We start from the raw sequence: 144,179 nt of genomic DNA, 5'->3' as shown, positions 1-144,179 counted from the left end.
CTGTGTTTGTGTAATATTGCATTGACGTCTATCACCCTGTGTTTGTGTAATATTGCATTGACGTCTATCACCCTGTGTTTGTGTAATATTGCATTGAACTCCACCACCCTGTGTTTGTGTAATATTGCATTGACGTCTATCACCCTGTGTTTGTGTAATATTGCATTGACGTCTACCACCCTGTGCTTGTGTAATATTGCATTGACGTCTACCACCCTGTGTTTGTGTAATATTGCATTGACGTCTACCACCCTGTGTTTGTGTAATATTGCATTGACATCTATCACCCTGTGTTTGTGTAATATTGCATTGACGTCTATCACCTTGTGTTTGTGTAATATTGCATTGACATCTATCACCCTGTGTTTGTGTAATATTACATTGACGTCTATCACCTTGTGTTTGTGTAATATTGCATTGACGTCTATCACCTTGTGTTAGTGTAATATTGCATTGACGTCTATCACCTTGTATTTGTGTACTATTGCATTGACGTCTATCACCTTGTGTTTGTGTAATATTGCATTGACGTCTATCACCCTGTGTTTGTGTAATATTGCATTGACGTCTATCACCTTGTGTTTGTGTAATAGCATTGACGTCTATCACCTTGTGTTTGTGTAATATTGCATTGACGTCTATCACCCTGTGTTTGTGTAATATTGCATTGACGTCTATCACCTTGTGTTTGTGTAATATTGCATTGACGTCTACCACCCTGTGTTTGTGTAATATTGCATAGACGTCTATCACCCTGTGTTTGTGTAATATTGCATTGACGTCTATCACCCTGTGTTTGTGTAATATTGCATTGAAGTCCACCACCCTGTGTTTGTGTAATATTGCATTGACGTCTACCACCCTGTGTCTGTGTAATATTGCATTGACGTCTATCACCCTGTGTTTGTGTAATATTGCATTGACGTCTATCATTCTGTGTTTGTGTAATATTGCATTGACGTCTATCACCCTGTGTTTGTGTAATATTGCATTGACGTCTATCACCCTGTGTTTGTGTAATATTGCATTGACGTCTATCACCCTGTGTTTGTGTAATATTGCATTGAACTCTACCAACCTGTGTTTGTGTAATATTGCATTGACGTCTATCATCCTGTGTTTGTGTAATATTGCATTGACGTCTATAACCCTGTGTTTGTGTAATATTGCATTGACGTCTATCACCCTGTGTTTGTGTAATATTGCATTGACGTCTATCACCCTGTGTTTGTGTAATATTGCATTGATGTCTATCACCTTGTGTTTGTGTAATATTGCATTGACGTCTATCACCTTGTGTTAGTGTAATATTGCATTGACGTCTATCACCTTGTATTTGTGTACTATTGCATTGACGTCTATCACCTTGTGTTTGTGTAATATTGCATTGACGTCTATCACCCTGTGTTTGTGTAATATTGCATTGACGTCTATCACCTTGTGTTTGTGTAATAGCATTGACGTCTATCACCCTGTGTTTGTGTAATATTGCATTGACGTCTATCACCCTGTGTTTGTGTAATATTGCATTGACATCTATCACCCTGTGTTTGTGTAATATTGCATTGACGTCTATCACCCTGTGTTTGTGTAATATTGCATTGAACTCCACCACCCTGTGTTTGTGTAATATTGCATTGACGTCTATCACCCTGTGTTTGTGTAATATTGCATTGACGTCTACCACCCTGTGCTTGTGTAATATTGCATTGACGTCTACCACCCTGTGTTTGTGTAATATTGCATTGACGTCTACCACCCTGTGTTTGTGTAATATTGCATTGAACTCCACCACCCTGTGTTTGTGTAATATTGCATTGACGTCTATCACCCTGTGTTTGTGTAATATTGCTTTGACGTCTATCACCCTGTGTTTGTTTAATATTGCATTGACGTCTACCACCCTGTGTTTGTGTAATATTGCATTGAACTCCACCACCCTGTGCTTGTGTTATATTGCATTGACGTCTATCATCCTGTGTTTGTGTAATATTGCATTGACGTCTATCACCCTGTGTTTGTGTAATATTGCATTGAAGTCCACCACCCTGTGTTTGTGTAATATTGCATTGACGTCTACCACCCTGTGTCTGTGTAATATTGCATTGACGTCTATCACCCTGTGTTTGTGTAATATTGCATTGACGTCTATCACCCTGTGTTTGTGTAATATTGCATTGACGTCTATCACCTTGTGTTTGTGTAATATTGCATTGACGTCTACCACCCTGTGTTTGTGTAATATTGCATTGACGTCTATCATCCTGTGTTTGTGTAATATTGCATTGACGTCTATCACCCTGTGTTCGTGTAATATTGCGTCTATACGTCTATCACCCTGTGTTTGTGTAATATTGCATTGACGTCTATCACCCTGTGTTTGTGTAATATTGCATTGAACTCCACCAACCTGTGTTTGTGTAATATTGCATTGACGTCTATCACCCTGTGTTTGTGTAATATTGCATTGACGTCTATCACCCTGTGTTTGTGTAATATTGCATTGATGTCTATCACCTTGTGTTTGTGTAATATTGCATTGACGTCTATCACCTTGTGTTAGTGTAATATTGCATTGACGTCTATCACCTTGTATTTGTGTACTATTGCATTGACGTCTATCACCTTGTGTTTGTGTAATATTGCATTGACGTCTATCACCCTGTGTTTGTGTAATATTGCATTGACGTCTATCACCTTGTGTTTGTGTAATAGCATTGACGTCTATCACCCTGTGTTTGTGTAATATTGCATTGACGTCTATCACCCTGTGCTTGTGTAATATTGCATTGACATCTATCACCCTGTGTTTGTGTAATATTGCATTGACGTCTATCACCCTGTGTTTGTGTAATATTGCATTGAACTCCACCACCCTGTGTTTGTGTAATATTGCATTGACGTCTATCACCCTGTGTTTGTGTAATATTGCATTGACGTCTACCACCCTGTGCTTGTGTAATATTGCATTGACGTCTACCACCCTGTGTTTGTGTAATATTGCATTGACGTCTACCACCCTGTGTTTGTGTAATATTGCATTGAACTCCACCACCCTGTGTTTGTGTAATATTGCATTGACGTCTATCACCCTGTGTTTGTGTAATATTGCTTTGACGTCTATCACCCTGTGTTTGTTTAATATTGCATTGACGTCTACCACCCTGTGTTTGTGTAATATTGCATTGAACTCCACCACCCTGTGCTTGTGTTATATTGCATTGACGTCTATCATCCTGTGTTTGTGTAATATTGCATTGACGTCTATCACCCTGTGTTTGTGTAATATTGCATTGAAGTCCACCACCCTGTGTTTGTGTAATATTGCATTGACGTCTACCACCCTGTGTCTGTGTAATATTGCATTGACGTCTATCACCCTGTGTTTGTGTAATATTGCATTGACGTCTATCACCCTGTGTTTGTGTAATATTGCATTGACGTCTATCACCTTGTGTTTGTGTAATATTGCATTGACGTCTACCACCCTGTGTTTGTGTAATATTGCATTGACGTCTATCATCCTGTGTTTGTGTAATATTGCATTGACGTCTATCACCCTGTGTTCGTGTAATATTGCGTCTATACGTCTATCACCCTGTGTTTGTGTAATATTGCATTGACGTCTATCACCCTGTGTTTGTGTAATATTGCATTGAACTCCACCAACCTGTGTTTGTGTAATATTGCATTGACGTCTATCACCCTGTGTTTGTGTAATATTGCATTGAACTCCACCACCCTGTGTTTGTGTAATATTGCATTGACGTCTATCACCCTGTGTGTGTGTAATATTGCATTGACGCCTATCACCCTGTGTTTGTGTAATATTGCATTGACGTCTATCACCTTGTGTTAGTGTAATATTGCATTGACGTCTATCACCTTGTATTTGTGTACTATTGCATTGACGTCTATCATCTTGTGTTTGTGTAATATTGCATTGACGTCTATCACCCTGTGTTTGTGTAATATTGCATTGACGTCTATCACCTTGTGTTTGTGTAATAGCATTGACGTCTATCACCCTGTGTTTGTGTAATATTGCATTGACGTCTATCACCCTGTGTTTGTGTAATATTGCATTGACGTCTATCACCTTGTGTTTGTGTAATATTGCATTGACGTCTATCACCTTGTGTTAGTGTAATATTGCATTGACGTCTATCACCTTGTATTTGTGTACTATTGCATTGACGTCTATCACCTTGTGTTTGTGTAATATTGCATTGACGTCTATCACCCTGTGTTTGTGTAATATTGCATTGACGTCTATCACCTTGTGTTTGTGTAATAGCATTGACGTCTATCACCTTGTGTTTGTGTAATATTGCATTGACGTCTATCACCTTGTGTTTGTGTAATATTGCATTGACGTCTATCACCCTGTGTTTGTGTAATATTGCATTGACGTCTATCACCTTGTGTTTGTGTAAATAGCATTGACGTCTATCACCTTGTGTTTGTGTAATATTGCATTGACGTCTATCACCCTGTGTTTGTGTAATATTGCATTGACGTCTATCACCTTGTGTTTGTGTACTATTGCATTGACGTCTATCACCTTGTGTTTGTGTAATATTGCATTGACGTCTATCACCCTGTGTTTGTGTAATATTGCATTGATGTCTATCACCTTGTGTTTGTGTAATAGCATTGACGTCTATCACCTTGTGTTTGTGTAATATTGCATTGACGTCTATCAGCCTGTGTTTGTGTAATATTGCATTGACGTCTATCACCCTGTGTTTGTGTAATATTGCATTGACGTCTATCACCCTATGTTTGTGTAATATTGCATTGACGTCTATCACCCTGTGTTTGTGTAATATTGTATTGACGTCTACCACCCTGTGTTTGTGTAATATTGCATTGACGTCTATCATCCTGTGTTTGTGTAATATTGCATTGACGTCTATCACCCTGTGTTTGTGTAATATTGCATTGACGTCTATCACCCTGTGTTTGTGTAATATTGCATTGACATCTATCACCCTGTGTTTGTGTAATATTACATTGACGTCTACCACCCTGTGTTTGTGTAATATTGCATTGAACTCCACCACCCTGTGTTTGTGTAATATTGCATTGACGTCTATCACCCTGTGTTTGTGTAATATTGCTTTGACGTCTATCACCCTGTGTTTGTTTAATATTGCATTGACGTCTACCACCCTGTGTTTGTGTAATATTGCATTGAACTCCACCACCCTGTGCTTGTGTGATATTGCATTGACGTCTATCACCCTGTGTTTGTGTAATATTGCATTTACGTCTACCACCCTGTGCTTGTGTAATATTGCATTGACGTCTATCACCCTGTGTTTGTGTAATATTGCATTGACGTCTATCACCCTGTGTTTGTGTAATATTGCATTGACGTCTATCACCCTGTGTTTGTGTAATATTGCATTGACGTCTATCACCCTGTGTTTGTGTAATATTGCATTGAAGTCCACCACCCTGTGTTTGTGTAATATTGCATTGACGTCTACCACCCTGTGTCTGTGTAATATTGCATTGAAGTCTATCACCCTGTGTTTGTGTAATATTGCATTGACGTCTATCACCCTGTGTTTGTGTAATATTGCATTGACGTCTACCACCCTGTGTCTGTGTAATATTGCATTGACGTCTATCACCCTGTGTTTGTGTAATATTGCATTGACGTCTATCACCCTGTGTTTGTGTAATATTGCATTGACGTCTATCACCTTGTGTTTGTGTAATATTGCATTGACGTCTACCACCCTGTGTTTGTGTAATATTGCATTGACGTCTATCATCCTGTGTTTGTGTAATATTGCATTGACGTCTATCACCCTGTGTTCGTGTAATATTGCATTGACGTCTATCACCCTGTGTTTGTGTAATATTGCATTGACGTCTATCACCCTGTGTTTGTGTAATATTGCATTGAACTCCACCAACCTGTGTTTGTGTAATATTGCATTGACGTCTATCACCCTGTGTTTGTGTAATATTGCATTGAACTCCACCACCCTGTGTTTGTGTAATATTGCATTGTCGTCTATCACCCTGTCTTTGTGTAATATTGCATTGAACTCCACCACCCTGTGTTTGTGTAATATTGCATTGAACTCCACCACCCTGTGTTTATGTAATATTGCATTGACGTCTATCACCCTGTGTTTCTGTAATATTGCATTGACGTCTATCACCCTGTGTTTGTGTAATATTGCATTGACGTCTATCACCTTGTGTTTGTGTAATAGCATTGACGTCTATCACCCTGTGTTTGTGTAATATTGCATTGACGTCTATCACCCTGTGTTTGTGTAATATTGCATTGAACTCCACCAACTTTTGTTTGTGTAATATTGCATTGACGTCTATCAGCCTGTGTTTGTGTAATATTGCATTGAACTCCACCACCCTGTGTTTGTGTAATATTGCATTGACGTCTATCACCCTGTGTTTGTGTAATATTGCATTGACGTCTATCACCCTATGTTTGTGTAATATTGCATTGACGTCTATCACCCTGTGTTTGTGTAATATTGCATTGACGTCTATCACCTTGTGTTTGTGTAATATTGCATTGACGTCTATCACCTTGTGTTAGTGTAATATTGCATTGACGTCTATCACCTTGTATTTGTGTACTATTGCATTGACGTCTATCACCTTGTGTTTGTGTAATATTGCATTGACGTCTATCACCCTGTGTTTGTGTAATATTGCATTGACGTCTATCACCTTGTGTTTGTGTAATAGCATTGACGTCTATCACCTTGTGTTTGTGTAATATTGCATTGACGTCTATCACCCTGTGTTTGTGTAATATTGCATTGACGTCTATCACCTTGTGTTTGTGTAATATTGCATTGACGTCTACCACCCTGTGTCTGTGTAATATTGCATTGACGTCTATCACACTGTGTTTGTGTAATATTGCATTGACGTCTATCACCCTGTGTTTGTGTAATATTGCATTGAACTCCACCAACCTGTGTTTGTGTAATATTGCATTGACGTCTATCACCCTGTGTTTGTGTAATATTGCATTGAACTCCACCACCCTGTGTTTGTGTAATATTGCATTGACGTCTATCACCCTGTGTTTGTGTAATATTGCATTGAACTCCACCACCCTGTGTTTATGTAATATTGCATTGACGTCTATCACCCTGTGTTTGTGTAATATTGCATTGACGTCTATCACCCTGTGTTTGTGTAATATTGCATTGACGTCTATCACCTTGTGTTAGTGTAATATTGCATTGACGTCTATCACCTTGTATTTGTGTACTATTGCATTGACGTCTATCACCTTGTGTTTGTGTAATATTGCATTGACGTCTATCACCCTGTGTTTGTGTAATATTGCATTGACGTCTATCACCTTGTGTTTGTGTAATAGCATTGACGTCTATCACCCTGTGTTTGTGTAATATTGCATTGAACTCCACCAACCTGTGTTTGTGTAATATTGCATTGACGTCTATCACCCTGTGTTTGTGTAATATTGCATTGAACTCCACCACCCTGTGTTTGTGTAATATTGCATTGACGTCTATCACCCTGTGTTTGTGTAATATTGCATTGACGTCTATCACCCTGTGTTTGTGTAATATTGCATTGACGTCTATCACCCTGTGTTTGTGTAATATTGCATTGACGTCTATCACCTTGTGTTTGTGTAATATTGCATTGACGTCTATCACCTTGTGTTAGTGTAATATTGCATTGACGTCTATCACCTTGTATTTGTGTACTATTGCATTGACGTCTATCACCTTGTGTTTGTGTAATATTGCATTGACGTCTATCACCCTGTGTTTGTGTAATAGCATTGACGTCTATCACCTTGTGTTTGTGTAATATTGCATTGACGTCTATCACCCTGTGTTTGTGTAATATTGCATTGAACTCCACCAACCTGTGTTTGTGTAATATTGCATTGACGTCTATCACCCTGTGTTTGTGTAATATTGCATTGAACTCCACCACCCTGTGTTTGTGTAATATTGCATTGACGTCTATCACCCTGTGTTTGTGTAATATTGCATTGAACTCCACCACCCTGTGTTTATGTAATATTGCATTGACGTCTATCATCCTGTGTTTGTGTAATATTGCATTGACGTCTATCACCCTGTGTTCGTGTAATATTGCATTGACGTCTATCACCCTTTGTTTGTGTAATATTGCATTGACGTCTATCACTCTGTGTTTGTGTAATATTGCATTGAACTCCACCAACCTGTGTTTGTGTAATATTGCATTGACGTCTATCACCCTGTGTTTGTGTAATATTGCATTGACGTCTATCACCCTGTGTTTCTGTAATATTGCATTGACGTCTATCACCCTGTGTTTGTGTAATATTGCATTGACGTCTATCACCCTGTGTTTGTGTAATATTGCATTGACGTCTATCACCCTGTGTTTGTGTGATATTGCATTGAACTCCACCAACCTGTGTTTGTGTAATATTGCATTGACGTCTATCATCCTGTGTTTGTGTAATATTGCATTGACGTCTATCATCCTGTGTTTGTGTAATATTGCATTGACGTCTATCACCCTGTGTTTGTGTAATATTGCTTTGACGTCTATCACCCTGTGTTTGTGTAATATTGCATTGACGTCTATCACCCTGTGTTTGTGTAATATTGCATTGACGTCTATCATCCTGTGTTTGTGTAATATTGCATTGAACTCCACCAACCTGTGTTTGTGTAATATTGCATTGACGTCTATCACCCTGTGTTTGTGTAATATTGCATTGACGTCTATCACCCTGTGTTTGTGTAATATTGCATTGACGTCTATCACCCTGTGTTTGTGTAATATTGCATTGAACTCCACCAACCTGTGGTTGTGTAATATTGCATTGACGTCTATCACCCTGTGTTTGTGTAATATTGCATTGAACTCCACCACCCTGTGTTTGTGTAATATTGCATTGACGTCTATCACCCTGTGTTTGTGTAATATTGCATTGAACTCCACCACCCTGTGTTTATGTAATATTGCATTGACGTCTATCATCCTGTGTTTGTGTAATATTGCATTGACGTCTATCACCCTGTGTTCGTGTAATATTGCATTGACGTCTATCACCCTGTGTTTGTGTAATATTGCATTGACGTCTATCACTCTGTGTTTGTGTAATATTGCATTGAACTCTACCAACCTGTGTTTGTGTAATATTGCATTGACGTCTATCACCCTGTGTTTGTGTAATATTGCATTGACGTCTATCACCTTGTGTTTGTGTAATAGCATTGACGTCTATCACCCTGTGTTTGTGTAATATTGCATTGAACTCCACCAACCTGTGTTTGTGTAATATTGCATTGACGTCTATCACCCTGTGTTTGTGTAATATTGCATTGAACTCCACCACCCTGTGTTTGTGTAATATTGCATTGACGTCTATCACCCTGTGTTTGTGTAATATTGCATTGACGTCTATCACCCTGTGTTTGTGTAATATTGCATTGACGTCTATCACCCTGTGTTTGTGTAATATTGCATTGACGTCTATCACCTTGTGTTTGTGTAATATTGCATTGACGTCTATCACCTTGTGTTAGTGTAATATTGCATTGACGTCTATCACCTTGTATTTGTGTACTATTGCATTGACGTCTATCACCTTGTGTTTGTGTAATATTGCATTGACGTCTATCACCCTGTGTTTGTGTAATAGCATTGACGTCTATCACCTTGTGTTTGTGTAATATTGCATTGACGTCTATCACCCTGTGTTTGTGTAATATTGCATTGAACTCCACCAACCTGTGTTTGTGTAATATTGCATTGACGTCTATCACCCTGTGTTTGTGTAATATTGCATTGAACTCCACGACCCTGTGTTTATGTAATATTGCATTGACGTCTATCACCCTGTGTTTGTGTAATATTGCATTGAACTCCACCACCCTGTGTTTATGTAATATTGCATTGACGTCTATCATCCTGTGTTTGTGTAATATTGCATTGACGTCTATCACCCTGTGTTCGTGTAATATTGCATTGACGTCTATCACCCTGTGTTTGTGTAATATTGCATTGACGTCTATCACTCTGTGTTTGTGTAATATTGCATTGTACTCCACCAACCTGTGTTTGTGTAATATTGCATTGACGTCTATCACCCTGTGTTTGTGTAATATTGCATTGACGTCTATCACCCTGTGTTTCTGTAATATTGCATTGACGTCTATCACCCTGTGTTTGTGTAATATTGCATTGACGTCTATCACCCTGTGTTTGTGTAATATTGCATTGACGTATATCACCCTGTGTTTGTGTGATATTGCATTGAACTCCACCAACCTGTGTTTGTGTAATATTGCATTGACGTCTATCATCCTGTGTTTGTGTAATATTGCATTGACGTCTATCATCCTGTGTTTGTGTAATATTGCATTGACGTCTATCACCCTGTGTTTGTGTAATATTGCTTTGACGTCTATCACCCTGTGTTTGTGTAATATTGCATTGACGTCTATCACCCTGTGTTTGTGTAATATTGCATTGACGTCTATCATCCTGTGTTTGTGTAATATTGCATTGAACTCCACCAACCTGTGTTTGTGTAATATTGCATTGACGTCTATCACCCTGTGTTTGTGTAATATTGCATTGACGTCTATCACCCTGTGTTTGTGTAATATTGCATTGACGTCTATCACCCTGTGTTTGTGTAATATTGCATTGAACTCCACCAACCTGTGTTTGTGTAATATTGCATTGACGTCTATCACCCTGTGTTTGTGTAATATTGCATTGAACTCCACCACCCTGTGTTTGTGTAATATTGCATTGACGTCTATCACCCTGTGTTTGTGTAATATTGCATTGAACTCCACCACCCTGTGTTTATGTAATATTGCATTGACGTCTATCATCCTGTGTTTGTGTAATATTGCATTGACGTCTATCACCCTGTGTTCGTGTAATATTGCATTGACGTCTATCACCCTGTGTTTGTGTAATATTGCATTGACGTCTATCACTCTGTGTTTGTGTAATATTGCATTGAACTCTACCAACCTGTGTTTGTGTAATATTGCATTGACGTCTATCACCCTGTGTTTGTGTAATATTGCATTGAACTCCACCACCCTGTGTTTGTGTAATATTGCATTGACGTCTATCACCCTGTCTTTGTGTAATATTGCATTGAACTCCACCACCCTGTGTTTGTGTAATTTTGCATTGAACTCCACCACCCTGTGTTTATGTAATATTGCATTGACGTCTATCACCCTGTGTTTCTGTAATATTGCATTGACGTCTATCACCCTGTGTTTGTGTAATATTGCATTGACGTCTATCACCCTGTGTTTGTGTAATATTGCATTGACGTCTATCACCCTGTGTTTGTGTGATATTGCATTGAACTCCACCAACCTGTGTTTGTGTAATATTGCATTGACGTCTATCATCCTGTGTTTGTGTAATATTGCATTGACGTCTATCATCCTGTGTTTGTGTAATATTGCATTGACGTCTATCACCCTGTGTTTGTGTAATATTGCTTTGACGTAAATCACCCTGTGTTTGTGTAATATTGCATTGACGTCTATCACCCTGTGTTTGTGTAATATTGCATTGACGTCTATCATCCTGTGTTTGTGTAATATTGCATTGAACTCCACCAACCTGTGTTTGTGTAATATTGCATTGACGTCTATCACCCTGTGTTTGTGTAATATTGCATTGACGTCTATCACCCTGTGTTTGTGTAATATTGCATTGACGTCTATCACCCTGTGTTTGTGTAATATTGCATTGACGTCTATCACTCTGTGTTTGTGTAATATTGCATTGAACTCCACCACCCTGTGTTTGTGTAATATTGCATTGACGTCTACCACCCTCTGTTTGTGTAATATTGCATTGACGTCTATCACCCTGTGTTTGTGTAATATTGCATTGACATCTATCACCCTGTGTTTGTGTAATATTGCATTGACGTCTATCACCCTGTGTTTGTGTAATATTGCATTGAACTCCACCACCCTGTGTTTGTGTAATATTGCATTGACGTCTATCACCCTGTGTTTGTGTAATATTGCATTGACGTCTACCACCCTGTGCTTGTGTAATATTGCATTGACTTCTACCACCCTGTGTTTGTGTAATATTGCATTGACGTCTACCACCCTGTGTTTGTGTAATATTGCATTGACATCTATCACCCTGTGTTTGTTTAATATTGCATTGACGTCTATCACCTTGTGTTTGTGTAATATTGCATTGACATCTATCACCCTGTGTTTGTGTAATATTACATTGACGTCTACCACCCTGTGTTTGGGTAATATTGCATTGAAGTCCACCACCCTGTGTTTGTGTAATATTACATTGACGTCTATCACCCTGTGTTTGTGTAATATTGCTTTGACGTCTATCACCCTGTGTTTGTTTAATATTGCATTGACGTCTACCACCCTGTGTTTGTGTAATATTGCATTGAACTCCACCACCCTGTGCTTGTGTGATATTGCATTGACGTCTATCACCCTGTGTTTGTGTAATATTGCATTTACGTCTACCACCCTGTGCTTGTGTAATATTGCATTGACGTCTATCACCCTGTGTTTGTGTAATATTGCATTGACGTCTACCACCCTGTGTTTGTGTAATATTGCATTGACGTCTATCACCCTGTGTTTGTGTAATATTGCATTGACGTCTATCATCCTGTGTTTGTGTAATATTGCATTGAACTCCACCAACCTGTGTTTGTGTAATATTGCATTGACGTCTATCATCCTGTGTTTGTGTAATATTGCATTGACGTCTATCACCCTGTGTTTGTGTAATATTGCATTGACGTCTATCACCCTGTGTTTGTGTAATATTGCATTGACGTCTATCACTCTGTGTTTGTGTAATATTGCATTGAACTCCACCACCCTGTGTTTGTGTAATATTGCATTGACGTCTACCACCCTCTGTTTGTGTAATATTGCATTGACGTCTATCACCCTGTGTTTGTGTAATATTGCATTGACATCTATCACCCTGTGTTTGTGTAATATTGCATTGAACTCCACCACCCTGTGTTTGTGTAATATTGCATTGACGTCTATCACCCTGTGTTTGTGTAATATTGCATTGACGTCTACCACCCTGTGCTTGTGTAATATTGCATTGACTTCTACCACCTTGTGTTTGTGTAATATTGCATTGACGTCTACCACCCTGTGTTTGTGTAATATTGCATTGACATCTATCACCCTGTGTTTGTGTAATATTGCATTGACGTCTATCACCCTATGTTTGTGTAATATTGCATTGATGTCTATCACCCTGTGTTTGTGTAATATTGCATTGACGTCTATCACCTTGTGTTTGTGTAATATTGCATTGACGTCTATCACCTTGTGTTAGTGTAATATTGCATTGACGTCTATCACCTTGTATTTGTGTACTATTGCATTGACGTCTATCACCTTGTGTTTGTGTAATATTGCATTGACGTCTATCACCCTGTGTTTGTGTAATATTGCATTGACGTCTATCACCTTGTGTTTGTGTAATAGCATTGACGTCTATCACCTTGTGTTTGTGTAATATTGCATTGACGTCTATCACCCTGTGTTTGTGTAATATTGCATTGACGTCTATCACCTTGTGTTTGTGTAATATTGCATTGACGTCTACCACCCTGTGTCTGTGTAATATTGCATTGACGTCTATCACCCTGTGTTTGTGTAATATTGCATTGACGTCTATCACCCTGTGTTTGTGTAATATTGCATTGAACTCCACCAACCTGTGTTTGTGTAATATTGCATTGACGTCTATCACCCTGTGTTTGTGTAATATTGCATTGAACTCCACCACCCTGTGTTTGTGTAATATTGCATTGACGTCTATCACCCTGTGTTTGTGTAATATTGCATTGAGCTCCACCACCCTGTGTTTATGTAATATTGCATTGACGTCTATCACCCTGTGTTTGTGTAATATTGCATTGACGTCTATCACCCTGTGTTTGTGTAATATTGCATTGACGTCTATCACCTTGTGTTAGTGTAATATTGCATTGACGTCTATCACCTTGTATTTGTGTACTATTGCATTGACGTCTATCACCCTGTGTTTGTGTAATATTGCATTGACGTCTATCACCTTGTGTTTGTGTAATAGCATTGACGTCTATCACCCTGTGTTTGTGTAATATTGCATTGAACTCCACCAACCTGTGTTTGTGTAATATTGCATTGACGTCTATCACCCTGTGTTTGTGTAATATTGCATTGAACTCCACCACCCTGTGTTTGTGTAATATTGCATTGACGTCTATCACCCTGTGTTTGTGTAATATTGCATTGACGTCTATCACCCTGTGTTTGTGTAATATTGCATTGACGTCTATCACCTTGTGTTTGTGTAATATTGCATTGACGTCTATCACCTTGTGTTAGTGTAATATTGCATTGACGTCTATCACCTTGTATTTGTGTACTATTGCATTGACGTCTATCACCTTGTGTTTGTGTAATATTGCATTGACGTCTATCACCCTGTGTTTGTGTAATAGCATTGACGTCTATCACCTTGTGTTTGTGTAATATTGCATTGACGTCTATCACCCTGTGTTTGTGTAATATTGCATTGAACTCCACCAACCTGTGTTTGTGTAATATTGCATTGACGTCTATCACCCTGTGTTTGTGTAATATTGCATTGAACTCCACCACCCTGTGTTTGTGTAATATTGCATTGACGTCTATCACCCTGTGTTTGTGTAATATTGCATTGAACTCCACCACCCTGTGTTTATGTAATATTGCATTGACGTCTATCATCCTGTGTTTGTGTAATATTGCATTGACGTCTATCACCCTGTGTTCGTGTAATATTGCATTGACGTCTATCACCCTGTGTTTGTGTAATATTGCATTGACGTCTATCACTCTGTGTTTGTGTAATATTGCATTGAACTCCACCAACCTGTGTTTGTGTAATATTGCATTGACATCTATCACCCTGTGTTTGTGTAATATTGCATTGACGTCTATCACCCTGTGTTTCTGTAATATTGCATTGACGTCTATCACCCTGTGTTTGTGTAATATTGCATTGACGTCTATCACCCTGTGTTTGTGTAATATTGCATTGACGTCTATCACCCTGTGTTTGTGTGATATTGCATTGAACTCCACCAACCTGTGTTTGTGTAATATTGCATTGACGTCTATCATCCTGTGTTTGTGTAATATTGCATTGACGTCTATCATCCTGTGTTTGTGTAATATTGCATTGACGTCTATCACCCTGTGTTTGTGTAATATTGCTTTGACGTCTATCACCCTGTGTTTGTGTAATATTGCATTGACGTCTATCACCCTGTGTTTGTATAATATTGCATTGACGTCTATCATCCTGTGTTTGTGTAATATTGCATTGAACTCCACCAACCTGTGTTTGTGTAATATTGCATTGACGTCTATCACCCTGTGTTTGTGTAATATTGCATTGACGTCTATCACCCTGTGTTTGTGTAATATTGCATTGACGTCTATCACCCTGTGTTTGTGTAATATTGCATTGAACTCCACCAACCTGTGTTTGTGTAATATTGCATTGACGTCTATCACCCTGTGTTTGTGTAATATTGCATTGAACTCCACCACCCTGTGTTTGTGTAATATTGCATTGACGTCTATCACCCTGTGTTTGTGTAATATTGCATTGAACTCCACCACCCTGTGTTTATGTAATATTGCATTGACGTCTATCATCCTGTGTTTGTGTAATATTGCATTGACGTCTATCACCCTGTGTTCGTGTAATATTGCATTGACGTCTATCACCCTGTGTTTGTGTAATATTGCATTGACGTCTATCACTCTGTGTTTGTGTAATATTGCATTGAACTCTACCAACCTGTATTTGTGTAATATTGCATTGACGTCTATCACCCTGTGTTTGTGTAATATTGCATTGAACTCCACCACCCTGTGTTTGTGTAATATTGCATTGACGTCTATCACCCTGTCTTTGTGTAATATTGCATTGAACTCCACCACCCTGTGTTTGTGTAATATTGCATTGAACTCCACCACCCTGTGTTTATGTAATATTGCATTGACGTCTATCACCCTGTGTTTCTGTAATATTGCATTGACGTCTATCACCCTGTGTTTGTGTAATATTGCATTGACGTCTATCACCCTGTGTTTGTGTAATATTGCATTGACGTCTATCACCCTGTGTTTGTGTGATATTGCATTGAACTCCACCAACCTGTGTTTGTGTAATATTGCATTGACGTCTATCATCCTGTGTTTGTGTAATATTGCATTGACGTCTATCATCCTGTGTTTGTGTAATATTGCATTGACGTCTATCACCCTGTGTTTGTGTAATATTGCTTTGACGTCTATCACCCTGTGTTTGTGTAATATTGCATTGACGTCTATCACCCTGTGTTTGTGTAATATTGCATTGACGTCTATCATCCTGTGTTTGTGTAATATTGCATTGAACTCCACCAACCTGTGTTTGTGTAATATTGCATTGACGTCTATCACCCTGTGTTTGTGTAATATTGCATTGACGTCTATCACCCTGTGTTTGTGTAATATTGCATTGACGTCTATCACCCTGTGTTTGTGTAATATTGCACTGACGTCTATCACTCTGTGTTTGTGTAATATTGCATTGAACTCCACCACCCTGTGTTTGTGTAATATTGCATTGACGTCTACCACCCTCTGTTTGTGTAATATTGCATTGACGTCTATCACCCTGTGTTTGTGTAATATTGCATTGACATCTATCACCCTGTGTTTGTGTAATATTGCATTGACGTCTATCATCCTGTGTTTGTGTAATATTGCATTGAACTCCACCACCCTGTGTTTGTGTAATATTGCATTGACGTCTATCACCCTGTGTTTGTGTAATATTGCATTGACGTCTACCACCCTGTGCTTGTGTAATATTGCATTGACTTCTACCACCCTGTGTTTGTGTAATATTGCATTGACGTCTACCACCCTGTGTTTGTGTAATATTGCATTGACATCTATCACCCTGTGTTTGTGTAATATTGCATTGACGTCTATCACCATGTGTTTGTGTAATATTGCATTGACGTCTATCATCCTGTGTTTGTGTAATATTGCATTGAACTCCACCAACCTGTGTTTGTGTAATATTGCATTGACGTCTATCACCCTGTGTTTGTGTAATATTGCATTGACGTCTATCACCCTGTGTTTGTGTAATATTGCATTGACGTCTATCACCCTGTGTTTGTGTAATATTGCATTGAACTCCACCAACCTGTGTTTGTGTAATATTGCATTGACGTCTATCACCCTGTGTTTGTGTAATATTGCATTGAACTCCACCACCCTGTGTTTGTGTAATATTGCATTGACGTCTATCACCCTGTGTTTGTGTAATATTGCATTGAACTCCACCACCCTGTGTTTATGTAATATTGCATTGACGTCTATCATCCTGTGTTTGTGTAATATTGCATTGACGTCTATCACCCTGTGTTCGTGTAATATTGCTTTGACGTCTATCACCCTGTGTTTGTGTAATATTGCATTGACGTCTATCACTCTGTGTTTGTGTAATATTGCATTGAACTCTACCAACCTGTATTTGTGTAATATTGCATTGACGTCTATCACCCTGTGTTTGTGTAATATTGCATTGAACTCTACCAACCTGTATTTGTGTAATATTGCATTGACGTCTATCACCCTGTCTTTGTGTAATATTGCATTGAACTCCACCACCCTGTGTTTGTGTAATATTGCATTGAACTCCACCACCCTGTGTTTATGTAATATTGCATTGACGTCTATCACCCTGTGTTTCTGTAATATTGCATTGACGTCTATCACCCTGTGTTTGTGTAATATTGCATTGACGTCTATCACCCTGTGTTTGTGTAATATTGCATTGACGTCTATCACCCTGTGTTTGTGTGATATTGCATTGAACTCCACCAACCTGTGTTTGTGTAATATTGCATTGACGTCTATCATCCTGTGTTTGTGTAATATTGCATTGACGTCTATCATCCTGTGTTTGTGTAATATTGCATTGACGTCTATCACCCTGTGTTTGTGTAATATTGCTTTGACGTCTATCACCCTGTGTTTGTGTAATATTGCATTGACGTCTATCACCCTGTGTTTGTGTAATATTGCATTGACGTCTATCATCCTGTGTTTGTGTAATATTGCATTGAACTCCACCAACCTGTGTTTGTGTAATATTGCATTGACGTCTATCACCCTGTGTTTGTGTAATATTGCATTGACGTCTATCACCCTGTGTTTGTGTAATATTGCATTGACGTCTATCACCCTGTGTTTGTGTAATATTGCATTGACGTCTATCACTCTGTGTTTGTGTAATATTGCATTGAACTCCACCACCCTGTGTTTGTGTAATATTGCATTGACGTCTACCACCCTCTGTTTGTGTAATATTGCATTGACGTCTATCACCCTGTGTTTGTGTAATATTGCATTGACATCTATCACCCTGTGTTTGTGTAATATTGCATTGACGTCTATCACCCTGTGTTTGTGTAATATTGCATTGAACTCCACCACCCTGTGTTTGTGTAATATTGCATTGACGTCTATCACCCTGTGTTTGTGTAATATTGCATTGACGTCTTCCACCCTGTGCTTGTGTAATATTGCATTGACTTCTACCACCCTGTGTTTGTGTAATATTGCATTGACGTCTACCACCCTGTGTTTGTGTAATATTGCATTGACATCTATCACCCTGTGTTTGTGTAATATTGCATTGACGTCTATCACCATGTGTTTGTGTAATATTGCATTGACATCTATCACCCTGTGTTTGTGTAATATTACATTGACGTCTACCACCCTGTGTTTGGGTAATATTGCATTGAAGTCCACCACCCTGTGTTTGTGTAATATTACATTGACGTCTATCACCCTGTGTTTGTGTAATATTGCTTTGACGTCTATCGCCCTGTGTTTGTTTAATATTGCATTGACGTCTACCACCCTGTGTTTGTGTAATATTGCATTGAACTCCACCACCCTGTGCTTGTGTGATATTGCATTGACGTCTATCACCCTGTGTTTGTGTAATATTGCATTTACGTCTACCACCCTGTGCTTGTGTAATATTGCATTGACGTCTATCACCCTGTGTTTGTGTAATATTGCATTGACGTCTACCACCCTGTGTTTGTGTAATATTGCATTGACGTCTATCACCCTGTGTTTGTGTAATATTGCATTGACGTCTATCATCCTGTGTTTGTGTAATATTGCATTGAACTCCACCAACCTGTGTTTGTGTAATATTGCATTGACGTCTATCATCCTGTGTTTGTGTAATATTGCATTGACGTCTATCACCCTGTGTTTGTGTAATATTGCATTGACGTCTATCACCCTGTGTTTGTGTAATATTGCATTGACGTCTATCACTCTGTGTTTGTGTAATATTGCATTGAACTCCACCACCCTGTGTTTGTGTAATATTGCATTGACGTCTACCACCCTCTGTTTGTGTAATATTGCATTGACGTCTATCACCCTGTGTTTGTGTAATATTGCATTGACATCTATCACCCTGTGTTTGTGTAATATTGCATTGACGTCTATCACCCTGTGTTTGTGTAATATTGCATTGAACTCCACCACCCTGTGCTTGTGTAATATTGCATTGACGTCTATCATCCTGTGTTTGTGTAATATTGCATTGACGTCTACCACCCTGTGTTTGTGTAATATTGCATTGACGTCTATCACCCTGTGTTTGTGTAATATTGCATTGACGTCTATCACTCTGTGTTTGTGTAATATTGCATTGAACTCCACCACCCTGTGTTTGTGTAATATTGCATTGACGTCTACCACCCTCTGTTTGTGTAATATTGCATTGACGTCTATCACCCTGTGTTTGTGTAATATTGCATTGACATCTATCACCCTGTGTTTGTGTAATATTCCATTGACGTCTATCACCCTGTGTTTGTGTAATATTGCATTGAACTCCACCACCCTGTGTTTGTGTAATATTGCATTGACGTCTATCACCCTGTGTTTGTGTAATATTGCATTGACGTCTATCACCCTGTGTTTGTGTAATATTGCATTGACGTCTACCACCCTGTGCTTGTGTAATATTGCATTGACTTCTACCACCCTGTGTTTGTGTAATATTGCATTGACGTCTACCACCCTGTGTTTGTGTAATATTGCATTGACATCTATCACCCTGTGTTTGTGTAATATTGCATTGACGTCTATCACCTTGTGTTTGTGTAATATTACATTGACGTCTACCACACTGTGTTTGGGTAATATTGCATTGAAGTCCACCACCCTGTGTTTGGGTAATATTGCATTGACGTCTATCACCCTGTGTTTGTGTAATATTGCATTGACGTCTACCACCCTGTGCTTGTGTAATATTGCATTGACTTCTACCACCCTGTGTTTGTGTAATATTGCATTGACGTCTACCACCCTGTGTTTGTGTAATATTGCATTGACATCTATCACCCTGTGTTTGTGTAATATTGCATTGACATCTATCACCCTGTGTTTGTGTAATATTACATTGACGTCTACCACCCTGTGTTTGGGTAATATTGCATTTACGTCTACCACCCTGTGCTTGTGTAATATTGCATTGACGTCTATCACCCTGTGTTTGTGTAATATTGCATTGACGTCTATCACCCTGTGTTTGTGTAATATTGCATTGACGTCTATCACCCTGTGTTTGTGTAATATTGCATTGACGTCTATCACCCTGTGTTTGTGTAATATTGCATTAAACTCCACCACCCTGTGTTTGTGTAATATTGCATTGACGTCTATCACCCTGTGTTTGTGTAATATTGCATTGACGTCTACCACCCTGTGCTTGTGTAATATTGCATTGACGTCTACCACCCTGTGTTTGTGTAATATTGCATTGACGTCTACCACCCTGTGTTTGTGTAATATTGCATTGACATCTATCACCCTGTGTTTGTGTAATATTGCATTGACGTCTATCACCTTGTGTTTGTGTAATATTGCATTGATATCTATCACCCTGTGTTTGTGTAATATTACATTGACGTCTACCACCCTGTGTTTGTGTAATATTGCATTGAACTCCACCACCCTGTGTTTGTGTAATATTGTATTGACGTCTATCACCCTGTGTTTGTGTAATATTGCTTTGACGTCTATCACCCTGTGTTTGTTTAATATTGCATTGACGTCTACCACCCTGTGTTTGTGTAATATTGCATTGAACTCCACCACCCTGTGCTTGTGTGATATTGCATTGACGTCTATCACCCTGTGTTTGTGTAATATTGCATTTACGTCTACCACCCTGTGCTTGTGTAATATTGCATTGACGTCTATCACCCTGTGTTTGTGTAATATTGCATTGACGTCTATCACCCTGTGTTTGTGTAATATTGCATTGACGTCTATCACCCTGTGTTTGTGTAATATTGCATTGACGTCTATCACCCTGTGTTTGTGTAATATTGCATTGACGTCTATCACCCTGTGTTTGTGTAATATTGCATTGACGTCTACCACCCTGTGTTTGTGTAATATTGCATTGAACTCCACCACCCTGTGCTTGTGTGATATTGCATTGACGTCTATCACCCTGTGTTTGTGTAATATTGCATTTACGTCTACCACCCTGTGCTTGTGTAATATTGCATTGACGTCTATCACCCTGTGTTTGTGTAATATTGCATTGACGTCTATCACCCTGTGTTTGTGTATAATTGCATTGACGTCTATCACCCTGTGTTTGTGTAATATTGCATTGACGTCTATCACCCTGTGTTTGTGTAATATTGCATTGACGTCTATCACCCTGTGTTTGTGTAATATTGCATTGACGTCTATCACCCTGTGTTTGTGTAATATTGCATTGAACTCCACCAACCTGTGTTTGTGTAATATTGCATTGAACTCCACCACCCTGTGTTTGTGTAATATTGCATTTACGTCTACCACCCTGTGCTTGTGTAATATTGTATTGACGTCTATCACCCTGTGTTTGTGTAATATTGCATTGACGTCTATCACCCTGTGTTTGTGTAATATTGCATTGACGTCTACCACCCTGTGCTTGTGTAATATTGCATTGACGTCTACCACCCTGTGTTTGTGTAATATTGCATTGACGTCTACCACCCTGTGTTTGTGTAATATTGCATTGACATCTATCACCCTATGTTTGTGTAATATTGCATTGACGTCAATCACCTTGTGTTTGTGTAATATTGCATTGATATCTATCACCCTGTGTTTGTGTAATATTACATTGACGTCTACCACCCTGTGTTTGTGTAATATTGCATTGACGTCTATCACCCTGTGTTTGTGTAATATTGCTTTGACGTCTATCACCCTGTGTTTGTTTAATATTGCATTGACGTCTACCACCCTGTGTTTGTGTAATATTGCATTGAACTCCACCACCCTGTGCTTGTGTGATATTGCATTGACGTCTATCACCCTGTGTTTGTGTAATATTGCATTTACGTCTACCACCCTGTGCTTGTGAAATATTGCATTGACGTCTATCACCCTGTGTTTGTGTAATATTGCATTGACGTCTATCACCCTGTGTTTGTGTAATATTGCATTGACGTCTATCACCCTGTGTTTGTGTAATATTGCATTGACGTCTATCACCCTGTGTTTGTGTAATATTGCATTGAAGTCCACCACCCTGTGTTTGTGTAATATTGCATTGACGTCTATCACCCTGTGTTTGTGTAATATTGCATTGACGTCTATCACCCTGTGTTTGTGTAATATTGCATTGACGTCTATCACCCTGTGTTTGTGTAATATTGCATTGACGTCTATCACCCTGTGTTTGTGTAATATTGCATTGAACTCCACCAACCTGTGTTTGTGTAATATTGCATTGACGTCTATCATCCTGTGTTTGTGTAATATTGCATTGACGTCTATCACCCTGTGTTTGTGTAATATTGCATTGACGTCTATCACCCTGTGTTTGTGTAATATTGCATTGACGTCTATCACCCTGTGTTTGTGTAATATTGCATTGAACTCCACCACCCTGTGTTTGTGTAATATTGCATTGACGTCTATCACCCTGTGTTTGTGTAATATTGCATTGACGTCTATCATCCTGTGTTTGTGTAATATTGCATTGAACTCCACCAACCTGTGTTTGTGTAATATTGCATTGACGTCTATCACCCTGTGTTTGTGTAATATTGCATTGACGTCTATCACCCTGTGTTTGTGTAATATTGCATTGACGTCTATCACCCTGTGTTTGTGTGATATTGCATTGAACTCCACCAACCTGTGTTTGTGTAATATTGCATTGACGTCTATCATCCTGTGTTTGTGTAATATTGCATTGACGTCTATCATCCTGTGTTTGTGTAATATTGCATTGACGTCTATCACCCTGTGTTTGTGTAATATTGCTTTGACGTCTATCACCCTGTGTTTGTGTAATATTGCATTGACGTCTATCACCCTGTGTTTGTGTAATATTGCATTGACGTCTATCATCCTGTGTTTGTGTAATATTGCATTGAACTCCACCAACCTGTGTTTGTGTAATATTGCATTGACGTCTATCACCCTGTGTTTGTGTAATATTGCATTGACGTCTATCACCCTGTGTTTGTGTAATATTGCATTGACGTCTATCACCCTGTGTTTGTGTAATATTGCATTGAACTCCACCAACCTGTGTTTGTGTAATATTGCATTGACGTCTATCACCCTGTGTTTGTGTAATATTGCATTGAACTCCACCACCCTGTGTTTGTGTAATATTGCATTGACGTCTATCACCCTGTGTTTGTGTAATATTGCATTGAACTCCACCACCCTGTGTTTATGTAATATTGCATTGACGTCTATCATCCTGTGTTTGTGTAATATTGCATTGACGTCTATCACCCTGTGTTCGTGTAATATTGCATTGACGTCTATCACCCTGTGTTTGTGTAATATTGCATTGACGTCTATCACTCTGTGTTTGTGTAATATTGCATTGAACTCCACCAACCTGTGTTTGTGTAATATTGCATTGACGTCTATCACCCTGTGTTTGTGTAATATTGCATTGAACTCCACCACCCTGTGTTTGTGTAATATTGCATTGACGTCTATCACCCTGTCTTTGTGTAATATTGCATTGAACTCCACCACCCTGTGTTTGTGTAATATTGCATTGAACTCCACCACCCTGTGTTTATGTAATATTGCATTGACGTCTATCACCCTGTGTTTCTGTAATATTGCATTGACGTCTATCACCCTGTGTTTGTGTAATATTGCATTGACGTCTATCACCCTGTGTTTGTGTAATATTGCATTGACGTCTATCACCCTGTGTTTGTGTGATATTGCATTGAACTCCACCAACCTGTGTTTGTGTAATATTGCATTGACGTCTATCATCCTGTGTTTGTGTAATATTGCATTGACGTCTATCATCCTGTGTTTGTGTAATATTGCATTGACGTCTATCACCCTGTGTTTGTGTAATATTGCTTTGACGTCTATCACCCTGTGTTTGTGTAATATTGCATTGACGTCTATCACCCTGTGTTTGTGTAATATTGCATTGACGTCTATCATCCTGTGTTTGTGTAATATTGCATTGAACTCCACCAACCTGTGTTTGTGTAATATTGCATTGACGTCTATCACCCTGTGTTTGTGTAATATTGCATTGACGTCTATCACCCTGTGTTTGTGTAATCTTGCATTGACGTCTATCACCCTGTGTTTGTGTAATATTGCATTGACGTCTATCACTCTGTGTTTGTGTAATATTGCATTGAACTCCACCACCCTGTGTTTGTGTAATATTGCATTGACGTCTACCACCCTCTGTTTGTGTAATATTGCATTGACATCTATCACCCTGTGTTTGTGTAATATTGCATTGACATCTATCACCCTGTGTTTGTGTAATATTGCATTGACGTCTATCACCCTGTGTTTGTGTAATATTGCATTGAACTCCACCACCCTGTGTTTGTGTAATATTGCATTGACGTCTATCACCCTGTGTTTGTGTAATATTGCATTGACGTCTACCACCCTGTGCTTGTGTAATATTGCATTGACTTCTACCACCCTGTGTTTGTGTAATATTGCATTGACGTCTACCACCCTGTGTTTGTGTAATATTGCATTGACATCTATCACCCTGTGTTTGTGTAATATTGCATTGACGTCTATCACCTTGTGTTTATGTAATATTGCATTGACATCTATCACCCTGTGTTTGTGTAATATTACATTGACGTCTACCACCCTGTGTTTGGGTAATATTGCATTGAAGTCCACCACCCTGTGTTTGTGTAATATTGCATTGACGTCTATCACCTTGTGTTTATGTAATATTGCATTGACGTCTATCACCCTGTGTTTGTGTAATATTGCTTTGACGTCTATCACCCTGTGTTTGTTTAATATTGCTTTGACGTCTATCACCTTGTGTTTATGTAATATTACATTGACGTCTATCACCCTGTGTTTGTGTAATATTGCTTTGACGTCTATCACCCTGTGTTTGTTTAATATTGCATTGACGTCTACCACCCTGTGTTTGTGTAATATTGCATTGAACTCCACCACGCTGTGCTTGTGTGATATTGCATTGACGTCTATCACCCTGTGTTTGTGTAATATTGCATTTACGTCTACCACCCTGTGCTTGTGTAATATTGCATTGACGTCTATCACCCTGTGTTTGTGTAATATTGCATTGACGTCTATCACCCTGTGTTTGTGTAATATTGCATTGACGTCTATCACCCTGTGTTTGTGTAATATTGCATTGACGTCTATCATCCTGTGTTTGTGTAATATTGCATTGAACTCCACCAACCTGTGTTTGTGTAATATTGCATTGACGTCTATCATCCTGTGTTTGTGTAATATTGCATTGACGTCTATCACCCTGTGTTTGTGTAATATTGCATTGACGTCTATCACCCTGTGTTTGTGTAATATTGCATTGACGTCTATCACTCTGTGTTTGTGTAATATTGCATTGAACTCCACCACCCTGTGTTTGTGTAATATTGCATTGACGTCTACCACCCTCTGTTTGTGTAATATTGCATTGACGTCTATCACCCTGTGTTTGTGTAATATTGCATTGACATCTATCACCCTGTGTTTGTGTAATATTGCATTGACGTCTATCACCCTGTGTTTGTGTAATATTGCATTGAACTCCACCACCCTGTGTTTGTGTAATATTGCATTGACGTCTATCACCCTGTATTTGTGTAATATTGCATTGACGTCTACCACCCTGTGCTTGTGTAATATTGCATTGACTTCTACCACCCTGTGTTTGTGTAATATTGCATTGACGTCTACCACCCTGTGTTTGTGTAATATTGCATTGACATCTATCACCCTGTGTTTGTGTAATATTGCATTGACGTCTATCACCTTGTGTTTGTGTAATATTACATTGACGTCTACCACCCTGTGTTTGGGTAATATTGCATTGAAGTCCACCACCCTGTGTTTGGGTAATATTGCATTGACGTCTATCACCCTGTGTTTGTGTAATATTGCATTGACGTCTATCACCCTGTGTTTGTGTAATATTGCATTGACGTCTATCACCCTGTGTTTGTGTAATATTGCATTGACGTCTATCACCCTGTGTTTGTGTAATATTGCATTGACGTCTACCACCCTGTGCTTGTGTAATATTGCATTGACTTCTACCACCCTGTGTTTGTGTAATATTGCATTGACGTCTACCACCCTGTGTTTGTGTAATATTGCATTGACATCTATCACCCTGTGTTTGTGTAATATTGCATTGACATCTATCACCCTATGTTTGTGTAATATTACATTGACGTCTACCACCCTGTGTTTGGGTAATATTGCATTGAAGTCCACCACCCTGTGTTTGTGTAATATTGCATTGACGTCTATCACCCTGTGTTTGTGTAATATTGCTTTGACGTCTATCACCCTGTGTTTGTTTAATATTGCATCGACGTCTACCACCCTGTGTTTGTGTAATATTGCATCGACGTCTACCACCCTGTGTTTGTGTAATATTGCATTGAACTCCACCACCCTGTGCTTGTGTGATATTGCATTGACGTCTATCACCCTGTGTTTGTGTAATATTGCATTTTCGTCTACCACCCTGTGCTTGTGTAATATTGCATTGACGTCTATCACCCTGTGTTTGTGTAATATTGCATTGACGTCTATCACCCTGTGTTTGTGTAATATTGCATTGACGTCTATCACCCTGTGTTTGTGTAATATTGCATTGACGTCTATCACCCTGTGTTTGTGTAATATTGCATTAAACTCCACCACCCTGTGTTTGTGTAATATTGCATTGACGTCTATCACCCTGTGTTTGTGTAATATTGCATTGACGTCTACCACCCTGTGCTTGTGTAATATTGCATTGACGTCTACCACCCTGTGTTTGTGTAATATTGCATTGACGTCTACCACCCTGTGTTTGTGTAATATTGCATTGACATCTATCACCCTGTGTTTGTGTAATATTGCATTGACGTCTATCACCTTGTGTTTGTGTAATATTGCATTGATATCTATCACCCTGTGTTTGTGTAATATTACATTGACGTCTACCACCCTGTGTTTGTGTAATATTGCATTGAACTCCACCACCCTGTGTTTGTGTAATATTGTATTGACGTCTATCACCCTGTGTTTGTGTAATATTGCTTTGACGTCTATCACCCTGTGTTTGTTTAATATTGCATTGACGTCTACCACCCTGTGTTTGTGTAATATTGCATTGAACTCCACCACCCTGTGCTTGTGTGATATTGCATTGACGTCTATCACCCTGTGTTTGTGTAATATTGCATTTACGTCTACCACCCTGTGCTTGTGTAATATTGCATTGACGTCTATCACCCTGTGTTTGTGTAATATTGCATTGACGTCTATCACCCTGTGTTTGTGTAATATTGCATTGACGTCTATCACCCTGTGTTTTTTGTAATATTGCATTGACGTCTATCACCCTGTGTTTGTGTAATATTGCATTGACGTCTACCACCCTGTGTTTGTGTAATATTGCATTTACGTCTACCACCCTGTGCTTGTGTAATATTGCATTGACGTCTATCACCCTGTGTTTGTGTAATATTGCATTGACGTCTATCACCCTGTGTTTGTGTAATATTGCATTGACGTCTATCACCCTGTGTTTTTTGTAATATTGCATTGACGTCTATCACCCTGTGTTTGTGTAATATTGCATTGACGTCTACCACCCTGTGTTTGTGTAATATTGCATTGACGTCTATCACCCTGTGTTTGTGTAATATTGCATTGACGTCTACCACCCTGTGTTTGTGTAATATTGCATTGACGTCTACCACCCTGTGCTTGTGTAATATTGCATTGACGTCTATCACCCTGTGTTTGTGTAATATTGCATTGACGTCTACCACCCTGTGTTTGTGTAATATTGCATTGACGTCTATCACCCTGTGTTTGTGTAATATTGCATTGACGTCTATCACCCTGTGTTTGTGTAATATTGCATTGAAGTCCACCACCCTGTGTTTGTGTAATATTGCATTGAAGTCCACCACCCTGTGTTTGTGTAATATTGCATTGACGTCTACCACCCTGTGTCTGTGTAATATTGCATTGACGTCTATCACTCTGTGTTTGTGTAATATTGCATTGACGTCTATCACCCTGTGTTTGTGTAATATTGCATTGACGTCTATCACCCTGTGTTTGTGTAATATTGCATTGACGTCTATCACCCTGTGTTTGTGTAATATTGCATTGACGTCTATCACCCTGTGTTTGTGTAATATTGCATTGACGTCTATCACCCTGTGTTTGTGTAATATTGCATTGAACTCCACCAACCTGTGTTTGTGTAATATTGCATTGAACTCCACCACCCTGTGTTTGTGTAATATTGCATTTACGTCTACCACCCTGTGCTTGTGTAATATTGTATTGACGTCTATCACCCTGTGTTTGTGTAATATTGCATTGACGTCTATCACCCTGTGTTTGTGTAATATTGCATTGACGTCTACCACCCTGTGCTTGTGTAATATTGCATTGACGTCTACCACCCTGTGTTTGTGTAATATTGCATTGACGTCTACCACCCCGTGTTTGTGTAATATTGCATTGACATCTATCACCCTATGTTTGTGTAATATTGCATTGACGTCTATCACCTTGTGTTTGTTTAATATTGCATTGACGTCTACCACCCTGTGTTTGTGTAATATTGCATTGAACTCCACCACCCTGTGCTTGTGTGATATTGCATTGACGTCTATCACCCTGTGTTTGTGTAATATTGCATTTACGTCTACCACCCTGTGCTTGTGTAATATTGCATTGACGTCTATCACCCTGTGTTTGTGTAATATTGCATTGACGTCTATCACCCTGTGTTTGTGTAATATTGCATTGACGTCTATCACCCTGTGTTTGTGTAATATTGCATTGACGTCTATCACCCTGTGTTTGTGTAATATTGCATTGAAGTCCACCACCCTGTGTTTGTGTAATATTGCATTGACGTCTATCACCCTGCGTTTGTGTAATATTGCATTGACGTCTATCACCCTGTGTTTGTGTAATATTGCATTGACGTCTATCACCCTGTGTTTGTGTAATATTGCATTGACGTCTATCACCCTGTGTTTGTGTAATATTGCATTGACGTCTATCACCCTGTGTTTGTGTAATATTGCATTGAACTCCACCAACCTGTGTTTGTGTAATATTGCATTGACGTCTATCATCCTGTGTTTGTGTAATATTGCATTGACGTCTATCACCCTGTGTTTGTGTAATATTGCATTGACGTCTATCACCCTGTGTTTGTGTAATATTGCATTGACGTCTATCACCCTGTGTTTGTGTAATATTGCATTGAACTCCACCACCCTGTGTTTGTGTAATATTGCATTGACGTCTATCACCCTCTGTTTGTGTAATATTGCATTGACGTTACCACCCTGTGTTTGTGTAATATTGCATCGAACTCCACCACCCTATGTTTGTGTAATATTGCATTGACGTCTATCACCCTGTGTTTGTGTAATATTGCTTTGACGTCTATCACCCTGTGTTTGTTTAATATTGCATTGACGTCTACCACCCTGTGTTTGTGTAATATTGCATTGACGTCTATCACCCTGTGTTTGTGTAATATTGCATTGACGTCTATCACCCTATGTTTGTGTAATATTGCATTTACGTCTACCACCCTGTGCTTGTGTAATATTGTATTGACGTCTATCACCCTGTGTTTGTGTAATATTGCATTGACGTCTATCACCCTGTGTTTGTGTAATATTGCATTGACGTCTATCACCCTGTGTTTGTGTAATATTGCATTGACGTCTATCACCTTGTGTTTGTGTAATATTGCATTGACGTCTATCACCCTGTGTTTGTGTAATATTGCATTGATGTATATCACCTTGTGTTTGTGTAATATTGCATTGACGTCTATCACCTGTGTTTGTGTAATATTGCATTGACGTCTATCACCCTGTGTTTGTGTAATATTGCATTGACGTCTATCACCCTGTGTTTGTGTAATATTGCATTGACGTCTATCACCCTGTCATTTGTGTAATATTGCATTGATGTATATCACCTTGTGTTTGTGTAATATTGCATTGACGTCTATCACCTGTGTTTGTGTAATATTGCATTGACGTCTATCACCTTGTGTTTGTGTAATATTGCATTGACGTCTATCACCCTGTGTTTGTGTAATATTGCATTGACGTCTATCACCCTGTGTTTGTGTAATATTGCATTGACGTGTATCACCCTGTGTTTGTGTAGTATTGCATTGACGTCTATCACCCTGTGTTTGTGTAATATTGCATTGACGTCTATCACCCTGTGTTTGTGTAATATTGCATTGACGTCTATCACCCTGTGTTTGTGTAATATTGCATTGAACTCCACCAACCTGTGTTTGTGTAATATTGCATTGAACTCCACCACCCTGTGTTTGTGTAATATTGCATTTACGTCTACCACCCTGTGCTTGTGTAATATTGTATTGACGTCTATCACCCTGTGTTTGTGTAATATTGCATTGACGTCTATCACCCTGTGTTTGTGTAATATTGCATTGACGTCTACCACCCTGTGCTTGTGTAATATTGCATTGACGTCTACCACCCTGTGTTTGTGTAATATTGCATTGACGTCTACCACCCCGTGTTTGTGTAATATTGCATTGACATCTATCACCCTATGTTTGTGTAATATTGCATTGACGTCTATCACCTTGTGTTTGTTTAATATTGCATTGACGTCTACCACCCTGTGTTTGTGTAATATTGCATTGAACTCCACCACCCTGTGCTTGTGTGATATTGCATTGACGTCTATCACCCTGTGTTTGTGTAATATTGCATTTACGTCTACCACCCTGTGCTTGTGTAATATTGCATTGACGTCTATCACCCTGTGTTTGTGTAATATTGCATTGACGTCTATCACCCTGTGTTTGTGTAATATTGCATTGACGTCTATCACCCTGTGTTTGTGTAATATTGCATTGACGTCTATCACCCTGTGTTTGTGTAATATTGCATTGAAGTCCACCACCCTGTGTTTGTGTAATATTGCATTGACGTCTATCACCCTGCGTTTGTGTAATATTGCATTGACGTCTATCACCCTGTGTTTGTGTAATATTGCATTGACGTCTATCACCCTGTGTTTGTGTAATATTGCATTGACGTCTATCACCCTGTGTTTGTGTAATATTGCATTGACGTCTATCACCCTGTGTTTGTGTAATATTGCATTGAACTCCACCAACCTGTGTTTGTGTAATATTGCATTGACGTCTATCATCCTGTGTTTGTGTAATATTGCATTGACGTCTATCACCCTGTGTTTGTGTAATATTGCATTGACGTCTATCACCCTGTGTTTGTGTAATATTGCATTGACGTCTATCACCCTGTGTTTGTGTAATATTGCATTGAACTCCACCACCCTGTGTTTGTGTAATATTGCATTGACGTCTATCACCCTCTGTTTGTGTAATATTGCATTGACGTCTATCACCCTGTGTTTGTGTAATATTGCATTGACATCTATCACCCTGTGTTTGTGTAATATTGCATTGACGTCTATCACCCTGTGTTTGTGTAATATTGCATTGAACTCCACCACCCTGTGTTTGTGTAATATTGAATTGACGTCTATCACCCTGTGTTTGTGTAATATTGCATTGACGTCTACCACCCTGTGCTTGTGTAATATTGCATCGACGTCTACCACCCTGTGTTTGTGTAATATTGCATTGACGTCTACCACCCTGTGTTTGTGTAATATTGAATTGACGTCTATCACCCTGTGTTTGTGTAATATTGCATTGACGTCTACCACCCTGTGCTTGTGTAATATTGCATCGACGTCTACCACCCTGTGTTTGTGTAATATTGCATTGACGTCTACCACCCTGTGTTTGTGTAATATTGCATTGACATCTATCACCCTGTGTTTGTGTAATATTGCATTGACGTCTATCACCCTGTGTTTGTGTAATATTGCATTGACGTCTACCACCCTGTGTTTGTGTAATATTGCATTGACATCTATCACCCTGTGTTTGTGTAATATTGCATTGACGTCTACCACCCTGTGTTTGTGTAATATTGCATTGACATCTATCACCCTGTGTTTGTGTAATATTACATTGACGTCTACCACCCTGTGTTTGTGTAATATTGCATCGAACTCCACCACCCTATGTTTGTGTAATATTGCATTGACGTCTATCACCCTGTGTTTGTGTAATATTGCTTTGACGTCTATCACCCTGTGTTTGTTTAATATTGCATTGACGTCTACCACCCTGTGTTTGTGTAATATTGCATTGACGTCTATCACCCTGTGTTTGTGTAATATTGCATTGACGTCTATCACCCTATGTTTGTGTAATATTGCATTTACGTCTACCACCCTGTGCTTGTGTAATATTGTATTGACGTCTATCACCCTGTGTTTTTGTAATATTGCATTGACGTCTATCACCCTGTGTTTGTGTAATATTGCATTGACGTCTATCACCCTGTGTTTGTGTAATATTGCATTGACGTCTATCACCTTGTGTTTGTGTAATATTGCATTGACGTCTATCACCCTGTGTTTGTGTAATATTGCATTGATGTATATCACCTTGTGTTTGTGTAATATTGCATTGACGTCTATCACCTGTGTTTGTGTAATATTGCATTGACGTCTATCACCCTGTGTTTGAGTAATATTGCATTGACGTCTATCACCCTGTGTTTGTGTAATATTGCATTGACGTCTATCACCCTGTCATTTGTGTAATATTGCATTGATGTATATCACCTTGTGTTTGTGTAATATTGCATTGACGTCTATCACCTGTGTTTGTGTAATATTGCATTGACGTCTATCACCTTGTGTTTGTGTAATATTGCATTGACGTCTATCACCCTGTGTTTGTGTAATATTGCATTGACGTCTATCACCCTGTGTTTGTGTAATATTGCATTGACGTGTATCACCCTGTGTTTGTGTAGTATTGCATTGACGTCTATCACCCTGTGTTTGTGTAATATTGCATTGACGTCTATCACCCTGTGTTTGTGTAATATTGCATTGACGTCTATCACCCTGTGTTTGTGTAATATTGCATTGACGTCTACCACCCTGTGCTTGTGTAATATTGCATTGATGTCTATCACCTTGTGTTTGTGTAATATTGCATTGACGTCTATCACCTTGTGTTTGTGTAATATTGCATTGACGTCTATCACCTTGTGTTTGTGTAATATTGCATTGACGTCTATCACCCTGTGTTTGTGTAATATTGCATTGACGTCTATCACCTTGTGTTTGTGTAATATTGCATTGACGTCTATCACCCTGTGTTTGTGTAATATTGCATTGATGTATACACCTTGTGTTTGTGTAATATTGCATTGACGTCTATCACCTGTGTTTGTGTAATATTGCATTGACGTCTATCACCCTGTGTTTGTGTAATATTGCATTGACGTCTATCACCCTGTGTTTGTGTAATATTGCATTGACGTCTATCACCTTGTGTTTGTGTAATATTGCATTGACGTCTATCACCCTGTGTTTGTGTAATATTGCATTGACGTCTATCACCCTGTGTTTGTGTAATATTGCATTGACGTCTATCACCTTGTGTTTGTGTAATATTGCATTGACGTCTATCACCCTGTGTTTGTGTAATATTGCATTGACGTCTATCACCCCGTGTTTGTGTAATATTGCATTGACGTCTGTCACCTTGTGTTTGTGTAATATTGCATTGACGTCTATCACCTTGTGTTTGTGTAATATTGCATTGACGTCTATCACCCTGTGTTTGTGTAATATTGCATTGACGTCTATCACCCTGTGTTTGTGTAATATTGCATTGACGTCTATCACCTTGTGTTTGTGTAATATTGCATTGACGTCTATCACCTTGTATTTGTGTAATATTGCATTGACGTCTATCACCCTGTGTTTGTGTAATATTGCATTGACGTCTATCACCCTGTGTTTGTGTAATATTGCATTGACGTCTATCACCCTGTGTTTGTGTAATATTGCATTGACGTCTATCACCATGTGTTTGTGTAATATTGCATTGAAGTCCACCACCCTGTGTTTGTGTAATATTGCATTGACGTCTACCACCTTGTGTTTGTGTAATATTGCATTGACGTCTATCACCCTGTGTTTGTGTAATATTACATTGACGTCTATCACCCTGTGTTTGTGTAATATTGCATTGACGTCTATCACCCTGTGTTTGTGTAATATTGCATTGACGTCTATCACCCTGTGTTTGTGTAATATTGCATTGACGTCTACCACCCTGTGCTGGTGTAATATTGCATTGATGTCTATCACCTTGTGTTTGTGTAATATTGCATTGACGTCTATCACCTTGTGTTTGTGTAATATTACATTGACGTCTATCACCCTGTGTTTGTGTAATATTGCATTGACGTCTATCACCCTGTGTTTGTGTAATATTGCATTGACGTCTATCACCTTGTGTTTGGGTAATATTGCATTGAACTCCACCACCCTGTGTTTATGTAATATTGCATTGACGTCTATCACCTTGTGTTTGTGTAATATTGCATTGACGTCTATCACCTTGTGTTTGTGTAATATTGCATTGACGTCTATCACCCTGTGTTTGTGTAATATTGCATTGACGTCTATCACCCTGTGTTTGTGTAATATTGCATTGACGTCTATCACCTTGTGTTTGGGTAATATTGCATTGACGTCTACCACCCTGTGTTTGTGTAATATCGCATTGACGTCTATCACCCTGTGTTTGTGTAATATTGCATTGACGTCTATCGCCCTGTGTTTGTGTAATATTGCATTGACGTCTATCACCTTGTGTTTGTGTAATATTGCATTGACGTCTTCCACCCTGTGTTTGTGTAATATTGCATTGACGTCTATCACCCTGTGTTTGTGTAATATTGCATGGACGTCTACCACCCTGTGTTTGTGTAATATTGCATTGACGTCTATCACCCTGTGTTTGTGTAATATTGCATTGACGTCTATCGCCCTGTGTTTGTGTAATATTGCATTGACGTCTATCACCTTGTGTTTGTGTAATATTGCATTGACGTCTTCCACCCTGTGTTTGTGTAATATTGCATTGACGTCTATCACCCTGTGTTTGTGTAATATTGCATTGACGTCTACCACCCTGTGTTTGTGTAATATTGCATTGACGTCTATCACCGTGTGTTTGTGTAATATTGCATTGACGTCTATCACCCTGTGTTTGTGTAATATTACATTGACGTCTACCACCCTGTGTTTGTGTAATATTGCATTGACGTCTACCACCCTGTGTTTGTGTAATATTGCATTGACGTCTATCACCCTGTGTTTGTGTAATATTGCATTGACGTCTATCACCTTGTGTTTGTGTAATATTGCATTGACGTCTACCACCCTGTGTTTGTGTAATATTGCATTGACGTCTATCACCCTGTGTTTGTGTAATATTGCATTGACGTCTATCACCCTGTGTTTGTGTAATATTACATTGACGTCTACCACCCTGTGTTTGTGTAATATTGCATTGACGTCTACCACCCTGTGTTTGTGTAATATTGCATTGACGTCTATCACCCTGTGTTTGTGTAATATTGCATTGACGTCTATCACCCTGTGTTTGTGTAATATTGCATTGACGTCTATCACCCTGTGTTTGTGTAATATTACATTGACGTCTACCACCCTGTGTTTGTGTAATATTGCGTTGACGTCTATCACCCTGTGTTTGTGTAATATTGCATTGACGTCTATCACCCTGTGTTTGTGTAATATTGCATGGACGTCTACCACCCTGTGTTTGTGTAATATTGCATTGACGTCTATCACCCTGTGTTTGTGTAATATTGCATTGACGTCTATCGCCCTGTGTTTGTGTAATATTGCATTGACGTCTATCACCTTGTGTTTGTGTAATATTGCATTGACGTCTTCCACCCTGTGTTTGTGTAATATTGCATTGACGTCTATCACCCTGTGTTTGTGTAATATTGCATTGACGTCTACCACCCTGTGTTTGTGTAATATTGCATTGACGTCTATCACCGTGTGTTTGTGTAATATTGCATTGACGTCTATCACCCTGTGTTTGTGTAATATTACATTGACGTCTACCACCCTGTGTTTGTGTAATATTGCATTGACGTCTACCACCCTGTGTTTGTGTAATATTGCATTGACGTCTATCACCCTGTGTTTGTGTAATATTGCGTTGACGTCTATCACCCTGTGTTTGTGTAATATTGCATTGACGTCTATCACCCTGTGTTTGTGTAATATTGCATTGACGTCTATCACCCTGTGTTTGTGTAATATTGCATTGACGTCTATCACCCTGTGTTTGTGTAATATTGCGTTGACGTCTATCACCCTGTGTTTGTGTAATATTGCATTGACGTCTATCACCCTGTGTTTGTGTAATATTGCATTGACGTCTATCACCCTGTGTTTGTGTAATATTGCATTGACGTCTACCACCCTGTGCTTGTGTAATATTGCATTGATGTCTATCACCTTGTGTTTGTGTAATATTGCATTGACGTCTATCACCTTGTGTTTGTGTAATATTGCATTGACGTCTATCACCTTGTGTTTGTGTAATATTGCATTGACGTCTATCACCCTGTGTTTGTGTAATATTGCATTGACGTCTATCACCTTGTGTTTGTGTAATATTGCATTGACGTCTATCACCCTGTGTTTGTGTAATATTGCATTGATGTATACACCTTGTGTTTGTGTAATATTGCATTGACGTCTATCACCTGTGTTTGTGTAATATTGCATTGACGTCTATCACCCTGTGTTTGTGTAATATTGCATTGACGTCTATCACCCTGTGTTTGTGTAATATTGCATTGACGTCTATCACCTTGTGTTTGTGTAATATTGCATTGACGTCTATCACCCTGTGTTTGTGTAATATTGCATTGACGTCTATCACCCTGTGTTTGTGTAATATTGCATTGACGTCTATCACCTTGTGTTTGTGTAATATTGCATTGACGTCTATCACCCTGTGTTTGTGTAATATTGCATTGACGTCTATCACCCTGTGTTTGTGTAATATTGCATTGACGTCTGTCACCTTGTGTTTGTGTAATATTGCATTGACGTCTATCACCTTGTGTTTGTGTAATATTGCATTGACGTCTATCACCCTGTGTTTGTGTAATATTGCATTGACGTCTATCACCCTGTGTTTGTGTAATATTGCATTGACGTCTATCACCTTGTGTTTGTGTAATATTGCATTGACGTCTATCACCGTGTATTTGTGTAATATTGCATTGACGTCTATCACCCTGTGTTTGTGTAATATTGCATTGACGTCTACCACCCTGTGTTTGTGTAATATTGCATTGACGTCTATCACCCTGTGTTTGTGTAATATTGCGTTGACGTCTATCACCCTGTGTTTGTGTAATATTGCATTGACGTCTATCACCCTGTGTTTGTGTAATATTGCATTGACGTCTATCACCCTGTGTTTGTGTAATATTGCATTGACGTCTATCACCCTGTGTTTGTGTAATATTGCGTTGACGTCTATCACCCTGTGTTTGTGTAATATTGCATTGACGTCTATCACCCTGTGTTTGTGTAATATTGCATTGACGTCTATCACCCTGTGTTTGTGTAATATTGCATTGACGTCTACCACCCTGTGCTTGTGTAATATTGCATTGATGTCTATCACCTTGTGTTTGTGTAATATTGCATTGACGTCTATCACCTTGTGTTAGTGTAATATTGCATTGACGTCTATCACCTTGTGTTTGTGTAATATTGCATTGACGTCTATCACCCTGTGTTTGTGTAATATTGCATTGACGTCTATCACCTTGTGTTTGTGTAATATTGCATTGACGTCTATCACCCTGTGTTTGTGTAATATTGCATTGATGTATACACCTTGTGTTTGTGTAATATTGCATTGACGTCTATCACCTGTGTTTGTGTAATATTGCATTGACGTCTATCACCCTGTGTTTGTGTAATATTGCATTGACGTCTATCACCCTGTGTTTGTGTAATATTGCATTGACGTCTATCACCTTGTGTTTGTGTAATATTGCATTGACGTCTATCACCCTGTGTTTGTGTAATATTGCATTGACGTCTATCACCCTGTGTTTGTGTAATATTGCATTGACGTCTATCACCTTGTGTTTGTGTAATATTGCATTGACGTCTATCACCCTGTGTTTGTGTAATATTGCATTGACGTCTATCACCCTGTGTTTGTGTAATATTGCATTGACGTCTGTCACCTTGTGTTTGTGTAATATTGCATTGACGTCTATCACCTTGTGTTTGTGTAATATTGCATTGACGTCTATCACCCTGTGTTTGTGTAATATTGCATTGACGTCTATCACCCTGTGTTTGTGTAATATTGCATTGACGTCTATCACCTTGTGTTTGTGTAATATTGCATTGACATCTATCACCTTGTATTTGTGTAATATTGCATTGACGTCTATCACCCTGTGTTTGTGTAATATTGCATTGACGTCTATCACCCTGTGTTTGTGTAATATTGCATTGACGTCTATCACCTTGTGTTTGTGTAATATTGCATTGACGTCTATCACCTTGTGTTTGTGTAATATTGCATTGACGTCTATCACCCTGTGTTTGTGTAATATTGCATTGACGTCTGTCACCCTGTGTTTGTGTAATATTGCATTGACGTCTATCACCTTGTGTTTGGGTAATATTGCATTGACGTCTACCACCCTGTGTTTGTGTAATATCGCATTGACGTCTATCACCCTGTGTTTGTGTAATATTGCATTGACGTCTATCGCCCTGTGTTTGTGTAATATTGCATTGACGTCTATCACCTTGTGTTTGTGTAATATTGCATTGACGTCTTCCACCCTGTGTTTGTGTAATATTGCATTGACGTCTATCATCCTGTGTTTGTGTAATATTGCATTGACGTCTACCACCCTGTGTTTGCGTAATATTGCATTGACGTCTATCACCCTGTGTTTGTGTAATATTGCGTTGACGTCTATCACCCTGTGTTTGTGTAATATTGCATTGACGTCTATCACCCTGTGTTTGTGTAATATTGCATTGACGTCTATCACCCTGTGTTTGTGTAATATTGCATTGACGTCTATCACCCTGTGTTTGTGTAATATTGCGTTGACGTCTATCACCCTGTGTTTGTGTAATATTGCATTGACGTCTATCACCCTGTGTTTGTGTAATATTGCATTGACGTCTATCACCCTGTGTTTGTGTAATATTGCATTGACGTCTACCACCCTGTGCTTGTGTAATATTGCATTGATGTCTATCACCTTGTGTTTGTGTAATATTGCATTGACGTCTATCACCTTGTGTTTGTGTAATATTGCATTGACGTCTATCACCTTGTGTTTGTGTAATATTGCATTGACGTCTATCACCCTGTGTTTGTGTAATATTGCATTGACGTCTATCACCTTGTGTTTGTGTAATATTGCATTGACGTCTATCACCCTGTGTTTGTGTAATATTGCATTGATGTATACACCTTGTGTTTGTGTAATATTGCATTGACGTCTATCACCTGTGTTTGTGTAATATTGCATTGACGTCTATCACCCTGTGTTTGTGTAATATTGCATTGACGTCTATCACCCTGTGTTTGTGTAATATTGCATTGACGTCTATCACCTTGTGTTTGTGTAATATTGCATTGACGTCTATCACCCTGTGTTTGTGTAATATTGCATTGACGTCTATCACCCTGTGTTTGTGTAATATTGCATTGACGTCTATCACCTTGTGTTTGTGTAATATTGCATTGACGTCTATCACCCTGTGTTTGTGTAATATTGCATTGACGTCTATCACCCTGTGTTTGTGTAATATTGCATTGACGTCTGTCACCTTGTGTTTGTGTAATATTGCATTGACGTCTATCACCTTGTGTTTGTGTAATATTGCATTGACGTCTATCACCCTGTGTTTGTGTAATATTGCATTGACGTCTATCACCCTGTGTTTGTGTAATATTGCATTGACGTCTATCACCTTGTGTTTGTGTAATATTGCATTGACGTCTATCACCGTGTATTTGTGTAATATTGCATTGACGTCTATCACCCTGTGTTTGTGTAATATTGCATTGACGTCTACCACCCTGTGTTTGTGTAATATTGCATTGACGTCTATCACCCTGTGTTTGTGTAATATTGCGTTGACGTCTATCACCCTGTGTTTGTGTAATATTGCATTGACGTCTATCACCCTGTGTTTGTGTAATATTGCATTGACGTCTATCACCCTGTGTTTGTGTAATATTGCATTGACGTCTATCACCCTGTGTTTGTGTAATATTGCGTTGACGTCTATCACCCTGTGTTTGTGTAATATTGCATTGACGTCTATCACCCTGTGTTTGTGTAATATTGCATTGACGTCTATCACCCTGTGTTTGTGTAATATTGCATTGACGTCTACCACCCTGTGCTTGTGTAATATTGCATTGATGTCTATCACCTTGTGTTTGTGTAATATTGCATTGACGTCTATCACCTTGTGTTAGTGTAATATTGCATTGACGTCTATCACCTTGTGTTTGTGTAATATTGCATTGACGTCTATCACCCTGTGTTTGTGTAATATTGCATTGACGTCTATCACCTTGTGTTTGTGTAATATTGCATTGACGTCTATCACCCTGTGTTTGTGTAATATTGCATTGATGTATACACCTTGTGTTTGTGTAATATTGCATTGACGTCTATCACCTGTGTTTGTGTAATATTGCATTGACGTCTATCACCCTGTGTTTGTGTAATATTGCATTGACGTCTATCACCCTGTGTTTGTGTAATATTGCATTGACGTCTATCACCTTGTGTTTGTGTAATATTGCATTGACGTCTATCACCCTGTGTTTGTGTAATATTGCATTGACGTCTATCACCCTGTGTTTGTGTAATATTGCATTGACGTCTATCACCTTGTGTTTGTGTAATATTGCATTGACGTCTATCACCCTGTGTTTGTGTAATATTGCATTGACGTCTATCACCCTGTGTTTGTGTAATATTGCATTGACGTCTGTCACCTTGTGTTTGTGTAATATTGCATTGACGTCTATCACCTTGTGTTTGTGTAATATTGCATTGACGTCTATCACCCTGTGTTTGTGTAATATTGCATTGACGTCTATCACCCTGTGTTTGTGTAATATTGCATTGACGTCTATCACCTTGTGTTTGTGTAATATTGCATTGACATCTATCACCTTGTATTTGTGTAATATTGCATTGACGTCTATCACCCTGTGTTTGTGTAATATTGCATTGACGTCTATCACCCTGTGTTTGTGTAATATTGCATTGACGTCTATCACCTTGTGTTTGTGTAATATTGCATTGACGTCTATCACCTTGTGTTTGTGTAATATTGCATTGACGTCTATCACCCTGTGTTTGTGTAATATTGCATTGACGTCTATCACCCTGTGTTTGTGTAATATTGCATTGACGTCTATCACCTTGTGTTTGGGTAATATTGCATTGACGTCTACCACCCTGTGTTTGTGTAATATCGCATTGACGTCTATCACCCTGTGTTTGTGTAATATTGCATTGACGTCTATCGCCCTGTGTTTGTGTAATATTGCATTGACGTCTATCACCTTGTGTTTGTGTAATATTGCATTGACGTCTTCCACCCTGTGTTTGTGTAATATTGCATTGACGTCTATCATCCTGTGTTTGTGTAATATTGCATTGACGTCTACCACCCTGTGTTTGTGTAATATTGCATTGAACTCCACCACCCTGTGTTTGTGTAATATTGCATTGACGTCTATCACCCTGTGTGTGTGTAATATTGCATTGACGTCTACCACCCTGTGTTTGTGTAATATTGCATTGACGTCTATCACCCTGTGTTTGTGTAATATTGCATTGACGTCTATCACCTTGTGTTTGTGTAATATTGCATTGACGTCTATCACCCTGTGTTTGTGTAATATTGCATTGACGTCTATCGCCCTGTGTTTGTGTAATATTGCATTGACGTCTATCACCCTGTGTTTGTGTAATATTGCATTGACGTCTATCACCTGTGTTTGTGTAATATTGCATTGACGTCTATCGCCCTGTGTTTGTGTAATATTGCATTGACGTCTATCGCCCTGTGTTTGTGTAATATTGCATTGACGTCTATCACCTTGTGTTTGTGTAATATTGCATTGACGTCTTCCACCCTGTGTTTGTGTAATATTGCATTGACGTCTATCACCCTGTGTTTGTGTAATATTGCATTGACGTCTACCACCCTGTGTTTGTGTAATATTGCATTGACGTCTATCACCGTGTGTTTGTGTAATATTGCATTGACGTCTATCACCCTGTGTTTGTGTAATATTACATTGACGTCTACCACCCTGTGTTTGTGTAATATTGCATTGACGTCTACCACCCTGTGTTTGTGTAATATTGCATTGACGTCTATCACCCTGTGTTTGTGTAATATTGCATTGACGTCTATCACCTTGTGTTTGTGTAATATTGCATTGACGTCTATCACCCTGTGTTTGTGTAATATTGCATTGACGTCTTCCACCCTGTGTTTGTGTAATATTGCATTGACGTCTATCACCCTGTGTTTGTGTAATATTGCATTGACGTCTACCACCCTGTGTTTGTGTAATATTGCATTGACGTCTATCACCTTGTGTTTGTGTAATATTGCATTGACGTCTATCACCCTGTGTTTGTGTAATATTGCATTGACGTCTATCACCCTGTGTTTGTGTAATATTGCATTGAACTCCACCACCCTGTGTTTGTGTAATATTGCATTGACGTCTATCACCCTGTGTTTGTGTAATATTGCATTGACGTCTACCACCCTGTGTTTGTGTAATATTGCATTGACGTCTACCACCCTGTGTTTGTGTAATATTGCATTGACGTCTATCACCCTGTGTTTGTGTAATATTGCATTGACGTCTACCACCCTGTGTTTGTGTAATATTGCATTGACGTCTATCACCCTGTGTTTGTGTAATATTGCATTGACGTCTATCACCCTGTGTTTGTGTAATATTGCATTGACGTCTATCACCCTGTGTTTGTGTAATATTGCGTTGACGTCTATCACCGTGTGTTTGTGTAATATTGCATTGACGTCTACCACCCTGTGTTTGTGTAATATTCCTGGGCGTTACGTGTGCTTAGGATTTTTACCCTTTCCATTGAAAACAATAACTTTAGATTTATCAATATATATTAACTTTTAGTTTCCAATGATCTCAGTATTTTTGATGACGATGTAGTCGCCTGATGTGTAGTGCTTATAAAACAAGTGTCTGGGCTTCAAGTGTTTCTTTAGATTTGTCTCACTAATTGTAGACTAAAGCTTTCGATGAAAAGATACTCATGGAACGGAAAAGCTTGGAAACTGTTGCTGGTGAAGTCATTGAAAATGAAAAAGAATTTCAGAATGTATATTATTTATCTCAGTTTGAGATGATTTTGCATCAAGTCGCATCAACACACTCGGCATTACAATATTTGTATTTCGTTCAAAAAAGGCATTACTGTTGTTTACTCGTCTCTATAAATGTATTCATGTACATACAGGGAACAATACATTGCAAACATATATCAGTATTCTTTATTACGCAGACACACAAGTTATCCTGAGTGTATGTTTGGCTTAGTAGATACGCAGATTAGTTTGGACAGGCGTTGGTACTTGTAGTCGGCGTATTAGAAACACATGCAGACTGATATATATATTTTATTTTATTTTTTGTGCTAGGCGACAGTTACGGACATTGAATGTCACTGTTGTCTCTCCTGACTTTTTTTGTAAGAGCAAGTGCTAGTGCTGACACATAGTGCATTTTGCCACAGATTCATGTTTGGGACTACAGAGGGCTGTGCGGTCATCTTCCTATCAAATGACAATTTAAGGTGCTATCCTGGCGTCAACCACATGCAGACCTTAACCAAGGTTCCCTCAAAGTCGCATTCGTTAGTGAATGAATCTCGGCAAGTGGAATTGGCCTTCCCATTGAGTCTGTGGTACACTCACCCAGGGTAGGGGTTGACCCTTTCGATGATCAGCCTAAGGTAGGATTTGAACTTGGGTTTACCGATCATGAGTCTGATGCGACAACCACTATGCTATCAGACTGATATATTAAATATCGTTAATTGACATCATTTGTGTCATTTCTGAAATTTAAATCATATTCCTATAAATGAGAAAAATAATAAAAGATGAATATCACTAGAGTAAATAATAAACATTTCGCAATAGAAGTACATGTATATTCACTTATACATTACATGTATTAGTTGTCTACTTAAATTCTGTATTCTACAAGTTTTATTATAAGTTCTTTAAATTATTCTACAAGTACATGTATTACTATTTTCTACTAGTATTACTATTACTATTTTTTATTAGTATTACTACATGTATTATAATACTATATTCTGCAAGTATTACCATTTTCTATGTTATTGGTAGTCAGTTATTGAGTGTATTTCTGACTAAACACTGTTGTATGTAAATGCACAAACAAATTGCACACATTTACAAGAAGCTGACCACAACTTTGACATTTATAATCATAAACACATGATAACTTGCTGTTCACGTATCTAAACACTATCAAATATGCATTTACTGTTTTACCTAACACACAAGTTGTTTGCTCAATGGTATATTAGACAAGTCAATAAAAAATAGATTTCTAAACACCAGACATTCTAAAAAAAGTGCAAATCATTCCAGGATGTCAAAAAAAAAAAAAAAACTACACATGGCATGCTCTGTATAAGTATATACATATACTCATAATGTCTCTTTAAAGGAGTGTAATGTAGAGTGTGTATTATGTAATGTAGAGTGTGTATTATGTAATGTAGAGTGTGTATTATGTAATGTAGAGTGTGTATTATGTAATGTAGAGTGTGTATTATGTAATGTAGAGTGTGTATTATGTAAAGCAACTCAAAAATATAAGTCTTGTGGTTATCCAAGTTATAAATTTCAGTTGACAAATTCATTTTATTTATCATGAACTTCAATGAAATTTTCCAAGCAACCTGATTGGATTTGGTAAATACTGCACATCCCTCCTTATTTTGCTGAATGGTTTAGCCCTAATTATTACCAGCACTGTTTCTTTAAAGGCGTGTAAAATACATTGTTTATTTACATGAAATTCGAACACGCGACGACCACCGCGCTTTAATATGATAACCCAAGCGAAAAGTCCTAGTAGAATTCTATTATTAAATTCATTTGAAATACATAAGAAAAATTAAACATTTACAAAAAAAAATGTGATATGATAAGAAAACCAAAGAAAATGCTGAACAAGGACAAAAAATAATTCAAAGACAAAAATACATAAAAATAATAGAATTCTTCATTTAAAAAAAATTAAAATAAAGGAGTAAAAAAGTTTTTCACATGGGATTTGATTTCTTGATCTGCCAAAGCAAAGCAAAGGTATTAACCATTACACTTTCTAATAGACATTAAAATAACATTCTACAAAAATGGCCCAAAAATATTATAAAGTACCACTTTTGAAATTTTTTTGATTGGGATTTATGCGATGTAACTATACAATGGCGAATCACAATTTGCATGTTTATTTACATTTTTAGGGGGCATCAAATAAAATCAGTTTGCAAAAGGCAAAATAGCTGTCTGAGGGTTTAATGGTAACCTGGACTACCTTAGGTGCATTGTTTGGCATTGCATAACAGTGGACAGAAATGAAGACAATTACAGTACTTAATATGTACACTGTACATACACCATCATTATTATCATCCTATATTCTTCTTCAAGTGAGAACAAACTGACACTTATTAAAAATGATTATTCCATGAGAAAATATGCAATCTCCGACATGTGAACTTTCATGTAGAGTAATCATCACAAGTCAGTGTCTCATTGAGTCAGTATGTGGATTGTTACATGTCAGTGTCTCATTGAGTCAGCATGTGGATTGCCACATGTCAATGTCTCATTGAGTCAGCATGTGGATTGTTACATGTCAGTGTCTCACTGAATCAGCATGTGGATTGCCACGTGTCAGTGTCTCATTGAGTCAATATGTGGATTGCCACATGCCAGTGTCTCATTGAGTCAATATGTGGATTGCCACATGTTAGTGTCTCATTGAGTCAGCATGTGGATTGTTACATGTCAGTGTCTCACTGAGTCAGCATGTGGATTGTAACATGTCAGTGTCTCATTGAGTCAGCATGTGTATTGTCACATGTCAGTGTCTCATTGAGTCAGTATGTGGATTGCCACATGTCAGTGTCTCATTGAGTCAATATGTGGATTGCCACATGTCAGTGTCTCATTGAGTCAATATGTGGATTGTCACATGACAGTGCTCATTGAGTCAGTATGTGGATTGTCACATGTCAGTGTCTCATTGAGTCAATATGTTAGTATATGACCCAAAAAATCTCACGCAGCTCATTCAAAAAAAATGATTAAACAATTATTATTGGCAGAAAACTAGATACATATGATTTTGTTTGCCAAGTTGTTTATTTATTCATTTTTTTAACCTGATTGATTTTACCAAAACTTATTTTCTTAGACTTAGAAGTTCTGTATGGCATCATGTTAGTTTTGGCGGTACCGCTTTCGCAAATGCCCTGCGGTGTTTGGTGCCGGTGGTGGTGTCTGCAAAGCGTGATGCCATACAGACATATTTGTTCACTTATTGATTAATAAGCTATATGTTTATTCATCACCTACAGTATTTGTATTAACTTTCATATTCATTTATTTAGTTATTTATTAATTTGGTTAGTTAATCTTCATATTAATATACTTATTTTTGGCCCTCTACTATGTACATTATAATTTACTTCCAATGTATATAGGAAATCAGACTAGACTAGCAGTAAGCTATTTTCTGATTTCCTTTTTACCCAATATATATATGTATTTTTCTTACCATTTGTTTTTCTGTATAGCTTACTTTTGTTTTTTGTTTGTTTTTTCAGTGTTTCATTATTGGGTAAATAAATAAAAAATATTAAATATTATATGTGGATTGTCACATGTCATATTCAGGGTCTCATTGATTTTTTTCATTAATGTAATCTTCAAATAAACGTGTTCTTTGCGAAAATATTTGTATTTTGACCATCATTAATTATTTTTTACCAGTCTAAACTGGTTCTATTAAAAGTGAATCGTGGTGAGTTCTCAGAGTAAAACTGAGAATACCATCTTCTATGCTTGGCTACCAATTGGTCTTCTTTCACAAGTAAAGGTTTGCTTAACCAGCGTTTATTGTTCCATACCATAACATCACGCTCAAACTAAGAAACAAACAAATAAATAAGTGTTGGATAGTTCCACATTAGTTGCAAAGAAATCCAATCAGATGCGTGTATCACCCCACCCTCCCGTTTCATGTACAAAAAATCCACAGCACTTGTATCAATTACCAACCTGTACTAGTTCTCCAAAAAGAAAGAATTTAGCGATAAATGTGGGAACAGTCCAGCTACCATAGATAGTATGAGTGACTTTAAGTAGCAATGGTTCAACTGGGGTAACGTGCTGAGTAAGCATACAATCTCCAATCCAACTCTTGAAATGTAAGAAAACAAGTCCAGGTCCCACCTACACAAGTAAAAAGATGTAAACATTCAAAGAAACCTTAGAAAGAATTCCTGTGTGCTGAGGTTATTGATTGCATTAAGTTTACATGTATATGTACCATATTTATTATTATAATAGAAGCAAAAATTGCCATGATTGTAAACAATCGTATTGTAAAAAATTGTATACAAAACCATTGAAATATGTTGCCTCTTGATCACTTACATATCAGTCTATAAACTTCTAATAGAGCAAATACACTATTTGAATTACAAATTTAATTAGTTTTCCAAACAAGATGCCTGTCAGCTAATATAACTACTCAGTATAATAATATAACAATGTCAAAACAATTACTGATAGTATTTAAGTTCATAAAACAAATAAAAAGAAATTAATGCATTACATATAAAGTCTGGACATGGAAAGTCTGACATTGTCAGAAATATGACTTTAAAAATGCATTCACTAAACCAAAATGAATCCAGCATATGGGAACTAACAAAAGAAATAATTTGATTGTACAAAGATGTGTTTTTTTTTTCATTGAAGTTTCATTGAAATCCTATAACGGGTTATTGAGATATCAGAAAATTTATGTAATTATGTAGCTAATTATGTAGTTAATATGTATGGTTTTAATTCTAGATATTACATATATAATGTACTGTAATTTATTTCAATTTGATGGAAAATACAAGAGGTATAAGTGAAAATTTGTTAATTAGTATGCACAAAATTCAACACTAAACTAAAATACATATGTACCAGGTTTCATTCAAATTGAAATAGTGGGTAAGAAGATATCAGAAAATTACCTAATTTGAGCAGACACACACACACACTGACAGGGACCTAAAAAGGCTCTCACTGTGTGCTTTACATACAGGAGTCAATTAGTGCAGCAATTGTGAATGACCTTATATATCTTTGTATTCAGCAAATAAAATTTGAGGAAGCAAACAAAATTATCTAAATTGCATCAAAATCTTTGACTTTAAACAAACATTAAAGAAATCCACCCAAATAAGACCATTTTCTTCAGATTATTGGTTGGTATACAAATTATTACATACCCTTTGTCCTCTCTACTCTCTACTGTATCTTACCTGTCTTGCTTGTACTGACACCTCCACTGGTGTAATAGGAATCCCTAATAAGGTCATTCTATGTGTTAGATTTAACACTCCAATATGTGCGTTATCTTTATCCTGATGCCATGACGCATCCCAAATGTGTTGACCAATGAACTCCCAGAATCTTAAAAAGAGTTGTAATAAAAATATCGGTCAATATACATTTCCTACAATACAATCCTCTTTCATTATACCATTGAGATTTCAGTGAGAACAAAACCATACACATATAAGACAAATGTTTGTTCCCTAAAATATTATATTCTTTCCCATCATCATGCCTAATTGCCATGGTTACATAGGTCAGGAGGACAATTCAAAAAAAAGTATTAATTGTGACACTCTCACTCTTGGTGACTATTTGAAAACAATTTATGGGTCCCACCTTGAATGTGTATATCTGAGATCAATTCCACTTGCCATAAACGGACCATGTAAATAATGTAAATGTGACACATCACCACCATTCTCAGGAATTTCCTATACATTTGTACAAACAAAAAATGTATAATTGTGAGTCTAGATTTTAACACGCATCTTGATTTTAATTGACCTCATTCTAATTTTCTCACAGTGAGAATTGTATAAATGAGATTACTGACCATTGTTCTAATAAATTAATAGAATATAGTTAAATTGTAATTACTGGTGAAAGTGTAGTCTAACAATTTGTGAGAATGTGTCTCACTCTTGCTTCACCATGTTTTCAATAGTGTAATCATTCAATGTCAAATAGCGCCCTCTACCACAGTACATGGTTGTACATATCGGTAATTGTTTTCATCACAAGTACATGGTAGTCAAAACAGTTTTTATTTTGAATGAACTCACCAAATAAAACATCCCAACATTGAGTTGGCAAATGCTAGTCATAATTATAATAGTAATAATTTTATTTCCTCCTTATAAACAATTTTCCATTAGTTTATATTTTTTTTCAAAATAAAGAAGAGATAATATAAGAATGTACCTATTGTTTGAAATAAGCAACAGTTTATTGTATTGAAAATAAAAAAAAAATATTTTTCTTATTCTATATTTATTCTATTCTGTTGTTTTCACTATTATATTCTTTTGTAATCAATATTCTATTCTATTCTATTCTATTCTATTCTATTCAGTTCTATTCTATTCAGTTCTGTTCTATATACTTGCCTCAATATGCGCATTGATATGATGTTGTGCGAACCCACGGAATGTCCAACTCCCGTCTTCTACTTCATCCACAATTGGTGGAGTCCAATGTGGTTGTCGTCCCTCTGCATCGTACCACATCAGTATCATACCATTTCTTTCTAAACTTGACCATGATCTTATTTTAGCAAAATCTGGTACTGTGTTGCAGGAAATAAAGGACATATATTTACTAATTTAAATCTACTAAGTTAAAAGGACAATTTGCCAAAATAATCAGAAATATTCCATTTATATATTTTGATGACCTGATATCACATGCTCATAAAGCTGATACAAGTGATGTCATAGGCTAATATTATTCATGAACTAAAGGTAACTTAGCAACCAATGATAATTTGTTATGGCATAACCAACATCAAGTGTCAAAAGTGAGAAATTGTGATTTCCAAATAACATTTACAAATGCTATGCTAATTTATGCTAATTATACACAAAATCTTAAGGGCATCATCACGGTTACTAAAAAAGTAACCGTGGCATCATGAACATGCATTTCCAGTTATGACTGCTGACAGTTTTCAAAACCAACAGAAATATGATTCTTATCAATATTTTTTCAAAATAAACTTTCAGTCATCATTAATGTGAACAATTGTCCAGCCTGAATTTCTTGCAGTGATAAAAATAGTACCATCACAAGGTTTGGTTTTCTCCACACACAGTCTCATGATATTTACCACAGCTATACTTACTATGTGTAAACACCCAAACTGAAGTTTAATTAACAACTCTCCAATTACTTTAAATAAATAGAATATAGAATATTCAACTGCAACAGATTATTCCCAGTCAATGTGTAATTCTAACCTTTTTCTGTGTATGGAATATCAACACACTTGCCGTCTTCACCACGAAACACCCATCCATGAAATGGACATTCGATACAATCTCCGAGTACTCGTCCACCAATAGCTACGTTGGCACCCATATGAGGGCAGTATGCATCCACAATAAATACTTCTCCACTCTCGCCTCGAAATACCGCAATATGTTCACCTACAAAACAATAAAATATATATATTATTATAAAATATATTATTGCCACAACTTTAGCTGAACAATATGAATGATATAACAAAATATATTGTTGATTTTATTGTCAATGTGTTTATTTTAATTGATTTTTGTCATTTATGGTTTTGTTTGATTTTCTCTCAGTATTCAGTGTTTTTTATTTGTAACCATTTTCTCACTTCGGGGATTGAATTAAGTGTTTTTTTAACATGTTTTTTTTATTGCAACCGTAGCTAGGGTTGATATGCTTGATTGAGATTTTGAAACTGGAGATGGAATGTTGGCAGTACAAATAAGTAGGACAAACATTGTTGTATAATAATGTTAATATCAATATTCAATGCTTGATGAGAATCTAATATTTTATTTTATTCAAAAATAAAAAATTATGCTATCAACCTCTGTGAATGCATGATAGGACAGACAAGCTGAACTATTTCCCATCTGTCCACACATTTGATGATAAATTACAACAAAGGTTTATGAATAAAGAGCTGTTATCGCCGTAAAAATGTTAAATTAGTCTTCAAATGGTCAATTTATCATCGAAAACAACTAATGTTTTGATTTCAAAAAAAAGTGCCGTCTTCCCATCAAAACCAGAGGTAAAAGATCGAGCTGGAACATCGGCAAATCTCCTCCGTTTTGGTAGTTTGAGCACGTTGGCATCACCGAGTATTTTGACTGGCTGATTAGCGATTTGACCTATAAGGTGTCGTTCATTTGCATGCGGCTGGAATCATTCGCTTACGATGAAACTAAATTGAAATTTACTTGCATTTCAAAACAATTCAACGAGTTTCCTTTTTGTACCTTATTAATAATCACTACCAAGTAATAATAATAATTGTGAAACGTAGCATGGTCGGATTGCGCTACCGTGATTATTTGCTACTAAACAATGCAGTGTTCGTTTTTTAAAAACTTTTTTTTTAGGAACGCCAGAACGATGTTGGTTACTACTATGTGGACATTTTTCTTTCGATCGTACGGCAAAGACTTGTGTTTTCTAGACAGTCTGGAAAAGGGAAGGGGTACAGTGAATACTAGTAAGTGTCAGACTGCATTGAGCTGCAAATAATAGTTATGTAATACTGGTAGGCATGCAGGAAATAACCGTTCTGTTAGAGGTTCCAAGTTTCGGATATCAACAAGACATTGGCCTGACTGCTTCGTATGGTGTTACCCTTTGTTTTATTTTTCGCGAAATACTTCGACAGCTCAAAACCGCGAAATAAGATGTTTCCACAGCACACACCACAGAGTACAAGAAGTAAATACGCAATGCTTGATGAACATCCAGGTCTTGGCATAGGAAAATAAATCAGTTTTGTTTCTGTATTTGACTGTTGGACGAAACGGCACCCAGACAACACGTCACAGGCAGTTCCAATTCATATCTTTTACAATAGATCGTTTTCGTTCATGCGTCGCATCATGGAGGTAGTCTTTTTTCTACCTCCATGGTCGCATATATGTCCAGAAAATTTAACCGAGTGTATGTGTGTATTTATATTTTATTTTTGGATTCTTATTTATAATAAATACAACGCTGCAGATTGGTCGTTGAAATTGAGTCTGCGGTAAAATTGTTTTGACAGAACGCTCTTCTCCCCCTCACCGCTCATTTGATTTTGACTGTAAAGTCAACCCGACTTTCACCCACCAGATCACAAGAACTCAAATCTCACACGAGATACAAGCCGGTACCACCCGTGTACATTTTGATTTTCCACACGAGTGTCGTAAACAGGTTACAAGATAAACCCGTGATGTCGCGGCGACTTTTCTTTACTAATGATTTTGATATTTTATCACGGGAATTTCCGTATAGTAACCTGTACTTATAATATACAGTAAACTTTTTCATTGTTGTCTCTACCAATTAGTCAATATTATATGAAACTTGAAATACACGTTCTGTTTACCGATTTATGGCGGAAATATGAAAACCGAAGTCCTTGACTTCGTGTTTTTACGCTTGTTATATTAGCAGTCTGGAGGAGTAGTATGTATACAGAATGTGCATAGGAAGTTTCGTTCTTAGGTTTACTGTATACGAGATCACTACCGTCCATAGACCGATGCAACGAAAACAGACAAATAAACTTTAGCAACAATCTGGTCGTGTGTATCCAGTCGGTGGACTGCTGCTTTTTCTTGTTGACCATCATCAACTTGAATTAGTTCCGCGTCATATTTTTCCGACGATGTGTAAATTACCGAGCGCGCGATGTTTCAAATCATGGCACATAAAGACTGCTCTGTATTTGTTTGAAATTCAATTGCTATGTTATATCACAGTCGGTCCCTCTATCTATCCCTATAGAGGGACTGTGGTTATATTTAAACAAGCAAATTGTAATCCGTTCTTAGGATGTTTATATCAGTTGTTGTTTTGTGGGATTAGCAGTACAGGGGGAAAGATAAGCATTCATCTACTCAGTAGACAGAGGCGGAGTTAATTACCCATGAGCACTTGGTGCAATCCAAGGGATTGAGCGGTTCCCCTTTAAAGTGTAACTGAATTGGGACAATTGACTTTTTTTGTGTGCAAAATTTATTTATAAAAACATTATGAAAAAAAATCAAGTGAAAAATGTACATAAATTAAGTAAACGATCAATAATAATGTTCTGGATAAGGACACGCCCACGTTCAGTTTCTTGGTCGACTCAGAGCGAGGCTCCAACTAGAGTACCTAATTAGCATACAAGGGTACTTTGTGACGTCACGGGGGAACTTGTCATCGTCTCACAATGGCCGCTATACGTATGCAGTGCTCGGAAAGCGACACGGAATCTATGTTATCGTCTGACGAGAGTTATGAAATCGAAGAGTATGATGACAATGAGAGATGTCACGATTTTGTTTTAGAGTGCCAGGGACAAATTGGCCCATACAGGTTTGAACCTGCAAGAAAAGTACGCGATGTTGGTGATCGTGTACCTTCCCAAAATGACCGTGACACAGAGTTTGAACATCGTGACCGGCTTGGTTTCCAGTTTCTGTCTTTTGTTCATCCAAATTCTAAACACATATCAGTGTGCAATTTTCAGTTTCTTGATCTTCTGAAGAAATCATGTAAAGACACAAAGTACGTGAACGGTGAATGCGTCCAGTGCTTACATTTTCCAATCGCCATTTTGTGTTTTGTTGTTGTTGTTCCACGTTGTTGTTGACTCTGGCATAATAACATGAATACATTCTAAACTTTTCAAGCCTCACGCCACTACACGTATTCCCCTCGGCCACCGGGCATCCCCCAAAAAGGATGCTTAATAACCTAGGCGATTTGGTGCCGTACGCGAGCGCCGGTTCGAGTCACGCACGCAGTACGTATTTACTATAATTAGACATAGTCTTTACCTTGCCGTTTATTCGGTGTTATTTGCTTACTTTACTTCCTACGTCGACAGCAACTATGAGTTTAAAATTATTTCTCAGTACTTATTCACTGTTACAATGCTGTACCATTACTTTCACCATCCTACTACAGCCAGATCTGAAGGCCTTTGCCGCATTCTGGCCATGCTGTGTGGCGCGTATCGCGTGGACGGGTTTCATGTTCTCTGCACGTAATAAGCTCGGTTATTAAGCATCCTTTTTTGGGGGTGCCCGGTGGCCGAGGGGAAGACGTGTAGTGGCGTGAAGCTAGGCGATTTGGTGCCGAACGCGAGCGCCGGTTCGAGTCACGCACGCAGTACGTATTTACTATAATTAGACATAGTCTTTACCTTGCCGTTTATTCGGTGTTATTTGCCCCTTTAATATACATGTGCAATCCACATATCTTAAAAGTCGTTGACTGAGTACGTGTGAATCATGTAATATTCATCCATAAAAAACGATGTACTCACTACCTTGACCTTATATCAATAAGCTGAGTACACATATTTATCTAACGTTAAATGTCATATATTAATTATTTATATGTCATGAGTTTTCAAATATTATTGTGTGTTTATGAACTTGACAAGTTGGGTCAACAAAGGTCAAGGCAAAGCTGTGATTATCATGGACCTGCACAAATTGGTAGAACCCTGTCACAGAAACGCACTAGAAGAAAATGTGTATGACCTAACAGAAACAAAGTGAAACATTGCTTTTTTATAGTTACCTGACTTGTGTCTGGTATGCAATTTTGAGAAATGCACACTTGTGCACATTTTCAGAAAACCCTTTATGCATGTACAGACTAACACCCAATGTATGTAGGTCAGGGGTCAATATTGCTGCAATATTCAACCGTGTTCTCACTAAAAAAAGTTTTGTTAATGTAAGTTGGGCCCAATAAAGAAAAAACATGAAGAACTCAATCTTGACTCCAGCAATAATGACAGGAGACATAAATATGGCACACAATGGCACTAACTCAAAGATAATGCATATATTTACTTCTTCATTCAAGCAGTAATAGTTAATTTCTTGATCTGTAAGGTGCCATACCCATATGACATATACATACATATATCTACAGCTAATCTGCTTTTAGCTTTATGTTGGAACCAGATGGCATATAATTGAGTTTAAAAATGTTTACAAGTCAACATAAGAACCTAAACTGACTTAAAATTTGACACACATTGCGAGCCTACCTACTTTGAAATAAGATAAACTTAAATACAATTTAGAATGCCAATACGCTTACAACATCTTTGTGGATGGTGGTTGGTGCTGTCTCCGCCATATTTAAGCCTCTCTACCCCAGTGTAGCAAGTTCTCAACTGTTCCAATGCAAACATAACAATTACATCACAGTTTAATACACAAGTGCTAATAACCCACTCATGGGGGGGGGGGGGTAAACTCAATCATTTTAAAACCCTTTTACATCTGCGTAATGGGTCACAAAAAACAGACATGAAACACAGTTAATAATTGTTTTCTTTATGGGTATGTGATAAGATTATAACACTAAGCAAATATGCATATTGTGTACGTGTCCAATGACAAACATTCATATGAGCATCACAGCCTATTTTGTTTTTTTATTTCAGACACAAATGTTATTTTTTAATAGCTGTGCATAAAAAAAAGATATAAAAAAATGCGATTTTTTTTATTTATTACAAATCATTGATAATTATCAGTGTTAATAATTTCAGTGTTTTTGACATTTTAAAATTAGTGAAATAATAAAGGTTTAATTATTTGATTTAATTAATCAATTTACATTAATAAAAATTCAAAAGAAAAAGTCAATCCCCGGGACTGCACAAGGGAATCATGGAACACTATTTATTGATTAGTTGTTACTCTGTTAATCTGTCTTTTGTTTTCCATTGTATTTTTAAATCAGTAAATGAATTTGCTGTGACATATAACAAGCTTGAGTGGAGGTGCACCTCAGCTTAAAGCTTTGCGTAATAAAGGGGAAGTTGTCAATTCTAGGAGTTGCACAATTAACAGATTAAATCACCATGGAACATTGTTCATGTTGTTATGCCTTTTTTAGTTTTAATAATAATAAATTATTAATATCATATATTATATAGGACCTTGAGTTAAATTACAATAAAATGGGGATGAAATGATAATATATATATATATATTACATAAGATCTCAAGTAACTTTTTCGTAAACTCGGCATTTTGTCTAATTTTAACGATGTATTCATTAACATATACTTCTACTGACTCATCCAGAGTAAAGTTCAATCACGCTGCTAATGCCATCATTTAAGGTGTGGCTGTACATCAAATACATAACATATTAAGTTTACACTCTTGTGCCTTCTATTGTCAAATTATTATCTGATTTGCATATTTCTGTTTGTCGTTTCTCTGGTGTTGTTAAGAAGTGCTTTTTAACCCAGAGACCTTGTGTACAATATAATACAAACTAATGACGTGCAATCTTTTCTTTGTATGGTGAATGTGAGTATAAAAGTCATGAAACAATTCAATAATTTATCTAAACATTTTGCATAGAAAATACTGGCTACAATTTAGGTGGGAACAATTCAATACAAAAATGAACATGAAAAATAATCATAATTTAACAAAAAAAATTAAAATAACATTCCTTTTCCTCAAATAATACTACATGTACTGTGATAATCTTAATGTTCTTTGTAGAATAATATGTGTATCTATTTACAATCACTGTGTGAGTGTAAGTGTGTGTCTGTTTAGAGACCACATTTATAGAGCAGCAGAATGTACAGAAAAATTATAAAAGGACTTTTGAGCAAAAACTCATTTCCTGCTACCTTCACAGTACAAACTTGTATGGAATATTGTTTGGTGGTAAATTGCGCTATATTTAGTGTGACCGTCTGTATATAAAACATGCTGTTACATTTAATGTCCATAACTATTAACTGGCACGAAATTTTTATTTAAAAAAAAATAACAAAAAGTATAAATGAGGTCAATCTAAGACATTTATAAATAGTGTATATTTATAAATACACAGTGGCAAATCTAGGGGGGGGGGGTTCTTGGGGTCCGGAACATTGGACGGTTCGTTGAAAAATTTATTCAATTTGTTTTTGTATAATATAAAAAAATCATTAACTTAGTCTGGCGATTTTAAATTTTGGACCCCCCCCCCATAAAAAAATCCTGTATTTGCCCCTGATACAGGATTATAATTACCAAAAATCATAAAAATATTCCATAGAAACATAAAACTGTAGATATTGCTAGCTGACACCATTTGTCTGCATTCCTAATCGGGATTCATTATATTGCGGCTGCCAGTGTTAACACACTATCGAGGCTCGTCAAAAGTCCACAAGAGGTCAACGACCTTTCTGGAGTTACATTCTATGCTATCTAAGTTTTTGTGGAATCAAGGCACACGGATGGTACAATATCTTATTCAATAAAAATACATGTTATGTCTAAATGGGTCTATATATTGGTAAAATTAGAATATTCACATTAACCACAGTCACTTGTTACCTATAACCATAGACCCTCTTTTAGAGGGTCTGTGGTTTTTCACAATATATCGACAGAAACCAGAAAAAACAGCTTAGAAAATACATTCAAGACGCAGATTGTGATTCCTTACAAAGAAGAACACTCTAAGTGAATATGGCGTATAGCGTGATGTAGCGATACATAGCGTGAATATGGAGTCGGGAACTCTGCAAAGCGTAAAACTCGGCATCTTAAAATTTCGTTGACCTGTGAAATTGGCCGTCAGGTCATCTCTTAGACAAACATTGGTATGGCGTTGGTGTACTGACGTATTTGCTTATATCTAAACTTTCAAATGGCGTATAGATTGTATAGATTGAACATGCTTAGTAATCAAAATAAATTCCAATAAAAATTGTTCCAAAAAAGTTCATTTTTGCATTTTTCAGACAGTATTTTTCCAAACTACATTTTTTTGAGTAAAAGAATCCACCAATTGATGAGTAGTGTCCAGATAAATAATTACATGTGATACATTGTCCATATGTCAATAGTTCGAATGCCCGTGAACACCGTGCCGTGCGTGCGTTATAGCATGAACTTAGTGGACTTTGAATAACATTGTTATAGCCTGTCATCCTCTATATATTACCTATTATAGACCGTAAAATAAGTCATACTCACCCATAATAGTAAGGTCTTTCTTTTCTCCTATTTTCAATTGCCACGATTCGAGCACGCGAAACCATCCATTGGGATAGACGGGAGGTAGGTCACCCCGGGCGCGTCGTTTGCGAACCTCGTTAGCAACATCTCGTTTGTTTCTTCCTGGTTCTACGACATATCCCAAGTCCTCCATATTTCGGATCCAAAATAAAGGAGTGAAAAAAAGTTTATACATTTTAAATGTGATATATAAAAGTAAAGGCCAGAGGATGAGTTCGATTGGCGATCGCGTTGATAAAAGTTGTAAACCCATGGTGGTCAAGAAACTGGCCGCTTCGAACAGTTTACTGCCATGCAAATACAAACTCCAGTTGTCTGAATGTGATGCTGTCGCTGCTAGTAACACCACGATCCCTGAAGACATGAACACGGACCAGGCAGAAGGCATGATGAAGCAATCCGTTGAACCTGATGAATGTGAAACAAAACACCGCTCTAATCGTTTACTCTGTTAACACAACAGACGTCAGGCAGTAAGTGAAGTGACGATATCTCTTCATATCACGTGTTTCAACACGGCAAATATAGGCACTGGAGGCGGCTGGAGATAGTACGGCTAAACGACGGTCAGAGATAAATACATTATCGTCATCACCATGGGCATGTCGAGAATCACGTAAAAAAGTCTAAAGTTCGCCAGGTGTGCTATCCATGTAAACTAAAACACAAGGAAGTAAACACGACAAATAGTTACGCGCCCATTTTTTTCCCGGACACCAAACTATGAGATAAACTGGGCGCGTAAACACATGACAGTTGAGCAACTCGTTACAACGGACGCCAGAATAAACTAATCATGAAAACCGCTTTCTCTTGGAACATTGCAAAGTTGCCGTAAGAGTTTATGTCACCAGCAACCTTAACAAGTTGTCGCCGCTGGCCACAACCATTTTTACGAGGGGTGGTTGCTGTAGAAACGATAATTTAACAATGACAAGAATATATGACATGTTGAGAAAGAAAATACAAAGTAGGACAAATGTGCGCTCAATATAATGGGACTTTTTTTTAATGGCCTCGTCCATATTCAAATCATGTGACCCGTATATCAAGTTCCCGTGGAAATCCGCCAAATGTGAGTTCAACACAATTATAGTGTCAATGTTTCAGATTTGGTGTGATTTTGCGAGAAAACTATATAAACATCTACACAGATAGACAAAGTTATGCTAAACTCGTAACTCTTGTCAAGGTATGCCACAAAGCCGTGTGCGAATTAGGAATTCAGTATACAAACGATAGAATAGGCACAGGAGTTTAATTTGAAAATAAATTTTAACTGAATCGTACATCTATGTAAACTATACTTGCATGCGATTTGCAGGAATATAAATGTATCGTAGAAAAAAAGTATCGGTTTGTGAATCGTGTCATTCTGAAATGAAATTTCACACTAATCTAGAAGTCTGAGGTGAAATGAAACATGTATATAAGTAAATATCGAAGATCGGTCTGAAATACGTTATTTTAATCTCAGACTAGTAATACATATTACTAGTCTGAGTTTTAATTCAAGGAAATGGTACGATGTGAATTAAGTATTTTTGTTATTATAGAGAAAATGAACTTAAAATAAAATCCAAACCTAATAATGCGATATTCCGTTCACGAACGTGGTGATTTTTTTGAGTTGGACTCGGGTATACCGAAAATTTGAATTTAACGCTATAATGCAGGGTAGAATCAAATGCACTTTTAGGAACCACTTGAATGATGTAATGAAAATTTGCAATTCACTTGACTAACCTTAAATAGTAAATCTATTGCACTCTTAATGCAAATATGTTGAGACATGTTAGTTCAATACATTTTTGAATATGAAAATGTTTCATTTGTGTATCACTAGTACTCATAGGAATATCAGTCATTACAACAAATGCAATGTATGTACTACTGTATATTAATATACATCTGTCATCGTAACGCCATAAGTTACAGCGTGCCGTAATTTACGGGGTATTTTTATTCTACCATATTAAGAAATGCGAATTCCAAATATGGAATGATTACGCGCGTGTAACATGTCTGCCACCAGGATTTGACCAGACTCCACGCAAGGAAGTTCGCTGATTCTGTTGTAAACTTTTAGGATTTCGGCATTTCCATGATGTATCCTTGGAAGGAAAAGATGTATAATAATAATGTTATTATGAGGATACCTCAAAGTAATCATTCATACAGTACGCTGTCGCATAGACCTCCACTGCGCGTCGGTCGATACTCAGGCTCCCGCTATACTGTCTTCGTGCATACTTTGAGGTATCCTCGTAATAACCTCGTAATATCTTCACGCATCTCCTCAAAACAGACAAAGAGTATGTTTCATTGAGAAATAGTGACTTAAATATCGCTACAGAGACACACGCCGTTGTGTGTTGTCTATTTACAATATTCATTCACTGGATCGATAATTTTCGACTATGTTTACTCTAAATTCTTTGAGTGTAGTAAAACTCAAGAGCTTGGGGAAAAACCACGACACGCTTTTCTTGATTTGTTTCGTTGGTGAAGCCACGTCAATTAACACAATAGCAAGTAGATTATATCATGATTTTACCGACATCTCCCAGGCTTTCGAGACCGCACAATATACATCGGGCCGCAATGTTAGTCAATGAATCACTGTCCCCCCAAAAAAGTCATCGGTAACATTTGATGGGGCAACTGCCACCCTATCATTACTTTTTCGAATGCTCAGAACATTTCAAGTATGAAATGTCAAGGTAATAGCGTAGTAATGGCAATGTGATAAAATTCTACCTGAGTCCCTTACATCAAATACAAAGTTTATGTGGGTGTTTTTTAGATTCGAAAGCCAACCGTTTAGTCAAAACCAAAGCAGTTAGCCAATTCGCTAGCGAGTTAAAATTTGCAAATTGCTGCCCCAATACTTCTGAGACTTGCTGTAATGTGTGGTACATGTTATAATACAACTGTTTGAAATTGAGATTGACATTAGAGCAACATGTTACCCGTGCTTTATATATTTCAGTTATATTTCCCCTGAAAAAGATTATTTGCAATTATTCTTCAAATGGATTAACAATATAGTATGTGTCGTCTGTCAGGGAATCACCAGTTAATCTGGCCTGGGGGGTGCCGGGCAATTCTAGGGGGGGCCTTTCCATTTTCTGTATGTGAAAAAAAGGGGGGCTAACAATTTTTCCAAGAGTGAAGGAGGGGGGTTATAATTTTCTGGGTTTATTCACATATATTGTATAGACGACGGCTGCTGTGATGAACATACTGCAATGAGAAAGAGGTATTGATTGTTTTATTGCACAACAATAACTTAATCAAATTAGTATAAAACATGAAACTTCATTTGTAAACAACAGAATAAACCTCTGTAAACAGCATAACAAAACTTACTGCACTTTCCACTGTATGAAGAAAAACAAACCTTTTAAACAAGTTTGTGAAAAGCAAACACACTAATATAACACAAAATATAAAGATAAAATATATTTATATAGTGTAATATTTTGTATGTAAATAAATAAAATATATATAAAAAAAGTTTTCATATTTTTTAATAAAACACAACTTTCTGAGGAACTGTAGATATTGAACCTAGGCATCTATTTTTTATCCTCTCCATTCCTATCAATCTCTATCCTCATCGCAAAGAATGTCAGTATCAGCACTATCACCAGGATCATTAGAACCACTTTCACCATTCTCATAACTCTCTCCACTGGAACTATCAGACAGGCACTCATATTTTAACTTCAGTTCTTCATACAGCTTCATCATCTGCTGCTTAGCTGCATCACAGAAGACATTGCGATGAATGAGGTATTGCAAATATACTGCATCCATCTTTGACAACTTCAAATTGGCTTCAGTTTGATCTGAGATTTCAAAATCTACTGAACCATGTATACCATCAGGGAAACATCTTTGTACTACCTCAGTGGATGTTATCCGTTTTAACAAAGCTGTAACTCCTCTTGCAAAACGATCTCGTTTTTGCTTCTTCACTTTTCTCCTGTTTTCTTTTCTCTACTTATTCTTCTTTTACTTACATCTGACAGTCCATGAAATACATTTCTTAACCAAGTCAGTGTTTTATCAAGATCTGCCATGAACTCAGTAGATTGACTGCAGTTCACTCACCATGCTGTCATTGTAAGCCGTCTGTTCAGTAGCCCACTGTTTTAGGTGTCTTCCATAACTGGTAAATAAGTTAGAGTAACTTTCCCCAACCAGTGACAAACAGTGAGAGGCCGTACCACTTCTTAAGCGTGCATGAGACCCCATGTGTGAATAGTAATAGTGAAAGAAGACAGCCAGATGATTGGCAGCCGCGTTTCAACATCACGCAGAATTTCAAAAATGGGCTTTTATCTTTGAAGAATACTGACTGAGAGCATCAAAGAATTTTCCTCTAAGTATGCAGTGGAAGAGCAATATGTCATAGACCATTTACAACACCTTACCACACTAAAGCAAATGAAAACCATTAGGGAAAAAGGTAGAAAGAAACAACAAAAAAAGAAGCATAAAAGAAGTCATAGTGATTATGACTGGATTTCTTTGGTGTTGAATGGGACACTAAAAACATTGACAGCAGCTGAGTTGGATAAGTACCTGGACCATAATAAGCTACCAAAAAAAGGGAACAAACAAGACAAAATGAAAGCAATTACCAGTGATGTAATCAGAAAATCATATAAAGATCAAGCAAAAACACATAAAATCACTGAACATTTACAAACTGTAAACACCAGAATGTACAACTGTCATGAATTTGTTTTTGCATATCTGTTGACCGACTTAATTAACTGATTATTAGCGAATTGCTGTGTTATGTCTGTCATCGTGTAGGCCTATTTGAAGTTTTGGACAGAACTTGGCTCAGTGATTTGGAACTAATTACAAGATATCCGTCGCGATTCTGACAGTTTATATCCGTAGTTATTAATGTAGTGAACGATTAATGACGTATGACGTATTCAGTACTTAGTGTGATTGGCTTTATGATTGAAGGTTACGCCCTAGAGTCTTTTTACTGCTTTGTAATTGGTTAGAGTTTTGAAAATGAATAAAGAGAGTTTGAGTTGGTCTTGGCGAATACTCCACGACAGACGCAGTCCGAGAGAGTCCAGGGGCGAGCCTTGAGGCAGTCCAGTCTTGGGCGAGTCTTGGTTCAGCCTTGTGAGAGTCTTGGGGACTTTTCCCCAGGGCGCTGTGTCTTATAGAGTGCTCCAAAAGATCGACTAAGACGAGAGTTGAAACGTATTTCGTTGTGTGTGCCTTATTTGACTGTAAAGTTAAAGTGACTTTCCCAATCCCGTACCTCAAGGGGACGAGATAGAGAGACGAGACGAGATTCCCCCCTGACAAGTGTGGAGAACCCCAGAAAGAAGATTTTACCCCTGATACGTGGTGGAGAATCCGGGCAGGTGTTTAACACACATTGACATCCTGTGAAGAGAAGTGAAATGGCGAAGGTGTGTCTTTCTTGCGAACCGAACTAACTGGCTCGATGGCAGAGACGACTTGGAAACCGCGCTTGACGACTAACACCGTTAACAGTATGGCACCGATGTACAACGCTGAAGAGATGAAGACTTCTGAACCCCTTACGAGGGATGAGTACCGGATAGGACAGTATAATTAAGAATTGAGCGACATTAAGCACAAGATGATGACAAAGAACGACCCGGACTAACGCGACAAGAGAACTGACGCTTATAGACTTTGATTAGAACTTTAGCTATTTGCTTAGAGTACCGCTCGCTGGACACTGTAACTGACACTGTGTAACTCAAGGACATTGAACTCTTTTCCACAACCCTAACCCTATTGCTCAGTAATGTAATGTATTGCTGCTTTTTCTATCTTTTTTCTTACCGTTTTTTGTGGTATTGAATTGTATGTGTGTAAGCGCCCAGATCTTTGTTTTGAAATGATATTTAGTGACGTGCGAGGTCCTTTATAACGATTTAAGCGCATTTCAGTGGACAAGTATTTGCAACACAGTGTTTTGAGTTTTGTGAAGTTTATAGTGTTTTAATGAGTTTATGAATACGGATTATGATGGGGAAAGTAATGCCCCAATGAGTTTTTAAGAGTTTTGAGATTTGTCGAGTACAGAGATACCGACGTTTTAAGAGTTGTTTTTGTTTATGTGTTGTTTTCCGGAATACTTCTGACGCTTTTTTGAGTTGATAGCACCTTTGTAACGTTTTTTAATGTCTTTTTGAAGTGAGAGTTTGGTGCGCTTATGTAAGTATTGTTTGATATCGCAAGCTTTTGTTCATGATTGACAGGTTTATATGTAACTTAGTAGTGTTTATCGTTTTAGCCTTTTCCCCGTCTTTAGTGCCAGAAAAGTAATGTGTTATGAAAGCGACTTTGTCTTTGCATTCTGTTTCCACGCTGTATGACTTTTGTTTAGATTAACGAATTGTGAGTTCAGTTGAAGTTTATAAGCGTAGATGACAGGAGTTTGATTAATAGCTTTTTATTCATTGTTTATTAGTTACCGCTTTGCAATGCTTTAACCGAAAGACGCATCCCTGGTAATCACGTGATCATGCTGTCGACTGCAGCGATTGGCTGATCGCTTGGTTACACCGCCACGCCTTAGTTTTTTGACCTTTTGATATAGAGTTTGTAACTTTAGTAACGGAGAAAGTGAAGCGACGGGTTACCTCAGCGAACTTTTGAGAAAAGTGAGTCGATTGGTAGCCTTTCCCTTGTTTTTGATTTATAACTATTTGAGACTTTATAACCATTGTATTTAGACTTTATAATCATTGTACTTAATTAGTGTGTTTTACTCTTTTTGATTTATTCCTTTTATTAGTATTGTATTTAACCCTATGACGATGAGTGGCTGACGGTATCTTTGATTTGTGAACGTGCAATGCCGAGAGGCATATCTCAGTTTGGGTGAAGGGATGTGTCATGAATTTGTTTTTGCGTATCTGTTGACCGACTTAATTAACTGATTATTAGCGAATTGCTGTGTTATGTCTGTCATCGTGTAGGCCTATTTGAAGTTTTGGACGGAACTTGGCTCAGTGATTTGGAACTAATTACGAGATATCCGTCGCGATTCTGACAGTTTATATCCGTAGTTATTAATGTAGTGAACGATTAATCAAAAGATATGACGTATTCAGTACTTAGTGTGATTGGCTTTATGATTATAGGTTACGCCCTAGAGTCTTTTTACTGCTTTGTAATTGGTTAGAGTTTTGAAAATGAATAAAGAGAGTTTGAGTTGGTCTTGGCGAATACTCCACGACAGACGCAGTCCGAGAGAGTCCAGGGGCGAGCCTTGAGGCAGTCCAGTCTTGGGCGAGTCTTGGTTCAGCCTTGTGAGAGTCTTGGGGACTTTTCCCCAGGGCGCTGTGTCTTATAGAGTGCTCCAAAAGATCGACTAAGACGAGAGTTGAAACGTATTTCGTTGTGTGTGCCTTATTTGACTGTAAAGTTAAAGTGACATTCCCGACCCCGTACCTCAAGGGGACGAGATAGAGAGACGAGACGAGATTCCCCCCTGACAAGTGTGGAGAACCCCAGAAAGAAGATTTTACCCCTGATACAACACTGACGAAACTGACTCAGAGGACTCTGATGGTGATGATCTCGTTGACAGTGCAGAAGAAATAGAGACTGATGACTTAATAGTTCCTTAAACTGTAGTGACGAGGTCAGGGAGAAGAGCTGGAACCTTGAAGCATGCAACGATTCATTAATGTAAATCTTTATTGCAGGGCCGTAGCTAGCTTTTTTTCACTAGGGGGCAGCAAATGTATTTTTTTAAGTTGCGTATAAATGTATAAAGGCGTAGAGGTGTGCAGTTGCGCCATAAGTTAATGGCTATGGGGGTATATCTATCTATTTTTAACAATAAAATCATCTTGATATATTTTATGAATATATACAAAACACTTTTGTTCTATCTTCATATAGGGGCAACATTAATGTAATGTACAGGACTGATTAATACAATTGATAGTTGTACAATACACAGTTTATGTTTACAATTTTGGCGATAGCATATTAATTTATCTCCAGTTAGCTTTCCTTGAATAAATCAATTTTGGGGAAGGAATGATGTCTGTGCCTCGGTGTACTACTAACATAGCCAGAGCACTGAGTCTGTCTTGAGCCACGCTAGATCGTGTCCATAACTTCACCCGCCGAAGTGCAGAAAAAGAACGTTCACATGACACGCTTCCGACAGGTGTTGTACAGAATATTGTGAGAATTCTGTGGATGGCTGGGAAATAGTAATAGACACCACAAACAGAAACAGATGAAGCAGCATCATAGGGCCTTTGCTTAATTGGTGTATCACTGAACTTTGTTATCCACTTCTCAATTTCAATATTCAAAAAATCATCCCTTTGCAAAAATGTCCCATAGTAGTTGTTAATTGAGGTCACATGGGTTGATGTGAGCTGACCAATGTTGCATGGTAATGATCAGCAAATCGCGTCTCAAGATCTTGGATGACATGATCCGAGAAAAGATAATATACATTCATTATTTTTGAATATATTCCGCATCGTTTACGAAATTCTGTCAATTGCTTCCCGCTGCAATCTCGACCACCAAGAAGATCATAATGAAGTGACCGAGCTTGATTAGTGGCTTCATAGCAACCAAACTAAACGGCGATTTTCAGGGCCACCAAATATTCCAAAAAGAGAGTAGCCGTAATTTAAATGATTTATATCATTAGATTGTTGCGAGTGTGATCGATTTTTCGTTCAGTTGAATTAACTGGCATACATACTGTCAGGGCGACGTATAACATCAATCATACTGGCATTCCTCACATTACTGCTTGTACTATAAAAATTCAACATTGACAGTTGTGTGCAACGTTTCTTCGAAGCTGACATTTCAATCAGAAATACTTGAAGGTAACGTTTGACCCACTGTGCGTCAAAGTGTCAACGCGCTCAGTAATAAATATAAACAAAGTACATGCAACTGGCTTGCCATGTTTTATTTCAAATCGTGTACAAACCAAATACGTGATTGCTCGAAACTTTTCTATTTTAAGTTGTTTAAAAAACAAAAACAACACACTGCCCCCCCCCGCTAGCTACGGCCTTGGACTTCCTCGCCCCAAATATAAAGGCAAAACGATCGATCAAGCGACTCCGACCTAAACATATTAACATTATCCCCCAGCATATCAAATGCCACATGGCATAGGGCACGGGATATGTTCAATCCACACCATGTGAATGCCATTGCCAATAGCTCGAATGTCAAAATTGAAGGGTTTTTATCTCCATTATCACAATTAGGATCATCCGAGTTTTAACTTTCTGCACCAGTTTAATAAGAACGACAATTCATGCATGAAAACGTTACGTGCATAAACTAGGAAATAAAGCTTCAGAAAACATCAGCTCGGGTAAAACAAATAGAAATGAAAGAAAATATGTACACCATCATCGTCCCATCACGTTAGAGCTATGTAACATTCCATATATCCCACAACGTACAATCTGTACTCTTTAAAACATTGCAATTTGCTCATTATCCTGTCTATTTCGAATTTTGACGTAACTTAGTATGAAAGCAAATCAGAAAAAGATGTTGGTTGAATATATGAGATTTTTTATTAAACTGTAAGAATCAGCTCTTGAATAAAGAAACTTTACGATTGTTGTGGCATAAAAAAAAATCTGACGACCATTCTAAGAAATGATGTATTAATATAAAAACAATTTGGGTGGCAGTTAGCGATAAGAGCATAGTTTGTAGGCTGTAATTGGCTTGCACATCTACTATATCCCCACTATAACATTTCGAATTATTCATATTTGCATTGTATACACGATGATACCTGTACATACATACATGCATAAGATGAACTTGTCAATAGTTTGTACAATGTTTGTTTTATTGTTGTATAATTTATTATACCAACGGATTCTCGTCAACAGTTTATTGTCACCTTTTGATTCCACAATACTGTAAAATACTTAATATATACATATATATAATATAACATATTTACGCTACTTTTGCTGAAGGAGTGATTCAGTGAGAATAAAATGCAGCGAATATACTTTTTTTTATATAATATTTTACATTCAACTCACCAAAAATCAGTGAAAATTAATTCCAGTAAAAATAAATGCTTTCACAGTATATTGTCTTCTCTTCAATAATTGTTTTGTCATTCCTTTTTTCTCACAAAAAATCTTGTTGTACGATGATTATTCCCCACCACTGTTGACAAGAGTGTTCCCTGTAACACTGTTGACAAGAGTGTTCCCTGTAACACTGTTGACAAGAGTGTTCCCTGTAACACTGTTGACAAGAGTGTTCCCTGTAACACTGTTGACAAGAGTGTTCCCTGTAACACTGTTGACAAGAGTGTTCCCTGTAACACTGTTGACAAGAGTGTTCCCTGTAACACTGTTGACAAGAGTGTTCCCTGTAACACTGTTGACAAGAGTGTTCCCTGTAACACTGTTGACAAGAGTGTTCCCTGTAACACTGTTGACAAGCGTGTTCCCTGTAACACTGTTGACAAGAGTGTTTCCTGTATCAATGTTGACAAGCGTGCTCACTGTAACACTGTTGATAAGAGTGTTTTCTGTAACACTGTTGACAAGCGTGTTCCCTGTAACACTGTTGACAAGAGTGTTCCCTGTAACACTGTTGACAAGAATGTTCCCTGTAACACTGTTGACAAGTGTGTTCCATGTAACACTGTTGACAAGCGTGTTCCCTGTAACACTGTTGACAAGCGTGTTCCCTGTAACACAGTTGACAAGAGTGTTCCCTGTATCACTGTTGACAAGAGTGTTCCCTGTAACACTGTTGACAAGAGTGTTCCCTGCAACACTGTTGACAAGAGTGTTCCCTGTAACACTGTTGACAAGAGTGTTCCCTGTAACACTGTTGACCAGAGTGTTCCCTGTAACACTGTTGACAAGCGTGTTCCCTGTAACACTGTTGACAAGCGTGTTCCCTGTAACACTGTTGACAAGAGTGTTCCCTGTATCACTGTTGACAAGAGTGTTCCCTGTAACACTGTTGACAAGAGTGTTCCCTGCAACACTGTTGACAAGAGTGTTCCCTGTAACACTGTTGACAAGAGTGTTCCCTGTAACACTGTTGACCAGAGTGTTCCCTGTAACACTGTTGACAAGCGTGTTCCCTGTAACACTGTTGACAAGAGTGTTCCCTGTATCACTGTTGACAAGAGTGTTCCCTGTAACACTGTTGACAAGAGTGTTCCCTGCAACACTGTTGACAAGAGTGTTCCCTGTAACACTGTTGACAAGAGTGTTCCCTGTAACACTGTTGACCAGAGTGTTCCCTGTAACACTGTTGACAAGCGTGTTCCCTGTAACACTGTTGACAAGAGTGTTACCTGTGACACTGTTGACAAGCGTGTTCCCTGTAACACTGTTGACAAGCGTGTTCCCTGTAACACTGTTGACAAGAGTGTTCCCTGTAACACTGTTGACAAGAGTGTTCCCTGTAACACTGTTGACAAGAGTGTTCCCTGCAACACTGTTGACAAGAGTGTTTTCCTGTAACACTGTTAACAAGAGTGTTCCCTGTAACACTGTTGACAAGAGTGTTCCCTGTAACACTGTTGACAAGCGCATTCCCTGTAACACTTGACAAGCGTGTTCCCTGTAACACTGTTGACAAGAGTGTTCCCTGTAACACTGTTGACAAGCGTGTTCCCTGTAACACTGTTGACAAGAGTGTTTCCTGTATCAATGTTGACAAGCGTGTTCACTGTAACACTGTTGATAAGAGTGTTTTCTGTAACACTGTTGACAAGCGTGTTCCCTGTAACACTGTTGACAAGAGTGTTCCCTGTAACACTGTTGACAAGAATGTTCCCTGTAACACTGTTGACAAGTGTGTTCCATGTAACACTGTTGACAAGCGTGTTCCCTGTAACACTGTTGACAAGCGTGTTCCCTGTAACACTGTTGACAAGAGTGTTCCCTGTATCACTGTTGACAAGAGTGTTCCCTGTAACACTGTTGACAAGAGTGTTCCCTGCAACACTGTTGACAAGAGTGTTCCCTGTAACACTGTTGACAAGAGTGTTCCCTGTAACACTGTTGACAAGAGTGTTCCCTGTAACACTGTTGACCAGAGTGTTCCCTGTAACACTGTTGACAAGCGTGTTCCCTGTAACACTGTTGACAAGAGTGTTACCTGTGACACTGTTGACAAGCGTGTTCCCTGTAACACTGTTGACAAGCGTGTTCCCTGTAACACTGTTGACAAGAGTGTTCCCTGTAACACTGTTGCCAAGAGTGTTTTCTGTAACACTGTTGACAAGAGTGTTCCCTGTAACACTGTTGACAAGAGTGTTCCCTGTAACACTGTTGACAAGAGTGTTCCCTGCAACACTGTTGACAAGAGTGTTTTCCTGTAACACTGTTAACAAGAGTGTTCCCTGTAACACTGTTGACAAGAGTGTTCCCTGTAACACTGTTGACAAGAGTGTTCCCTGTAACACTGTTGACAAGAGTGTTCCCTGTAACACTGTTGACAAGAGTGTTCCCTGTAACACTGTTGACAAGTGTGTTCCCTGTAACACTGTTGACAAGAGTGTTCCCTGTAACACTGTTGACAAGCGTGTTCCCTGTAACACTGTTGACAAGAGTGTTTCCTGTATCAATGTTGACAAGCGTGCTCACTGTAACACTGTTGATAAGAGTGTTTTCTGTAACACTGTTGACAAGCGTGTTCCCTGTAACACTGTTGACAAGAGTGTTCCCTGTAACACTGTTGACAAGAATGTTCCCTGTAACACTGTTGACAAGTGTGTTCCATGTAACACTGTTGACAAGCGTGTTCCCTGTAACACTGTTGACAAGCGTGTTCCCTGTAACACTGTTGACAAGAGTGTTCCCTGTATCACTGTTGACAGGAGTGTTCCCTGTAACACTGTTGACAAGAGTGTTCCCTGCAACACTGTTGACAAGAGTGTTCCCTGTAACACTGTTGACAAGAGTGTTCCCTGTAACACTGTTGACCTGAGTGTTCCCTGTAACACTGTTGACAAGCGTGTTCCCTGTAACACTGTTGACAAGCGTGTTCCCTGTAACACTGTTGACAAGAGTGTTCCCTGTATCACTGTTGACAAGAGTGTTCCCTGTAACACTGTTGACAAGAGTGTTCCCTGCAACACTGTTGACAAGAGTGTTCCCTGTAACACTGTTAACAAGAGTGTTCCCTGTAACACTGTTGACAAGAGTGTTCCCTGTAACACTGTTGACCAGAGTGTTCCCTGTAACACTGTTGACAAGCGTGTTCCCTGTAACACTGTTGACAAGAGTGTTACCTGTGACACTGTTGACAAGCGTGTTCCCTGTAACACTGTTGACAAGCGTGTTCCCTGTAACACTGTTGACAAGAGTGTTCCCTGTAACACTGTTGACAAGAGTGTTCCCTGTAACACTGTTGACAAGAGTGTTCCCTGCAACACTGTTGACAAGAGTGTTTTCCTGTAACACTGTTAACAAGAGTGTTCCCTGTAACACTGTTGACAAGAGTGTTCCCTGTAACACTGTTGACAAGCGCATTCCCTGTAACACTTGACAAGCGTGTTCCCTGTAACACTGTTGACAAGAGTGTTCCCTGTAACACTGTTGACAAGCGTGTTCCCTGTAACACTGTTGACAAGCGTGTTCCCTGTAACACTGTTGACAAGAGTGTTTCCTGTATCAATGTTGACAAGCGTGTTCACTGTAACACTGTTGATAAGAGTGTTTTCTGTAACACTGTTGACAAGCGTGTTCCCTGTAACACTGTTGACAAGAATGTTCCCTGTAACACTGTTGACAAGTGTGTTCCATGTAACACTGTTGACAAGCGTGTTCCCTGTAACACTGTTGACAAGCGTGTTCCCTGTAACACTGTTGACAAGAGTGTTCCCTGTATCACTGTTGACAAGAGTGTTCCCTGTAACACTGTTGACAAGAGTGTTCCCTGCAACACTGTTGACAAGAGTGTTCCCTGTAACACTGTTGACAAGAGTGTTCCCTGTAACACTGTTGACAAGAGTGTTCCCTGTAACACTGTTGACCAGTGTTCCCTGTAACACTGTTGACAAGCGTGTTCCCTGTAACACTGTTGACAAGAGTGTTACCTGTGACACTGTTGACAAGCGTGTTCCCTGTAACACTGTTGACAAGCGTGTTCCCTGTAACACTGTTGACAAGAGTGTTCCCTGTAACACTGTTGACAAGAGTGTTTTCTGTAACACTGTTGACAAGAGTGTTCCCTGTAACACTGTTGACAAGAGTGTTCCCTGTAACACTGTTGACAAGAGTGTTCCCTGCAACACTGTTGACAAGAGTGTTTTCCTGTAACACTGTTAACAAGAGTGTTCCCTGTAACACTGTTGACAAGAGTGTTCCCTGTAACACTGTTGACAAGCGTGTTCCCTGTAACACTTGACAAGCGTGTTCCCTGTAACACTGTTGACAAGAGTGTTCCCTGTAACACTGTTGACAAGAGTGTTCCCTGTAACACTGTTGACAAGAGTGTTCTCTGTAACACTGTTGACAAGAGTGTTCCCTGTAACACTGTTGACAAGAGTGTTCCCTGTAACACTGTTGACAAGCGTGTTCCCTGTAACACTGTTGACAAGAGTGTTTCCTGTATCAATGTTGACAAGCGTGCTCACTGTAACACTGTTGATAAGAGTGTTTTCTGTAACACTGTTGACAAGCGTGTTCCCTGTAACACTGTTGACAAGAGTGTTCCCTGTAACACTGTTGACAAGAATGTTCCCTGTAACACTGTTGACAAGTGTGTTCCATGTAACACTGTTGACAAGCGTGTTCCCTGTAACACTGTTGACAAGCGTGTTCCCTGTAACACTGTTGACAAGAGTGTTCCCTGTATCACTGTTGACAAGAGTGTTCCCTGTAACACTGTTGACAAGAGTGTTCCCTGCAACACTGTTGACAAGAGTGTTCCCTGTAACACTGTTGACAAGAGTGTTCCCTGTAACACTGTTGACCAGAGTGTTCCCTGTAACACTGTTGACAAGCGTGTTCCCTGTAACACTGTTGACAAGCGTGTTCCCTGTAACACTGTTGACAAGAGTGTTCCCTGTATCACTGTTGACAAGAGTGTTCCCTGTAACACTGTTGACAAGAGTGTTCCCTGCAACACTGTTGACAAGAGTGTTCCCTGTAACACTGTTGACAAGAGTGTTCCCTGTAACACTGTTGACCAGAGTGTTCCCTGTAACACTGTTGACAAGCGTGTTCCCTGTAACACTGTTGACAAGAGTGTTCCCTGTATCACTGTTGACAAGAGTGTTCCCTGTAACACTGTTGACAAGAGTGTTCCCTGCAACACTGTTGACAAGAGTGTTCCCTGTAACACTGTTGACAAGAGTGTTCCCTGTAACACTGTTGACCAGAGTGTTCCCTGTAACACTGTTGACAAGCGTGTTCCCTGTAACACTGTTGACAAGAGTGTTACCTGTGACACTGTTGACAAGCGTGTTCCCTGTAACACTGTTGACAAGCGTGTTCCCTGTAACACTGTTGACAAGAGTGTTCCCTGTAACACTGTTGACAAGAGTGTTCCCTGTAACACTGTTGACAAGAGTGTTCCCTGCAACACTGTTGACAAGAGTGTTTTCCTGTAACACTGTTAACAAGAGTGTTCCCTGTAACACTGTTGACAAGAGTGTTCCCTGTAACACTGTTGACAAGCGCATTCCCTGTAACACTTGACAAGCGTGTTCCCTGTAACACTGTTGACAAGAGTGTTCCCTGTAACACTGTTGACAAGCGTGTTCCCTGTAACACTGTTGACAAGAGTGTTTCCTGTATCAATGTTGACAAGCGTGTTCACTGTAACACTGTTGATAAGAGTGTTTTCTGTAACACTGTTGACAAGCGTGTTCCCTGTAACACTGTTGACAAGAGTGTTCCCTGTAACACTGTTGACAAGAATGTTCCCTGTAACACTGTTGACAAGTGTGTTCCATGTAACACTGTTGACAAGCGTGTTCCCTGTAACACTGTTGACAAGCGTGTTCCCTGTAACACTGTTGACAAGAGTGTTCCCTGTATCACTGTTGACAAGAGTGTTCCCTGTAACACTGTTGACAAGAGTGTTCCCTGCAACCCTGTTGACAAGAGTGTTCCCTGTAACACTGTTGACAAGAGTGTTCCCTGTAACACTGTTGACAAGAGTGTTCCCTGTAACACTGTTGACCAGAGTGTTCCCTGTAACACTGTTGACAAGCGTGTTCCCTGTAACACTGTTGACAAGAGTGTTACCTGTGACACTGTTGACAAGCGTGTTCCCTGTAACACTGTTGACAAGCGTGTTCCCTGTAACACTGTTGACAAAAGTGTTCCCTGTAACACTGTTGCCAAGAGTGTTTTCTGTAACACTGTTGACAAGAGTGTTCCCTGTAACACTGTTGACAAGAGTGTTCCCTGTAACACTGTTGACAAGAGTGTTCCCTGCAACACTGTTGACAAGAGTGTTTTCCTGTAACACTGTTAACAAGAGTGTTCCCTGTAACACTGTTGACAAGAGTGTTCCCTGTAACACTGTTGACAAGAGTGTTCCCTGTAACACTGTTGACAAGAGTGTTCCCTGTAACACTGTTGACAAGAGTGTTCCCTGTAACACTGTTGACAAGAGTGTTCCCTGTAACACTGTTGACAAAAGTGTTCCCTGTAACACTGTTGACAAGCGTGTTCCCTGTAACACTGTTGACAAGAGTGTTTCCTGTATCAATGTTGACAAGCGTGCTCACTGTAACACTGTTGATAAGAGTGTTTTCTGTAACACTGTTGACAAGCGTGTTCCCTGTAACACTGTTGACGAGAGTGTTCCCTGTAACACTGTTGACAAGAATGTTCCCTGTAACACTGTTGACAAGTGTGTTCCATGTAACACTGTTGACAAGCGTGTTCCCTGTAACACTGTTGACAAGCGTGTTCCCTGTAACACTGTTGACAAGAGTGTTCCCTGTATCACTGTTGACAAGAGTGTTCCCTGTAACACTGTTGACACGAGTGTTCCCTGCAACACTGTTGACAAGAGTGTTCCCTGTAACACTGTTGACAAGAGTGTTCCCTGTAACACTGTTGACCAGAGTGTTCCCTGTAACACTGTTGACAAGCGTGTTCCCTGTAACACTGTTGACAAGCGTGTACCCTGTAACACTGTTGACAAGAGTGTTCCCTGTATCACTGTTGACAAGAGTGTTCCCTGTAACACTGTTGACAAGAGTGTTCCCTGCAACACTGTTAACAAGAGTGTTCCCTGTAACACTGTTGACAAGAGTGTTCCCTGTAACACTGTTGACCAGAGTGTTCCCTGTAACACTGTTGACAAGCGTGTTCCCTGTAACACTGTTGACAAGAGTGTTACCTGTGACACTGTTGACAAGCGTGTTCCCTGTAACACTGTTGACAAGCGTGTTCCCTGTAACACTGTTGACAAGAGTGTTCCCTGTATCACTGTTGACAAGAGTGTTCCCTGTAACACTGTTGACAAGAGTGTTCCCTGTAACACTGTTAACAAGAGTGTTCCCTGTAACACTGTTGACAAGAGTGTTCCCTGTAACACTGTTGACCAGAGTGTTCCCTGTAACACTGTTGACAAGCGTGTTCCCTGTAACACTGTTGACAAGAGTGTTACCTGTGACACTGTTGACAAGCGTGTTCCCTGTAACACTGTTGACAAGCGTGTTCCCTGTAACACTGTTGACAAGAGTGTTCCCTGTAACACTGTTGACAAGAGTGTTCCCTGTAACACTGTTGACAAGAGTGTTCCCTGCAACACTGTTGACAAGAGTGTTTTCCTGTAACACTGTTAACAAGAGTGTTCCCTGTAACACTGTTGACAAGAGTGTTCCCTGTAACACTGTTGACAAGCGCATTCCCTGTAACACTTGACAAGCGTGTTCCCTGTAACACTGTTGACAAGAGTGTTCCCTGTAACACTGTTGACAAGCGTGTTCCCTGTAACACTGTTGACAAGCGTGTTCCCTGTAACACTGTTGACAAGAGTGTTTCCTGTATCAATGTTGACAATCGTGTTCACTGTAACACTGTTGATAAGAGTGTTTTCTGTAACACTGTTGACAAGCGTGTTCCCTGTAACACTGTTGACAAGAATGTTCCCTGTAACACTGTTGACAAGTGTGTTCCATGTAACACTGTTGACAAGCGTGTTCCCTGTAACACTGTTGACAAGCGTGTTCCCTGTAACACTGTTGACAAGAGTGTTCCCTGTATCACTGTTGACAAGAGTGTTCCCTGTAACACTGTTGACCAGTGTTCCCTGTAACACTGTTGACAAGCGTGTTCCCTGTAACACTGTTGACAAGAGTGTTACCTGTGACACTGTTGACAAGCGTGTTCCCTGTAACACTGTTGACAAGCGTGTTCCCTGTAACACTGTTGACAAGAGTGTTCCCTGTAACACTGTTGACAAGAGTGTTTTCTGTAACACTGTTGACAAGAGTGTTCCCTGTAACACTGTTGACAAGAGTGTTCCCTGTAACACTGTTGACAAGAGTGTTCCCTGCAACACTGTTGACAAGAGTGTTTTCCTGTAACACTGTTAACAAGAGTGTTCCCTGTAACACTGTTGACAAGAGTGTTCCCTGTAACACTGTTGACAAGCGTGTTCCCTGTAACACTTGACAAGCGTGTTCCCTGTAACACTGTTGACAAGAGTGTTCCCTGTAACACTGTTGACAAGAGTGTTCCCTGTAACACTGTTGACAAGAGTGTTCCCTGTAACACTGTTGACAAGAGTGTTCCCTGTAACACTGTTGACAAGAGTGTTCCCTGTAACACTGTTGACAAGCGTGTTCCCTGTAACACTGTTGACAAGAGTGTTTCCTGTATCAATGTTGACAAGCGTGCTCACTGTAACACTGTTGATAAGAGTGTTTTCTGTAACACTGTTGACAAGCGTGTTCCCTGTAACACTGTTGACAAGAGTGTTCCCTGTAACACTGTTGACAAGAATGTTCCCTGTAACACTGTTGACAAGTGTGTTCCATGTAACACTGTTGACAAGCGTGTTCCCTGTAACACTGTTGACAAGCGTGTTCCCTGTAACACTGTTGACAAGAGTGTTCCCTGTATCACTGTTGACAAGAGTGTTCCCTGTAACACTGTTGACAAGAGTGTTCCCTGCAACACTGTTGACAAGAGTGTTCCCTGTAACACTGTTGACAAGAGTGTTCCCTGTAACACTGTTGACCAGAGTGTTCCCTGTAACACTGTTGACAAGCGTGTTCCCTGTAACACTGTTGACAAGCGTGTTCCCTGTAACACTGTTGACAAGAGTGTTCCCTGTATCACTGTTGACAAGAGTGTTCCCTGTAACACTGTTGACAAGAGTGTTCCCTGCAACACTGTTGACAAGAGTGTTCCCTGTAACACTGTTGACCAGAGTGTTCCCTGTAACACTGTTGACAAGCGTGTTCCCTGTAACACTGTTGACAAGAGTGTTCCCTGCAACACTGTTGACAAGAGTGTTCCCTGTAACACTGTTGACAAGAGTGTTCCCTGTAACACTGTTGACCAGAGTGTTCCCTGTAACACTGTTGACAAGCGTGTTCCCTGTAACACTGTTGACAAGAGTGTTACCTGTGACACTGTTGACAAGCGTGTTCCCTGTAACACTGTTGACAAGCGTGTTCCCTGTAACACTGTTGACAAGAGTGTTCCCTGTAACACTGTTGACAAGAGTGTTCCCTGTAACACTGTTGACAAGAGTGTTCCCTGCAACACTGTTGACAAGAGTGTTTTCCTGTAACACTGTTAACAAGAGTGTTCCCTGTAACACTGTTGACAAGAGTGTTCCCTGTAACACTGTTGACAAGCGCATTCCCTGTAACACTTGACAAGCGTGTTCCCTGTAACACTGTTGACAAGAGTGTTCCCTGTAACACTGTTGACAAGCGTGTTTCCTGTAACACTGTTGACAAGAGTGTTTCCTGTATCAATGTTGACAAGCGTGTTCACTGTAACACTGTTGATAAGAGTGTTTTCTGTAACACTGTTGACAAGCGTGTTCCCTGTAACACTGTTGACAAGAGTGTTCCCTGTAACACTGTTGACAAGAATGTTCCCTGTAACACTGTTGACAAGTGTGTTCCATGTAACACTGTTGACAAGCGTGTTCCCTGTAACACTGTTGACAAGCGTGTTCCCTGTAACACTGTTGACAAGAGTGTTCCCTGTATCACTGTTGACAAGAGTGTTCCCTGTAACACTGTTGACAAGAGTGTTCCCTGCAACCCTGTTGACAAGAGTGTTCCCTGTAACACTGTTGACAAGAGTGTTCCCTGTAACACTGTTGACCAGAGTGTTCCCTGTAACACTGTTGACAAGCGTGTTCCCTGTAACACTGTTGACAAGAGTGTTACCTGTGACACTGTTGACAAGCGTGTTCCCTGTAACACTGTTGACAAGCGTGTTCCCTGTAACACTGTTGACAAGAGTGTTCCCTGTAACACTGTTGCCAAGAGTGTTTTCTGTAACACTGTTGACAAGAGTGTTCCCTGTAACACTGTTGACAAGAGTGTTCCCTGTAACACTGTTGACAAGAGTGTTCCCTGCAACACTGTTGACAAGAGTGTTTTCCTGTAACACTGTTAACAAGAGTGTTCCCTGTAACACTGTTGACAAGAGTGTTCCCTGTAACACTGTTGACAAGAGTGTTCCCTGTAACACTGTTGACAAGAGTGTTCCCTGTAACACTGTTGACAAGAGTGTTCCCTGTAACACTGTTGACAAGAGTGTTCCCTGTAACACTGTTGACAAAAGTGTTCCCTGTAACACTGTTGACAAGCGTGTTCCCTGTAACACTGTTGACAAGAGTGTTTCCTGTATCAATGTTGACAAGCGTGCTCACTGTAACACTGTTGATAAGAGTGTTTTCTGTAACACTGTTGACAAGCGTGTTCCCTGTAACACTGTTGACAAGAGTGTTCCCTGTAACACTGTTGACAAGAATGTTCCCTGTAACACTGTTGACAAGTGTGTTCCATGTAACACTGTTGACAAGCGTGTTCCCTGTAACACTGTTGACAAGCGTGTTCCCTGTAACACTGTTGACAAGAGTGTTCCCTGTATCACTGTTGACAAGAGTGTTCCCTGTAACACTGTTGACAAGAGTGTTCCCTGCAACACTGTTGACAAGAGTGTTCCCTGTAACACTGTTGACAAGAGTGTTCCCTGTAACACTGTTGACCAGAGTGTTCCCTGTAACACTGTTGACAAGCGTGTTCCCTGTAACACTGTTGACAAGCGTGTTCCCTGTAACACTGTTGACAAGAGTGTTCCCTGTATCACTGTTGACAAGAGTGTTCCCTGTAACACTGTTGACAAGAGTGTTCCCTGCAACACTGTTGACAAGAGTGTTCCCTGTAACACTGTTAACAAGAGTGTTCCCTGTAACACTGTTGACAAGAGTGTTCCCTGTAACACTGTTGACCAGAGTGTTCCCTGTAACACTGTTGACAAGCGTGTTCCCTGTAACACTGTTGACAAGAGTGTTACCTGTGACACTGTTGACAAGCGTGTTCCCTGTAACACTGTTGACAAGCGTGTTCCCTGTAACACTGTTGACAAGAGTGTTCCCTGTAACACTGTTGACAAGAGTGTTCCCTGTAACACTGTTGACAAGAGTGTTCCCTGCAACACTGTTGACAAGAGTGTTTTCCTGTAACACTGTTAACAAGAGTGTTCCCTGTAACACTGTTGACAAGAGTGTTCCCTGTAACACTGTTGACAAGCGCATTCCCTGTAACACTTGACAAGCGTGTTCCCTGTAACACTGTTGACAAGAGTGTTCCCTGTAACACTGTTGACAAGCGTGTTCCCTGTAACACTGTTGACAAGCGTGTTCCCTGTAACACTGTTGACAAGAGTGTTTCCTGTATCAATGTTGACAAGCGTGTTCACTGTAACACTGTTGATAAGAGTGTTTTCTGTAACACTGTTGACAAGAATGTTCCCTGTAACACTGTTGACAAGTGTGTTCCATGTAACACTGTTGACAAGCGTGTTCCCTGTAACACTGTTGACAAGCGTGTTCCCTGTAACACTGTTGACAAGAGTGTTCCCTGTATCACTGTTGACAAGAGTGTTCCCTGTAACACTGTTGACAAGAGTGTTCCCTGCAACACTGTTGACAAGAGTGTTCCCTGTAACACTGTTGACAAGAGTGTTCCCTGTAACACTGTTGACAAGAGTGTTCCCTGTAACACTGTTGACCAGTGTTCCCTGTAACACTGTTGACAAGCGTGTTCCCTGTAACACTGTTGACAAGAGTGTTACCTGTGACACTGTTGACAAGCGTGTTCCCTGTAACACTGTTGACAAGCGTGTTCCCTGTAACACTGTTGACAAGAGTGTTCCCTGTAACACTGTTGACAAGAGTGTTCCCTGTAACACTGTTGACAAGAGTGTTCCCTGCAACACTGTTGACAAGAGTGTTTTCCTGTAACACTGTTAACAAGAGTGTTCCCTGTAACACTGTTGACAAGAGTGTTCCCTGTAACACTGTTGACAAGCGTGTTCCCTGTAACACTTGACAAGCGTGTTCCCTGTAACACTGTTGACAAGCGTGTTCCCTGTAACACTTGACAAGCGTGTTCCCTGTAACACTGTTGACAAGCGTGTTCCCTGTAACACTGTTGACAAGCGTGTTCCCTGTAACACCGTTGACAAAAGTGTCCCCTGTAACACTGTTGACAAGCGTGTTCCCTGTAACACTGTTGACAAGCGTGTTCCCTGTAACACTGTTGACAAGAGTGTTCCCTGTAACACTGTTGACAAGAGTGTTCCCTGTAACACTGTTGACAAGTGTGTTCCATGTAACACTGTTGACAAGCGTTTTCCCTGTAACACTGTTGACAAGAGTGTTCCCTGTATCACTGTTGACAAGAGTGTTCCCTGTAACACTGTTGACAAGAGTGTTCCCTGTAACACTGTTGACAAGAGTGTTCCCTGTGACACTGTTGACAAGAGTGTTCCCTGTAACACTGTTGACAAGAGTGTTCCCTGTATCACTGTTGCAAGTAACTTTCTATACGTCCCAGCTGCATATAGAATCTTAATAATAGTGTCATGTTGATTCCTGAACTGTCTTGAAATTATTGTTGTATATATTTATCATTTGGTAGATGGAGTATGTTGGTTTAGGATAACACGCACATCTTTACGTACGTTGTTGATATATTTGCTACGTTCACGCCTGGTTCACACTATGAGATCTCGTCCCGTGCTGAAATGTGTAATCATTTGTGTTTACAGAGGGATTACAACAGTTGCGTTCATGTTAGTCTTGACCCACTTGGAATTCATTCAGTTCAAGTTCGTGCCCACATTTGTTGATCTGTTATTTGACTCAATCATGAAAAACGATACGCATATAATAATAATAATTGCTATATTGAAATTATATCCATTTGCTGTTATGGTATTTATTACGAGTCATTGTCATTTTCAGTAGACTTTTCACGTAATCTACTGGCTTGTCGTGCATAACCAAGTTGCACATAGCATCACTAACTTTGATGATAATTTAGCAGGCTGTCAATACAAATTTTCATGCTGCTTTCAAAGTAAATTTATCAGTTTTGCACACCCACTGTGTAGACTGATATGTAAAGTTACCAACTTTGCAGAATTTCTATGTAACGTTAACAATTCATGTCACAGCTTTACCAGTTTTGCAGACTTGTCACGTAACTTTGCAGGCTTTCAAGTACCTCAAACATGGTTCCACATATTAAAAAGCAACTTGATAGACTTCCACATAATGTTATCAATTTTGCATGCTTTTCTAAGTTCATTACAAGTTTTACACACCACTTTGTAGACATGCTACATAACGTTACCAACTTTGCATGCTTTTCTAAGTCCATTACCAGTTTTACACAACACTTTGTAGACATGCTACATAACGTTATCAACTTTGCATGCTTTTCTAAGTCCATTACCAGTTTTACACACTACTTTGTAGACATGCTACATAACGTTATCAACTTGGCATGCTTTTGCTAGGTCCATTACAAATTTTACACACCACTTTGTAGACATGCTACATAACGTTATCAACTTTGCATGCTTTTCTAAGTCCATTACCAGTTTTACACACCACTTTGTAGACATGCTACATAACTTTACCAACTTTGCATGCTTTTCTAAGTCCATTACCAGTTTTACACACCACTTTGTAGACATGCTACATAACGTTATCAACTTTGCATGCTTTTGCTAGGTCCATTACCAGTTTTACACACCACTTTGTAGACATGCTACATAACTTTACCAACTTTGCATGCTTTTCTAAGTCCATTACCAGTTTTACACACCACTTTGTAGACATGCTACATAATGTTATCAACTTTGCATGCTTTTGCTAGGTCCATTACAAGTTTTACACACCACTTTGTAGACATGCTACATAACTTTACCAACTTTGCATGCTTTTCTATGTCCATTACCAGTTTTACACGCCACTTTGTAGACATGCTACATAACGTTATCAACTTTGCATGCTTTTGCTAGGTCCATTACCAGTTTTACATGCCACTTTATAGTAGACATACTACATATCGTTACCAACTTCGCATGCTTTTGCTAGGTCCATTACAAGTTTTACACACCACTTTGTAGACATGCTACATAACGTTACCAACTTAGCATGCTTTTCTAAGTCAATTACAAGTTTTACACACCACTTTGTAGACATGCTACATAACCTTATCAACTTTGCATGCTTTTGCTAGGTCCATTACCAGTTTTACACACCACTTTGTAGACATGCTACATAACTTTACCAACTTTGCATGCTTTTGCTAGGTCCATTATCAGTTTTACACACCACTTTGTAGACATGCTACATAACGTTACCAACTTTGCATGCTTTTGCTAGGTCCATTATCAGTTTTACACACCACTTTGTAGACATGCTACATAACGTTACCAACTTTATAGATTTGCCACGCATCTTTCTCAACTTCATACAAAATGTTGCCGTCATACCATGTAACTAGCAATATTAGACATTTTATGCAAATGTCAATGCAACTATATTATCTTTTCATGCTTGCCAACCAACTGCGCAAATGTGCAGACCTGCCACATACCTTTAACAGCTTTGCAGATTGGCAAGCAACTTTCCCTGTAATTTTGCAGACACTTTAGGGTGTTTTCAAGCAGCTTTGTAGACTAGCCATGTAATGTTAACAACTCTTCATGTACTTTTACTAACTTGGCAGGCTTTTCATTTAACTATCTTCTTTACGTTACTTTAAAAAATTAGCATGTAATTTTGCAGATTTTTTTCTTAAATTTTCAAGCTTTCAGCGCTGACTTGCTACTTAAGGTAGAGATGCAGTTTATCTGACAGGTATTTTAATTAGTTAATTAGAAAACCAAGTTGACCCTTGTCCACAAAACTATATATTTTCAGAAAGCTTATTGTATGAATTTTAAAGTTTTGTTAGTAATTTATTTTTATGGACACTGTAGTTTGAAATATGCACAAAAATGTGCTTTTTTGGTCAAAAGTGATTTAAAAAAAATTTGCTTCTAAACCATGCTTCTGTTTCCTTACAAAATTGGTTTATGGGTACATCTGTTTACTATGAAGAAAGTATCGTCTTGAAAACTGTCTACCAGTTGTCAATTTTGTCAAATTTCACTACTTCAAGTTTATGCATAAATTAACACCCAGGCTAGTTGTCTGTACGATTGCTGTGACACTATTCAACTAAAAACAATGCCCCAACGGCGTTTTGAAGATAAACACATTGCTAATCATTTGTGAAAATTTCAAAACAAAAGGTCAAATCGTCTAGGAGCTATTTTTTTCCCAAAGTTCTGGAATGTGCACTAAAAAGAAGCTGAGATATTTGCTAATTTGCATAACAATTCACACAGTAAGAAGTTTGCTAATGCTCATAATTAAAATGGCTGTTACAGTTTCAAATTTAAATGTATTATCGTTTTGTAAAAAGTTAAATACAGTGCATAATATGGAGATCCCGTCATTTCTTTTTTTCACCATGTTTTTTTTAATTATTTATGTACAGCCTTGCTAAATCTTGCTAAGCATTCAAAAGAGATAATGTTTGCACCTGTTATTTATATTTTAAAATCGTTTTTGAGTAATGTTCCACTATTCACAATTCTATAAAATTTCAACAGTCTATAGCCAAGACTTTTTGGATAATAAAAAGCAAAAAAAAAAATTTCACTCCCAAGTGCACACGAACCCGCATCTCTACCTTAAGGATAAGTATCATTAATTTGACAAATGGTTATTGAGAAAACAGTGGAACAGACAGACAGACAGACAGACAGACACGGAATAATCTCAATGACTTCCATTGTGTGCTAGAAGGAAATGACAAGATAATCCAGACTTGTATGAATAACATTTGTCTATATTGAAAAAAAAAAACTTACTTTCTAGAATTACAGAATTAGACATTTTTATGCTTCAATACGTAGCAAATTCTTTGCTGCTTGGTACAAGTTTGAAAAGAAGCTTGGTACAAATTTGAAAACTTCTCTGTAACGAGTATAAAACTGTAAAAAAAAAATAATACGCCACCAGTGTTGCAGTATTACACACTTGTACATGACTACCGGTAATACCAGGGACATCCCATAATACAATGATTCTAGAATATCAGAAAACCAGACCTACAGCAGATACAAAATAATATTATGAGTTAAGTAGTGTAGAAAACTGATATGGATACTAGTAATGTCAATATATGACTCCCAGACATACTGTACCTTTCATTTACAAACCAATGCAACTGTGTGTAAGGAAGGGAAAAAAAAAGGCTGGCAATGGCAGAACACTTGTAAGAATTTCCTGACTTGACAAGAACTGTACATTTATAAAATTTACAAAGAAGTGCAAAAACTAACAAAGCAAAGGGCATGGAATGTTTGCAATAATCATATATAGCAATCTGTTTGTATAGGATGCAATCCTGTCATGAATGACAATTGGCAGAGATATTAGACAGAAAATCTTACAATGACTGAGAAGATCTTACTCAATACAATTGGCAGAGATTGTAATGACAGAAGAGCTCCCTGGGTACAATTGTAATGACTGGCTTTGTTACACACTAACCATACAATTCATATTTCACTCATGGTGGCAAAGTGTGCAGCTTGTGGGTGAAAATAAAGCAATCTACAATATGCTGATGTCAATGATATTCTACATAAATCATCAATAATAAACATGCAAGATCTTTAAATTTGTAAACACTGTAATTCTACAATTCTATTTGACAGATGAATCAGTATGAGTTGAAGAGAGGCAGGTAAAACTTGCAGTCAAACTAGTTGTGAGAAGAACATTAAACCTTCATTACTAGTGATTACAGCAGACATCAATCTTCTTTGCAACATTGCGAGTTTCACTGTTTACTTTCAAAGCTTATCTGTCCTTAACTACATTAGCGACTTAATTTATTATTTTTAGTTTTGGCAGTTTTAATAATAAATGAAATGACATCTATGTGAGCGTATGAATAGAATAAAACTCATTGCTGCGAATAGTCATGAATTTAAACCCAGCGAATGCACTCAAAACATCAAAATAGTGAAATTAAATACCAGTGAACATTATTGTTTTCAATACTGTTGCCTTTTTTTTTAAATGACCTCCATGAACAAATATTCAGTCTGTGTCTGTAATTATTCAGTTCCCCCATGCCAGCCAGCACATTTGGGATATATGTACTAACTGTCAAAGATAAAACTTCACACATATCATTGTTTCATCTAAGCATCTATTGTATAACACAGCCAGCAACAATAGATGCAATATTGCAAGGAAAATTGATTCTGATACAGAATATAATTTGTGTTTATATGCAAATATACAGATTTACAAAACATGATTTTTTTTCAATTAGTTGGCAGGAAATGCAAGTATGTTTTGTAGAAAAATCACCTTTCTTCATGAGAACTACTGCGTTGATTTCTATCTGGACTGCAACTATTTCTGGACAACTTTTCACGTTTATATTTAGGACTTTTCTTGTGCTTTGATTTAGATCTGTTTTGACTGCGATGTTTTTCAGACTTGGATCTGTCGTGACTGCGACTACGACTGCGTTTCCGGTCATAATTTTTAGATTGTGAGTGATGCTTTCTGTCATTAGACTTGTCCCTGTGTTTACGCCTATCAGATCTGTCCCTGCTATTACTACGTTTCCTCTCATTATGTCTATCCCGATCAGATCTGTCCCTGCTATTACTACGTCTCCTCTCATGTCTGACCCGATCAGATCTGTCCCTGCTATTACCACGTTTCCTTTCATAATGTCTATCCCAATCAGATCTGTCTTTGCTATTACTTTTAGGTCTTCTATCCCTGTGTTGTCGACTACTGTGACTTTTTCTATCCCTGCTCCGACTTCTCCTTCGCTCTCTGCTCTGACTTCTCCTTTGCTCTCTGCTCTGACTTCTCCTTTGCTCTCTGCTCCGACTTCTCCTTTGCTCTCTGCTCCGACTTCTTCTTTGCTCTCTGCTCCGACTTCTCCTTTGCTCTCTGCTCCGACTTTGTTGCCTCTCTCGACTTCTGCTCCTATACCTCTCACGGTATGGACTGTGACCAGGTCTTTTTTCTTGATCTCGCTTTTGTCTTTCTCTCTCTCGTTCCAAGGCAGTTGCAAAGTCAGATTCCTCCCTTCTGCTGGACCTATGATGACTCGATGATCGTCTGCTTTCTCTACGGTTTGAATGAGGAGATCTGCTATGCCTTTTTTCATTCCTTGGCTTCACAGGTGACCTAAATCATAAAAAACAAGCCATGCATAGCACAGTCCCAATTAGTTATCAATTTTAAGTTATATAGTTTTGATAATAGTAATACTTTAAACATAAACATGTCGGCGATATGAATCCAGATGCTCTTGATTTTTTAACATTAAAATGTTTAACATTAAGTCATCTTGTACATTAAGTCATTTGTATCTAATTGTCAAACGAGCACTTTTCTATATCAATGTGATATTGCTTTACCATTTTAAATACATCTGTATATCTACAACATGATGTATAATGAATATATAAAATCTGAAGATAATCAAGAATGCTAGAGACACTGCCAAACAACCACACTCATTAAAACAAAAAGGCCACCAGTCAGCTATTTTGAATCTGATCTGAAAAGCAAAATGACATCAAAATGAGCCATAATGCCTAATGTATGCCTAAGTTTGAACAAAATCCATCTGTAAATAGCTGAGATCCGGTTCCGGAATGCCAGAAATGCTAGATTTTGAGTCAGCCATCTTGAATCAGATCGGGTAACAAATTGATGTGTATATGTATAATATTATGTATAATGCATGTGTGAAGTTTGAATGTAATCAGTCCAGGTATTTTTAAGATATAGGTTCTGGCCCACCCAACACAAAAACGTACCCACCCAAACGTATTTATTTAATACTTATTTCATCTCAGCAAAGATATTAGACAGATGAATGGTAAGAACTAGTAAGGTATGGAATGGAAGTTGTATTTCCATGTGATGTTGTGTATTCATACAAAAAGCAAGTGAGAAAGCATCATGGCTAGAACACATGATAAGTAAAAATAACTTTACTCTGGAGTCACATGTGGATTTTATAGGTTTTAGCCAAGTGTTGATAAGATAAATGCAAGTACATATATATCCAAAAATCATTCATTTATTGGTAAAACAATGTGAGCAAGCATCACATACATGCTGCGTTATAGAAGATTGAAATTCACAAATATTTCATTCAATGTTGTATATTGAACTGCTAGAATGTGCAATTGTTATCCATACACATTGAATATAACAGAAATAAATGGCACATACATCATGCATACCTGCTCCTTTTTTTTGTTTCCCTGTCCCGTTCTCTTTCCTTGGCTGCCATACGCTCAGCTTCACCCCATTGGACATCTTTATCTGGTATATGTTCATCTCGTTTCTCAGCTTTTGCTGCACTACTACTGGTTGATGCTTGTTTTCTTGGTGGTATTCGTCTCTCTATATCCTGTGAACAAATGCAACTATGATATTTAGGAAGAAAGCAGCCAAACTATTTCACAGTAAAATTTGACAATTTGAGAAACATTCCTTCTAATGTCATGTGCTATGTATTCAAATACACCTGATTCAAGATGAGATTTATGATCAAATCATATTATTACATGTACTGTACTGTATATTGAGATTATTTTGTAAAGATGAATTTCACAAAGATGTAGGTAATTTGAGTTTGTTCTGCTTAGTAGTGTGAGACAAGTTTAACAATATATATGTGATGATGATAAATGGAGGTATATACGGATCTAGATTGCCTCATCTATAAATGCCTTTGTGCATATGGTACTTGCCTTCACAATAGGTACTGGAATACGAGGGAATAATGTTGAAAACCATTCCAATTTTGTGAGAAAACATCTTAACATTTCACCAATAGTCATAACACATCCACCACCAGCTTTCACATCAAGCTCCTGTCAAGTACAAGGTGAAACAGTGATTCAGTTGAAATGAAGTTACCAATCAAAACATTACCTGTATCTTTCATTGTTCAGACAATCACAGTTAGTGAAAAACTCACAAAATAAGAAAAGAACATAGAAACTACAGTATTTGCTCAAACAAAAGCACATTTCTATAGAAGTGCACATAAACCAAGATTTATTTATCATACATTTGATCATTGAAATTATGATTTACTTTGATTATGGACCCACCCATGAGATTTACATTTTAGCACATTTGCAAATATGGCATTGTCTGAACATGCAAACTAACAAGTGTACTAATTTCTTTTATGATATGCCAAGGTATACAGTGCATTCAAGTGTAGAAATAGTTTTATTCTAGAACCCCAATACATGACAAGAATCTAGGCATAGTTAGTTTGGGACATTTTGATCAATACACAACAGTGAATTAAAAAAGCCAAGATATGCTAATTATTGTCACATAATGATGTTGAATGAAAACTGAAGATGAAGACTCCTTTTTGTCAAAAAGGTATTACAAGCATGGATCACAGTAATAGTATAGAATTATGAATTGTATGAATAAATAATAAAGTGTCATTAGTTTTTAAAACCTACCCACTGGAATACGTACCTCTTCATCATTTAAATATTCATCATACCAATCAAACAAGTCACCAGGTGGTTGCGTATATCTAAATATGAACAAAAACCAAACATTATAGCTGCAAATAAACTTACAACCTAAATACAATAGTTTTTTTTCCAACACCAACAACTGATGTGATTTAAGACTTGTTCAAGGCTTTCCAAAAACATGTCTTCGGAAATCTAAGACCCCTTTTGCACCAAAAATTGCACGATTGAAAAAAACCAAACTCAATGTAAAACTCTGTGCTGAACTACGGTAAGTAGATAGCGAGTCACTATATCTGAGGCTTTTCAGTGAGCCTATCCGTATCAATTTCTGCCAGGTACTGGTGTGTTAAATGACAGGTTAAGCATACTATACTTGTACAGTAATACTTGCATATACTAGCAGTTTGCCTGACTGTCTAAATACACACCTTATATACATATATCCTAAGGCTCTTATATAAGGTGAATCAATGTGTGTGATGAGGCCATTCACCTGTTTACGCGTTAACTTCAATGTAAACAGCTTATATAATAAACAAAATGCAGATGACACTATCCCACCAGTACCAACACCTCTAACCTGAAAAAAATAATTAACAAAAAAACAACAACATTAGGATATAATACTACTCCATATAGTAAACATAGTAGACTATAATAAACCTTGAAGACCAGTACAATTATTTGGAAACTCAAATCTTTATGATAAGATGTTTGCAAATATTCCATATTAGTTGGTTATCACAGAAGTTAAAATTAAAATTGCCTGTACATTAGACAGGTTGAAGAATAAAAGTGGAGACATATCTGTCCAGGGTTCTGCCCAGCCTGATTTGAGTGCCGATCGCTAATTAATATTCATGAGTTCATTAATATTCATTTTTCCATTCTACTAGCTACGATTTAACTACTTTAATTATTTTAACTTTTTTAAATATTTCAATGTAAAATTAATCTGCTTTGAAAAAAGTGAAAAAAATATATACACTTTATTTTTGCAATCACGTTAAAATACGCATTTTGAGACATTGACATCTGATCTGGCAGCCATTTTTTTTGTCAAAGCATGTCGTCCATTTGTTACGGCCAAAGTGGAAACAAGAATTTAATTGTTTTCTTTTCCAATGGAATGCTGGTAAATCACATTAATAGTGAAAAATAAGTATTCCTTGTATCGCTGACTGAATATAGCTTATGAATTTAATTTTATGAACGAGTCATGAAGCCAAAAACATCAATGAAGTTTACTACACTTGAGTGCAAGTGCAGCTTGACGCATCGCTTCCGGTGAAGTGAGCAAGTTATTGTTCCACTCAACAAATCCTACAAACAACTAAACTTGCAATAGTAATCCTTCCTTCTGTTTATTTATTGTTGTTTCCCCTTCCATTATCTTGATGTACAACTTATTCCGTTCTGGTTCGTTTGTTAAAACTAACAGAATGTCAATCGGAGGTTGACATTAGGCCGATGTTACACGTGTACGTTGATTTTGAACAGCTGTGTTTTCTTTCATAAAAGTTTTATTGTGTGTTAATTGTTTGCATTGTGTTGTTGTGTGTTAAAACCAACAAGGACAATAGAATGATGGTCCAGTGGCCGACATCCTGTGTGTATCATAAACAAATAGAACAGTGCCGGTCGCCAACTTTTTGTCCTGGTCGAAAATTCGGAGTGCCGTGGGCAGATCCCTGTCTGTCCCTACTAAGATAAAAATGAACCATTTGTGCAACATTATTGAAATTAAGAATTACATGAATTTGACACCCTCCCTAATCATTTGTTTTACTGCTCCCTTAATAGCTACGTGCATGTGCTGGTAATTTGCATACAGCAAAAAAACATGGCCACCGTTCCATCAGTCTTATTTATTTTCCTGCTGAAAATGGAGGTTAATTGTGCTAGCTAAACATTAAAACTGTACCCCAACTAAATATTGCTACACTACAGCAACTTTTTATCAACATTGTCAGTAAATGTATAGCAATTGCTTCCAATGTTGTTTTGCTACAATCAAGTTTGTTTTGATACATTTGCAACGCACCCAGACTTCTAGTCACCGTCATTGGACCAACAATGCATTTCAACTCGGACCTGATCGGACTGACAGTCATGGCGGAATACTTATTCAAAGTAGAGTTTGTTTATTATCGGGATACAAGAATTATACCAATATATATATACATGTATCACAAGCTGAGTTTCAAAGTGATTACAACAGTTTTATCGACCACCTCATTAACATTTTTACGACAAATGAACGCACTTCGCATTCAAATTATGGACAAAGAAAATCAGAAATTGGATTTACCGACAAACCATCGATTCAAACAGTTGGTCATTGACAATCTTCGTTCAACTACACCAGGAGGCATAATAAAGGCAAAACTATTCATTCTGGATGGGTCATCACCTATGATGAAACAGAATGAAAACCAACCGCGTCAACCGACTGCTGGTTCATCTACTGAAGCCGGTAACAAATCAAAGCGAATGAAACTAGACTTTCACTTGGACACACACGTGGTTGCTAGATCCGCTATGGACTCGGACAAAAAACACCAAACACGAGTAGACCAGACATCGTCAATGGATTATCGCCGTGGTATGCTACATTAACAAACAGACGAACTTACTGCACGGAACGGCGGCAATTGACCGATCTAAAAACGCCCCGACTGCCATTGGCTGTATTGTATTACACGCAGTAGATTTCGTCACACCAACCCTTTTCGCTATGTCAGCAAAAGATATTCCTTCTAAATACAGCTCAACTATTTTTTGCGAATCACAGGTGGAGTCGGAAATCCCTGTTTACTCTGCAACATGATGACTGTGAATGTCAGTCACAGTCAACGACACTCTCCCTTGCAGAGTCTTCTTGACCTATGGAGCCAGAGAGCCACAACTAGACTCACAGGTGCCACAGGTACAATTTTACACCAAAATTGTTGGTATTCCGGGTTTTTTAAAATTCATTTGTTTCTTATATCCTAAGCTTCTGTTGAAAAAAATGTGTGTTATTTAAAATAATATATCGAATATTTTTACATTTAGTGCTAAAATCTTTTCAAAATGTTAAAATAACGAAAAAGGTAAAAAGGTGTTTAGATAATTTTCTCAAACATAAAATGCTAGTGGGCGTGATTTCAAAATAAATTTTATACCAGTTTCGCTGTAGTGTAGCAATATTTAGTTAAACATAATCGTTCAAAGAATGACTGAAACGATAGTAAAGCTAATTTAAAAGTGAAGATAGACTCATTGACGGTGAATTATTTCTCAGTTTCATCACTGCTTTCAAGCAGTCTCGGTTGGCCGAATTTGACTTGTGTTTTTTCGATAATTCTATTTAGTATGTCATGCTTATTTGCTTTCTACTTTTGAACGCCACAGAAACCAAGCTTCACACTTCCTTTCAGTCTGCTAGCAAGTGCTAATTCTGTTTTTTGTGCAACATGTTAATGAATGAACACTAGAAATAGATTCACAATAAAACTTGGTGGGATTTCTTCAGTGTTGCGGTCAACTCGTCAGTGTTGCGGGCAATCTCGCTATGCTAAAACGATTCGGGGGGGGGACAATGCATTTGTGAAATGTAACATGACCTGATTACATTACTGTACCATGTTCATTTGCTTTTAGAATATACTTTTCGTAACCAAAAAATGATAACATTTCGTGATGCCTATATTTTAGAACCAAATTAATGCCTTTCACTCGCTAAATTAGAGTTATGCCCACTCAAGAGATTATACGGTAATCATTATGCAAATTATGTATTAATATGCATGACATTTATCCAAAACTTATCAGGTCTGCCTATTGTCTCACAGCATCTACCAAGCATTTACCAAGTTTCATCAAAATCCATTAAGTGGTTCTTTAGACATGAGTGAAACATTCATGGAACAGCAAAAAAAAACGTGAATTATCATACAAATTTGGTAATTAATTTGATTTGTTTTCAATCAAACACTAATCTGCGCATTACCCCAGAGCATCTATGTACTAAGTTTCATCGAAATCCAATAAGTGGTTCTTTAGATACGAGTGAAACAGATAGATGCACATACATACACATTGTGTGCTTTGCAAGACTGTTGAATTAGCTGAAATACAAGCTGATGCCTTATTCAATACTTACAAGCTGATTGGTTTTATCAATATATTTTTGTATTTATTCTTCCTCAAATCAGTTTTTTTTTTTTCATTATAAATTTTGTGATGTTAATTTCAGTACAGCACAGACAAGTCAGTGGTAGTACCAGGTTTGTAATCATTCATTCGGTTGAAATAGATGAGAAACTAGCAGCCTGTTGGCTGAGATAGCTTCGCTGTTATCAATGCACATTTTAATTAAAGACCTGAAGATATCATTAGAAAATGAACAATATGTATAGTATTAAAGCAATCAGACTTGCTATTTTCAACACAAATTTGAAAATATAACTTTTTATCAAAAATATTCATTAATCCTTTTCCGGTCAAGTCGGTGAAAAACCGCCGTCAATATGGGTATGCTAGAATTTACCACTCCAGCTAGCTAACTGGTTAAGTCGTTGAAAAACGGCCTGCTATTTAGGTTGTTCAGACGGTCAAGCGTTTATAATACGTTGTACGGAACCTGATATTTTACACTTGCGAAATTATGGAGGGAGAGAATTTGTTTTCGATTCCGTCAAGGCAAATAAATTAACCAAGTAATAAAGAATGTAATTCTGTACTCTTGTCTGCTCATTTCACTATTTTTACCGTCACAACGCGACGTTTGCGACGACGAAAAAAAAAACGCCTTGACCACATTGCAAACTGCAGCATTACAACCTTTTTTGAACGACACGATTCACGATTATAACGGTAGTAACGTATTTTGACCAGCTTGGCAAATAGTCCCGGCACTTAGAATGAATAGCATAACGGATTCCAACGGCTGAACTTGGAATGTCGGCAATCACCAACGTAAAATGACCGGGACAGCTGGTAGGAAATATTCAAGTCCACGTGATTTCACCGTCTGAGCTAGCATATGCAATTCTATGTGTATGCAAATTGTAACCAATCCGTGTTTGAAAAAATAACATATTTATTTACATAACAATAAATATTCAAATTGTGGGGAGATGCAGTCTTGTGGACATCTGGTCGTTCAGTATAAATATGGCCGAAGAAAGTGAGATAAAGCCCAGACTCGCTGTTTGCCTCCTTTCCAACACGTATGTTAATATGCCGTCCTGTACAGATAGGAAGTGTTTTATGAAGGCAAGAAGGAAATTGAAGAAAACGCGTCAATTGTGCAGTGGCACGGGGAGTGATAAGTTTGACATTGACACGACAGATTTTTCACCAGCAAAGCGTGGAAAAAGGAAGAAATCCAAAGCAAAGGAAACATTTGACGTCGGTGAGTTACCAGCCGAACATACCACTGACACCGGTGATAATAGTCCTCTCAAGAAAAGGCATAAAAAGAAAAAGAACAAACGCAAGTCGGAGACTGTCTCCTCTGTCAATGAACATGTGATTACAGAAGAAAGTCGTTTGAAGGACTGCGGGGGCAAACTAGGGGGCAAACCAGGAGGCAAGCATAAATCGAAGACGAACTGTAAAGTGGTTGAATCGCCAGTTGCCGACGAAGCAGATGCCGAAGAAACGGGAGTTAATCACGCTGAAATACAACGTGCCGTCGAAGATGTGATACAATTTTTGCAAGACAATGTTTGCGATTCGGAACCGTCGACATCCGCCACAACTGTCAACGCAGAAAAGCAGGGGTCTGAACATATCGACCAAGCGAGTACGCAACAAAACATCGATGTCACCAAAAAAATGGTACACGAAAATGTATGCGATACAGAACAATCAACAATTGCGAGTTTCCCCGAAAAACAAACTTTAAACAAATGTGTTGTGTATGCACATGCATCGCCAATGGACACGCGTGACGATGAACTTGTATTGGACGAAAAAACAGATGAACTACGACACAAAATACCAGATGACTTCATAGATGCAAATGACGACGATACAGATTCAGAAATCGATGAAGATCGTGCTGAGAATGACGATTTTTTAGAGCAATGTTACCCACCTGTACTCGATAGCGACATTGAAATTGAATCAGACACAGAAATTGGTGCTACATTCGATTATGTTGCCTCCGGCACTGGTGAATGGAGAATGGTCATCAAAAATACATTGCAAAAAAATTAAATGCCCGCTGGCGTAATACAAATTTCAGTGAAATGCAAGCATTCTTTGGTGTGATGATATGTATGGGTGTTGATCACAAATCAGCAATCGACGATTATTGGTCGAGTGATCCCTTTCTGCAGAACATGGGAATTGCATCAGTAATGACTCGGGCCAGATTTCAAATGCTAATGCGTTATTTCCATTTAGCTGATCCAGTAAATGACCTACGGCGGGATCCTGACATTGAACGTCGTCGTCAACGATCAGAGGCCGACCCGTTGTATAAAATCAACCCGTGGCTGAAACCCGTACTCGAAAATTGTCGGCGATATTATCAGATGGGACAGGAAAATTCGATTGACAAGGGTATGGTGAGATTCAAGGGAAGGTCCATGTTTAAGCAGAGATGGCCCCACAAACCCGACCGTGATGGCTTCAAAATATGGCAGGTGTGCGACTCGACAACGTCTTACATTGCGAACTTTGAACCGTATTTGGGAGTGAAATATAAAACTACCAATGAGGGAAGAAAGAAAGAAACTGGGACAATCAAGAAGACTGTGCACCGGTTGTTACAGCCCTTCACAGAAAAAAAACATATTCTTTTCTGTGATTCGCTTTTTACCTCAGTTAACACAGCCCTTGAATTACAAGACAAGAAAGTGCACATGGTCGGTAGTTTTAGCAGACGAAATCGGAAAACTATGCCACCGCAATTAATTCCCGAGGGGAAAAGCAAGAAGCTGAAATTGAAAATTGGTGAAATGAAAGCAGCAACTAGACTGGACGACACTATCAATATTACTGCATACCAAGATGACAGTGCACAGATATTAATTTTAAATACGGTCTACCCCCCGCTGGCTACTTCGGCAGAAGCAGTAGATGACGCGAGAAATGTGCCTGTATCGTTACAATGTTACAGATAACACATGGATGGCGTGGATCGGTCTAATCAAAGGCGGAAATACTATCACACGGACTGAAAAAACAATCGTTGGTGGATCTACATGGTCTGTTACCTCATAGATGTTGCATTGGTCAATGCTTATGAATGTTTCAAGGCACTGAATCGCACGACTAAAGTAACGCACAAATTCTTCAATATCCGCACAGGTAAACAACTGATTGGTGGACACTCGAGTAGAATTCAAAAGTCCATAAGAGAAGTTGGCTCTCTTCCAAGTAACACGTCATTTATTCGTAGTGAAAACATGGATTCGCACGAAATATGCAGACTACCCGGGCGTCAAAAATCATGTAAGCAGTGCAGCAAGAACGGGAGAAAAACAGCGAGTGGCCGATTATCAGAAACATCGAAAGGATGCCCAATTTGTAAAGTTCACCTTCATGCGGGCGAATGTTTCGCTGCTTTTCATCACAACATGGCACTGAGGGGAAAACGCACCGTGGGAACACAAACACGAAGTACAGAAGAGCAGCCCTCTACATCAGGCAGACGCATGGGAGCAGCCCGCCGGGGTGGACGACTAAGAAAGGTGTACAACAAATAAATTTGGGACTTATTACAGCTTCACGAACTGTACAATAGTTTGAGTTGGTGAAAATACGTTATCGTTAATTTAGTTTCATGCTCAATCGGTATTTATACGTTTTAATGTCAGAATAGTTCATCGGGTCTAGTCGGTGGAAATACGTTTCAGCGTGAGTATATATACACGCCAAGTTCCTGCAGTTACGTTCTCGCTAGTTCGTTTTATTTCAAGTCGATAAATATACGTTGAAATATTCAGTTAGTTAATCGGGTCATGTCAGTGAATATACGTTGTCGTGTGAAGGTAACCCCGATCAAGTCGTTGCAATTACGTTCTGGTTCGTTTCAGTCTCAGTTTGAGTCGTTAAATATACTTTTAAGTGTGGGCTTACTCGTACGGTCAAGTCGGTTAATATATGTTACAGCTTGAATATAACATCAGTGAAGTCAGGGAAAGTACGTTGTAATATGTTACACATGCAGTTCAAGTCGTTGAATATATGTTGAAATTTGAAATGTAGGCTGACAGGTCGAGTACGTCAAACACGTTTTCCCCATACATGTCCCAAATATCCCCATACTCGCGCGTTTTTTTTTCTTCTTACTTCGAACTTGCATTCATGTAGTGAGTGACCTTGTACTTGCTTGTAATGTGTTTTCAATTAAGCAATATTTATTTCAATGTTTAACAGTGTTTATTGAGACTGTACAAAGGGCAACACATTGCTACTTAACGACAGTAAAAAATGTATATTGAAATAAAACGGTGATTTTTTTTATACGAGAAATTGTTGTCCATGTTGTTGTTGGTGGTAATGAAGTGTGTATGCGAACAGATTGCAAAAAATGTGAAAACTGTGGTCGATACAGTCTGTTAACTATGGCCTATTTTTGCAAAAATGTCTGGCAGGATAGCATGCACAGATGCTGGCTACTGGAGTGCATTGAATCATACCGTTTTTCACCGACTTAACCTGATAGCGTGAAACTCCCCTGACCGGAAAAGGGTTAAAATTAGATAATTGAAGAAGAAAATCATCAAGAAATGAACAAATCAGAGAGAGGTCTACCTGTAGCACCTATGTAGTACCGTACTCGACCGTGTTAGCGCCAATGCCCGGGCAAGCACCAACCACCTTAACTTTTGCGCAATTTTTATATTCTGGGTCACATTCGGCAGAGCGCCCACCCCTTCAAAATGCAACTAATTTGAAACTTGGTCTTGCGTAACGAATCTTGGTAATCGTTTTTATATGATACAGCGTGGATATCGACCGCTGTGAACATGTTTTGAATGCGTAGAACACGGTAATCATGCATAAACTACACTTCGACAATGACCTGTTAATACAAGTAAAATGTGGTAAATATTTCATATTCAGTTTACCTCTCAAAAATGGCTAGTTACTATTTTTTTGGAAAAACCATGTAGTTTATTCGCTGAAATCAATTCCAACAGATCGTACTTCGACATTGATAATTCACTTCCGCATTGCGTTACTGGAAAGTCTTTGGGAATTTCCGAAGAATTGCGTCAGTACAACACAGCATTTTGATTGGTTAACCAACTTGACCCATTAGGTCAAAGTACGCTGCTGCAGGTCAAATCTGCAAATGCATCATGGCGGAAAGTGATTTTCATCGAGAGTTTGTGTACGATCACCTTCGTCAGTGGAGATAATATGCCAATTTTGACTTCGACTGTGTTCCAACAGATTCAAATGTTTTTAATTTTGTAAATTCTGGTGGTACGTAATTAATATTGTAATAAAATGTGCATACTTTTTTGATCATTTCTGTTTCTTCATTGTAAAAATCAACGACGACTCAACTAATTTCGTAATTTGATTTTCCCTCAAAGACTTAATTTGTCACTTGATGAATCAAATTTTTCATTTGCACTCTTTTTCGAGGGGGCGTGCTCGGGTAAGCGCCCACCCCTAAAAAAAATCATGATTTTTCTGAGTTGAGGCCCCTGGGCGCTAATGCGGTCGAGTGCGGTATATATAATATCAAGGCAATTAGACTTGCAGTTTTTAACAAGAAGTCGAAAATATCACTTTTTACCAAAAATACCGTAAAAACCCTCAAATAAGAGCCACTTTGTAACACTTTCATTTCTGGGTGGTGCTTATTTGAGGTAACATGTTGACAACTTTGTAGCCAGTGGCTCTTAAACCAGGGTCATCAAACTTTTTCATTGTGAAATAGGGAAGGGGATAGGCAAACACACACACAACCAAAAAGACAAGTAATTATTAATGATGAATCATTGCAATTAATTTATTCTGTAAAAATACTGTTATGGGAATAACAAACGTCAAATAAATACAACGATTCGACCGACATTGTGTAGCGATGCCTGAAGTCACATCTCACTGACAATGCGTACCGATGCCTGAAGTCGGATTTGGTAGCACTCTCAGTGTCTGACCCAACACTCGAATCACTTGTACTTCCGTTGTACAATTGTTTACCAAGTATGGTACGGCAAACTTTTTTCTTGAAAACTGGGATTAACTTGCGTGGCTGTGGCTGGCGTGGTGGTTGATTTGGTGACGATATAAAATAGTATCGGATACTTGCAATGCAAGCATGGAACGAATGAAAAAAATGATGCCCAATCACTTGTATTTATGGCAAAAACAATAAAGAAAAACACGTTTTTCGATAGATTTTTACAGCTTGGGTACTTGGGCATTGTTTTAATTGCGCTAAACGTCTGACAGTACAGCTTTGGTTTATATTTCCTGTTTCATAATTAAGCCAATATGTTAATGATATTCACGTACTTCACAGTCCACGCAAACAGGGTCAAACTATAGCCCCACCCCTATATAACCAAATACGAAACGATACCGAGAAAGTAACAATTACATGTATTAACAAGTCATTGAAAATGACACAGTCCCCATTAAGTTCTCTTTGTGCTCGTCATGAGCATGTCCTTGAAACTTGAGTTCCAAGTGGCGTATACAACAGATTGTTTATTTACATCAAAACACGTGTTTCGTGTCATAGTAATATGGCCAAAATAAAAACAGTCGTTATTCAGCCATCTTTGATCTGATTATGAAACACACAGATATGTATGATGTATGTGCCAAATACGAATGAAAATGGTACATAAATTGTGGAAATATAGTAGTATGGCCAAAAAGTCAGATGGCTGTCAATCGGCCATCCTTGACCAGATTTTGAAACGAATTGTCATGGACATGCATCCTAACATGTATAAAGTACATGTATGTGCCAAATTTGAATGAAAACTGACAGAGCACCTCTAAGATACTGCATAAGAAAACAAAACCAAGATGCCTGCCAGTCGACCATCTTTGATCCAATTGCAAAATAAATTGTCATGGACATGTATCCTAACATGTATAATCTATGTACCAAGTTTGAATGACAACTGACAAAGCATGTCCAAAATACAACATTTTCAAAAAACAAGATGGCTGCCAGTCGGCCATTTTGAATCGAATCGCTAAACCACTGCATGTGCATATGTCCCACATAAAGTACTAGGGACATGCAAAGAATGAACAGAATCGGTCCAAGGGATTCTGAGATATGACTCCGGACGGACGGACGCACGGACACACGGACGGAGACCGAATTATAAGTCCCCGTTTTCGGACTTCGTCCGAACGGGGACTAAAAATAATTTCCTGTGACCAATCAGAGAGACGAAATCATTCACGAAAGCCCAGGCCTGTTACAAGGCATTTTCTGATTGGTACAAGTCCAGATTATTTTCAATTCTCACAAATAGCTAATTTAAATATTTGGGTCAGGCGGGTCACGTAGGCTTCACTTTGCTGTAAGACAAGTTGATCGCGCAAGTTTGTGGAACTAATCCATTCGACTTCAATTTTGATTATTTTCGGCAAGAGAGTCCTCTTCAAACTAATGCCAGTTATTTTGTTACTTCCCTGAACATTTTGTCTCGAATCACCCCAAAACGAACGTCTCAAACGAAATGCAAAAAATAACCCAAAATCACGATCAGTGAGAGTGGGCTGCGCAATCATTACATTCTCACAGTCGGAGCTACATCACGATCCCTCAAATGTTGCCAGGACCGGATTAACACCTCTGTTTTCCCCCACGCTAACTAAATTTCCCCCATGCTAAGGAAAAAATCTTTTGTTTTCTACTGACTTCCTGTTCCGGTCCGTCTGTGAGAATGTATTTTCGATACCTCCGATTTTCCGATAAAGGCGTTCTAAAATCGTGACGTTCTTTACTTGATTATAACACAGTTGTGGAGGGACTGTCGTTATAAAGACAACATTGGCAATGAATATCTCAACGTGTCCTTCGGTGTTTCGACAAAAAACATACTAGTAGTTACTACTAAATAGTTTATGAATTGGTCGATTGTGTGTCAGAAATATAAAATGGACAAGTTGACAGTCACATTCACGCTCTCAGTGCATTTCTTTCGTCTATCATTCTTCCGTTCTCAATTACACCATAGACCTTAGAAAACAGGTCTATGATTACACAGGACATCGGGCAGGTTATGGGGATAATCTTTATTTGTCTCACACCTTCTGTGGGGCAATAAACAATGCAGGGTGGAAGTGAGGCACGACAAGCTCGGTGTCTGTCTGATTGTAAACAACCGGGTGACTGGCGCTTATTTCAGGGTTCTTATTGACAAAACCACTCAACTCTTGGTGGCTCTTAATGGAGGGTCAAATGTAACAAATTTTCACTGAGTGGCTCTTAATTGAGGGTGGCGCTTATTTGCGGGTTTTTACGGTATTCATCAAAATTAGAGAAAAGAAAATATCATCACGAAATGAACAACTCTGAGAGAGGTCCACCCAAGGTACATAATCTAAAACAAGCAGCCTATCGGCTGAGATAGCTCCGCTGTTAGAAATGCACATTTCAATTAAAGAACTGAAGACATCATCAGAAAATGAACAATATGTATAGTATCAAAGCAATCGGACTTACAGTTTTTAACAAGAAGTCGAAAATATCACTTTCTACCAAAAATGACTAAAATATTCACCAAAATTAGAGAATTGAAGATATCATCACGAAATGAACAAATCTGAGAAAGGTCTACATGTAGTATATATGTAATATCAAAGCAATTGAACTTTTGGTTTTTAACAAGAAGTCGAAAATATCACTTTTTACCAAAAATTACAAAAATATTCACCAAAATTAGAGAATTGAAGACATCATCACAAAATGAACAAATCTGAGAGAGGTCCACATGTAGTACCTATATATGTAATATCAAAGCAATCGGACTTGTGGTTTTTAACAAGAAGTCGAAAATATCACTTTTTACCAAAAATTACAAAAATATTCACCAAAATTAGAGAATTGAAGACATCATCACAAAATGAACAAATCTGAGAGAGGTCCACATGTAGTACCTATATATGTAGTATCAAAGCAATTGGACTTGCGGTTTTCAACAAGAAGTCGAAAATATCACTTTTTACCAAAAATGATAAAAATATTCACCAAAATTAGAGAATTAAAGATATCATTACAAAATGAACAAATCTGAGAGAGGTCCACATGTAGTACCTATACATGTAATATCAAAGCAATTGCACTTGCGGTTTTTAACAAGAAGTCGAAAATATCACTTTTTACCAAAAATGACAAAAATATTCACCAAAATTAGAGAATTAAAGATATCATTACAAAATGAACAAATCTGAGAGAGGTCCACATGTAGTACCTATATATGTAATATCAAAGCAATTGCACTTGCGGTTTTTAACAAGAAGTCGAAAATATCACTTTTTACCAAAAATGACAAAAATATTCACCAAAATTAGAAAATTGAAGATATCAACATGAAATGAACAAACCTAAGAGAGGTCTACCCAAGGTACATATACACCAAGTATCAAAGCATTCAGGCTTGTAGTTTTCAAGAAGAAGTCGAAAAAGTAAAACATTGACACGGACGACGACGACGACGGACAATCACTCATATGATAAGCTCCGCTCGACAAAGTCGACAGCGGAGCTAAAAAAATAGGCCAATAGCCTGTTGCTCAACGGCTATTGTACAAAAGATTAGTGACAAATACCCCAAAAGGCAGTGAGTGCTAAAAGTGGAATTTTTTTACAAAAATAACAGAAATATTCAATAAAATTAGAATCAAAGAGAGCTTAAAAAGAACTCCAGCGTGTTGAGAGAATAACATATTTGCAATTATCTGAATTCGTAATACATGTATATACCAAGTTTTGTTGAAATATGTTGAATGGTTCTTGAAATAGTACCCAAATAGCTTGAATTTCACTAGCTGATATGCAAATTAGATAATTTGCATAAATTTCCACCAAAAACTAAATATATCTAGAAACTGCCCCAACACATCTATGCACCAAGTTTTATTAAAACATATTAAATGGTTCTCAAGATATCACCAAAATAGCCTAAATATTGGTATGTAAATGTTATGTTTTCATTACAATCACAATAGACCAATCAAAGAAAACTTAGAACTCCCGTGTGCTATGTGAGAATGAGAAACTGTTGACAGAACAAATGGGAAACATTACATATCTCCCTGTGAGCATATAATTTCAATATGCCATCATTGTATAATCTTCTCAAGTTTGTCCATTTTCCCGACAATTTCTGAAATTTTTGATAAATTTGGCACTTTTAGTGACTGGGTGAAGTGTCATCCAAGCTAAATGTGTACCAAGTATCAAAGAATTTGGACTACTGGTTTTGAAGAACAAGTCAAAAGTACTATTTTTGATGACTTTGACTTTTTTTATTTTAATTTCCCTGATGTCTAAATTAAACATGGAATGAACAGTCACTCTGCCGGAAGTCTAACATGTCAGTAGTCGAACGCAATCGACTGTGTCAGACGACTGTCTCTCAGTTGTGACCTATACCAGGAGGCCGCAGCTTTAATAGAAGCCGCAGCCCTAACTCAGGGTTCTGCCCAGCTTGATTTTTTTTTTATTGACTTTTTTTATTTTAATTTCCCTGATGTCTAAATTAAACATGGAATGAACAGTCACTCTGCCGGAAGTCTAACATGTCAGTAGTCGAACACAATCGACTGTGTCAGACGACTGTCTCTCAGTTGTGACCTATATTGAAGTGAATGCTCTAATTAAAGCCGCACCAAGACTTCACGCATCTGAATTCGTCCATTGAAAAAATGAATTTTAATTAAAGCCGCGGCCTCAATTAGGAATTTTACGATACTAGCTAAAAATAGAGAATTGAAGATGTCAACAATTTGTACTTTTAAATGAAATATCGGCAAACAACTACACAAAGTTGTCAATGGAATAATAAACACATGTATGCCTAACACCAAAGCATTTGAAATAGTGGCTAGTTGAAATTCCATTTTTAACCAAAAATGACAAAAATATTTGCCAAAATTAGAGAATTGAAGATATGGCTATGGGATGAACAAATCTAGTAGATGTCAACACAACACAACACATACATACACACTAAGTATCGAAGCATTCAGGCTACCGGTTTTGAAGAAGAAGTCGAAAATAGAATTTTTGACCAAAAACGACCATTTTAAAATATTTGCCAAAATTAGGAAATTGAAAATTTCCTTACCAAATTAACAAAACTGATAAAGGACAACCCAAGGCACATGCACTACCAATATCAACACTGTAGACCACCTAGTGTCATAGTAGCATAGAATTTTTTTTAGAGTTTTGGGGAGCTAATTTGCATAATTTTTGGCAGATCGACTTCTCATGAACAAAGTACCATCTACACTCATCAAGGCATCCACGCACCAAAAATCGAGTCAAACGGTTCAGCGGTTTTTGAGAAGAAGTCGTGTACAGACAGACAGACAGACAGACAGACAGACAGACAGACAGACAGACAGACGCAGGACAGAAACCCATCCCAAACAATGTTAATTTATGCAAATTGAATGCTAAGTATTATGCAAATTAGCTGCGACTCTATGGAAAATTTCCGGGGAGAACACTGTACAGGAAAGACTACATACTCACCCCACCACACATGCCGGTCTGTCCTGCTGTCTGTCGACTTCCTTTCTCCCAGGGTTCCAAATGGCCCACCTATAGTGTAACAGTCACATGGAATGCAGTTAAAAATAGAAATATACACACACTATACACACAGTATATACTGTACTGCTCTATTAAAACCAAAAATTGCACACAGACATTGTAGTAGAGTAGTTTCCCTTTCAGAGAGGACTGAACAGGGAAATAAACACAGGCAATAAAGATGGAAATGATTCAGGGGTACCAGAAAAACATACAATAATACGACAATGTTAACAAATTTGCTTGATGCATAAACTGGAAAATGTGCAAACTAGAGCAGTCTGAATGGAGAACAGGAATTATAACCCATTTGCTGATATAACATTGATATTAACAATTTTAAATTTCAGAATAAGTAATAATAAAGTGCACTGACCTTCAACTCACCTTGTAGTATATTTCATCTATCACTTCATGGTAAGTCTTCAACTTAAACAACTCATTTTTGAAATACGGAGACGACTGAATATTTGTCAAAATCAGCGGATTTAAATTCATTGTCTTTTCATTGCCCCACAGAGGTAATGAATTATTCTTTTTCTCAACTTTCTTTTGTTTCTTTTCTGGTTGACTTGTTTCTCCTTCCATGGTGACAACAGGACAGCACACAACCTGTATAGCACAATGCAAATATTAACAAACTCATCAAATTTCATCCACTAAAAAACACTTCAGGTTTATTTTTATTTTACTAGCGAAATTTATCCACATAGAAATGAATTTAAAGTGCCTGCGAAATGGCTGCTATTTTCTCACCTAAAATCATTCATTGGTACATTAATATTATTAATTTTTATGTTTCCAGGCATAAAATATTTATTTAAGTAAAGAAATGAGTTTTATACTCAACTTTATTTTTGTGTATTTTAAAGTGTAACTGAATTGGGACAATTGACTTTTTTGTGTGCAAAATTTATTTATAAACAACATTATGAAAAAAAAATCAAGTGAAAAATGTACATAAATTAAGTAAAAAAATCGATAATGTTCTGTATAAGGAAACGCTCACGTCCAATTTCTTGGCCGACTCAGAACGAGGCTCTCGCTAGCGAGCCTAATTAGCATACAAGGGTGATTTATGACATCACGGCGGGAAAATGTCATCGTTTTACAATGGCTGCTATACGCATGTAGCGCTCGGAAAGCGACACGGAACCTATGTTATCATCGTCTGACGAGAGTTTTGAGATCGAGGAATATGATGACAACTACAGATGTCACGATTTTAGAGTGCCAGGGACAAATTGGCCCATACAGGTTTGAACCTGCGAGAAAAGTATGCGATGATGTGGGTGACTGTGTACCTCCCCAAAATGAGTTTGAACATCGTGACCAGCTTGGCAACTCAAATCAGTGTTTTGTAAAAATGCAATTTTCAGTTTCAGTTTCTTGATCTTCTGATGAAATCATGTAAAAGACACAAAATACGTGAACGGTGAATGTGTCCAGTGCTTACATTTTTCAATCGCCATTTTGTGTTTTGTTGTTCCACGATAACATGAATTCATTCTAAACTTTGCAAGCAAATTAATATTCATATTCTACATGGAAATATTATTTTTCTGGTTATTTACACAGTTACTTTGCAAAGCTGTCACGCGTCAGTGACACATGTACCAAAACCGGAAATACTCCACATCTTTTGGGAACGCATAAAGACTTGCGCGATCGCCGCATAAAGACTTGCGCGATCGCCGCGTGTGTTGCTACACCCGCCAACAACACAGGGTTTCCCCCATGATAACGATCGTGGTAGCTCGTTGTATATGCTGGTTTACTAAACGCGTGCATATTGAATATGGTAAACAATCCTCCCGTTGGTGGTGCCATTTCGGCAACACCCGTAATGCCTAAAAAAAAATTGAAGGTGACGGGAGATGGGGGCAGGGATCTCGCCACGCTTGTCGGCCCCGACCGGCACTCAAAATTAGCGACCACCACGGAAATGCTTCCGACCAGGACTATTGTCCGATTGTTATTATAATTATGTGCCGACCGACACACATCCTGTCAGTCGTGGATTATAATTTGTAAACAATAGACCTAGTCGCGCGATACGTAGCGGCTAGTCAATTTTGTGAAATTAGCACCTCTTTGTTTGTAAGTAAATACTTTCTGCGATAGTGTCTTCGACTGTGTTAGTCTTTAGATTGAAAGGTAAAATTCTTTCAAAATCAATTTCACCCCGATATAACATGGTCAAAGCGGAGTTCACGATCTGACAGTTTACGCTACTCAAGAAAAAAATCAATGTGTTTATTGCGTGATTTGGTAAAATACATTTGAACTGTTATCATCGCGATTCATGTAAAAACTCTTCTTTCAAGACCTATTTTACCTTTTAAAAATTGCTAATCACCTCCTTCGATCATCATCGTGCAGTTTTCAACTGAAATCGATGTCAGCACGTCCTGCGACATCGCTTTACTTCCGCAATGTAATTTTTACGATCACTACCATTCGGAAAACTTCGGATTCTACCGGCATTACCATGCGGCATTCTGATTGGTTAATGGAATTATTGACCCATCGGGTCAAAGGACACGTGCCGATCAACTAATAAGTCACAAACATCATGGCGGGCTGTGTTTTTTACCGAAGCGATCGAGTGTTCAAAAATATCCACTCCCGATAAAATTAAGTCAAATTTTACATTTATTTCTTATCAAAAAAACGAAGTAACATTTTTTGCTTGGCATCATGACTGAGTAAGAGGAATTATTGGTATAACATCGCGAAGTAAGTTGTGTCACGTCGTAACGTTGAAAGTTCGGAAGTTTTATTTGTTCGTTCATTACTGTGAATATATACGTTTTAGAAATTGATGATACGAATAATAAATTACAACAATACTCCAAATAATTACGTGGTCGATTTTTTGAAGGAGAATGTATTTGGAGTAAATAAGATCGTGAAAATATTCCTCGCTAAAACGTTTCAAATGCGTTTTATTTAACTTTTTACGATATATATTAATATTGCAACAATAATTTATTTGTTTGTTTTTTAGTCTGCAGCATTTGCATTTCGAATATATTTAATTTTTAAATTCAAACTCATCTAAATTGTGAAACATAATAAAAATATTTGCTACGACCAAACTCATTAATATTCATTGCTAATTAATATTCATATAGCTCATTAATATTCATGACCGACCGGCACTCGCGTTGGGCTGGCGAGATCCCTGTGGGGGCATAGCCCGATTTTGGAATATCGTTGACTGTTTACCCAATTTATACCCTTTTCCCTTGTTTTTTTCATAATGTTGTTCAGTGTTCTCCCCAGGAATTTAAACCACTGTGGCGGTCTAATTTGCATATCATTAACATAATAATAGAAATTGACCAAAGCACATTTACACTCACACAATAAACATACAGGGTTCTCCACGGTTTGAAAATTAAACAGGGCGCACCAATGTGAAGTGGGCGTGGCACATTTGTAGCGTGCATCATTGGCAAGGATGTTGAAAAATGGAAACCAAAAAATCTATTAATCTACATATTACATATGGATAATATATATTTATTATTACAAAATGAATAGGAATTTTGAAGAGCTATTATTAAGTAAACGTCAGCACGTACAATCAGCTGATTTTAGCTGCACGATTCCTCAAGCGGCGACATCAGTTGTTTACAAGTAATGATCACGTCCAGAAAAAGACTTAACAAGTTTGTTATTTTATTTTCCCAAATAGATACATACATGCTTTATTTAATTTTTAGCAAAAATTTATATTTATGATTTATATTTATTTGGACGAAGCAAAATAAAATGTATGTCGCACAAACGTTCGTAATTGGTTCATTAAAAAACTTGCATGAATGGCACCAAAAACCAAGGTGATCAAACGAAATAAAATGTACAATAGAAGATTTTCGATCTGCAGTTAACAGTTACTATCAAAAATAATAGAATTAGGTATAAAAAAACAAAATACATACTTAAAAGAATAATTTTCATTCGAATCGAAAGTTTGATGATGTCTGCTTCGTTGAAAACAGCTATGACCCGAAAACAGTTCATTTTACTGTGTGCACCCTGATACTATGTAACGATGCTTTTGACTGGCCAAAGCCACGCATTGACGCGAAAAACAACCAATCAGAATATTTGTTCCAAAAGAACAAAAGTAAATTTATTTCCTCCACTTATGATGCGAGTTGAAAGCATGGCCGTTTTACCGGGGTTTTTAAATTGTGATTTAAAGAAAATTCAACTTTAAATAGTGACATTTAAATAAAAACATTTACATGTTCAAGCAAGCATTCGTGTGGACTTCTTGGTGATCAGCAATGTGATGGTACGTTGGCTGCGCTGGTCGTTTACCGATCATGCAAGTGCATAGCTGCCCGGTTGCTGCCTTTGTTCCACTCGGCGGTGACGATGTTGCCGCTACCTAGTCACGGCGTGAACTTGGTTTTAACCATAGACCTTATGTTTAACGAATGGTTTTACCGATAATGATTTTATATATTTGACGTCACCCTGGCAGTAAAAATATGGGTACGATAATGCACTTTTCTAGGCCGCATGTTCATTTTTAATCGTGTTGAAAAAATTTGTAACTTTTTGTTTGGTGGTGTTATCACCTCACGGTGACCTGCTACGATAACAAACCGGAATTTTAACAGTTGCACCTTAAAACAATGAACCAGTTACCCTGAACACGATGAATCATCTTCGGAAGACAATGAGTGTTGGCCTGTTTTGTAAACAATTCTTTGTCTGGGACCATGCAGGGCGCACAGGAAATATAACAGGGCGCTGACAATTTAAACAGGGCGCCACTTTCAGATAACAGGGCGCGGCGCCCTGTAAAAACCCTTCGTGGAGAACCCTGACATATATTTTCAAAAACAAAGTGGCAGATATTTATTTGCTTCACACAGTGTTATAAACACTTATTTTTGGCACTTTTGAAATATTAATGAGCTCAGTCACAGTGCAAATATTTTTTTTTTGGGGTCAAAAAATTTCGTTTCACAACTTAGAAGAGTTTGAATATAAAAATGAAACATTATCGAAATTCAAATGCTACAGACTAAAAAGAAACAAATAAATTGTAAAAGGTTAAATGAAACTCATTTGAAACGTTTCAGCCAGGATTTTGTTCACGACTTTCATGATCTTATTTACTACAAAATTCTCCTTCAATAAATCGACCACGTAATTATTTGACGGATTGCTGGTTATTGTCATTCCGATCATCAGCTCCTACAACGTATACATTTACAGTAAATGAACGAACAAATAACACTTCCAAACGATCATCTAAGTTACGACGTGACATAACTTGCTTTGCGATGTTATACACCGGTTATACAGTACCATTAATTCTTCTTAATCATGATGCCATGAAAAAATCAAATACTTCTTTTTTTATATAAAAAAACGTAAAATTTGAACTAGTTCTATCGGGAGAAATTATTTTTGATCACTAGATCACTTCGGTGAAAAACACAGACCCGCCATTGATAGTTGTGATGCATTAGTTGACCGCATGTGTCCTTTGACCCGGTGGGTCAAAAACGCCATTAACCAATCAGAATGCTGCATGGTAATGCCAGTAGAACCCGAAGTTTCCCAAATGATCGTGATCATAAAAATTACATTGCGGAAGTAAAGCGATGTCGTAGCATGATGTATTGGTATGGATTTCAGATGAAAACTGCATGATGGTTTTTGAAAGGGGTGGTTAGCAAGTTTTAAAAGGTTAAAGAAGTCTTGAAAGAAGAGGTTTTACATGATTCACGATGATAACAGTTCAAATGTATTTTACCCAATCACGCAATAAACACTTTGTTTTTTCTTGAGTAGCGTAAACTGATAGTGAACTCCGCTTTTCCCATGTTACATCGGGGTGGAATTGATTTTGAAAGAATTTTAGCTTTCAATCCAAAGACTGTGTCTATCGTCAGAAAATATTTACTTACAAAGAGGTGCTAATTTTACAAAATTGACTTGTATTGTTTCTAGCCGCTACCACATCGCACGACTATGTCTTTTGTTTACAAATTATTATCCACGACTGGCAGGATGCTTGTCGGTCGGTACGTAAGTACAATAACAATATGACAATAGTCCTGGTCGGAAGTGTTTCCGTGGTGGTCGCTAATTTTGAGTGCCGGTCGGGCCGACCAGCGTGATGAGATCCCCAATGAAAAAAGCACTGTGGCGGTCTTGCTAATCACCGTAGTGGTGTCAGACCGGTGTGGCGGCAAATCGAAGCACTGTGGCGGGATCGCCACGCTGTTTACATCTTGGGAAGAACACTGTTGTTTATAAATAAATTTTGCACAAAAAAAAAATCAATTGGCCCAATTCAGTTACACTTTAAAACGAGGCTCCTCATTAGTTTCTCATTAGCATACAGAAATTCTGCATGTGACGTAAGCAGAGAAACTTGCTTGGCAGCTTACATTGCATAATATCAATTTTGTCGCATAGGGTTGAGGTAGATACAAAATATGTCCTCTTTGCGAAGCTGGTCACTGTGATCATCATTGTGTGTAAGGGCTGTGTAATTTCCCCTTTTATCCGATGCTTCGTTTTCGAGTCATTATCACAATTATTGCTACCTCTTACATAACACGAACAAGTGTTGGTATTGCACCAGGTTTAAGTTGTTGGTGCTTCTCTTCATAACGTAGTTGTTCTTTCATGAACGAGGACAGTTTTTCGAAAAAGATTCTAAAGTAAAGTGAACACTACATATGACAGTAAGGAGAAGGTCCATTCCAAAAAAAAAAAGACAAAAAACACCGACCAAATATATATATCGTTTGAAAGTATGTTGAATGACCAGTTTTAAAAAAGCAGGGCTCAAGAGTATGGCTTCCTCTCATATTTTGGCATTTGGTGGCGCACTTTATCTTCGATGAGAGTCGGAAATAACAAAAAACAGTCAACCATTTCAAGATAGGTGGGCATGGCTACAGCCCAATAAATATTTAAAAATTACTTGGAAACAAGTAATCATTTTCAACAACAAAATCAATAACTGTCCATTTCAGTGGGACACAGATCTAAAATGGGAAACGTGTGGGTGGGCATTTCACAGGCACTTTAAATCTTGGCAAATCTTGTTTGGTCCGCTTAGAAAGACCAGATCCAACTAGGCCCAGCCGACTTTTGAGTCAGGGTACATTTAGTTGTACTGAACATACATCCAGCAAATGCATAGTGATCAGAACGATCCAAGGGACAACAAGATTTATGAAGAATAAACAAATCAGTGCTTTTAAAGCGAACCTAAATGCGGCCTTAATTTATAGTTGTGTATATTCTAAACTGTATTCGAAATAATATTGCAGTGATTTAATTTTGTTTTAATTATAACTGTAGCTTGGATAGGCATTTGAAGTGCTTGCCATGGAGGCCATTCATGGAGGGGAATAATTAACGAACGAACATATTTAACATCCGGGTACTTTTCAAAGCTATGACGTTTTAGTATCTGATCGCACTCGTATACGCCATTGTACATAGCCGTTCATGCTGCCAAGCGTTGTGTACTATTAGTATAAACTCAACTTTTATATGCACAATGTGCTTTTTAAAACTTGGGTTAGAGCCTTATGCGTTTGAACCACAATATTCTGAGAGTGAAAGCCCAATTGCGTTAAAGTACCGTACTTCCTCGATCGTAAGCCCCTCCCGAGTATGAAGCCCATCCCTATGTTTTTACTTGGTATTTATCGAGTTGAAGGCATTCACGATTATAAGCCCAGAGTGTTTTTTACTGGGCTTCAACGATATTCTTTAAAATATGCGTGTAAAAGGTGTGTTTCATTTCATAATAATCATGATTGGCATGTGAGTTTGGTTCATGCTTTTAGTTTTATGAGAAAACTCGCATTAATTTCAAGTTCAGAGTGCATGGCGAACGTACACAACGTGATTCGCATCGTTTCTATTCTGTCATTTACTCAGGATGAACATCATGTTGCAATTCTGGAATAATCCTATTTCTTTGAGTAGTAGCCTTCGAAAAGCCAAAAATGTGATCGTCAAGGCGTGTACCTGGTTATTGGGCATGGTTTACTTTGAGACTATCATGAAAGGCCTAGGGTTTGAACGATGAGACATGTTGGCGACCGAGAAAGGTGTTTAAATTCTTCCTCCACACTCAGTTTACCCACGGTTACTAATAACCGTCGTTTATATTTCGGAAATTGCGAATCGGCAGTTTTTAGGGGGAAAAAATCATCGTTTTTTCGTTGCAATCAGTGCTACAGATCGCATTTTAACATTGCGGTAATTCACTTCCGCATTGCGCTAAAAAATCATCGTCAATAATCGGAGAATTTCATCATTACGACACATCATTTTGATTGGTTAATGAAAGACATGACCTGTTATGTCAAAGGAAGTTGTTCCAGGTCAAATCGTGCTGAAAAACCTCATGGTGGAAAATTGTTTTGCGTCGAGAGTTTGCGTACGATCGAAAACATACCAAAACGAAAATAATGATAAATGCCTTCGTCCACCGTTTCCTCACAGACCCAACCCATTATTTCACCGTAAATTCAGACGGTATGTAAATCGTATTGTAATAAAATGTGTGTGTTTTTTATTAACATGTTTGTTTCTTCATTGTAAGTATTGTTCAAATCAACGACGCATTTTTTTTCAAAAATAAGTATTATTTTCCCGAGCCCGGCGTGGTGAACGAATATTTTTTTGGGATAATTTTTCGTTGTTTGCAAGATGGTTACAGTGTTTAACCCCAAAACAAAATAATTTTTTCTGAGTTGGTCCTCGAGTACAAGCTCATCCCTTACTTTTCCTTTACGTGTTCATGCCTCCAGGCTTATGATCAGGGAAGTACGGTATACTGTGACGATTCAGATCAGTCCAGTGTGAGTGATGAGAGTATATTGTCGACGATGCCCCTTGTTCGGATGAAAGTTTTATTTCAAATTACACGGAAGTCTGTGAACAATCTGCTTGGTGTTCCTGTGACACTTGTCCCATGATTTGCCAGTGCAGCCCCGTGAATACATACGTAAATGTTTCCACCACCACCCTACGAACTCAAGATTGCATACTCCAGCATCCATACTTTGAATAATTTGCACGCCGCACAGTACAGTACTGGAAACAGCATTTATTAGACAGTTAGACAAAAAACAAAACAAAATGCCTGTCTCGATCAATCGAGACATCCATAATGTTTGTATGTTGATATGCTTGTAAATAACATTAACGTAAAAGTCGAAACAACCTAGACTAGAAGTCAATTCACCAGTCCAGCCAGCTATGGCTCCCTAAGTTGCTTATATTTAATCAGATACTATTTCGTCATCATGCTTTGTTACCTTACCTGTTTATACCTCATGAGGGCGTTTTTTATGGCAAGATGGCGCAAACGGAAGTCCTTCGCAGGTTTATGGTTTCTCATATTTAAATCATCATAACTCTGAAGATAATCATTTTTTTTCATTTTTTTTTTCAAATTTATAATCAATATACACAACTTGATAAATACAAACACCAAAATAGGCTCTATTTAGTTCCCAACTAATGCAACTAATTTAAAACTTGGTCTTGCGTAACAAAACTTGGTAATCGTTTTTATATGATACAGCGTGGATATCGACCACTGAACATGTTGTGAATGCGTAGAACACGGTAACCGTGCGTAAACTACGCTTCGACAATGACCTGTTAATACAAGTAAAATGCGGTAAATATTTCATGCCATATACAGTTTACCTATCAAAAATGGCTAGTTACTAGTTTTTTGGAAAAACTATGTCGTTTATTTGCTGAAATCAATTTCAACAGATCGTACTTCGACATCGATAATTCACTTCCGCATTGCATTACCGGAAAGTCTTCGGGAATTTCCGAAGAATAGCGTCAGTACAAAACAGCATTGTGATTGGTTAATAACCAACTTGACCCATTAGGTCAAAGGACGCCGCTGCAGGTGAAATCTGCAAGTGCATCATGGCGGAAAGTGATTTTCATCGAGAGTTTGCGTACGATCCAACACCTTCGTCAGTGGAGATAATATGACAATTTTTACTTCGACTGTGTTCCAACAGACTCAAATGTTTTTAATTTCGTAAATTCCGGTGGTACGTAATTAATATTGTAATAAAATGTGCATATTTTTTGTGATCATTTCTGTTACTTCATTGTGAAAATCAATGACGACTCAACTAATTTCGTAATTTGATTTCCCTCAAAGACGTAATCTGTCACTTGATGAATCAAATTTTTCATTTGCACTCTTTTTCGAGGGGGGTGCTCGGGTAAGCGCCCACCCCTAAAAAATCGTGATTTTCTGAGTTGAGGCCCCTGGGCGCTAACACGGTCGAGTACGGTAAATCAATTTTGCAGCCGTTTTGCAAAATAGAAGTTTACTTACACTACTACCACTACTGATACCTAGTTGTAATACACTGTTGTGATACTTCCTTCTAAGAATTTGCAGCAAATTTAAAAAGATAATTTATTTTACTCAGGTCTATAGACAACACATGTTCCCAGATAGAGATTACACAGTTTCCGACCACTGATGTCCATAACATACTTTGGTAAGAAAGTCAACTGAAAGAAAAACTCAGAACCAACAATCTATTCTTGGCTCATAACCAACGCTGGCGTTTTTTTACGAATTTCAAACAGTTTCCATGAAAATGTGTTTGTTATTCTCTTTCCTTTAGCACCACAGTTGAAGCAGTCTCTGCAGACATATTGAGATCGATACCCGGAAAGTAGGAATGTACAGTAGGCTGCACTACTCGGCTAAACAATTCATGCGTATATGGGGCAATGTGAACGCGCACATAATCCAGCGTGGTCTAGTACTGAAAAAAACAGTTACCAATTCAAACAGTAGGCCTATGCTTTGCATGGGCGATGTCGTCAGTATCACGTATATCTGACCATGTACATATTACTTTTATGATCTGAAACACATATCCGATTTGGCAGATATCGATCTACATAGGCACACGAGATCATCAAAATCAATATAACGTTACGGCAACGTTCACATGCCTCCTGACGACACGACGTGATGCGGCTAATAGTTTTCCGACCAAACGTTATCCTTCTTCAGGTATTACTGGGTGTTTATTAAGAAAAAAATAATGACTAGAACTCACCCTTTGTCCAGCACAGAGTTGTTTTCCGAATTCCCAAATGATAAACCCGATATTGGTCAAAATATGACAACAAATTCAAACCTACAAAGAAGTTTATTCAAAATGGTTGCCACCTAAAGGTGGTGCATTCTGGGATGTCTTGTCAAGTTGACCTCTAGAGGGCATCGTCGCATAAAATAAACGTTGATCTATCACACTTTGAAGAAAGTTTAAGGTAGCGAGACTATTATTTGTGTTGAAAATTACGATTTTCACATTCATTTATTAATTGATGAAATGCACTATAAACTTTCATATGATAAAATCAACATAACATAGAATGTCATGTAAGTTGGTTAAAATGTATATTTTCTGAAGGGAAGCAAGGCAGCCTCAGTAGTGTTTTCCAAAATCAACAGCACAGGTTTAATCTGTGTGCCTATAAGTTTCAAAGATAAACTCAAGACAAAGCAATGTTAGGATGTGTTATCAGTAGCTATCTGACACACAATGAGTGTTTCCAAACATTCGAGTAGTTTGTTTCCGCCCCTGTTTGTTTCACAGATTAGTCATTTGCATATGAATGTGTCAGACACAAGGTCACACAGCCACTGAAAAAAAAATCATTGATTTTGGTGTTTTCATATGCCGAATTTATCCAATTATAGCTATCCCATTCCTTTATTTTTTTGGTTTCCAATAGCCTTACACATTTGGATGTCCCTACACATGGTAAAACAGACCTTGATGGGAAAACAACTTGATTGTGCCGATAAACAAGCTTGAAAATCTTTGCTGTTACTTCATGGACGTTTTCTAGGAGTTTATGTTTTTCAAAATACAAGGTCTTTAACAAAAAATAACGTATACTTATTGTCGTCGGATTAACAACAAATTTTCACAGCTTTAAGGTGACAATGAGAGGAACTTGAATGTGTCCAGACAAACTATTTCATCGATTATTTACCAACAAGTTGTGGTTTGAGTTGGGGGCAATGTGACTAAAACAGTAATTGAAATTCAGCACAATATTTTTTAAAACGCGTTGCTTGAATAAAACTGACCAGACACATTCAATTTACCAGACTATTGAACAACTAGGAAAAGTGAAAAAAATACTTCTTATCGCCAGCATAAATGCGTAATTATTTTTTTTACAGAAAAAGTAATTTTTCACCTTTGATTGTGTAACGTGTCGTAGAATGCAGATACGGGCATGCAAAATACACTTGTGAAAAGCTTGAAGTCTGGCGATTCTAAAAATATATACTTTCCCGGGTCTATTTGTAGTCATTTAGTCACAATTAGAAGATGAAAATAAGTATGCAAATAATAGTCCCGCTACCTTAAACAGAGACGAATACATGTTTAACTATTTATTTACATAATCCACACTCTTGATTTCTCATTTACAACACACAAAGAGACTCTAAATTTTGACCAGGCATCAATAGTATTTTCCAAGGCTTATGCAATCTTGAAGCAATCTCTGACGTACGTCCAACGTCACACATTCACTGCTCAGTAGATAGCGTGAATGTTTAAATATCAACTTATATTGCCTCCTTTAAAGCAAAAATTTCTAAAATGCTTTGTAATACTAGTAGTATGTCCTAACATTATCATAAAATGATTGTTTCAATCTTATAAGTCTTGTATTTTGTTGAGTCCTTCCAGCCATGATCACTTATTAATGTAAATCGACCGAAAAATATGAAATATCGGGTCGCGTTTTTTTTAATAGGCCCAAATATTAAAAACCCACCTCTAAAATTTTACGATCCCGGACCGTTGTTTGATCCCCAGGGTCCCCGGGAAGATAAATGGCGACTTTGAACCTCGGGTTGATCTGTATTTCTCTGACATGTTCCGAATACTATGAAGTCTGAAGAGCAAACACGTCTTTTGCATTTCAGCCCATTTTGACATTTGTGATTCAACGGATAGCTGGTGCACAATATTAAAAATATCGCCGCACCAAGTATTTTCTTAATTAAATAAAAATATTATTTTGAATCAAAAACAATACGTTTGTTGTAAATATAATTTTTAATACATGAAATGCAAAAAATTTACATTTACAAAACATGACATTTAATATTAAAACTTTCATACGCTTTCATTTTTTTTAATTATTATTTCATCTATTTTTTTCTATTATTACCTACATATATCAATAGTTTTTTTGTAATTGCAGTTTTTTTAAATCATTGTCGTGCTTTAGATAGTAATTTTTGTAAAATTTGTATGTTTAATATATGTGTTTTAGCAGTTAGTGTAACCATTTTAATTCCTTCTTTACATCGCAAACAAAACGTTGGCTTTTGCACATTGTTTTAGCGCTGTCAGTATTCTCACTTCCGGATTTGTTATCGTGTGTACGTACACGTGTACAGCGGTAGCGAACATGGCGAACACGTTTGCTGTGTGCATGACAGCAAAAGCTGGTTAAACTATAATATTTTAAATTAAGTTTAAAAAAAAAATCCGACCGACCGACCCAATTTTTCAATTTTCCGACTTGAGGGCAAAATAAGTTTATGTGTAAGCCTTGAAAGATAGAATCGTGCACTTATTCCAAATGAAGGATGATTTGATGACGTTTAACTAACTCATTAATATTAAACATGTCACATTGGGTTGAAACAGAATTGTTTACTTAATGCAGATGTCTTAAATTCTCCGATGTTCATGATATTTTTTTGTGTGTGAAAAGTGATATTTTTTACTTCTTGTTAATAACAAAGTGATTACTTTGATCTGCTAGCATGTATGAGAATAACAATAACTTGTCTATGTATAACAATAGCGGTATTGGGGTTACGTATAAAAGCGGTATCAGGTCCATGTATAACAATAGTGATAAGAGGTATAGTGGTATTGGGTCTATGTATAACAATAGCAGTATTGGGTCTATGTATAACAATAGCTGTATTGGGTCTATGTATAACAATAGCGATACCAGGTCTACGTATAACAATAGAGGTATCAGGTCCGTGTATAACAATAGTGATAAGAGGTATAGTGGTATTGGGTCTATGTATAACAATAGCAGTATCGGGTCTATGTATAACAATAGCTGTATTGGGTCTATGTATAACAATAGCTGTATGGGGTCTATGTATAACAATAGAGGTATCAGGTCCGTGTATAACAATAGTGATAAGAGGTATAGTGGTATTGGGTCTGTGTATAACAATAGCAGTATCGGGTCTATGTATAACAATAGCTGTATTGGGTCTATGTATAACAATATCGATACCAGGTCTATGTATAACAATAGCAGTATCGGGTCTATGTATAACAATAGCGATACCAGGTCTATGTATAACAATAGCTGTATTGGGTCTATATATATAACAATAGCGGTATCAGGTCTATGTATAACAATAGCGGTATCAGGTCTATGTACAACAATAGCGGTATCAGGTCTATATATAACAATAGCGGTATCAGGTCCATGTATAACAATAGCGGTATTGGGGTTACGTATAAAAATAACGGTATCAGGTCCATGTATAACAATAGTGATAAGAGGTATAGTGGTATTGGGTCTATGTATAACAATAGCAGTATCGGGTCTATGTATAACAATAGCTGTATTGGGTCTATGTATAACAATAGCTGTATGGGGTCTATGTATAACAATAGAGCTATCAGGTCCGTGTATAACAATAGTGATAAGAGGTATATTGGTATTGGGTCTATGTATAACAATAGCGGTATCAGGTCTATGTATAACAATAGCGGTATCAGGTCAATGTATAACAATAGCAGTATCGGGTCTATGTATAACAATATCGATACCAGGTCTATGTATAACAATAGCAGTATCGGGTCTATGTATAACAATAGCGATATCAGGCCTATGTACAACAATAGCAGTATCGGGTCTATATATAACAATAGCGGTATCAGGTCCATGTATAACAATAGCGGTATTGGGGTTACGTATAAAAATAGCGGTATCAGGTCCATGTATAACAATAGTGATAAGAGGTATAGTGGTATTGGGTCTATGTATAACAATAGCAGTATCAGGTCCATGTATAACAATAGTGATAAGAGGTATAGCGGTATTGGGTCTATGTATAACAATAGCTGTATTGGGTCTATGTATAACAATAGCTGTATGGGGTCTATGTATAACAATAGAGGTATCAGGTCCGTGTATAACAATAGTGATAAGAGGTATAGTGGTATTGGGTCTATGTAGAAAAATAGCGGTATCAAGTCTATGTATAACAATAGCGGTATCAGGTCTATGTATAACAATAGCAGTATCGGGTCTATGTATAACAATAGCAGTATCGGGTCTATGTATAACAATAGCGATACTAGGCCTATGTACAACAATAGCAGTATCGGGTCTATGTATAACAATAGCAGTATCGGGTCTATGTATAACAATAGCTGTATTGGGTCTATGTATAACAATAGCTGTATGGGGTCTATGTATAACAATAGAGGTATCAGGTCCGTGTATAACAATAGTGATAAGAGGTATAGTGGTATTGGGTCTATGTATAACAATAGCAGTATCGGGTCTATGTATAACAATAGCAGTATTGGGTCTATGTATAACAATAGGGATACCAGGTCTATGTATAACAATAGCAGTATCGGGTCTATGTATAACAATAGCAATACCAGGTCTATGTACAACAATAGCAGTATCGGGTCTATATATAACAATAGCGGTATCAGGTCTATGTATAACAATAGCGGTATCAGGTCTATGTATAACAATAGCAGTATCGGGTCTATGTATAACAATATCGATACCAGGTCTATGTATAACAATAACAGTATCGGGTCTATGTATAACAATAGCGATACCAGGTCTATGTACAACAATAGCAGTATCGGGTCTATATATAACAATAGCGGTATCAGGTCCGTGTACAACAATAGTGATAAGTGGTTTAGTGGTATTGGGTCTATGTATAACAATAGCAGTATCGGGTCTATGTATAACAATAGCGATACCAGGTCTATGTATAACAATGGAGGAATCAGGTCTATGTATAACAATAGAGGTATCAGGTCCGTGTCAGTATAACAATAGTAATAAGAGGTATAGCAGTATTGGGTCTATGTATAACAATAGCAGTATTGGGTCTATGTATAACAATAGCTGTATTAGGTCTATGTATAACAATAGCGATACCAGGTCTATGTATAACAATAGCGATACCAAGTCTATGTATAACAATAGCGGTATCAGGTCTATGTATAACAATAGCAGTATTGGGTCTATGTATAACAATAGCGATACCAGATCTATGTATAACAATAGCAGTATCGGGTCTATGTATAACAATAACGATACCAGGTCTATGTATAACAATAGCAGTATTGGGTCTATGTATAACAATAGCGATACCAGGTCTATGTATAACAATAGCAGTATCGGGTCTATGTATAACAATAGAGTCAGAGTCTATGTGATACATATTGACACAGTGATCTCCATATCTTCACATGTACATAAATGTAGGTGTGAGTCAGAGTCTATGTCATACATATTGACACAGTGATCTCCATATCTTCATATGTAGGTGTTAGTCAGAGTCTATGTCATACACATTGACACAGTTATCTCCATATCTTCACATGTAGGTGCTAGTCAGAGTCTATGTCATACATATTGACAAAGTGATCTCCATATCTTCACATGTAGGTGTTAGTCAGAGTCGATGTCATACATATTGACAACGTGATCTCCATATCTTCATATGTAGGTGTTAGTCACAGTCTCTGTCATACATATTGACACAGTGATCTCCATATCCTCATATGTAGGTGTTAGTCAGAGTCTGTATCATACATATTGACACATTGATCTCCATATCTTCACATGCACATAAATGTAGGTGTTAGTCAGAGTCTATGTCATACATATTGACACAGTGATCTCCATATCTTCATATGTAGGTGTTAGTCAGAGTCTATGTCATACATATTGACACAGTGATCTTCATATCCTCATATGTAGGTGTGAGTCAGAGTCTATGTCATACATATTGACACAATGATCTCCATATCTTCATATGTAGGTGTTAGAGTCTATGTCATACATATTGACACAGTGATCTCCATATCTTCATATGTAGGTGTTAGTTAGAGTCTATGTCATACATATTGACACAGTGATCTCCATATCTTTATATGTAGGTGTTAGTCAGAGTCTATGTCATACATATTGACAAAGTGATCTCCATATCTTCATATGTAGGTGTTAGTCAGAGTCTATATCATACACATTGACACAGTGATCTCCATATCCTCATATGTAGGTGTTAGTCAGAGTCTATGTCATACATATTGACACAGTGATCTCCATATCCTCATATGTAGATGTTAGTCAGAGTCTATATCATACATATTGACAAAGTGATCTCCATATCCTCATATGTAGGTGTTAGTCAGAGTCTATATCATACATATTGACAAAGTGATCTCCATATCTTCATATGTAGGAGTTAGTCAGAGTCTATATCATACATATTGACAAAGTGATCTCCATATCCTCATATGTAGGTGTTAGTCAGAGTCTATATCATACATATTGACACAGTGATCTACATATCCTCATATGTAGGTGTTAGTCAGAGTCTATATCATACATATTGACACAGTGATCTACATATCCTCATATGTAGGTGTTAGTCAGAGTCTATGTCATACATATTGACACAGTGATCTCCATATCTTCATATGTAGGTGTTAGTCAGAGTCTATATCACACATATTGACACAGTGATCTACATATCCTCATATGTAGGTGTTAGTCAGAGTCTATATCATACACATTGACACAGTGATCTCCATATCCTCATATGTAGGTGTTAGTCAGAGTCTATATCATACATATTGACAAAGTGATCTCCATATCCTCATATGTAGGTGTTAGTCAGAGTCTATGTCATACATATTGACACAGTGATCTCCATATCTTCATATGTAGGTGTTAGTCAGAGTCTATGTCATACATATTGACAAAGTGATCCCCATATCCTCATATGTAGGTGTTAGTCAGAGTCTATATCATACATATTGACAAAGTGATCTCCATATCTTCATATGTAGGAGTTAGTCAGAGTCTATGTCATACATATTGACAAAGTGATCTACATATCCTCATATGTAGGTGTTAGTCAGAGTCTATATCATACATATTGACACAGTGATCTACATATCCTCATATGTAGGTGTTAGTCAGAGTCTATGTCATACATATTGACACAGTGATCTCCATATCTTCATATGTAGGTGTTAGTCAGAGTCTATATCACACATATTGACACAGTGATCTACATATCCTCATATGTAGGTGTTAGTCAGAGTCTATATCATACACATTGACACAGTGATCTCCATATCCTCATATGTAGGTGTTAGTCAGAGTCTATATCATACATATTGACAAAGTGATCTCCATATCCTCATATGTAGGTGTTAGTCAGAGTCTATGTTGAATATATTGACAAAGTGATCTCCATATCTTCATATGTAGGTGTTAGTCAGAGTCTATGTCATACATATTGACACAGTGATCTCCATATCTTCATATGTAGGTGTTAGTCAGAGTCTATGTCATACATATTGACAAAGTGATCCCCATATCCTCATATGTAGGTGTTAGTCAGAGTCTATATCATACATATTGACAAAGTGATCTCCATATCTTCATATGTAGGAGTTAGTCAGAGTCTATGTCATACATATTGACAAAGTGATCTACATATCCTCATATGTAGATGTTAGTCAGAGTCTATATTATACATATTGACAAAGTGATCTCCATATCTTCATATGTAGGTGTTAGTCAGAGTCTATGTCATACATATTGACACAGTGATCTCCATATCCTCATATGTAGGTGTTAGTCAGAGTCTATATCATACATATTGACAAAGTGATCTCCATATCTTCAGAGTGCAATCATCACTAGCACTCACAAGCATCTCAGGATTCTTTGGATTGAATGCTACAGAGTTAACCACATCGTCATGCTGTATCCTGGCAACTTCTATACCATAATATCTATCCCATATGTGACCTTGTTTATCCTCTGCTCCACTGTAAGTTTACAGAAACAAATAATTAACAAGTCATGACATGACATAACTATATATATATATAATTGGATGTAGATGTACATTGCTACATAATGCTACGAACATTGCTACATAATGCTATGTACATTGCTACATATTGCTATGTACATTGCTACATAATGCTATGTACATTGCTACATATTGCTATGTACATTGCTACATAATTCTGTGTACATTGCAACCTAATGCTTTGTACATTGCTAAATATTGCTATGTACATTGCTACATAATGCTACATACATTGCTACATATTGCTATGTACATTGCTAAATATTGCTATGTACATTGCTACATAATGCTATGTACATTGCTACATATTGCTATGTACATTGCTACATAATGCTATGTACATTGCTACATATTGCTATGTACAGTGCTACATAATGCTATGTACATTGCTACATAGTGCTATGTACATTGCTACATATTGATATGTACAGTGCTACATAATGCTATGTACATTGCTACATATTGCTATGTACATTGCTACATAATGCTATGTACATTGCTACATATTGCTATGTACAGTGCTACATAATGCTATGTACATTGCTACATAATGCTATGTACATTGCTACATAATGCTATGTACATTGCTACATATTGCTATGTACATTGCTACATAATTCTGTGTACATTGCAACCTAATGCTTTGTACATTGCTAAATATTGCTATGTACATTGCTACATAATGCTACATACATTGCTACATATTGCTATGTACATTGCTAAATATTGCTATGTACATTGCTACATAATGCTATGTACATTGCTACATATTGCTATGTACATTGCTACATAATGCTATGTACATTGCTACATATTGCTATGTACATTGCTACATAATGCTATATACATTGCTACATATTGCTATGTACATTGCTACATAATTCTGTGTACATTGCAACCTAATGCTTTGTACATTGCTAAATATTGCTATGTACATTGCTACATAATGCTACATACATTGCTACATATTGCTATGTACATTGCTAAATATTGCTATGTACATTGCTACATAATGCTATGTACATTGCTACATATTGCTATGTACATTGCTACATAATGCTATGTACATTGCTACATATTGCTATGTACAGTGCTACATAATGCTATGTACATTGCTACATAGTGCTATGTACATTGCTACATATTGCTATGTACATTGCTACATAATGCTATGTACATTGCTACATATTGCTATGTATATTGCTACATATTGCTATGTACATTGCTACATATTGATATGTACAGTGCTACATAATGCTATGTACATTGCTACATAATGCTATGCACATTGCTACATAATGATATGTACATTGCTGCAAAATGATATGTACATTGCTACATGATATGCACATTGCTACATAATGATATGCACATTGCTACATAATGATATGTGCATTGCTACATAATGATATGTACATTGCTACATAATGCTATGTACATTGCTACATAATATGTACATTGCTACATAATGATACGTACAATGCCACATAATGATATGTACATTGCTACATAATGATATGCACATTGCTACATAATGATATGTACATTGCTACATAATGCTATGTACATTGCTACATAATGATATGCCCATTGCTACATAATGCTATGTACATTGCTCCATAATGCTATGTACATTGCTACATAATGATATGTACATTGCTACATAATGCTTTGCACATTGCTACATAATGATATAAACATTGCTACAAAATGCTATGTACATTGCTACATAATGATATGTGCATTGCTACATAATGATATGCACATTGCTACATAATGATATGTACATTGCAACAAAATGATATGTACATTGCTACATGATATGCACATTGCTACATAATGATATGCACATTGCTACATAATGATATGTGCATTGCTACATAATGATATGTACATTGCTACATAATGCTATGCACATTGCTACATAATGATATAAACATTGCTACAAAATGCTATGTACATTGCTACATAATGATATGTGCATTGCTACATAATGATATGCACATTGCTACAAAATGATATGTACATTGCTACAAAATGATATGTACATTGCTACATGATATGCACATTGCTACATAATGATATGCACATTGCTACATAATGATATGTACATTGCTACATAATGATATGTACATTGCTACATAATGCTATGTACATTGCTACATAATGATATGTACATTGCTACATAATGATACGTACATTGCCACATAATGATATGTACATTACTACATAATGATATACACATTGCTACATAATGATATGTACATTGCTACATAATGCTATGTACATTGCTACATAATGATATGCCCATTGCTACATAATGCTATGTACATTGCTCCATAATGCTATGTACATTGCTACATAATGATATGTACATTGCTACATAATGCTATGCACATTGCTACATAATGATATAAACATTGCTACAAAATGCTATGTATATTGCTACATAATGATATGTGCATTGCTACATAATGATATGCACATTGCTACATAATGCTATGTACATTGTTACATAATGATATGCACATTGCTACATATTGCTATGTACATTGCTACATAATATGTACATTGCTCCATAATGATATGTACATTGCTACATAATGATATGCACATTGCTGCATAATGATATGTACATTGCTACATAATGATATGCACATTGCTACATAATGATATGTACATTGCTACATAATGCTATGTACATTGCTACATAATGAGACGTACATTGCCACATAATGATATGTACATTGCTACATAATGATATGTACATTGCTACAAAATGATATGTACATTGCTACATGATATGTGCATTGCTACATAATGATATGCACATTGCTACATAATGATATGTGCATTGCTACATAATGATATGCACATTGCTACATAATGATATGCACATTGCTACATAATGATATGTACATTGCTACAAAATGATATGTACATTGCTACATGATATGCACATTGCTACATAATGATATGCACATTGCTACATAATGATATGTGCATTGCTACATAATGATATGTACCTTGCTACATAATGCTATGCACATTGCTACATAATGATATAAACATTGCTATAAAATGCTATGTACATTGCTACATAATGATATGTGCATTGCTACATAATGATATGCACATTGCTACATAATGATATGTACATTGCTACAAAATGATATGTACATTGCTACATGATATGCACATTGCTACATAATGATATGCACATTGCTACATAATGATATGTGCATTGCTACATAATGATATGTTCATTGCTACATAATGCTATGTACATTGCTACATAATGATATGTACATTGCTACATAATGATACGTACATTGCCACATAATGATATGTACATTGCTACATAATGATCTGCACATTGCTACATAATGATATGTACATTGCTACATAATGCTATGTACATTGCTACATAATGATATGCCCATTGCTACATAATGCTATGTACATTGCTCCATAATGCTATGTACATTGCTACATAATGATATGTACATTGCTACATAATGCTATGCACATTGCTACATAATGATATAAACATTGCTACAAAATGCTATGTACATTGCTACATAATGATATGTGCATTGCTACATAATGATATGCACATTGCTACATAATATGTACATTGCTACGTAATGCTATGTACATTGCAACATAATGATATGCACATTGCTACATATTGCTATGTACATTGCTACATAATATGTACATTGCTCCATAATGATATGTACATTGCTACATAATGATATGCACATTGCTGCATAATGATATGTATATTGCTACATAATGATATGCACATTGCTACATAATGGTATGTACATTGCTACATAATGCTATGTACATTGCTACATAATGAGACGTACATTGCCACATAATGATATGCACATTGCTACATAATGATATGTACATTGCTACATAATGCTATGTACATTGCTACATAATGAGACGTACATTGCCACATAATGATATGTACATTGCTACATAACGATATGCACATTGCTACATAATGATATGTACATTGCTACCAAATGCTATGTACATTGCTACATAATGATATGTACATTGCTACATAATGATATGCACATTGCTACATAATGATATGTACATTGCTACATAATGATATGTACATTGCTACATAATGATACGTACATTGCCACATAATGATATGTACATTGCTACATAATACTATGCACATTGTTAGATAATGTTATGTACCTTGCTACATAATGCTGACTGACATCTAAAAAGATGAAAAATAATTCTTCATTAGTTGAGAAAGCTCTATGTCCATAGTGACGCTTGACTTCTGTCATGGTTACCAGATCATATACATGTAACTCTATCTCTTGTGCAATCTGGGGTGGCTTCAGTGGGTCAGTAATAATATAGTTTTTAGACCACAAGCGACAATTGACAGAGAGATATCTGGGAAACACAGACAAGAAATTATATTAATTACTATAATAGCTTTAAGTACAGAAAATTATTGATTGAACAGATACCATAGTTGTCCGAGTATTAACCCCTGCTTGAGTATAAGCTTGGTATGTGAATAATGGTAGTTTCCTTTCTGAAGAATGTGGTGGCCCTGAAAAGAGCCGCTAGATTTGTGTTTGCACAGTATACACAAACGTTAATATGTACCTCCACTTTGAAATACATTCTGTGTAGTACCGGATTCTGCCGTAATTTGCCCTGGCCCGTTAAACGGCAGTTTGGGTTTTTGAAAAAAATTATGGCGATTTTTCGGCAGTTTTTAAAGTTGTTTTTTTGGCGTCATTTTTTGGTTATTTCAATCGTTTTTGATGCCTAATATAGTCATAAATTATTAAATTTGTATTCAAGAGCGTGTTTATTGTCACTAGCATGAATGAGTAAGCTTCGTTTCGACAATGAGCTGTTATCTCTGTAAACAATGTTAAAATATTCTTCTAATGCTCAGTTCATCTTTTGAAAACAACTATTTTTTTGATTTGACAGAAAATTATGCCATTTTCCCATCAAAATGCAAGCCAAGAGATCGTACAATAACATCAGCAAATCTCTTCCGCATTGTTCCGCAGTTCAATAACATTAACATATTTAAATGAGCTATGGTAATTTAAACATGTTGGCTTATCCCACTAATTGAATTTCCATAGACGACAATGTTAACATATGACGAGATTGCTTTTTGAAAATGATGAAGAAAGATGAAAAGATGACTCAAAAAAATGGGAAATCAACATGTCAGTAATCAACCACATGAAAAAAATGACATGTTGGCCAGCTCAAACTCAAATCTCAGGTAAACAAGGCACACCTACTGTATTTAGACTGCACCTAGAGAAATCACTGGAAAAACACCAAGATTAGAACATCCAAATACAAAATGTACACATAGAATAAACCTATAGGTACACTGAGTAGTAAACAAAAGACCCCATGTCAGTCTCAGCTTTGACCCAGGTGATCACACCCACAAACAGGGAGTACCTGAGAAAAAAAATATTTAAAAAGTTTCATTGGTTCTTGCAAGGCATTTAAATTGAGAGCTACCAACGGTCATTGGATTGATTAGTGGCATGAGACCTTTATATGCAGCAGTATGACACGTAGCATGACCGGATTATGTAATTGTGATCATTTGCTGTTACACCTATGCAGTTGTTAGAATATACTCTCGATACCCCAAAGTGTACTGACCAATATTCACATGAAACGCAGGGTCGATTGCTGTTCCACTTAGTAATCGCACCCAAGAGTGATTATAGTGACCCCTGGTGTAATGGCCGATCCTCAAGTTACATGTAATTTGGACGATGCTAGTCGATGAAGACACTCTAGTATCATACACACAACGATTTGTTTATGAATAAATTAGCATAAATTATCACTCAGGAGAAGTTTTAACTTTTATTCGTTTATAAGCCCCTACCCAATTTTCATCAATTTGCCGTTTCCCGGAGGGGCTTATACTGGACAACTATTACGTGTGAACAAACTTTTCTAATAAAACATATTATTAATTACAATACACTAATTAACAAGTCATTGTTAATGACATAGTCCCTGTTGGAATTAGGAAGAATGTTATTCATGCCAAAACTAAAGTAATATGCATCAACAGCATAGTTAACAAATGGCTGGTCTAGTATCAACACAAATTAAATATATTAAATTTGGTCCACAGGGTTTTGAAATATGAAATATGAATTATAAGTCCTTGTTTCAAACTAATAATGTTTATTTTATTATGCACAAAAGAGGGACGCAATTCATAAATGAGTGTCACTTACCTGTGGTCTGGTGACAATGCCATGCCAATTACGTGTCATAAATGAGTGTCACTTATCTGTGGTCTGGTGACAATGCCATGCCAATAACGTGTCATAAATGAGTGTCACTTGCCTGTGGTCTGGTGACAATGCCATGCCAATAACGTGCCATAAATGAGTGTCACTTATCTGTGGTCTGGTGACAATGCCATGCCAATAACGTGTCATAAATGAGTGTCACTTACCTGTGGTCTGGTGACAATGCCATGCCAATAATGTGTCCATGAATTTCAATCACATGGTCTACTTTATCAAACTGTATATCTCGATTATTATCCTCATCAGACCCATCAGTACTCTTTTCTTTCTGACTTTTTACAGCTGCCAAGGCCTCTTGTACTTGTTGTCTAGGGGATGCACCTTTCATTATTTTCGTCATATCGTCTTCAATTTTTTTAACAGCGATCTGGTGAGGTGTGTGTGCTAATGTGCCCATGGAAAATATCAAATATTTTGATTTATTTTTGTCTCTGGACTCTTCTACATCACTGCTACAACTTGTGGACAAGTTATCTGTACTATTTGTTTTACTTTCTACGTATTTTATTGTAGGGTCTTCATCACTGCTAAATGTGAAATGTTTTCCCAAGCTACGTAAAACATCACTTTGCTCTGAGCCTGTCACTGCCTCGTCAGAGAACAGAATATCATTAGAACTACATCTTGAGTTGTGGCTGTCCATAGTGTGATATAGACTTCTTAAATCACTATCAGAAGCACTTGTTCTCATACTATCAGTTTCATATTTTCCAAAACTATCTTTATATCGCTTCTGAGGTGATGGTTTTTGGGTGTTATTTTGTGAAGGCTGGATATTTGCACATCCACATTTTAACAGTCGTAATGTCTCGTCATCACACGATTCACCAGAATCTTTCAACTCAGCCCTTTTCATTCGGGACCACACATGATCATAGTATGTGTCTCCAAGTATCTTTGATGATGTAAATACTGCTGAATTTTCAGTTGTATCTTTTTGTTTTAATGTCTTTCGTGATTTCAAGAGAGGGCTATTACCAGTCCTGTTTGATGCATCTCTCTTGGCACCGATTGGTGGGCAAGGCGTATCCACATCCCAATCCCTATCTATACCTAGGGAAGACATATTATTATCAACATTGCAATGAGATGTCTGGACACTATCAAGTTGTGATTCGTTATAACCATCAGAGAAATCAGCACCACTGGAATCATCAGGCTCTCTTAATTCATTCTCACTACTATCAATTGGTTTACACATTGTCTCTAACTCAACAACTCTCTCTTCACTATACCCACATTACCTTGCAACCATGACATTTCTAACAGTACTAGCATTGATATTTAGAAAGCGGAATAGTCTCATGACAACTGACTCCCCAGAGTCTATTTCTTGCGTGGCTTTATTCATCCACACAGCAGAACATGAGGACAGTTGACCCAGGTTATGAAAATTTCCAGATAGCAGATAAGAATTGTTCAACCAAGCACCAAATACATCATAAGGTTGCTTGCAATGTAAATTCTTCTGTAATAAGAAACAAAAGCATGGATAAGTATAATCCTATGAAGATTTATGAACAGTGACAATATCCCTGACATTAATTGACATTCTTTAGGTATGGATACTACAGCAGTGTTGGCCAATTTGCATAACAATTGAATATGTTAATGACTTTTATTGTATTAATTGTTATGCTAAATTGGTTCTATTATTTATCTAAAACAGTTGGAAACCCCTATTGTACAATGCCCTGTGAGGTAATCTCCTGAAATCACTTGTTCCACAAATCAAAAATATTATACCGTTCATGATGCTATAATTGACAAGACATATCATATTGTTTTGCATAGTTTTTCACAGATTGAAAACTGACAGAATATATGATGGCTGTCACAATGTGAACTCATTTAATACATATTTGAACACTATCAGAAATTAGGTTTAACAATGTTTGGTAAGAATTTCAACAACAATATTGATGTGAGTAATATACATGTGTATCAGACTTTCTATGTGAGTAATATACATGTGTATCAGACTTTCTATGTGAGTAATATACATGTGTATCAGACTTTCTATGTGAGTAATATACATGTGTATCAGACTTTCTATGTGAGTTATATACATGTGTATCAGACTTTCCATGTGAGTAATATACATGTGTATCAGACTTTCTATGTGAGTAATATACATGTGTATCAGACTTTCCATGTGAGTAATATACATGTGTATCAGACTTTCTAATTGAGTAATATACATGTGTATCAGACTTTCTAATTGAGTAATATACATGTGTATCATACTTTCTATGTGAGTTATATACATGTGTATCAGACTTTTCATGTGAGTATTATATATGTGTATCAGACTTTCTATGTGAGTATTATACATGTGTATCAGACTTTCTATGTGAGTTATATACATGTGTATCAGACTTTCTATGTGAGTAATATACATGTGTATCAGACTTTCCATGTGAGTAATATACATGTGTATCAGACTTTCTAATTGAGTAATATACATGTGTATCAGACTTTCTAATTGAGTTATATACATGTGTATCAGACTTTTCATGTGAGTATTATACATATGTATCAGACTTTCTGTGTGAGTTATATACATGTGTATCAGACTTTCTATGTATTATACATGTGTATCAGACTTTCTATGTGAGTTATATACATGTGTATCAGACTTTCTATGTGAGTATTATACATGTGTATCGGACTTTCTATGTGAGTTATATACATGTGTATCAGACTTTCTATGTGAGTTATATACATGTACATGTGTATCAGACTTTCTAAGTGAGTAATATACATGTGTATCAGACTTTCTATGTGAGTTATATACATGTGTATCAGACTTTCCATGTGAGTAATATACATGTACATGTGTATCAGACTTTCTATGTGAGTAATATACATGTGTATCGAACTTTCCATGTGAGTAATATACATGTGTATCAGACTTTCCATGTGAGTAATATACATGTGTATCAGACTTTCTAATTGAGTAATATACATGTGTATCAGACTTTCTAATTGAGTAATGTACATGTGTATCAGACTTTCTATGTGAGTTATATACATGTGTATCAGACTTTCTATGTATTATACATGTGTATCAGACTTTCTATGTATTATACATGTGTATCAGACTTTCTAATTGAGTAATATACATGTGTATCAGACTTTCTATGTGAGTAATATACATGTGTATCGAACTTTCTATGTGAGTAATATACATGTGTATCAGACTTTCTAATTGAGTAATATACATGTGTATCAGACTTTCTAATTGAGTAATGTACATGTGTATCAGACTTTCTATGTGAGTTATATACATGTGTATCAGACTTTCTATGTGAGTATTATACATGTGTATCAGACTTTCTTTGTGAGTTATATACATGTGTATCAGACTTTCTATGTGAGTTATATACATGTGTATCAGACTTTTCATGTGAGTGATATACATGTACATGTCTATCAGACTTTCTAAGTGAGTAATATACATGTGTATCAGACTTTCTATGTGAGTATTATACATGTGTATCAGACTTTCTATGTGAGTTATATACATGTGTATCAGACTTTTCATGTGAGTAATATACATGTACATGTGTATCAGACTTTCTAAGTGAGTAATATACATGTGTATCAGACTTTCTATGTGAGTATTATACATGTGTATCAGACTTTCTATGTGAGTATTATACATGTGTATCAGACTTTTCATGTGAGTAATATACATGTACATGTGTATCAGACTTTCTAAGTGAGTAATATACATGTGTATCAGACTTTCTATGTGAGTAATATACATGTGTATCAGACTTTTCATGTGAGTAATATACATGTGTATCAGACTTTCTATGTGAGTAATATACATGTGTATCAGACTTTCTATGTGAGTAATATACATGTGTATCAGACTTTCTATGTGAGTAATATACATGTGTATCAGACTTTCTATGTGAGTAATATACATGTGTATCAGACTTTCTATGTGAGTAATATACATGTGTATCAGACTTTCTATGTGAGTAATATACATGTGTATCAGACTTTCTATGTGAGTAATATACATGTGTATCAGACTTTCTATGTGAGTAATAGTATAGTATAGTATAGTATAGTATATTTTATTTGACACTAAATAATATATTTTGTTACATTATCTGTGGTCAAAAGACATTAAATATAATAAAACACAAGTACACACACGAGACAAAAGAAAATACATAATAACTAAAGTCTAAGTAAAATTACTTATAGTAAAATAGTATGCTGTCAATAAATTTGCTAGCACTATTGACAATGAACCCATCTCTCGAACTTAAAATTTCTGTAAACATTTGTTGTTTTGATAGTTTAAGGATACTTTCATTATAAATGCTAACTACATTCAGAAATTCAGTACGAGCATTTGTTATTCCAGTATGATTACAGTCTAAATGTGCATGGATTTCATTGCCAATAGCCCCATTGTTACAAAGTTGGCACTTTCTTTCCTCTGGAGGTATCCCTTGATATCTAAGTTTTTCAATTGGTAGGGTATGTGCAGATATCCTAAATTTGGTGAAGCTGGTTCTATGTTGTGCATTTTTTACTTGATTCAAATATGGTTCAAATTTATATGTAGGTTTGAACTGAGTGTATGTACGTAATTTATTGTTTTGGGTTGTACATGTACATATACATGTGTATCAGAAACAAGTACATGTCAGAAATTTAAATACTGTCAGAAAATATGTTTACAGCAAGTGCAAGATATTTATATTCACCTAACTCCTGCACCTGGTAGGTAATTAACGAGGGTCTTTGCAACATCCCCAGACACTTTCCTAGACACTCCAGTGACAGTTGTAGAAGCAATAAAGTTACATACCCGTCTAAGTGACAGTTAATCAAAACAACTGACCAGAGTTACAGATGGGTTCAACTATTACAACGTGTAAGCGTCCAGTCAAACATTCATCAAACAATTATGTTTTACTCATTGTTATTTTCAGACGAGGAACACTGAAAAAGACAGAAAAATTCTATTATAATGAACAAAATATTACCTGTATAGATATGTACAACTACCTGGGTATAAATATAAAGTCAAATGGCTGCTACACTGAAGCCAAACAAAATTTAGCAGATAAAGCAGCCAGAGCAATGTATGCATTGAAACAGTTCCTACCACCAGAAACAAATTGTAGAACTTTCATCCATCTTTTTAAAAGGTGTATTCAACCAATATTATTGTACGGGTCTGAAATCTGGAGTCATGAAATTCAAGATTACAACAAATGGGACAAAACAATAACAGAAAAAACACAATTGAATTTTTACAAACAACTTTTAGGACTGAACAAATTTGTGGCAAACATTGCATGCAGAGCCGAAGTAGGAGAATTACCACTCTTAGTAGACATTCAGATCAATTTAATAAAATACTGGACTCGTATCAGTAAATTACCAGACAATAATATCACAAAACAAGCGTACCTTGAACAAAAGAAATCCAATTTACAATGGTACTCTTCAATACAAAAAATGATGAACAACATGAACTTTTCACGAGAACAACAGAATGATTGGTTAACAAAACATATACAGCAAATTGGCAAAGTTGTCAAACAAAAATACATAAATTTCTGGAGAAAAAATATAACTAAAAAAACAAAGCTGAGAACTTATGAAAAATTCAAAGACTCTTATGATTTTGAAAAATACTTGGATGTGCTAAATTTGAAACAAAGAATTTCAATGACAAAATGTCGAACTAGTAATCACAATTTAGCAATAGAAAAAGGGAGACATATGCAACCAAAAATACCTACTGAAAATAGAATTTGCAAACAATGTTCACAGAATGAAATAGAAGATGAACTGCACTTTGTTATGAAAAGTCCACAATATAAAGTAATACGCCAACAAATCATCATCGTCGACTGAATGTTACACAAAAGATTGTTGAGTTTATTGAATTTTGTCTGAGATCTGAAAGGTATTTAAAACTGGTATATGGTGACGGTGTGGGGGTGAAACTAGGTAGAAGATTCCAGGGGAAGATTGATTGGGCAATGAGTGTTCTGGCAAACTGGTAATGGGACCAACCATTATGCGACAAATTGAACGGGACACTCACAATGCTATTATTATTAAATATAAATCCATTGACAACATCTCAACAAACTACCAATCAAATGAATTTACATTTATCATTTCTTGTTAATATTCATTCCCAGTTTTATGTCCGTATTATATTTCTTCCAAGTGTTACACAGCAATGATTTTTGTACCTACAAAGCCATGTACAATGCAATTGAATATTCCAACTACCCCTCGTTCGTCGTGGCCACACATCAAAGGCATACCGCATCCTGTGTTTTGGTTTACTGTCACACGATCGGGTATGTAACTTTATTGCGTCTACAAAGGTCGTTGGGGCGTCTAGGAAAGTGTCTGGGGATGTTGCAAAGTCCCTCGGTAATTACCTACCATGTGCGGGAGTTAGGTGTATATAAATATCTTGCGCCCACTGTAAACATATTTCATAGATATATCAGATATGTGAATATAGGGACAGATGCCGCTTTTAACCAATGATGCAACAGTACTCCACATAAATCAAGATATTAACTAACACACAATACATGGAAATTACAAAAAAGATGTACGCATGCATGGTTCCCACCTAACTGATTGCCCCAAAAGATGCTTAATTATTAACCAGGCTAAACATTATTGTTAAACATTATTCAGTGAATGTAAACATATTAATGTATGATTGGTCCAATGATTATAACATACCATGTATATTGAAAATAGCAATCTCTCCTGATGTACTATTAGAACCAAAATGAACACCAGACACCAGTAACAACGTATCAGATATGTTAAATTCAGAAATCTGTGTATACTGCCATCGTAACAGTTTTTTCATATCACGTGTGTACTTCAAAGCACATGGGTGTTTGCTTGTCCACACCTGGAAAATATAAATAAATCTTTTCAAATCATTTTTCTGTTCATGAGACAAACCATTCAAATATTTATTTTGATGGATGTAAGAATGTATAGCACAATATCTGAGTAAAAATCACACTTTCACATGTGCAAGTTTTTCTTAACTGTAATTTCAAGACAATAACGTAATTTACATGTAATCTGTATATGCTTCATTCATAATGACAAAATTTATCATAGGACACCAACAAAACTTTTCCAGACTAGCAAATCTTGCAAAATTTGTCTCTTGTGTAAAAGCACTTTACAGTAATTAAGTTTATTCAAGTCAAATTGTTGTACATTCTATGTATACATAAATAGTACTAATATTTGTCAAGATGCCAAGTCAATAATTTGTACAATTAATGTATACATACATTATACTTCATTCTGACATGATTCTAACATAAATTTATTTGGTTACCCTTTGATTCTTAGTCATGATATTGTACATTTTATGTATATGTAAATTATACAATATTTAGGCATTGAATCCTATGCAAAAAGTCTGTACATTTCTAGTATACAACAAATATACATTAATGAATTTGTATAAAGTGTGTATACAAATAATGTACTGCTGTTTTCTTGTATGTTTGAATTTTGTATACAAATAATGTACACAATTTCACAAAAGTATACTTTTTGTACAGATTATGTATACAATTAATATACTATTGGAGCGTACAATTTGGTAAGGGAAGTAACTTCATATACAACTTGCTACCACTTTACTATCAAGTCACAACATTTTTTCAAAATATTAATGAAGGTAATGTCGGCATTACGGTACATACCTTAATACTGCTATCTTTGGATGATGATGCAAACAATTGACCACTGTGAGAAAAACTCACATGTAATACTTGATCAGAATGTCCCTTTAATACTTGTGACAGCTGTGATGGTACATGGTATTTCAATCGTTTATACTCCTTGTAGTAGGAAATGCACTTTGACGGCAATGCTAAGGTCTCATCTATCTTCAGTTCTTTGTATAGTAGTTGTTTCCATAGCAACTCATCTTTGCTGACATAGAACCAATGTTTACAAACTTGACAAACACAGAGTAAATCTTTTGATGTAAGATAGGAATAGATATGCAAAAGTAGACTGTCTGGAAGACATAGCCCTATGTTATCCTCCATCACTAAAAAATATAAAACATTGCTATGTTAATGCAAGTAATGCAACTAAATATAGCAGAAAGTTAAATGGCTGAGAATGTGTTTGGGTTTGAGGTTTTTATAAACATACAAAGCCTGTAGACATCACCATTCTATGGTTTCACAGTGTACACATGTTAAATAAATCATTTTGTATATAGGAAAAGAATGGGCAAATGATCTGTACAAATTGCACCAGATTCATAGTTTGATGACATTTCTCAGAAGCAATTAAAATGGTTACACTAACTATTAGAACACATAATTAAAACAAACAAATTCTAAAAAAAATACTATCTAAAGAAGGATAAGCTATTGAAAAAACTGACGATAATTATAAGAAGAAAAAAGTAACATAAAGCTATAAAACAATGAACATAGTGGAACTCTGGTGACCTTGCCCTTTGTTATATAATATAACTGACTCTTAAAACAAAACGACAAAAGTTTAGGTGAATTGCTTCTACACTTGATATTTATGTGTTTTTGTGGCCTCAGATGTCACATCATCTGTTTAATCACTTGTATGAAAAACAGCTATTTCTCAGTAAACTAGACAATATATTCAACTCACTGATGATGCAACATTTTGCACATTTTTCTATATTTTCCAATGAATGGAACACAAATGGAACCTTCATACAGGTTTAATTAAAAGTATTATCATAAAAGATATCCATGACATGCTTATCGCTATTGATAAAAAAGCAATTTTCCAATGGGCAATATATCGATCCCATTTTTAAGCAAAGAAACCAGGTGATGTCTTGGGTGATTCCACAGGGCTCCAAATTAACAATAGTGCAAGACACACAGACTACCAAATCTAGTCTTACATTGGTAGCCCAAACTATTACCAGAAATTATTCAGTGAGTTTCATTCACATATTGACAACTGCCATTTTTTTTTATTCACACTTTCCCACATGGCTGTAAGTACCTTTAAATCTACAAATATTATCATGGAACTGCTAAACAGACTTCCAAAATTTAATTTCACACCATGTTCAATATATTGTATAAATATACAAATTTAAATAACAGATTCAAATACCCATAATACTCAGCTTTCAATATTCACTTGCAGGTTTTTTTCTAGAAAAAAATGAACAAGAGCATGCACAGGCTCGCCCAGGATCGCCCTGGAAACGCCATATCAGAAGGTTAAAACGGTGCATCTATTGCATTAGTGTATTTGGTGTCCAGACACATTGTCAGCTGGTGTTGCTGGGAAGTTTTCAGAAAAATATATTTGAGAAAGATTTTATGTTGTACGGCAGCACGGAAGTGCATGGCTCAAGAAATATATTCATGACTTGAAAGTTCAATGGGCAATTCTGTAAGAGGGTGCCAGCCGAGATTATCAGGATGCTGCGCCCCTATTCCCCGGTTTAGAAAAAACCCGACTTGTATAAGTCTATATATATATATATCCTCCAAACCAAATATTAGCATATTCCACAACATTAATATATTCACATCTTGAAGTACAAGCACTGTGTTAACCACTATAGAGGAAGATCTCAGACTAGTATACTAGTATAATATTATTTTTTTCACTTAAATAAACATGCACTTGTGCAAATAATTCTATGTGCCATTGCCACATGTGCATTATAGTGCATAGATCAGATCAGATCAATAGAAGCCTTCTCATTAGTTGACAGCTTAAACTCACATTAATCATTACCATATCGAAAAAAATGTGACAATTATAGTGTAAATGTTGCAACATATATTTTATAAATTCTTTCTTATAAGCAATTATCAAAAAAAAACAATAAATCTCATCTCGGACTTCTGCTTGTCTCACACATCTGCTTTCTCATTGGTTCCTTTTTTGTTTTCTTGCTACAAAAAAACAAACATTCTGCTTCTTCCAACACATGATGTAGTGTTGTATATATAAAACTTTTTTTTCACTTAGGGATTGGTCAGTTACTTCGGCCTAGGGGGGGGGAGGTCGGTGGATCAGTAGGGGGGTTACCCTGTTTTTGATTGTGCGAATAGGGGGGATCACCTTGTTTTTGATATCATGAATAGGGGGTCACCATGTTTTCCAGAATTCACATATGCGCTCATGCATATATTTTTAAAATTTTTATTTCAGAACATTGATAAAAAAGTTAATCGTACAAATGTGTTCTTAATAATAACTGTTACCTATATTGCCTATAAATTTGCTGATGCAAAAAATAACTAACAGATTATGCAATGCGGCTAGATTCCATGTGCTGCTGATATCAGATTATTTTATTTAAAGTCTGAAGTCACCATTGTAGGTATTCACTAAAACGAAGGACCGCGAAGGACCGAAGGACCGAAGGACCGAGCCGAAGGACCGAAGGACTTAAACGGGCGTAATGACTATAAACCGCTGATAAAAATAACGTTGATATACGTTGCATTTTGTCGGAGATTAATATGAGCGAACGAACTCAAATATATTATAAATATAATCGTGATTACGTGGCAAATATGAGCGAAGGACCTCGATTATATTATAAATATGAGCGAAGGACCACGATTATATTATAAATAAGAGAGAAGGACCATGATTACGTGGCAAATATGAGCGAAGGACCGTGATTACGTAGCAATTATGAGCGAAGGACCTCGATTATATTATAAATATGAGCGAAGGACCACGATTATATTATAAATAAGAGCGAAGAAACATGATTACGTGGCAAATAGGAGCGAAGGACCGTGATTACGTGGCAAATATGAGCGAAGGACCTCGATTATATTATAAATATGAGCGAAGGACCACGATTATATTATAAATAAGAGCGAAGGACCATGATTACGTGGCAAATATGAGCGAAGGACCTCGATTATATTATAAATATGAGCGAAGGACCACGATTAAATTATAAATAAGAGCGAAAGACCATGATTACGTGGCAAATATGAGCGAAGGACCGTGATTACGTGGCAAATATGAGCGAATGACCTCGATTATATTATAAATATGAGCGAAGGACCGCGATTATATTATAAATAAGAGCGAAGGACCAATATTATGTGGCAAATATGAGCGAAGGACCTCGATTATATTATAAATATGAACGAAGGACCACGATTATATTACAAATAAGAGCGAAGGACCATGATTACGTGGCAAATATGAGCGAAGGACCGTGATTACGTGGCAAATATGAGCGAAGGACCTCGATTATATTATAAATATGAGCGAAGGACCACGATTATATTATAAATAAGAGCGAAGGACCATGATTACGTGGCAAATATGAGCGAAGGACCGTGATTACGTGGCAAATATGAGCGAAGGACCTCGATTATATTATAAATATGAGCGAAGGACCACGATTATATTATAAATATGAGCGAAAGACCACGATTATTATAAATATGAGCGAAGGACCATGATTACGTGGCAAATATGAGCGAAGGACCTCGATTATATTATAAATATGAGCGAATGACCACGATTATATTTTAAACAAGAGCGAAGGACCAATATTACGTGGCAAATATGAGCGAAGGACCTCGATTATATTATAAATATGAGCGAAGGACCACGATTATATTATAAATATGAGCGAAAGACCACGATTACATTTTAAATAAGAGCGAAGGACCAATATTACGTGGCAAATATGAGCGAAGGACCTCGATTATATTATAAATATGAGCGAAGGACCACGATTATATTATAAATAAGAGCGAAGGACCATGATTACGTGGCAAATATGAGCGAAGGACGTGATTACGTGGCAAATATGAGCGAAGGACCACGATTATATTATAAATAAGAGCGAAGGACCAATATTACGTGGTAAATATGAGCGAAGGACCTCGATTATATTATAAATATGAGCGAAGGACCACGATTATATTATAAATAAGAGCGAAGGACCATGATTACGTGGCAAATATGAGCGAAGGACCTCGATTATATTATAAATATGAGCGAAAGACCACGATTATATTATAAATAAGAGCGAAGGACCAATATTACGTGGCAAATATGAGCGAAGGACCTCGATTATATTATAAATATGAGCGAAGGACCACGATTATATTATAAATAAGAGCGAAGGACGATGATTACGTGGCAAATATGAGCGAAGGACCGTGATTACGTGGCAAATCTGAGTGAAGGACCACGATTATATTATAAATAAGAGCGAATGACCAATATTACGTGGCATATATGAGCAAAGGACCTCGATTATATTATAAATATGAGCGAAGGACCACGATTATATTATAAATAAGAGCGAAGGACCAATTATGAGCGAAGGACCTCGATTATATTATAAATATGAGCGAATGACCACGAT

At 37.3% G+C, this 144,179-nt stretch overlaps 3 protein-coding genes across 4 annotated transcripts; all 3 read right to left on the bottom strand.

Annotated features, from left to right (window-relative positions):
- Window positions 1–47,786: 47,786 nt before the first annotated feature.
- LOC100374996 (cholesterol 7-desaturase nvd-like) lies at window positions 47,787–59,701 on the bottom strand. Its single transcript, XM_078013157.2, has 7 exons — window positions 59,183–59,701; window positions 51,419–51,607; window positions 50,570–50,748; window positions 49,800–49,894; window positions 49,388–49,538; window positions 48,126–48,299; window positions 47,787–47,992 (listed from the first exon to the last, which is right to left on the bottom strand). Exons 1-7 carry the CDS (start codon window positions 59,610–59,612, stop codon window positions 47,831–47,833), a joined length of 1,380 nt encoding a protein of 459 aa, XP_077869283.2. The 5' UTR covers window positions 59,613–59,701; the 3' UTR covers window positions 47,787–47,830.
- A 25,945-nt stretch (window positions 59,702–85,646) lies between these two features.
- On the bottom strand, window positions 85,647–117,440 carry LOC100374846 (uncharacterized). Of its 2 annotated transcripts, XM_006822212.3 has the most exons (8): window positions 117,274–117,440; window positions 106,532–106,756; window positions 106,085–106,153; window positions 90,816–90,967; window positions 90,383–90,443; window positions 89,629–89,751; window positions 89,116–89,285; window positions 85,647–88,045 (listed from the first exon to the last, which is right to left on the bottom strand). In XM_006822212.3, the coding sequence occupies exons 2-8, from the start codon at window positions 106,730–106,732 to the stop codon at window positions 87,202–87,204; spliced, it is 1,620 nt and encodes a 539-aa protein (XP_006822275.1). In that variant the 5' UTR covers window positions 106,733–106,756; window positions 117,274–117,440; the 3' UTR covers window positions 85,647–87,201. The 2 variants fall into 2 exon arrangements, with proteins under 2 accessions (XP_006822275.1, XP_077869284.1); XM_078013158.2 differs by lacking the exon at window positions 117,274–117,440 and having other exon boundaries at window positions 106,521–106,629.
- A 7,716-nt stretch (window positions 117,441–125,156) lies between these two features.
- Window positions 125,157–139,851, bottom strand: LOC100374635 (F-box/WD repeat-containing protein 5-like). Its single transcript, XM_085492358.1, is given in 6 exon segments — window positions 125,157–125,337; window positions 129,612–129,821; window positions 131,899–133,203; window positions 133,205–133,220; window positions 138,506–138,683; window positions 139,501–139,851. Coding segments are annotated over 6 exon segments (2,241 nt in total).
- Window positions 139,852–144,179: the final 4,328 nt, after the last annotated feature.

This window comes from Saccoglossus kowalevskii, chromosome 17 (assembly GCF_978046115.1).
Source record: "Saccoglossus kowalevskii chromosome 17, keSacKowa6.1, whole genome shotgun sequence".
In the NCBI taxonomy this organism is placed as follows: domain Eukaryota; kingdom Metazoa; phylum Hemichordata; class Enteropneusta; family Harrimaniidae; genus Saccoglossus; species Saccoglossus kowalevskii.
This window is presented reverse-complemented; position numbering and strand designations above follow the sequence as displayed.

What these genes read in the sequence shown, in the direction of transcription:
- LOC100374996 (XM_078013157.2), bottom strand. Translation starts at nt 59,612, where the DNA reads ATGCCTTCTGCCTGGTCCGTGTTCATGTCTTCAGGGATCGTGGTGTTA. An exon ending in TATTCCATACACAGAAAAAG is followed by an intron (nt 50,749 to 51,418) that starts GTTAGAATTACA and finishes CCTGCAACACAG; the next exon opens with TACCAGATTTTGCTAAAATA. An exon ending in CTCAGATATACACATTCAAG is followed by an intron (nt 49,539 to 49,799) that starts GTGGGACCCATA and finishes ACTCTTTTTAAG; the next exon opens with ATTCTGGGAGTTCATTGGTC.
- LOC100374846 (XM_006822212.3), bottom strand. Translation starts at nt 106,732, where the DNA reads ATGGAAGGAGAAACAAGTCAACCAGAAAAGAAACAAAAGAAAGTTGAG. An exon ending in TAGATGAAATATACTACAAG is followed by an intron (nt 106,154 to 106,531) that starts GTGAGTTGAAGG and finishes GTTACACTATAG; the next exon opens with GTGGGCCATTTGGAACCCTG. An exon ending in TTAGGATATATGTATATAAG is followed by an intron (nt 90,444 to 90,815) that starts GTGTGTATTTAG and finishes GTTCATATTTAG; the next exon opens with ATATACGCAACCACCTGGTG.